This window comes from Anomaloglossus baeobatrachus, chromosome 6 (genome assembly GCF_048569485.1).
Source record: "Anomaloglossus baeobatrachus isolate aAnoBae1 chromosome 6, aAnoBae1.hap1, whole genome shotgun sequence".
NCBI lineage: Eukaryota > Metazoa > Chordata > Amphibia > Anura > Aromobatidae > Anomaloglossus > Anomaloglossus baeobatrachus.
This window is the reverse complement of record NC_134358.1, coordinates 441,319,025-441,463,203: the sequence shown is the minus strand read 5'-3', so window position 1 is coordinate 441,463,203 and position 144,179 is coordinate 441,319,025. Positions and strand designations below refer to the sequence as shown.

Sequence of the window (144,179 nt, the reverse complement as noted above, 5' to 3'; positions counted from 1 at the left end):
ACTAACTGCCTGTAAGTTCTTAACCACATAGGAAAAAAAACAACCAAAGTTCCGGATAACTCCAATATATGTGCACCTATACTATTCAATTTTCTATTCCAAATTTTGGACTCCTTTGTTTTGCAGTGTTTGTCATTTTTGCAGCATGCAAGATCATCATGACTCTGTTTAGAGATTGTGCTAGAGAAGAGAAATAAGACTGAAGGCTGCTTTACACGCAGCGACCTCGATGTCGCTCGTGAAAGCACCCGCCCCCGTCGTTTGTGCGTCACGGCCAAACCGCTGCCCGTGGCGCACAATATTGCTTGTACCCGTCACACATACTTACCTGCCTAATGACGCCGCTGTGGCCGGCGAACTGCCTCTTTTCTAAGGGGGCGGTTCGTGCGACATCACACGGCAGGCGTCCAATTGAAGCGGAGGGGCGGAGAGCAGCCGCAGGAAAGTCACGCCCACCTCGTTGCCGGAGGATGCAGGTACGGTATTGTTCGTCGTTCCTGGGGTGTCACACTTAGCGATGTGTGCTGCCTCAGGAACGACGAACAACCTGCGTCCAGCACCATCAACGATATTTGGGATTTGAACGACGTGTCAACGATCAATGATTAGGTGAGTATTTTTGATCGTTAGCGGTCGTTCATATGTGTCACACGCAACAACGTCGCTAACTATGCCAGATGTGCGTCACGAATTCCGTGACCCCAACAACATCTCGTTAGCGATGTCGTTGCGTGTAAAGCCCCCTTTACAGCCCCTGCCATCAGACATGCTCACCGTCTGCTATTTACAGTGATCCATAGAGGTTGTTTTTAATACAAACCCAAGGCTATATTCCCACAATAAGCTTTTGGTGCATTTTTGATGTTGCAGAATTTCTGCACTTATTATTTACATTATGTCACTTCCGTTGTTTCATTGCGTCTTTGTGTGCATTATTTTAACATGCGTTTTTATCGTGGTTTTGTCTCTGGCTCTTTTTGGTGTGTCATGCTTTAAATAAAGCTGCTTTGTTTTTTACACTTCCTAGTATTTGGCTTTGACAAAACATTACTGTTATACTTTGGTGCCAAATTTCTATAAGGCTGGACTCACACGAGCGTATGGCATCCGATGCGATATGCTAATGACCCCCGGCTCAGGCTTTGCTGCGAGCGTGAGCCAAGTGTCATGCGACTGTAACCTGATCCTGCAATCAGGTCACAGCTGCAAAGCTGAGGGCGGGCGCTGCTGAGGAGAGGGATGGGTTAATCCCCCAATCTCCTCCATTGTCAGCCTGTGCGTATATCACACTACACTGGGATAACATCCGAGTGCAGGCAGATGTATCACTCGCACCCATTCACTTGAATGGGTGCGAGTGATACAGCTCTAGCAGAAAATCGCAGCATGCTGCTACTTTTCTCACATCCAGAATCTGGATACGAGAAAAGCGGACCAACTGCTCTCCCTCATTGACTAACATTGGTCAGAGCGCAATGCAAGACTTTCTCGCATTCCACTCGTCCATTTTTCACGCTCGTGAGCGTGCCCTAAATACCATCCACTTTGCTGGAAATGCAAGATGTTGTATATTTGACTCGGCGAAAATACCCAGCATCAAAAATTCCTCAAAACCTCATTGTGGGAATGTAGCTCAATGCAAAAATGATTTTAGCCCAAAAATTCATGCATGGTAGCACAATAAATGTCCGTATCTTTTAAGGCATACATTTTTGATGGAACAACTGTAGAAAAAGACATGAATCGCACATAATAAAATCATACTTTGATCTAAAGCCACTAGGCAAAAATTAAATACCTGAACATGAGGTTCTTGGTTTATCATTCTGATCAGACTGTATGAAGCCCACTGCCACGTCACGGCGAACCTCTGAGTGGGTCCCTAATCTATGTTTTGAAGGTGCAGTGCCGTACGCCAACCATCGCTACAATGGAAATGCACCAGCAGGGAAGGTGACCAGGTGCCTCACAACACCATGCGGCAAGGCAGAGCCCCCATGGCTCCAGGCTCCACTGACACAAAACCACTACAACAATGGCCACCACACAACACCACATTTTTGATGGATCCTTAGATTATTTAGCTACAGAATGTATTCCATTACCAATTGGATTCATCCAGTTTATGGTTTATTTTTATTCGGGGTACAGTAGTGTCAGACTACATTATTCTGGATATCAAAAGCAAAGCTGAATCTTATGATAACACAAACTTCCAATTGAACCGTTAAAAAAGGCTTTATTTTTAGTAATAAGTACTACAGAGTGTGAACTGAGTCATAGAGAGTGGTGTTCTATGACATGTGCTACCTATGTGACCGCATTTATAAACTTGTGGGGTGCCTTTAACTCTCAGTACAGTATATATAGCCTTTTTTTTTTTTACCCCTACTTTTTTTTACTTCAAATGTATTTTTTCCCTTCCTGCTGGCTGTTCGGATTCTCTACGACTGTGAGACACCCAATAGCTACATAGCGAGTCCTTTGAATTGCTGGCACAGAGGCTCTTTTGTTTGATCTGCACATATTCTTTATCACATGCCAACCATCATTATAGGGAATAAAATAAGCAAGGAAAATAACCCTTCTCTGCATAAAGCTGTACCTAGCAGACAAAGAATTTGTAATTCTCATTTTACATTTTCTGTAGATATATTTTAATTTAATGTTCTTTGACACTTACAGATGTATTGGCAACATGAGACACAAAAAAAGGAATTATATATATATAAAAAATGGTCTCGCTATGAGCAGGAAAATTCCAGTTAAGCACAACTTCATTAGAAATATTTGTAGCGCCCGGTCTCGGCGCGGCGCTCCCATGCCTCAGCGGGGGAACCGTTCTAACCTGTCTGGCAGCCCCATGCACCCCATTCCTGCCCCAGGGTCTGCCGCAGCCTCCTGCTTTTTTTGCCCCACGCAGGCCTCCTGGGAGTGCCTGAAGGGTGCGTGCGACCACGCCCCCCTGTCTTAAAGGGTCTGTGTCCTATTACCCGGAAGTGACCCCTGAGGTCAGCAATGACCCTGCAGGTATTTAAAGCCCTCTCCCCCTAGGGGAAGGCGCCTGAGCAACATTGCCTATCTATAGTCTGTTGCTAGTTCTCAGGTCCCATACCCATTACTGTGTCTATTCCTGCGTCTCGTGTTCTAGTATCAGTTTCCTGTACCCGTTTTCTGTGTCTTTCCTAGAGCCTACTGCTACCTCCATCTCCATGCTGCCACTTCTGTGTTACCACCTTTTGTGCTGCCACATCTGAGCCACCACCTCCATGCTGCCATGTCCAGGATACCACATCCTGTTGCCATGTCTGTTACTCCTCTTTTGTACCCTTACATCTATGCACATCCGTACCGGACTTTAGAGGCTCTGCTGTACGTAAGAGCCGATACCACTGGTCTCGGTAGTCGTCCATTTTGGCACCCTGGGGCTGTGCCTGACAGTTCCTATATAGGGGTTAGCTCAAGGTTGGCTCCTCCTGGGGTCTCCGATGTACGGTCCAGTGGGTCCACTCACAGACGTTCGCCGCTCCTTGGCAACCATAACAATATTCAAAACAAGAACTTAAACAAAGTAGATCCAAGATATAAGAAAAAACAATGCTAATATTTTAGTTTAAAAAAATCTAATTGAGTGTTATTAAAATAGAAATAATTAAAATTCAGCATAGTGCCTTTAAGACAAGGGATGTGGCGTGACAGTCTTATAGTGAAAACATTAAGCATGAGCATAGAGACAAAGAGTTATTGTAGTTCATCAATGGAAACCTAAGTACATTGCAAATTGCCCAAATGCCACAATTAAAAATAATACTGGAGGTACATATAGCAGCAGTAACAATGACGATAGTTTACATAAATGGTAGGTGCATATACAGAGTGTCAATATTATCATATAGAACCGCTATGGATATGAATAAATCTATTGCACATTTCCCTATATCAAGCAACCTGTGAAGGCTTTACATAGATAGCAGGTGCATACGGGGGAGGGGTAATAGTACTAATCTAGAGTGTATATGTTAGTCTATTGCAAGTTTCCCCATATAAAACCACCTGTAATTAAAGTCAATCTAAAGACAACAAAGTGGTTCTCTTGAGCCAATGTATATTAAATGCACTCTGCCTGTCACCACCTCCCTATATATATATATAATTAGCTGTAGTAAGGGATAGTAACTGTTTCTGTCTCTCTCCCAGTCTCTGTTTGTGTCTCTGTTTGTATCAATCTCTCTGTCTGTCTTTGTATTAGTCTGTCTGTCTCTTTCCCCATCTGTTTCGTTCCAGGTCTGTCTCTTTCCCAGTCTGTCTCTTTCCAGGTCTGTCTTGTTCCAGATCGGTCTCTTTCCCCGTCTGTCTTTTTCAACGTGTCTCTTTCCAGGTATGTCTCTTTCCAGGTCTGTCTCTTTCCCCGTCTGTCTCTATCTCTTTCCTTGTCTCTGTCTCTTTCCTTGTCTGTCTCTTTCCTTGTCTTTGTCTCTTTCACCATCTGTCTCTTTCCCCATCTGTCTCTGTCTCTTTCTCCGTCTATTTACTTGTCTCTGTCTCTTACCCTGTCTGTCTCTTTCCCTGTCTGCTGGTCTCTTTCCCTGTCTGTCTGTGTCTGCCTCTATCTCTTTTGACTGTCTTTCTATCCATCTCTTTCCCCGTCTGTCTGTCTCTTTCTGTCTCTGTCTCTCCCTATCCATCTCCCCACCGACATCATATTACCTCACACATAAGCTTGTTATACTAACAATGTCTTTCGTTCCTATAGCAACCAATTACAGCTCCTATTAATAACCTAATAGCTCACAGCTCTATTCACTTTAATGGAGGCAGGTTTGTTGGTGAGTAAAGGCCCCGTTACACATAGCGATGTTGCTAGCAAGATTGATGAAACGTTACAGGTTTTGTGATGCAACAGCGACCTCGCTAGCGATCTCGCTACGTGTGACACATAGCAGCGATCGGGCCCCCGCTGCAATATCGCCGATCGTACCTGAAAGTCCTGGTTCATTTTTTGATCGCTGGTGTCCCGCTGGGCAGCATGCATCACTGTGTTTGATGCCATAACAACAACGAGCGACCTCGTTGGCATGCCTGCGTGGTAACACTACGCAACTATCGAGGTCTGAGTCGTCAGAATAGCAGCTGTGTGACAGGGTCCCAACGACCGCCGAGTTCGTTATACGGATCGCCGTATCGTTGCTGCGTCGTTAATTAGATCTGCCTGTTTGTCAGCTCACTAGCGACCATGTAGCGATGTACCAGCGATCTTGACCAGGTCATATCATTGTCGGGATCGCTGGAACGTTGCTACGTGTAACGAGACCCTAACTCTAAAGCGCGGGGTTAAATTTTCCCGTAAAAAAAAAAAAACATAGTCTATGACATTCCCAGAGTCACATGGGCTGTCTGTGCAAAATTTTGTGATTGTAAATGTGATGGTGCAGATTTCTTTAGCGGATATACACACACACACACACACACACACGCGCACACACACACATACTCAGCTTTATATATACAGTTAGGTCCAGAAATATTTGGACAGTGACACAAGTTTTGTTATTTTAGCTGTTTACAAAAACATGTTCAGAAGTACAATTATATATATAATATGGGCTGAAAGTGCACACTCCCAGCTGCAATATGAGAGTTTTCACATCCAAATCGGAGAAAGGGTTTAGGAATCATAGCTCTGTAATGCATAGCCTTCTCTTTTTCAAGGGACCAAAAGTAATTGGACAAGGGACTCTAAGGGCTGCAATTAACTCTGAAGGCGTCTCCCTCGTTAACCTGTAATCAATGAAGTAGTTAAAAGGTCTGGGGTTGATTACAGGTGTGTGGTTTTGCATTAGGAAGCTGTTGCTGTGACCAGACAACATGCGGTCTAAGGAACTCTCAATTGAGGTGAAGCAGAACATCCTGAGGCTGAAAAAAAAGAAAAAATCCATCAGAGAGATAGCAGACATGCTTGGAGTAGCAAAATCAACAGTCGGGTACATTCTGAGAAAAAAGGAATTGACTGGTGAGCTTGGGAACTCAAAAAGGCCTGGGTGTCCACGGATGACAACAGTGGTGGATGATCGCCGCATACTTTCTTTGGTGAAGAAGAACCCGTTCACAACATCAACTGAAGTCCAGAACACTCTCAGTGAAGTAGGTGTATCTGTCTCTAAGTCAACAGTAAAGAGAAGACTCCATGAAAGTAAATACAAAGGGTTCACATCTAGATGCAAACCATTCATCAATTCCAAAAATAGACAGGCCAGAGTTAAATTTGCTGAAAAACACCTCATGAAGCCAGCTCAGTTCTGGAAAAGTATTCTATGGACAGATGAGACAAAGATCAACCTGTACCAGAATGATGGGAAGAAAAAAGTTTGGAGAAGAAAGGGAACGGCACATGATCCAAGGCACACCACATCCTCTGTAAAACATGGTGGAGGCAACGTGATGGCATGGGCATGCATGGCTTTCAATGGCACTGGGTCACTTGTGTTTATTGATGACATAACAGCAGACAAGAGTAGCCGGATGAATTCTGAAGTGTACAGGGATATACTTTCAGTCCAGATTCAGCCAAATGCCGGAAAGTTGATCGGACGGTACTTCATAGTACAGATGGACAATGACCCCAAGCATACAGCCAAAGCTACCCAGGAGTTCATGAGTGCAAAAAAGTGGAACATTCTGCAATGGCCAAGTCAATCACCAGATCTTAACCCAATTGAGCATGCATTTCACGTGCTCAAATCCAGACTTAAGACGGAAAGACCCACAAACAAGCAAGACCTGAAGGCTGCGGCTGTAAAGGCCTGGCAAAGCATTAAGAAGGAGGAAACCCAGCGTTTGGTGATGTCCATGGGTTCCAGACTTAAGGCAGTGATTGCCTCTAAAGGATTCGCAACAAAATATTGAAAATAAAAATATTTTGTTTGGGTTTGGTTTATTTGTCCAATTACTTTTGACCTCCTAAAATGTGGAGTGTTTGTAAAGAAATGTGTACAATTCCTACAATTTCTATCAGATATTTTTGTTCAAACCTTCAAATTAAACGTTACAATCTGCACTTGAATTCTGTTGTAGAGGTTTCATTTCAAATCCAATGTGGTGGCATGCAGAGCCCAACTTGCGAAAATTATGTCACTGTCCAAATATTTCTGGACCTAACTGTATATATATATATATATATATATATATATATATATATATATATATTGTGAGGTAGCGACCACCACCAATGTTGTGGATGGTCGTTGTGTGTCGCAGTGAAGGATTCCCTGCGATATTGAACTTTGGGACCTGTAGTTCCACAGAACTTGGGTTGTAATTAAGGGTTAGGTTCCCTTTAAACTATGACCGGTGTGATGGACAGGGCTGGAGAATCACATACCTCCAACTGTGGGTGTATCCAGTTGGGTTTAAGAGACTGTTTGGTTTTAGAGACAGGGAGGTCTGTGAGTGTGCTGCACATGGAGGATGTGTGCTGGAGGTCTTAGTCTGTGTGAAGACTGGAGACAGACTTCTGGAAATCAGTCCAGGTGAGGACTGGGGAAAAGACTGCAGTCAGGCTGGAGAGTGCTGGAGGCTGCAGGAAGCAACCGCAGTGAGTGTTCGCTGGCAGGGGCCAGAGTGTGGAGACTCCACTATGGACATTTAATGGACTGGAAGCCCACGGTATGTGGATGTGTTATATTTTCCTTTAAGCCGGGAGAGGCTTTGTTACATTTTGTTTAGCAATTTTTATGTTGAGTGTTTTAAATAAACTGCCAGAATTTTTATAAAGAGACTGTAGCTGTGTTGCTAAAGCTATTTTGCACCGCTGCAAGTGAGTGGAACCCCCCAGGTTGCGGGGTGCAACCTTACATATGGTGGAGAATGCGGGCAGCAATCCAGGCAGCACGTCTAGCAGCTGCAACGTTTTGTTTTTTTTTCTGCTGTCTACACACTGCAAGGAAGTGTTGCTGGTGGATCGGCAGGTCCACGAAAACAATTTTCGAAGCTGTTTGCAGTGGATCGGCGGGTCCACGAAAGTTGACGGCGCACTCAAGCGGCTTGCGGCGGATCGGCGAGTCCACGAAGGTCTGTGGGAGCTGAGCGGCCATGACTGGAGCAGCTTATGTGGATGAGATACTGTTAAAGTACCTGGTGCAGATTGGTGAGCAGCGACTGCAGGAGACTGGCAGCCAAGAGGTACAGCAGCAGGAGCGACCGCAGCAACAGGAGTCGCTGGCAGAGCGACTGGACCTGGTGGCACCAGATAAGTTGATGCAGTCCCTTCTGGGGCCAGTACTGTCCCGGTGTGCCCAGGGAGCTGCCTGGCGCACTGAGGAACTGGGTAGGCTGGCACTTGACAATTTCCTTGGGAAGCTAGGGAATGTACCCCCTCTAGACTTTGTTGCACAAAAGGGGGCGGAGAATCCCAAATCTAAAGTTGCATTGGCATCAATGGACAGTAGCCAAGGACAATGGTGTTCATGCTATGAGTGTCCGGTCTGCGGTACGGACTGCCCGGCTGACGAGAAGTCACGTCTGTGTTCTGTGGAAGTTGATGGCAAATGTGTGACTGGGCTGGTAGACTCGGTGAGCTTGGTGTCCCTGGTGAGGGCCACGCTCGATACCTACCCGATTCTTGGAAGGATGGAAGCCAGCTGCAGACATGGGAACATTGGAGAGTATCCACGGTCCCGAGTGGTCGTTGAGACGGATGGGGTATTTGGATCCGTTAATGTTGGGGTAGTGCCTGACTTACCGCATCCCATTATAATAGGCCGGGACTTTAATTTTTTTTGAGGACTTGTGGTCGATGGCGGACATGGCCAGCTGCTTGTGTAAAAGCCAGAAAGGTTCAAAGGAAGCCCTATCACAGCGGGAGGCTGAAAGTGTTCCTAGTAGTATGATATTGTGTAATAAGGGGAAGACCGGGCCTACTAGAGGTGACAGTACTAAGTTAGGGGTGACCAAAGAAAGAGATCGACGTGCCCCCCCTAGGGATATGACGTTTACAGTAACAAAGGATAGTGTGACCGTTAAAAATGGGAGAGCTCCAGACAGGGGGTTCAACACTTGCTTAAGTGGGGGCTTGTTAGTCCAGGACACCAGGGGGAGCGACGATGACTCTAGTAAAGACACTGACTCTAGTAACCTGACGACCGAGTACAGTGAGGTACAGATAGTTGAGAAAGATAAAATCTCCTCTCGACGCCGAAGACGTAATAAGCGCCGAGGGGTAGTGCAATGTATATCGTCTGAGTGGGCAGAGAAGGTTGAGGAAGGCACGTTGACAGTTGCAACCGCTAATGTAGAGTCAGACAGTGAAATCCTGAAAAAGAAAGAGTCAGAAACTGAACTGACACACTGTAACGACAGAAATCAGAAAGGTGAAATCACAGAAAAGGAGCCAACTAAGGAAGTAGTAGTGGTGTCCCCTATAATTTCCAAGTATGAAGCTGATGATCTGTCAAGTGAGAGTGTAATAGGAGATGAAATCCTGGAACGCACTATAGGAAAAGAAATTCTGGAAAGCACTACAAGCGAAGAAATCCTGGAGAGTGTTGGAACTATCTAGTACTAGGGTGGATAACCGTGAATACAGCCCCAAAGCTCTAAGAGGAACAGAGCACTGTGGTGAAGGGTGTGACACTCTGGCAGAAGGTGATGCTGCAAAGTCCCAAGAGATGGCTGAAGCTGCAGAAGTTGAGATAACCCTTAAAGCAGGGAAATCTAGCCCATAAGTCTCATCAGCAGCTGAGAGCTTAACTGAACTTACTGGTAAGACCAAGATGGAGGCCATAAAGATGGACTTGGTTCAGAAGATTGAGAATCTTGGGGTCAAAGATGAGGAAAAATTCAAAGCCTCTGAGGCTATGGAAAAACCTGAGGAGAATGCAATTCCAAAGGTGGAGCCTGTGATAAGAAAAGAGGATGGATGTGGAAGACCCGATGGCCTTACAGGTAAAGAAATTCGGCCAGTCTTTACGTGCATGGTAGAAGTCCCTGCAGACTTGAGAAAAGCCTGTGCCAGTGATGCAGTACATGAAAAATTCAATAACGAATAACGTTTGGAACACCATTCTAAGTCTGAACTGGGTGCAAAAAACCTAAAAAAACATCACTATGGGGAGATAAGGTATGCACACCAGTGACTATGTAAGGGGAATACATGGAATAGCAGAAACTGCTGTGTGAATACTGACTTGAAAAATCCAATAGCTATATGAAGAGTGAAAATGTGAAAAATGGAATCTGCATTACTGCCATGAACATATGAATCAAGAGAAATTTAGCTACTGAATTGATCAATGCAATAGAGCCCCAACACTACGCCAAAGTATTTCTCTACGTTGGGGTCCCTAGCTTGTGTGTGTCCTCTCATGCAGTTAAAAAACTTACCGTGTATGGGAAGCTGAGACCCAGGCTATTTATGCGTATTATATGGATTGGCAATAGGTGTGGTGGGGAGGGTTCACAAACGAAAAACTACTAACAATAACGAATAACGTTTGGAACACCATTCTAAGTCTGAACTGGGTGCAAAAAACCTAAAAAAACATCACTATGGGGAGATAAGGTATGCACACCAGTGACTATGTAAGTGGAATACATGGAATAGCAGAAACTGCTGTGTGAATACTGACTTGAAAAATCCAATAGCTATATGAAGAGTGAAAATGTGAAAAATGGAATCTGCATTACTGCCATGAACATATGAATCAAGAGAAATTTAGCTACTGAATTGATCAATGCAATAGAGCCCCAACACTACGCCAAAGTATTTCTCTACGTTGGGGTCCCTAGCTTGTGTGTGTCCTCTCATGCAGTTAAAAAACTTACCGTGTATGGGAAGCTGAGACCCAGGCTATTTATGCGTATTATATGGATTGGCAATAGGTGTGGTGGGGAGGGTTCACAAACGAAAAACTACTAACAATAACGAATAACGTTTGGAACACCATTCTAAGTCTGAACTGGGTGCAAAAAACCTAAAAAAACATCACTATGGGGAGATAAGGTATGCACACCAGTGACTATGTAAGGGGAATACATGGAATAGCAGAAACTGCTGTGTGAATACTGACTTGAAAAATCCAATAGCTATATGAAGAGTGAAAATGTGAAAAATGGAATCTGCATTACTGCCATGAACATATGAATCAAGAGAAATTTAGCTACTGAATTGATCAATGCAATAGAGCCCCAACACTACGCCAAAGTATTTCTCTACGTTGGGGTCCCTAGCTTGTGTGTGTCCTCTCATGCAGTTAAAAAACTTACCGTGTATGGGAAGCTGAGACCCAGGCTATTTATGCGTATTATATGGATTGGCAATAGGTGTGGTGGGGAGGGTTCACAAACGAAAAACTACTAACAATAACGAATAACGTTTGGAACACCATTCTAAGTCTGAACTGGGTGCAAAAAACCTAAAAAAACATCACTATGGGGAGATAAGGTATGCACACCAGTGACTATGTAAGGGGAATACATGGAATAGCAGAAACTGCTGTGTGAATACTGACTTGAAAAATCCAATAGCTATATGAAGAGTGAAAATGTGAAAAATGGAATCTGCATTACTGCCATGAACATATGAATCAAGAGAAATTTAGCTACTGAATTGATCAATGCAATAGAGCCCCAACACTACGCCAAAGTATTTCTCTACGTTGGGGTCCCTAGCTTGTGTGTGTCCTCTCATGCAGTTAAAAAACTTACCGTGTATGGGAAGCTGAGACCCAGGCTATTTATGCGTATTATATGGATTGGCAATAGGTGTGGTGGGGAGGGTTCACAAACGAAAAACTACTAACAATAACGAATAACGTTTGGAACACCATTCTAAGTCTGAACTGGGTGCAAAAAACCTAAAAAAACATCACTATGGGGAGATAAGGTATGCACACCAGTGACTATGTAAGGGGAATACATGGAATAGCAGAAACTGCTGTGTGAATACTGACTTGAAAAATCCAATAGCTATATGAAGAGTGAAAATGTGAAAAATGGAATCTGCATTACTGCCATGAACATATGAATCAAGAGAAATTTAGCTACTGAATTGATCAATGCAATAGAGCCCCAACACTACGCCAAAGTATTTCTCTACGTTGGGGTCCCTAGCTTGTGTGTGTCCTCTCATGCAGTTAAAAAACTTACCGTGTATGGGAAGCTGAGACCCAGGCTATTTATGCGTATTATATGGATTGGCAATAGGTGTGGTGGGGAGGGTTCACAAACGAAAAACTACTAACAATAACGAATAACGTTTGGAACACCATTCTAAGTCTGAACTGGGTGCAAAAAACCTAAAAAAACATCACTATGGGGAGATAAGGTATGCACACCAGTGACTATGTAAGGGGAATACATGGAATAGCAGAAACTGCTGTGTGAATACTGACTTGAAAAATCCAATAGCTATATGAAGAGTGAAAATGTGAAAAATGGAATCTGCATTACTGCCATGAACATATGAATCAAGAGAAATTTAGCTACTGAATTGATCAATGCAATAGAGCCCCAACACTACGCCAAAGTATTTCTCTACGTTGGGGTCCCTAGCTTGTGTGTGTCCTCTCATGCAGTTAAAAAACTTACCGTGTATGGGAAGCTGAGACCCAGGCTATTTATGCGTATTATATGGATTGGCAATAGGTGTGGTGGGGAGGGTTCACAAACGAAAAACTACTAACAATAACGAATAACGTTTGGAACACCATTCTAAGTCTGAACTGGGTGCAAAAAACCTAAAAAAACATCACTATGGGGAGATAAGGTATGCACACCAGTGACTATGTAAGGGGAATACATGGAATAGCAGAAACTGCTGTGTGAATACTGACTTGAAAAATCCAATAGCTATATGAAGAGTGAAAATGTGAAAAATGGAATCTGCATTACTGCCATGAACATATGAATCAAGAGAAATTTAGCTACTGAATTGATCAATGCAATAGAGCCCCAACACTACGCCAAAGTATTTCTCTACGTTGGGGTCCCTAGCTTGTGTGTGTCCTCTCATGCAGTTAAAAAACTTACCGTGTATGGGAAGCTGAGACCCAGGCTATTTATGCGTATTATATGGATTGGCAATAGGTGTGGTGGGGAGGGTTCACAAACGAAAAACTACTAACAATAACGAATAACGTTTGGAACACCATTCTAAGTCTGAACTGGGTGCAAAAAACCTAAAAAAACATCACTATGGGGAGATAAGGTATGCACACCAGTGACTATGTAAGGGGAATACATGGAATAGCAGAAACTGCTGTGTGAATACTGACTTGAAAAATCCAATAGCTATATGAAGAGTGAAAATGTGAAAAATGGAATCTGCATTACTGCCATGAACATATGAATCAAGAGAAATTTAGCTACTGAATTGATCAATGCAATAGAGCCCCAACACTACGCCAAAGTATTTCTCTACGTTGGGGTCCCTAGCTTGTGTGTGTCCTCTCATGCAGTTAAAAAACTTACCGTGTATGGGAAGCTGAGACCCAGGCTATTTATGCGTATTATATGGATTGGCAATAGGTGTGGTGGGGAGGGTTCACAAACGAAAAACTACTAACAATAACGAATAACGTTTGGAACACCATTCTAAGTCTGAACTGGGTGCAAAAAACCTAAAAAAACATCACTATGGGGAGATAAGGTATGCACACCAGTGACTATGTAAGGGGAATACATGGAATAGCAGAAACTGCTGTGTGAATACTGACTTGAAAAATCCAATAGCTATATGAAGAGTGAAAATGTGAAAAATGGAATCTGCATTACTGCCATGAACATATGAATCAAGAGAAATTTAGCTACTGAATTGATCAATGCAATAGAGCCCCAACACTACGCCAAAGTATTTCTCTACGTTGGGGTCCCTAGCTTGTGTGTGTCCTCTCATGCAGTTAAAAAACTTACCGTGTATGGGAAGCTGAGACCCAGGCTATTTATGCGTATTATATGGATTGGCAATAGGTGTGGTGGGGAGGGTTCACAAACGAAAAACTACTAACAATAACGAATAACGTTTGGAACACCATTCTAAGTCTGAACTGGGTGCAAAAAACCTAAAAAAACATCACTATGGGGAGATAAGGTATGCACACCAGTGACTATGTAAGGGGAATACATGGAATAGCAGAAACTGCTGTGTGAATACTGACTTGAAAAATCCAATAGCTATATGAAGAGTGAAAATGTGAAAAATGGAATCTGCATTACTGCCATGAACATATGAATCAAGAGAAATTTAGCTACTGAATTGATCAATGCAATAGAGCCCCAACACTACGCCAAAGTATTTCTCTACGTTGGGGTCCCTAGCTTGTGTGTGTCCTCTCATGCAGTTAAAAAACTTACCGTGTATGGGAAGCTGAGACCCAGGCTATTTATGCGTATTATATGGATTGGCAATAGGTGTGGTGGGGAGGGTTCACAAACGAAAAACTACTAACAATAACGAATAACGTTTGGAACACCATTCTAAGTCTGAACTGGGTGCAAAAAACCTAAAAAAACATCACTATGGGGAGATAAGGTATGCACACCAGTGACTATGTAAGGGGAATACATGGAATAGCAGAAACTGCTGTGTGAATACTGACTTGAAAAATCCAATAGCTATATGAAGAGTGAAAATGTGAAAAATGGAATCTGCATTACTGCCATGAACATATGAATCAAGAGAAATTTAGCTACTGAATTGATCAATGCAATAGAGCCCCAACACTACGCCAAAGTATTTCTCTACGTTGGGGTCCCTAGCTTGTGTGTGTCCTCTCATGCAGTTAAAAAACTTTGGCGTAGTGTTGGGGCTCTATTGCATTGATCAATTCAGTAGCTAAATTTCTCTTGATTCATATGTTCATGGCAGTAATGCAGATTCCATTTTTCACATTTTCACTCTTCATATAGCTATTGGATTTTTCAAGTCAGTATTCACACAGCAGTTTCTGCTATTCCATGTATTCCCCTTACATAGTCACTGGTGTGCATACCTTATCTCCCCATAGTGATGTTTTTTTAGGTTTTTTGCACCCAGTTCAGACTTAGAATGGTGTTCCAAACGTTATTCGTTATTGTTAGTAGTTTTTCGTTTGTGAACCCTCCCCACCACACCTATTGCCAATCCATATAATACGCATAAATAGCCTGGGTCTCAGCTTCCCATACACGGTAAGTTTTTTAACTGCATGAGAGGACACACACAAGCTAGGGACCCCAACGTAGAGAAATACTTTGGCGTAGTGTTGGGGCTCTATTGCATTGATCAATTCAGTAGCTAAATTTCTCTTGATTCATATGTTCATGGCAGTAATGCAGATTCCATTTTTCACATTTTCACTCTTCATATAGCTATTGGATTTTTCAAGTCAGTATTCACACAGCAGTTTCTGCTATTCCATGTATTCCACTTACATAGTCACTGGTGTGCATACCTTATCTCCCCATAGTGATGTTTTTTTAGGTTTTTTGCACCCAGTTCAGACTTAGAATGGTGTTCCAAACGTTATTCGTTATTGTTAGTAGTTTTTCGTTTGTGAACCCTCCCCACCACACCTATTGCCAATCCATATAATACGCATAAATAGCCTGGGTCTCAGCTTCCCATACACGGTAAGTTTTTTAACTGCATGAGAGGACACACACAAGCTAGGGACCCCAACGTAGAGAAATACTTTGGCGTAGTGTTGGGGCTCTATTGCATTGATCAATTCAGTAGCTAAATTTCTCTTGATTCATATGTTCATGGCAGTAATGCAGATTCCATTTTTCACATTTTCACTCTTCATATAGCTATTGGATTTTTCAAGTCAGTATTCACACAGCAGTTTCTGCTATTCCATGTATTCCCCTTACATAGTCACTGGTGTGCATACCTTATCTCCCCATAGTGATGTTTTTTTAGGTTTTTTGCACCCAGTTCAGACTTAGAATGGTGTTCCAAACGTTATTCGTTATTGTTAGTAGTTTTTCGTTTGTGAACCCTCCCCACCACACCTATTGCCAATCCATATAATACGCATAAATAGCCTGGGTCTCAGCTTCCCATACACGGTAAGTTTTTTAACTGCATGAGAGGACACACAAGCTAGGGACCCCAACGTAGAGAAATACTTTGGCGTAGTGTTGGGGCTCTATTGCATTGATCAATTCAGTAGCTAAATTTCTCTTGATTCATATGTTCATGGCAGTAATGCAGATTCCATTTTTCACATTTTCACTCTTCATATAGCTATTGGATTTTTCAAGTCAGTATTCACACAGCAGTTTCTGCTATTCCATGTATTCCCCTTACATAGTCACTGGTGTGCATACCTTATCTCCCCATAGTGATGTTTTTTTAGGTTTTTTGCACCCAGTTCAGACTTAGAATGGTGTTCCAAACGTTATTCGTTATTGTTAGTAGTTTTTCGTTTGTGAACCCTCCCCACCACACCTATTGCCAATCCATATAATACGCATAAATAGCCTGGGTCTCAGCTTCCCATACACGGTAAGTTTTTTAACTGCATGAGAGGACACACACAAGCTAGGGACCCCAACGTAGAGAAATACTTTGGCGTAGTGTTGGGGCTCTATTGCATTGATCAATTCAGTAGCTAAATTTCTCTTGATTCATATGTTCATGGCAGTAATGCAGATTCCATTTTTCACATTTTCACTCTTCATATAGCTATTGGATTTTTCAAGTCAGTATTCACACAGCAGTTTCTGCTATTCCATGTATTCCCCTTACATAGTCACTGGTGTGCATACCTTATCTCCCCATAGTGATGTTTTTTTAGGTTTTTTGCACCCAGTTCAGACTTAGAATGGTGTTCCAAACGTTATTCGTTATTGTTAGTAGTTTTTCGTTTGTGAACCCTCCCCACCACACCTATTGCCAATCCATATAATACGCATAAATAGCCTGGGTCTCAGCTTCCCATACACGGTAAGTTTTTTAACTGCATGAGAGGACACACACAAGCTAGGGACCCCAACGTAGAGAAATACTTTGGCGTAGTGTTGGGGCTCTATTGCATTGATCAATTCAGTAGCTAAATTTCTCTTGATTCATATGTTCATGGCAGTAATGCAGATTCCATTTTTCACATTTTCACTCTTCATATAGCTATTGGATTTTTCAAGTCAGTATTCACACAGCAGTTTCTGCTATTCCATGTATTCCCCTTACATAGTCACTGGTGTGCATACCTTATCTCCCCATAGTGATGTTTTTTTAGGTTTTTTGCACCCAGTTCAGACTTAGAATGGTGTTCCAAACGTTATTCGTTATTGTTAGTAGTTTTTCGTTTGTGAACCCTCCCCACCACACCTATTGCCAATCCATATAATACGCATAAATAGCCTGGGTCTCAGCTTCCCATACACGGTAAGTTTTTTAACTGCATGAGAGGACACACACAAGCTAGGGACCCCAACGTAGAGAAATACTTTGGCGTAGTGTTGGGGCTCTATTGCATTGATCAATTCAGTAGCTAAATTTCTCTTGATTCATATGTTCATGGCAGTAATGCAGATTCCATTTTTCACATTTTCACTCTTCATATAGCTATTGGATTTTTCAAGTCAGTATTCACACAGCAGTTTCTGCTATTCCATGTATTCCCCTTACATAGTCACTGGTGTGCATACCTTATCTCCCCATAGTGATGTTTTTTTAGGTTTTTTGCACCCAGTTCAGACTTAGAATGGTGTTCCAAACGTTATTCGTTATTGTTAGTAGTTTTTCGTTTGTGAACCCTCCCCACCACACCTATTGCCAATCCATATAATACGCATAAATAGCCTGGGTCTCAGCTTCCCATACACGGTAAGTTTTTTAACTGCATGAGAGGACACACACAAGCTAGGGACCCCAACGTAGAGAAATACTTTGGCGTAGTGTTGGGGCTCTATTGCATTGATCAATTCAGTAGCTAAATTTCTCTTGATTCATATGTTCATGGCAGTAATGCAGATTCCATTTTTCATATTTTCACTCTTCATATAGCTATTGGATTTTTCAAGTCAGTATTCACACAGCAGTTTCTGCTATTCCATGTATTCCCCTTACATAGTCACTGGTGTGCATACCTTATCTCCCCATAGTGATGTTTTTTTAGGTTTTTTGCACCCAGTTCAGACTTAGAATGGTGTTCCAAACGTTATTCGTTATTGTTAGTAGTTTTTCGTTTGTGAACCCTCCCCACCACACCTATTGCCAATCCATATAATACGCATAAATAGCCTGGGTCTCAGCTTCCCATACACGGTAAGTTTTTTAACTGCATGAGAGGACACACACAAGCTAGGGACCCCAACGTAGAGAAATACTTTGGCGTAGTGTTGGGGCTCTATTGCATTGATCAATTCAGTAGCTAAATTTCTCTTGATTCATATGTTCATGGCAGTAATGCAGATTCCATTTTTCACATTTTCACTCTTCATATAGCTATTGGATTTTTCAAGTCAGTATTCACACAGCAGTTTCTGCTATTCCATGTATTCCCCTTACATAGTCACTGGTGTGCATACCTTATCTCCCCATAGTGATGTTTTTTTAGGTTTTTTGCACCCAGTTCAGACTTAGAATGGTGTTCCAAACGTTATTCGTTATTGTTAGTAGTTTTTCGTTTGTGAACCCTCCCCACCACACCTATTGCCAATCCATATAATACGCATAAATAGCCTGGGTCTCAGCTTCCCATACACGGTAAGTTTTTTAACTGCATGAGAGGACACACACAAGCTAGGGACCCCAACGTAGAGAAATACTTTGGCGTAGTGTTGGGGCTCTATTGCATTGATCAATTCAGTAGCTAAATTTCTCTTGATTCATATGTTCATGGCAGTAATGCAGATTCCATTTTTCACATTTTCACTCTTCATATAGCTATTGGATTTTTCAAGTCAGTATTCACACAGCAGTTTCTGCTATTCCATGTATTCCCCTTACATAGTCACTGGTGTGCATACCTTATCTCCCCATAGTGATGTTTTTTTAGGTTTTTTGCACCCAGTTCAGACTTAGAATGGTGTTCCAAACGTTATTCGTTATTGTTAGTAGTTTTTCGTTTGTGAACCCTCCCCACCACACCTATTGCCAATCCATATAATACGCATAAATAGCCTGGGTCTCAGCTTCCCATACACGGTAAGTTTTTTAACTGCATGAGAGGACACACACAAGCTAGGGACCCCAACGTAGAGAAATACTTTGGCGTAGTGTTGGGGCTCTATTGCATTGATCAATTCAGTAGCTAAATTTCTCTTGATTCATATGTTCATGGCAGTAATGCAGATTCCATTTTTCACATTTTCACTCTTCATATAGCTATTGGATTTTTCAAGTCAGTATTCACACAGCAGTTTCTGCTATTCCATGTATTCCCCTTACATAGTCACTGGTGTGCATACATGAAAAATTCAAGACTGCCGTAGGAGCCTATAAAGTGTACTTTGCCCCAGAGTCTTGTCGGTTGGTGGTGTGCTCTGTAAGTGATGTCACAAAGAAGCGGGTGTCTATCCTGAGTGGCACACACCTACAGTGTCTTCGCACGAAGTTGCTCATCTCTACATAGATGGGAGAAGACACCAGACAATTGGAGCACATGAAGCAGCTCACCGCAGCGTTTCAGGAAGTGGTGGTTGTGAAGAAACAATTAATTGGGCTTGCAATAAGAGCACTGAGAAGCAACATTCAGCAAGCCAGGAAGGTTCCAGGTATTACAGCTATTGAAGTGGAAGAAAACAGTGGAACATTCCGAATCTATGAGAAAACTGCAGAAGCAGTCAAGACAGCTCGAAGGTTGTTGGAGTTTGTGGAGGTCACAAAAGTGCCCAGAGAACTGGTCAAGAAGATGATTGGAAGAAATTGAAGAGTCATGCAGGAGATGGTTGATAAGTCCGGTGTGACAAGAGTAAGAATTGATATGTATAATGAAGCCAAGATACTCTGTGAATTCGGTATGGTTCCATGTGTCGTGGGAACAAAGGAGTGTGTTGAAAATGTACAAGTCCTCCTAGAGTACCGCCTGGGTTACCTTGAAGAACTCCGTCAAGTTGGTATGAGGTGGAGACCACTTTCAGGCTGGGGCCAGGAGCAGGGTTGCCCACTTGATAAAGGTGTTGCTTCAGTTGGCACAGGAAGTAGGTCCTATAATGAAAGGAAGCAAGGTCATGGAAGACCTAACTACACTTTGGGCTATAGCATAGACTCTGAATGGTCCAAGCCCTCTACTCTAAAGTCCAAAGGAAAGGATGAAGGTAGTGATATCTCTACAGTGAAGGATGGTCTTCAGAAATCACACCAACAGAGCGATGACAACCGAAGACGCCATGGAAGAACAAGCCATAGTATATCTGCAAAAAGAGAATGCAGACGGTCTAGATATAGCAGATCGTCTATCACCTCAGTGCTGAGGTGCCCAGACAGTAGCCCTTCTAGTGGATTAGATAGCTCGGAGTCAGACCAGACAGTAGTTTTGACTGGAGAAGAGTTTCGCTACCACACTGGCCGTTGGAGACAGTCATAGAGAGATAGGTATGACCGGGGGCGTATCTTAGAAGGGGGTTGACTGAGACGAGTCTGGTGAATATGTCAGGAGCTAAAGCTCAAATTTATCAGAGAGGGCCCTCTCGACTGGTAGGGCAAGGTAACACTAATGCCCTGTCTCAGGGCCCCTGTGGGTTATCAAATGTTCAACCCTACAAGTTTGAACAGAGGGGTGGGATATGTGAGGTAGTGACCACCAATGTTGTGGATGGTCGTTGTGTGTCGCAGTGAAAAATCCCCTGCGATATTGAACTTTGGGACCTGTAGTTCCACAGAACTTGGGTTGTAATTAAGGGTTAGGTTCCCTTTAAACTATGACCGGTGTGATGGACAGGGCTGGAGAATCACATACCTCCACCTGTGGGTGTATCCAGTTGGGTTTAAGAGACTGTTTGGTTTTAGAGACAGGGAGGTCTGAGAGTGTACTGCACATGGAGGTTGTGTGCTGGAGGTCTCAGTCTGTGTGAAGACTGGAGACAGACTTCTGGATATCAGTCCAGGTGACGACTGGGGAAAAGACTGCAGTCAGGCTGGAGAGTGCTGGAGGCTGCAGGAAGCAACCGCAGTGAGTGTTCGCTGGCTGGAGCCAGAGTGTGGAGACTCCACTATGGACATTTAATGGACTGGAAGCCCACGGTATGTGAATGTGTTATATTTTCCTTTAAGCCGGGAGAGGCTTTGTTACATTTTGTTTAGCAGTTTATGTTGAGTGTTTTAAATAAACTGCCAGAATTTTTATAAAGAGACTGTAGCTGTGTTGCTAAAGCTACCTCGCACCGCTGCAAGTGAGTGGAACCCCCCAGGTTGCGGGGTGCAACCTTACAATATATATAAAAAAATACACGCACACTCTATGTAAAAAACCTACATTACACCTACATGAGCTTTTATGCCCACCTATTCTAAATCCATAAGCATTATCTCCAGTTTTACAGTCAAAACCGCTCCCACTCTCCTGGAAAAGATTTCTACAAGATTTTTGAGTGTGCGTTTGGCAATATTTGTCCATTCACATTCATCCAGAACAGCATCAGTGTGGTTAGATTTTGATGTAGGACAAGATGACCTAACTGGAAATATCTATTCTAGTTAACTCCAAAGGTGTTCAATGAGGTTGATGTCATGTTGCAGTCATGTTCTTTCTTAAACATGTCTTTATGGACATTACTTTGCGCACTGAGCACAGTGTTGCTACAACAGAAAAAAATCATTCTCTTGAGTAGTATCACCAAGTTGTAAACAACCAATTCTCCAAAAGGTCTTGGTATACTGAAGCATTAAGATTTCCCTTCACTCCAACTAAGGGGCCATGTGCAACCCAGGAAAAACAACCCCGTAGCATTATCCCATCTCCACCAGACTTTACATTTTACACAAGTCAGGCAAGTAATGATCTGCCAGCATTGAAGCAACCCAGACTCATGTATTAGACTCCGAGATAGAGAACAATTTCTTCCAACTCTACCATCCTATGAATTTGTCACTCCACAGACCACGCTTACACTGCTCCAGAGTTCAGTCACTGCGTGCTTTACACCACACCATTCGACGTGCGGCATTGTGCTTTACTGCTGTAAGGTTTAAGAAAAGAAAAAAAATAGATAAAAAACGGATTTTTGTGTACACACCGTAAAATCGTTTTCTCTTAGCCATCATTGGGGGACACAGGACCATGGGTGTTATGCTGCTTATCCATAGGAGGACACTAAGTAGATGCAAAAGCATAGCTCCTCCTCTGCAGTATACACCCCCTGGCCGGGCTAGGCAGTCTCAGTTTTAGTACACAAGCAGTAGGAGAAAAAAGCAATAAAAAAAACTTCTCAACAGAGGAACATGAGAAAAGAAGAGTCAAAACCAAATAAGGTACTGAGAGAACCAAGGCCCAACAGGGCAACAGGGTGGGTGCTGTGTCCCCCAATGATGGCTAAGAGAAAACGATTTTACGGTGAGTACACAAAAATCCGTTTTTCTCTGACGCCTCATTGGGGGACACAGGACCATGGGACGTCCTAAAGCAGTCCATGGGTGGGAAACATAACAGAAGACAACACAACCCAAGGACTAGGAACCAGTCCCAGACAGCCTGGAGCACCTACTGAGAGAGGTGCTCTACTGCCGTTTGCAGAATTTTCCTACCCAGATTTGCCTCAGTTGAAACCTGGGTATGGACTCTGTAATGCTTTGAAAAAGTATGTAGGCTAGATCAGGTCGCAGCCTTACACACCTGTTCCACTGAAAACAAGGAGAAAACACACGACCAAAATCCAAAGTGCAAAGGTGAAATCTTTATTAGCATAGGGGTAGGTGCGGGGTGGCACAGTACAAGTGAGGGCACAGACAATCAATCAAAGACCACAGTGTACAGACAATTTGTCAAATAGATAGTATATCCATAATATAATATAATCACATGACATCAGTCATTTTGCATATGAAAATCAAAGCGATGGTTTATACTAGGTATATAGATATAGATGTCAAATAGGCAAAATTGCATCGATATAGGGAGGGAACAATTTCCCACATATCCCATGCGTCTGGGTCCCCAATTAAATTACAATGTATTAACTCCAAAAATGACGTTAGAGTAACATGTTTAGGAAATAGGGGAACCTCCAGAACTGCGTATCAGTGAAAAGATCTAATGATGCACTTTACCTATATTGACAACGATTTGTAAGCTGACATAATAAACCATCAATAATATAATGTGATCATATAACAATGGTCACATTATGCAAATAACACGGTGGTAAATGTAAATGGATATGTAAGTACAAGGTCTACCAGGCAGAGCTATATCATTATATAGTAAAGGGAGAACTTTCTCCTCATATTCCATCCATGTGGGTCCCTAATCAAATAGTAGATAACATAGTAAAGGTAACCATAATGGCTGAATGCACAAGGGGGAAGACCTCCACAAAAGTATGGTTCAATTTTCAGATAATGCACTGTACCTGGAAGAGATGGTGGTCAGAGAGTGTTGTCCGCTTCCTTCACGACGGCCGTTTCGGCTAGGAAGCCTTCGTCAGGGGGCGTGGACAAGTGGGGAGAGATGTGAATTAAAAAGCAGCGTCAACCAATCACCGCCGGCTAATGTGATAGTGACGCAGGCAGTAACCGAGGCAACATAGGACGCTCCGCGTCAGCCGGGCCGCTTCCTGCCCGACAGTTCCGGTCACATGATCGCCACGTGTGCGCATCACGTGGCCATCATGCGAGCAGACGTCACACAGGAGAGGCAGCGCGGCAGCGCGATGACGTCCATTGCTCTCGGGACGCATGCGCACTACCACATAACCACGTCTTATAGACCATACGATTGCCACTAATGTAAGAAAAGGAATGTCATAGAGGGGGAAAGATTCTTTTATGCATAAGCATGGCCAATATATATGTTTTACCATATACATAAATGCGTCATATATGAAGTCAAGATACACAACACCAATGATGAATATAGCATATAGGAAAGCATGATACTTTACGAATAATCAGATCGATAACAATACAAAAAGTAAATAAAAGAGACACACATAATGATATTACACCTAAGGGATTAATACCCTAAAAAATAACTTAAGCAAACAGTATTATAAATATCAAGTGTTCTTCAAGCATGATGCTGTCCCATCTCTTCATATGGATATAGAGACTTCACAATGATGTAAAGAATTTTTTATATAAATTCCATCCTCAATAACATATCCAGGAGATTAGAGGAAGACGCCTAAGATAAATGAATTAAAAATAAAATAAGTAAAATGTAAGTTAAAAACAATAAAACACAAAACCCCCCTCATGTATACAACAAAGAGAGGACCACGGCTATCACAAGAAAGAGGCATAAGAGAAATTTTCGTTCAGTCCCAGAGGGTGAAGAGTTTTCAATTCCCAGATCCATCTTGTCTCCATCCTGGCCAGTCGTTGACTGATGTTACCCCCACGGATGTTGGAGTCAAGGTGGTCAATGCCCCTGACCCGTAACAATGTAGGATCTGATTGATGGTATTGTTTAAAGTGGCGTGGGATAGTTTTTAATGATGGAATATCGGAGCAATTTACCGCTGCAGCAATCCCATTGACATGCTCCCGGATACGCACTTTAAATTGCCTAGTTGTCAGGCCGACATATATTTTGGGGCAGGGGCAGATGGCATAATAGATGACCGCCGACGTTGTACAAGTAATGAATTTTTTGATGGAGAAGATATGTGTCCCCATAGAGTCCATAAATGTGTCCGTCCTGTCCACATTCGGACAGGCAACACAGCGACCGCATGGTACACAGCCAGTGCGAGGGGCCACAGGGCCAAATGGGGTCGGCTGAGTGCCCTCATCATAGTGACTTGTAACAAGGTGGTCATGGAGATTTTTAGATCTCCGGATACTCAGCATTGGTCTCTCAGGGATCATCTGAGCCAATATGGGATCAGCCTGCAGAACTGGCCAAAATTTCTGCAGGCAGGATCTCATGGCCGAAAATTGGCCGTGGTAATCAGTAACAAATCTCAGAGTCTCCTGCGATTGAGGTCTCTTGGGGGCATACAACAGGGAGTGACGAGAAGAGTGTCTCGCCCTGTTGTAGGCTCTCTTCACACATCGCTTACTGTAACCTCTCGCATAGAATCTATGCTTGAGGTCCAGAGCTCTTTCTTCAAAATCCAGATCGGTGGAACAGATCCTGCGGAGACGCAGTAACTGGCCCACCGGAATGGATCGAATCATGTGACCAGGATGGGAAGAGGACGCATGCAATAACATGTTCCCTGCAGTCTTCTTACGAAAAATGTCCGTTTGGATAGTATTTTGAGGATCTCTTTTGACGATAACGTCAAGAAAGTCGACGGACTGAGCATGGTGGGTATAGGTGATGTGAATGTTTAAATCATTAAGATTCAGGACCTTCATGAAGTCATGGAGCTCTGTCTCCGTACCCTGCCAGATCAAGAAGATGTCGTCGATGTACCGTGTCCAAAGGGGGACACGGTCCATCGACGGCAGCTGATCTGACAGGAAGAGGTCCCTCTCCCACAGCCCCAGGAACAGGTTGTCATAGGAGGGGGCAAAGGAAGCCCCCATCGCTGTTCCCTGGAGCTGCAGGTAGAAGGACCCCTTGAAGACAAAGAAATTATGAGTTAAGGTGAACTCCAATAACTCCATGATAAGGGCCCCCATGTCCGATGATAAATTCGACATCTCTAAAAAGAATCGGGTGGCCCGAAGTCCGTCACAGTGTTTTATGCTGGTGTAGAGGGATTCGACATCCCCCGTCACCAGCACAGAATCATCACCAATATTCAGTCCGTCACCTTTCCTGAGGAAATCGCCAGTATCTTTAATAAAAGATGGTAATCCCTCCACAAGCGGCTGGAGTTTAGTGTCAATCCATCGGTTTACGTGTTCCAGGAAGTTCCCTCTACCGGAAACAATCGGTCTCCCTGGAGGGGGGCTTACATCCTTATGAATCTTAGGCAGGAGGTACAGTGTGGGGATTGTCAGCTCAGAAACCTGAAGGGCCGAAGCTAGGTCTTGGGTGATAACGTTACTGGCTAGTGCGGTTTTGAGGATCCCATGAAGCAAGGAGGTAAAGGCAGAAAGTGGATTGAAGGTCAGCTTTTTATAGCAGACCCTATCCCGCAACTGCCTAAAAGCCTCCCTCTCATAAAGATCCTTCGGCCACACCACCACGTTACCACCCTTGTCCGCAGGCTTCAGTACCACTCCAGGCAACGTCCGCAATTCCCGCAATCTAGTACGCTCCTGCCAAGAAAGATTATCATGTGAAATGCCAGCTGGAATCTTGTCAAATTCCTTGGAGACCTGTTGTACAAATAGTTCCACATTTGGGCATGATGAAAGAGGAGGGAACTTCCTAGAGCGTGGACGTATTGAAGGAGGAATCTTACCTCCTTCAGTTGTAATATGTTCCATGGCCAGTTCCTCGAGATCACGTAGGGCTACTTGTTCCTCCTCTGTGGGAAAAACTTTTTGTAGATTAGTATCAAAAAAATACCTTTTGAAAATTAAGGAACGAGCAAATAAATGCAGGTCCTTAGTAGCCATAAAACGATCAAATCTGGCAGTTGGTGAAAAGGAGAAACCCTTTTCCAGAAGGGAGATATCAGAAGAGGACAAGACATAAGAGCTAAGATTAATCACCTTATTGGAATGCTTATATCCTGGCGTTCTGTAGTTGTTTGTTTTTACAGCAGGTGTCCTGTTCTCTCTCGGTCTCCCAATCAATAAAGGCCCCGTCACACTAAGCAACATCGCTAGCAACATCGCTGCTAACGAACAACTTTTGTGACGTTGCTAGCGATGTTGCTGTGTGTGACATCCAGCAACAACCTGGCCCCTGCTGTGAGGTCGTTGGTTGTTGCTGAATGTCCTGGGCCATTTTTTAGTTGTTGCTGTCCCGCTGTGAAGCACAGATCGCTGTATGTGACAGCGAGACAGCAACAACTAAATGTGCAGGCAGCAGGAGCCGGCTTCTGCGGAGGCTGGTAACCACAGTAAACATCGGGTAACCAAGAAGCCCTGTCCTTGGTTACCCGATATTTACCTTTGTTACCAGCCTCCGCCGCTCTCACTGTCAGTGCCGGCTCCTGCTCTGTGCACATGTAGCTGCAGGACACATCGGGTTAATTAACCCGATGTGTGCTGTAGCTAGGAGAGCAGGGAGCCAGCGCTAAGCGGTGTGCGCTGCTCCCTGCTCTGTGCACATGTAGCTGCAGCACACATCGGGTAATTAACCCGATGTGTGCTGTAACTAGGAGAGCAGGGAGCCAGCGCTCAGTGTGCGCTGCTCCCTGCTCTCTGCACGTGTAGCTCCGTGCGCTGGTAACCAAGGTAAATATCGGGTTGGTTACCCGATATTTACCTTAGTTACCAAGCGCAGCATCTTCCACGCGGCGCTGGGGGCTGGTCACTGGTTGCTGGTGAGCTCACCAGCAACTCGTGTAGCGACGCTCCAGCGATCCCTGCCAGGTCAGGTTGCTGGTGGGATCGCTGGAGCGTCGCAGTGTGACATCTCACCAGCAACCTCCTAGCAACTTACCAGCGATCCCTATCGTTGTTGGGATCGCTGGTAAGTTGCTTAGTGTGACTGGACCTTAAGCCAGATCGGGTGGTAATACTAGATTGGACAGAAGATACATCAGACTGATCGCTGATTGTGGACATGGAAGAAAAGGAGGAGGAACGAGTAGCCCAAGGCGATCCAGAGGGGGCCTGTCTCCAGAAATAAACCGTCTTTTGGGAGAAATCACGTAGATCACGAGCCCACTTTTTAGCTTGTGTATCATGGATTTTTTTGACACAGCTATCAAGATTTTTTTCTAGTCTTGAGTCAAAAACAGATAATTGGTCCAAAGGACATGTTTCTTTAAATTTGGATTGTGCTTCGTCCAATAATGTATCAATGTTGGAGATGCTTTTAGTGTTAGACTCAACCAACAATTCCATGAAGGTCGAGGAACATATATCGCATGCCTCCTCCCATCTCGTGATAAATGATTGGTCATCAATAAAAAAAGTGGGAATAACACGAACTCTTAACCCTCGGGGTATGAACTTCTTAGAGATGTATCTCTGTAAAAATTGGCGATTCCACCATAATTTAGATCTTTTTAATTGTAGTTGTTGAATTACAAGAAATGCCTCCTCCAAATTGTGATCACTTGTGGATGCCATACAGCACTCCAAATCACCATACACCTGATTGGCCTGGTCCAGCCAACTTTTTTCTTTAGCCTTGTAGTCCATGGCTGAAACACAAATATCTGTGCAAGACACAGCAATGTTAATATGCAAAAAGAGCCACAGCCACACCATGATTTACGAGAGGGAGGCTTTTAGGCAGGTCCTTCTACCTGCAGCTCCAGGGAACAGCGATGGGGGCTTCCTTTGCCCCCTCCTATGACAACCTGTTCCTGGGGCTGTGGGAGAGGGACCTCTTCCTGTCAGATCAGCTGCCGTCGATGGACCGTGTCCCCCTTTGGACACGGTACATCGACGACATCTTCTTGATCTGGCAGGGTACGGAGACAGAGCTCCATGACTTCATGAAGGTCCTGAATCTTAATGATTTAAACATTCACATCACCTATACCCACCATGCTCAGTCTGTCGACTTTCTTGACGTTATCGTCAAAAGAGATCCTCAAAATACTATCCAAACGGACATTTTTCGTAAGAAGACTGCAGGGAACATGTTATTGCATGCGTCCTCTTCCCATCCTGGTCACATGATTCGATCCATTCCGGTGGGCCAGTTACTGCGTCTCCGCAGGATCTGTTCCACCGATCTGGATTTTGAAGAAAGAGCTCTGGACCTCAAGCATAGATTCTATGCGAGAGGTTACAGTAAGCGATGTGTGAAGAGAGCCTACAACAGGGCGAGACACTCTTCTCGTCACTCCCTGTTGTATGCCCCCAAGAGACCTCAATCGCAGGAGACTCTGAGATTTGTTACTGATTATCACGGCCAATTTTCGGCCATGAGATCCTGCCTGCAGAAATTTTGGCCAGTTCTGCAGGCTGATCCCATATTGGCTCAGATGATCCCTGAGAGACCAATGCTGAGTATCCGGAGATCTAAAAATCTCCGTGACCACCTTGTTACAAGTCACTATGATGAGGGCACTCAGCCGACCCCATTTGGCCCTGTGGCCCCTCGCACTGGCTGTGTACCATGCGGTCGCTGTGTTGCCTGTCCGAATGTGGACAGGACGGACACATTTATGGATTCTATGAGGACACATATCTTCTCCATCAAAAAATTCATTACTTGTACAACGTCGGCGGTCATCTATTATGCCATCTGCCCCTGCCCCAAAATATATGTCGGCCTGACAACTAGGCAATTTAAAGTGCGTATCCGGGAGCATGTCAATGGGATTGCTGCAGCGGTAAATTGCTCCGATATTCCATCATTAAAAACTATCCCACGCCACTTTAAACAATACCATCAATCAGATCCTACATTGTTACGGGTCAGGGGCATTGACCATCTTGACTCCAACATCCGTGGGGGTAAGATCAGTCAACGACTGGCCAGGATGGAGACAAGATGGATCTGGGAATTGAAAACTCTTCACCCTCTGGGACTGAACGAAAATATCTCTTATGCCTCTTTCTTGTGATAGCCGTGGTCCTCTCTTTGTTGTATACATGAGGGGGGTTTTGTGTTTTATTGTTTTTAACTTACATGTTACTTATTTTATTTTTAATTCATTTATCTTAGGCGTCTTCCTCTAATCTCCTGGATATGTTATTGAGGATGGAATTTATATAAAAAATTCTTTACATCATTGTGAAGTCTCTATATCCATATGAAGAGATGGGACAGCATCATGCTTGAAGAGCACTTGATATTTCAATTATCTATGATAATACTGTTTGCTTAAGTTATTTTTTAGGGTATTAATCCCTTAGGTGTAATATCATTGTGTGTCTCTTCTTTTATTTACTTTTTGTATTGTTATCGATCTGATTATTCGTAAAGTATCATGCTTTCCTATATGCTATATTCATCATTGGTGTTGTGTATCTTGACTTCATATATGATGCATTTATGTATATGGTAAAACATATATATTGGCCATGCTTATGCATAAAAGAATCTTTCCCCCTCTATGACATTCCTTTTCTTACATTAGTGGCAATCGTATGGTCTATAAGACGTGGTTATGTGGTAGTGCGCATGCGTCCCGAGAGCAATGGACGTCATCGCGCTGCCGCGCTGCCTCTCCTGTGTGACGTCTGCTCGCATGATGGCCACGTGATGCGCACACGTGGCGATCATGTGACCGGAACTGTCGGGCAGGAAGCGGCCCGGCTGACGCGGAGCGTCCTATGTTGCCTCGGTTACTGCCTGCGTCACTATCACATTAGCCGGCGGTGATTGGTTGACGCTGCTTTTTAATTCACATCTCTCCCGACTTGTCCACGCCCCCTGACGAAGGCTTCCTAGCCGAAACGGCCGTTGGGAAGGAACACTCTCTGACCACCATCTCTTCCAGGTACAGTGCATTATCTGAAAATTGAACCATACTTTTGTGGAGGTCTTCCCCCTTGTGCATTCAGCCATTATGGTTACATTTACTATGTTATCTACTATTTGATTAGGGACCCACATGGATGGAATATGAGGAGAAAGTTCTCCCTTTACTATATAATGATATAGCTCTGCCTGGTAGACCTTGTACTTACATATCCATTTACCTTTACCACCGTGTTATTTGCATAATGTGACCATTGTTATATGATCACATTATATTATTGATGGTTTATTATGTCAGCTTACAAATCGTTGTCAATATAGGTAAAGTGCATCATTAGATCTTTTCACTGATACGCAGTTCTGGAGGTTCCCCTATTTCCTAAACATGTTACTCTAACGTCATTTTTGGAGTTAATACATTGTAATTTAATTGGGGACCCAGACGCATGGGATATGTGGGAAATTGTTCCCTCCCTATATCGATGCAATTTTGCCTATTTGACATCTATATCTATATACCTAGTATAAACCATCGCTTTGATTTTCATATGCAAAATGACTGATGTCATGTGATTATATTATATTATGGATATACTATCTATTTGACAAATTGTCTGTACACTGTGGTCTTTGATTGATTGCCCGTACCCTCACTTGTACTGTGCCGCCCCGCACCTACCCCTATGCTAATAAAGATTTCACCTTTGCACTTTGGATTTTGGTCGTGTGTTTTCTCCTTGTTTTGTAATAATGTACGACTTATCCTCAGTCCCCATCCAGTTCCTTATACATATTATGATGGTTATTATCCATATATGTGTCTGGTAAATCATGGTGTGGCTGTGGCTCTTTTTACCTGTTCCACTAAAGCCTGATGCCGAATGGCCCACGAAGTGCCAACTGCTCGCGTGGAATGAGCCCGCAGCCCACTAGGAATGGGCTTGAGTTGCAAGCGGTAGACTTCCTGGATCGCAGAGCGAATCCAGAGAGCCAGAGTCGCCTTTGAAGCTGCTTGTCCCTTCTTAGGCCCCTCAGGAATGACGAACAAAGAGTCCATTTTCCTAAAGGGGGCTGTCCTGGATATGTAATATCTGAGAGCTCTGACGAGGTCTAACGAATGCAGAGACCTTTCCACCCTATGAACTGGGTGTGGACAAAATGAAGGCAGAACAATGTCCTCGTTCAAATGAAACGGGGTAAGAACCTTTGGAAGGAAATCTGGAAGGGGGCGCAGAACCACCTTGTCCTGGTGAAAGATCAGGAAAGGCTCGCGGCAAGAGAGTGCTGCTAGCTCCGAAACCCGTCTGATGGACGTGATTGCCACCAGGAATGTTACATTCCAGGACAGAAGAGCAAGGGAGGATTCCTTGAGGGGTTCAAAGGGAGACCTCTGGAGACCGTCCAGAACAAGGTTGAGGTCCCATGGGTCCAGCGGCCGTTTGTACGGGGAAACTAGATGGGAAGCGCCCTGGAGGAAGGTCTTGACTTGCGGTATTTGAGCCAGGCGGCATTGGTAGAAGATTGAAAGCGCTGAGACCTGCCCTTTAAGGGAACTGAGAGCCAACCCCGCTTGCAAGCCAGACTGTAGAAAGTCGAGAATTCTGGGGATGGCCAGAGGCATAGGCTGCACGTTAGTTTCTCTGCACCATGAAAGGAAGATTTTCCACGTACGGTGGTAAATGCGGGATGAAGCAGGCTTTCGGGCGCTGATCATGGTGGAAATAACCGCGGGGGAGAATCCCGCTCTTGTTAATATCCAGGTCTCAATGGCCATGCCATCAGCTTCAGGGCTCTGGAGTTCTGATGGGAAATGGGCCCTTGGGTCAGCAAGTCTGGGATGTCTGGAAGGCGCCACGGTGCAGCTGTGAGCATTTGTACTAATTCAGCGTACCAGGCACGCCTGGGCCACTCCGGTGCTATCAGTATCACCGGGACTCCCTCTGCCTTGATCTTCCTGATCACCTGCGGCAGCAGGGGTAGAGGTGGAAATATGTAAGGCAGGCGGAAGTGGTGCCAGGAGCAGACTAGAGCATCCGCGCCGATGGACTGCGAGTCGCGTGACCTGGCTATGAACTTGGGTACCTTTGCATTCAACCTTGAGGCCATGAGGTCCACGTCTGGTGTGCCCCAGCGAGTGCAGATGTGTAGAAACACATTTGGGTGGAGAGACCATTCTCCGGCGGCCAGGCCTTGGCGACTTAGGAAGTCTGCTGCCCAGTTCTCTACCCTCGGTATGTGTACCGCTGATATCACTGATCCCGTCGATTCGGCCCAGCTGAGGATCTTGTGGGCCTCGAGATAAGCCGCTTTGCTGCGGGTGCCCCACTGCCGATTGATATAGGCTACAGCTGTCGCATTGTCCGATTGGACTCGAATCTGACGACCCGCTAGCAGAGGGCAGAACGCTCTGAACGCGAGGAAGATCGCGTGGAGTTCCAGGGTGTTTATGGGTAGGGAAGACTCCTGGGGCGTCCAACGTCCTTGAGCAGTGTGGTGCCGGTACACTGCTCCCCAGCCTAGGAGGCTGGCGTCCGTGGTCAGGACCAGTCAGTTCACTGGGAGAAAGGATCTCCCCTTCGATAGGGATGAGGACTGAAGCCACCAGCGGAGTGCGTACCTGACTGAAGGCGTCAGGTGAAGATGTCTGTCCAGGGAGAAGGGGCTCTTGTTCCAGGCTGCTAGAAGGGCTAGCTGCAGTGGGCGGAGGTGTAGTTGAGCAAAGGGTACTGCTTCCAAAGCCGCCACCATCCTGCTGAGCACTTTCATGCTGAAACGAATGGAGCGAGACGGAGGATGTAGAAGGCCGCGTACCGCTCGTTGAAGAGCGATCGCCTTGTCCTGAGGGAGAAGGATCAAGCCCCGACGGGTGTCCAGGGACATGCCCAGGAAGGTGATGGATCGTGATGGGACCGGGGATGATTTGTCCAGATTCACTAGCCACCCTAAGCGGGACAGGGTGTCCACAGTGATCTGTACGCTGGTTGAGCAGTCGCGGAAGGAGGGGGCCTTGATGAGGAGGTCGTCCAAGTAAGGGAAAACGACCACTCCCCTGGCGTGAAGGACGCTCATGGCGGCCGCCATGACTTTGGTGAAGACCCTTGGTGCGGTGGCAAGGCCGAAGGGTAGAGCTACGAATTGAAAGTGGGAGTCCTGAATTGCAAAGCGGAGGAACTTTTGGTGATCTGGGGTGATGGGTATGTGCAGGTACGCGTCCTTGATGTTTATGGATGCGAGGAATTCCCCTTCGACCATGGATGCAATAATGGACCTTAGGGACTCCATTCTGAATCTCCGTACGTGAACATGCTTGTTTAGGTGTTTGAGGTCCAGGATGGGTCGAACTGACCCATCCTTTTTGTGGACCACAAAGAGGTTGGAATAAAAACCCCCGAACTTCTCGTCGTCTGGGACAGGTATTACCACTCCTGCTGTTAGAACCGACTCGGGGGTCGGGTCCGAAATTCTATGTGGTAACCGGAAGACACAAGGTCTCGCACCCATTTGTCGTCTGAGGCGGCAGCCCAGATGTGTTGGAAGAGTTGCAGTCGACCTCCTACAATGAGTGTGTCTTCCGGGGCGCCGAAGGAGTCATGAGGGGGGAAAACGTCGTGGCCGAGTCTCCCTAGTCCTGGACTGTTTCGATCTAGGCTGCCATGATGAAGTAGGTTTCAGGGAGAGCTGAGGTCGGTCCCTGCGTAGTCCGCGGCTGGTGGCATGGACAGCACGGGGTGTCGACCAACCAAATTAGTTCCGAAAGGAGCGGAACGAGGACTGTGGACGTCTGGTGAAGGACATCCTGGACTTCAGCTGGGGGAGGGAGGTACTCTTTCCTCCCGTGGCGTCAGAAATGAGCTTGTCCAGACATTCGCCAATCAGTCTGGAAAAAAGGGGAGGCCTGTGAGAGACTTCTTGGAGGCAGAGTCCGCTCGCCATTGTCGGAGCCAGAGAGCTCTATGGATGGCTATGGTATTTGAGGCGGCGAAGGCTGCGCAGGTAGCAGCGTTCATGGAGGCCTGCATGAGGTACTCCGCCGCAGCGGCAATTTGAGCTGTTACCTCTGTGAAGGTATGAGTGAACTGGGATTCCTCAAGCAAAGTGTTAAGGGATTCTGCCAAGACTGAGATCGCTTTTGCGACCCACACAGAGGCAAAAAAGGGCGAGAGGGAGGAACCCGCAGCCTCAAAAGCAGGGCGGGCGAGGTGCTCCACCTGTCTTGTCTGTCGGGTCCTTGATGGAGGAACCATCGGGTAAAGACAGGAGCGTCTTTGTGGTAAGGCGGGAGACCGGGGGGTCGACCGAGAGCGGATCGGCCCAGCCCTTAGGGGCAGGTGAGGCAAAAGGGTACCTGGACTCCATGAGTTTTCGGTTACCGAAGCGCCTGTCAGGCTTCTCCCTTTGCTTTGTGAGTATATCCTGAAACTCAGGGTGATCAGCGAAAACCTTTTGGGGTTTCCTTGCCCTCTTAAAGGACACCGCATGGTCAGTGGTAGTGGATGGGGGATCCTCCACATGCAGAGTTTGGTTGATTGCTGCTATAAGGGAGTCTATTGCAGTTTGATCATCTGGGGAGGCTGAAACCAGGGCATCCTCCTGGTACAAACAGCATTCTCCCTCCTCCAGCTCTTCAGAAGCCGTGGAGCGTGTGGGAGAGCCTGCCCTGTGTGCTCCCGAGGGAGAGCCCGCTAGAGACACCCGGCCGTGTGCTCTTTTCCTGATCCTTGCAACCAGTGAAGCATGTGCCCGGATTACCTCAGAAGGATCCTCCATAGGGGTATCCTCAGGCTGCGTTCCGTCCAGGGACCCAGAAGGATGTGGAGGACGACATTGCATAGCCAGCACCAGGTTCTGTGAGTTTTTCCATGGATTGGGACAGAAACTGTGCCCATTCCGGTGGGCTGGGAGCCCTAGGCTCTGGGCTGACGGTTGCGGCGGTGGTGGCAGGGGGGTCTTGGAGGGCTATAGGGGCACAGGACTCACAGAGAGGTGTGTTTACGTGATAGCTCAACGTGGCAGGCAGTGCAGGCTGAATAATAGACTATGTGAGCCTTAGCCCTCTTAGTGCCCTTTGAATTCTGCATGTTCCTGATAGGAGTATGCCAGGAGGGGGAGCAATGCTCAGCAGAGCTACAGTGAGCAGAACCTTACCAGAATCAGCCGATGGCTGGAGATCTTCCCACGCTTTCCTGGGGGGGCTTATCGTGGCCGATGGGGGGGCGGGGCTTAGCGCTAAAAGAGCGCGAAGTAGTCAGTGTGCCCCCCCCCTGTGTTTAGTAAAAACCGGCGGGAAAGGAGCTTCTGATAGGTTTCCTCCCTCTAGTCAGCACACAGCCTGTCACTGGTGGTTATCAGCCAGCTTTTCTGCTAGATCAAATAAACAGAGCAGATAATAAACAGCGTGAGTCCCTGAGCTCTGTGATTCTCTAGCCACACCCTCCCCCCTGCCTCCAGGAAATTATCTGTGCAGGAGTTTGCAAACAGGAGGGACTTCCCCCCTCCTCCAGCCGGCAAGCTAGGGAAAAGTTAACACTGTGTGTTCAGGATTCCTGGGGCTCTCTTCCTTGCATTAGCCAGGGACTTTCTCATAATAAATACTGTATATTCAGCCCTGGGAGCCTTTCCTGCACAGCGTTTTCTCCCTTTGTCTTGGAAACCAGTCAGGGGGCATCTCACCTTAAACACTGCTTCAATCCAGGCAGTGACAATAGCAGAGTCAGCTTGCTGTATCCGGTCACAACGGTGCCATATTCGACTCAGAGCCTGCAGAGAGGGGCTGAGGAATTGATGCCATATTCAACTCAGAGCCTGCAAAGAAGTGCTGAGGAATTGTGCCTCTGCCCTGGGCTTTGGAAAATCGGTGTCTATGGAACCTGTCGTCCAGCCCAGGATCCAGCGTCGCGGGAGGGGGTACGTGTAGGCAACACTTCACGTTCCAGCCCGTTGATGGTAGTGGGAGATCGGTCCCAAAAGGAAACCGTCGCCCTCAAAAAATAACAAACCTTGAAAGGAAGTGTTTCCTACAGACACTAAGCTAAAACTGAGACCGCCTGGCCCGGCCAGGGGGTGTATGCTGCAGAGGAGGAGCTATGCTTTTGCATCTACTTAGTGTCCCCCAATGAGGCGTCAGAGAAATTTAACATTTTAATAAATATTTAAAATGTCACTTTAATGACTACATGAGTAAATGGTATGTCGCATAAAAAATAGGAATGGATAAATAAATAAAAATATTCTTCCTTAATTATCCAAAAACAATTACATTTTTAGGACACCTGCATAGTGTCATCACATCTAGACTTGTTTAAATATAGTGGCAATATGAGGATATAATTTCCTGTTATGATTATAATTATGAGAATAGGAACAATTAGAGTTGAGCGAGTACCTAACTATTCATACTCGCTATACTCATAACGAGTACTGTCTAATACTCGTGTATTCATTCCGAATAGCATGTGCAATGCAAGTCAATGGGGAAAAACTTGCAAAGTAACGAGTAACCCGAATGCCATACTATTTGTGCGAGTAGCAAATAGTGCGGAATTCGGGTTACTCATTACGATGTGAGTATTCCCCATTGACTTCCATTGCACACGCTATTTGGAAAGAATACACAAGTATTAGACAGTATTTGTTATTTCACAAAAAAACGATGAGGTCAAAAATATATTTATTAGTTAAAAAAGACAGAGACCGCCACAATGGCAGTACAAACCAGAAGACAGGGGCATCACATGTGGTGCAAACCATGGGGGCAGGGACCCCATGTAATATGTAGCATTAGAATGAACAGTCCAGGACCAAACAATGGCAAAATGGTAACAATATAGTTAAAGATAATATGGATGTGTGACCAGGAAGCAGGAATATGACAAATGTGTAACTCAAGATTCTGCAGTGTACCATATGTATCGTTTGTTAGTAAAGATAAAAAGATGCAGAACTGGGAAATAAATGGCATGACATGATGTAACTGTCAGTCTTATGTAAAGTAACGATATAATCAGGAAATAATTAGAAAGAGGAAGAGGGAGGACACAACGTGGGGTATGTGTAAACAATGGTGTGCCAAAGGTGTGCTGTTCTATATCCTCACAACCCATACACCTCTTTATTATTCAACTTTGATATATGTATTTATTTAAGTTGGTGCTATGTACGGTTGCTTTATTTTATCTATCTCGGTATTCAGTATTTGTTATTTGTATACCGAGTACGAATAGTTAGGTACTCGCGCAACTCTAGGAACAATCTCACCCAAATTCACATCCATAATGGAAATATGAGATGCTTAGTCTGTTCCTTTCGATGATTGGGGACGGACATTGTTCCAATATCCATAATCCAACCTATACAAAAAGATCTAACAAGTTACCTCTTTACGCTTTTACTCACATCAGATTCTAAAGGGGAGTTGTAAATTAAATTCTAGATTGGGTGACATTCCAGCCAAGTAGCTGACTAAATGGATGTAAAGCTGCATTGGTGGCTGTTAGTGACTCTTCACCTTGCTGACGAGGCCAAATTTTTCAATTCTGGCCAGTGTCACTTTATGTGGTAATAACTCTGAAATGATTCAACATATCCCAGTGATTCTGAGTCATTTTCATGAGACATTGTACTTTATGTTAGTGGCAAATTTAGATCGATATGATTTGAACATAATTCAAAAATTGAAAGAAAATTGATGGAAATTTCGAAAAATTCACTATTTTCAAATTTTAATTTTCCTGCAGTTAAAACAGATAGCCTTACCACTCACTAAGAGTGAGCACATACCCTAAGCCTGCTTTACAGCTTACGATCCAGCATACGATATCGTATGCGATCATAACTGCCCCCATCGTATGTGCGGCACGTTCAATTTCTTGAATGTGCCGCACATACGAGTAACCCCCCGTCACACGTACTTACCCGTCCATACGACCTCGAGTCCTCCTGGAGTGGGAGGGACGTTCGGCGTCACAGCGACGTCACGCGGCAGCCAGCCAATAGAAGCTGAGGGGCGGAGCTGAGCGGGACGTAAACATCCCTCCCACCTTCTTCCTTCCGCATTACTGGCCGGGAGCCGCAGGACGCAGGTAAGATCTGTTCATCGTTCCCGGGATGTCACACACTGCGATGTGTGCTACCCTGGGTACGATGAACAATCTGATGTTCAATTCATGAGGAATGAACGACGTGTGTGCGATGAACGTTTTACCATTCAATCGCAATCGCAAGTAGCTGTTACACACTGCAATGTACCTTACGATGCCGGATGTGCGTCATTTACGAAGTGACCCCGCCGACACAATGTAAGATACATTGCAGCGTGTAAAGCGGGCTTAACTCTGCCACACCCCCATTTTCTCAATGATCATGATTAATCAGGCCCTATATTTTCTTGATATATTGATGATTTTATTAACATCAATACTGATGACAGGAAAATATTGGTACTGTAGGAAGAAAATGAGATTCGAACATTATAGGATGTGTTTATGACCGTAAGATGTGTGTACATGTTATGGCAGCCACAATGACCAAAATATATCAGATTATTTCAGTATCGAGATACAGTGATGGAGTCAATAGAAAAAATTCCTCTAAATGAAGATGTTATTTACTTTTTAATTGCATTGGAATAAAGTTCTATGTTTTGCCTGGATTTTCGGCTGGAGGAATTTTTTCAATTGGATCCATATAGCTCTGAGTCTAGCAGGGGTGGGTGGTGTTTCCTATTTTTATAGTGGTAGAGTACAGCCATCTGTGATATATAATACTGGTGAGGTACTTAGAGCTTCATCTGTGTACATAGCGCATATCCTGCCTTATCTAGGTCTTTAGCAGTACAATTAAAGGGCACTCTGTGGACTCTGTCCCAATCTACACAGAGAAGCTGACCTGGGAGCTACAGAAAGAATGTCAGATTGTGTGTACTTTAGTGACTATTGTGAAAACTACAAACTCTGCATTATAGTTCAGAGTTATAAACTAATATTTAAACAAACTTCAAGGGGAAATCACCCAGAGGCTTGTAGGCTCAATATTTTCACCAATTAGAACCTGAGAGACTCAGTGACAAGTCAGTGGAGTCTATGTAGGCCTCAATGGTGTCTGTCCTGCAAGGGCTCCAATACATTTGTGAACAGAGCATTTTTTTTCCATTACACAATATGGGGTACATGTCAAAAGTGTCAACAAATTCCTTTTCTGAAAAAAACATTCACCCAGCAATAAAAACAGTAATAAATAAGAACCAACGGATCCAAAATTGTATAGCTACTTTATTTAATATCACATGGATTCTTTTGGTACATAAAATCAATTTCTGCTAATATTCTAAAAAAAAACCCAGCCAAATGTAATTATATTCAGTGTCATGTACAGTAGACACATACGAAGAGAAATATGTACAGATCAGCATCCAAGGATTTAAAAGCCTTCACATGTCTGATTACGAAATTATGTTAAAAAATGCAAGACGAGTATTGAGCAGGAGAAAAAGCACATAATCGACTCTTCTATTTATGCAAGGACTATATAGTGACTTGTGTCCACGCATCATTAGGTTCACAAATGCCATTCTGCCAATCGTAAAACAAAAAAAACAGATAATGTATTCATGTGAAAACCTAGCAAGATTGAAATTCATGTTGCAGATGTGACCACATTAACTATAATTAGTTGCAGTGAAGTCCTACTAGTCACCGTATAGCTCTACTTTTCTGCAATTAAAGGGAACTGGTCATTAGATTTGGCTACTAAAAGCTGCGGCCACCACCAGTGGGCTCTTATATACAGCATTCTAACATGTTGTATATAAAAGCCCAGGCCGCTGTGTAGAATGTAAAAATCACTTTATAATACTCACCTAAATGGTCGGTGGGTGCAGACTGGTCGGATGTGTGTCTCCGTTCTCTGGGTCTGGCGCCTCCTCATTTGGCCACCTTAGCCCTCCTTCTTCTGAAGCCTGGGTGCACAACGCGTCCTACGTCATGTACACAGGTCGGCATTGAGGTCCTGCGCAGGACCACATTGATCTGCTCTGAGCAGGGCAGATCAAAGTATTGTAGTGCGCATGCATGAGACCTCAATGCCGGACTGTGTGAATGACGTAGGACGTGTCATGCACCAAGGCTTTAGAAGGACAAAAATGGCCGAAAGAAGAGGCGACGGAACTGGAGGACGGAGAGACTCATCCGACCAGTCTGCACTGCTGTGCTCCTAAGGTGAGTATTATAAAGCTATTTTTAGGTTCTACACAGTGGCCCGGGCTCTTATATACAGCATGTTAGAATGCTGTATAGAGCCCACTGGTGGTGGCCGCAGCTTATAGTCACCAAATCTGGTGACAGGTTCCCTTTAATACCGCAAAGCTCCCTGCATGTTCTAAATGTAAAATATCCATGTTATATCTATTCATACAAGCAAGCATTATAACTTGTTGTTAAAGCTGAAAAGAAATTATTTTTATCACTCTTAGGTTGAGTTCACACAAGCGTAAAAAGTCATCAGAGTTTCTACAAAGTTTCCCCATGTTAAGAATTATATTGTATCTGTAACAATTGAATGCTGTACGTGTGATCTCTATGGGATCCAATTTTTCTTTTTTTGCGCATCTATGGACTAGGATGGGCGAGTCTCTTCCAAAATAAAGAAAATACTTCATCCAAATAAAATAGAATAAAAAAACTGTTCCCTCTAAAAAAAAAAAAAAGCGCAATTGAATAACATTGGTCCTAGTGCTCTCCGCGACGTCAGGTTTTTTCAACGGACCACACTCGGACCAAAAACAGTCATGTGAACGTAGCCTTACACATTTAAAAAGCAGGTCTATTTATTTATTATACATTATTCCTTATATAGTGCCATTACTCCACAGCTTTACAGAAATGATCAATACTGTCCCCAATGGGGCTCACAATCAGTATTACTGATGAGCGATCACTACCACTCGGTACTCGTAATGAGCAGTTGGACGCTTCAACGGGCTTGACTCATGTAACGAGTATAATGGAAGTCACGGGAAACTCAAGCTTTTTTCAGCAAGGAAGGGGTCAGTGAGGGGCAATTGAACATGTTCAGTCCTTTGTTAGTCCTCTTTCACACGTCAGTGATTCTGGTTATGTATGTGCTAGTTTTTATACGTACCAGAATCACGAACATACGCAAACCCATTAAAATCAATGGGTCTGCACACACATCAGTGATTTTTCACTGACCGTGTCTCCGTGCGGCATACACGCGTGTCCGTGATTGCCGCACGGAGACATGTCCGTTTTTTTCTGGCATCACTGATGTCCCACGGACCACACTATGGTATGATCCGTGAAACACATACCAGAAAAACACGGACATTGAAAATAAAAAGCTTTTTATACTCACATTCTCCAGCAACGCTCTCTCCGGAATCTGATGCCTCTGCTTCAGAGCCGGCTAATTACTGTCATGCATATTCATGTATGTAGCCAGAGCCGACCCGGAAGTAGCTGCAGCGGGGGCGGAAACACAGCAGAGCCGAAGAGTTCATCACTACAGACAGCAGGAGTGGGGACAGGTGAGTTTATCGCCATATGCAATCACGTTTCACGGATTGCACATGGATGACCTACATGTGCTGTGCACGGCACATGGAGGGACATATGCGTTTTTAACATGTCAGTGAAAAACATCTGTGTTTTTCCCTGATGTGTGAAACAGGCCTTAGGTAGTTGAGAAAAAGGCATGGAGAAGAAAAAGAAAATAAAACACACCACAACACTCACATTTGGCTAGCCCTAGCAAGTGTGCTAGTGAGAAGACGGAGACGGGGCACATTTGGCCATTTTGAATGCAATTAGCACTTACTTTCCTTTGATTAACTAGGCAGATAACAAGGATTACATCTGAAACACAAATGCTATATTAATTCATCTCAAGGCATTTTTACTGGGTGTTTTTTTTATTAATTTGTACTCTAGAAATCCCTAAAAACTATGAATATTAAAAGACAGAGCAATCATTAGTGGTAATTCACATTTTACTAAGACACCAGTATGTTATATTTAGGCTTCCCTCCCTCTAGGGCCAAACATTCATACTTCATGATTGTGGATGATAGGAATGCCATCCCTACTGAAGTCCCAACGCCAGGTCCAGTGATCGCTACTCTGCTGTGCACAAAACGTGACCAGTAGTGGTCACCTCTCTAACGAGCACAGCCTAGGAAAAAGTAGCATTGCTAAAACAGGCCCAACTTTATTTATTCTTTCTTTTTAAGTGCATTTACTGTTGAGATCCGTAAAACAGCCTCAAGTGCCATAAAAACAGCTGCACCACTCTACAATACACTGTAGTCACCAAGGTCAATCCGCCATTTACTTCATTGATTGGGTTGATCTGGTTTACAAAATCTACTATGAAATTTTTGATAAGGGAACTCTGACTAGTCCTGAACACCTTTATGAGCCAAAATAATGACAAAGAATCCCTCTGAAGGACCATGTCCATACATTATATAACATCCTATTCATTTCAATGGGAATGGTGTAATGCTTTACTTCCCCTGCGGAGGCACTGTAGGTATATTAGGCACTTACTGCAGGGTTCCCTCACAAATTAATTGTTGGGGATGCTAAATAATTACAGCTTGTGATCAGCTGAAAGACAAGTTGTTCTAAGTTTCAAAGGGGGCAAGCCATTTTTAAATGCCCTATGCCCCACAATTCAGATAGAGCCTATTGTTTCCATCTGATATCCCTAATGCAAGTTGTAAAACTTCAGAACCCTTTCTGTTTGACGTCTTGGAACTATTTAGGTCTAGAATACAGAATATAGATATCCAGCTCATTTACATGGTACAACACCTATATCTAAACGATAAGGCACCAAGAATTAATGCAAAATTAATTAAAAATTCATATAAAGGGCTATTTACACCTGTAAAGTAATTCACTCTGTAGCAAGTGACAGGAGGCTTTCATTGCAATGTTGTCATTATCATTAAAGATGGACTTCTTGAGCTTGACATTATTCACATTAGGCAAAGTGTGTGGCAGCTTAAGAAGTGCACTGAAATATCCTAAGCAGCTAAGTTCATTACTTTCAAAGTGATGGCAAATAAATAATTGAAGGAATTTATCATGCATATAATGAAACATTATCTGGAATGAATACAAAAATAAACTTAAGAGAGCGAGAAGTTATCAGGACAAGGCAACAGATTCCTGCATATCCACATAGTGTTATTATGGATTGTATTCTTCAAAATAGTAGATTTTATGTAAAAGGAATAAAAAACAGACTGTCAAATTGTATCTCATGATGGATAAATCAACCAGAACCTGTGTACTGGATAATTAATTAGATTCTTGAACGGGGGGGGAAGCATTTAATGGCTCGTTCTCCACGGCGCCATTAGTTTTAGGTGTTTGAGGTCCTTGATTTCGTTCCAGATAGTTATTTTTATGCATAAACCACAATTCCACAATAAATGCAAAAGAGGCAAAAAATCCAAAGGCCTAAAAGATAAAAAAAATAAGATTAATAGGAGATACACACAAATATACGGTACATTAAGAGACTGCAGAATTCTTTCCTATAAAGTGTAGCGTAAGCTATTATTAAATAATATTGTAGAGGCTCTTATGTATGCTGTGTAAGTTGATGTGCTATTACTCTCCAATACAGTTCTCCTCACGCAGACTACATTTCCCATGATACCTCTCGATTTGCACAAGGCGAGTCTTATCACACCGCACTTAGGGTGCCTTCACACTTAGCGATGCAGCAGCGATCCGACCAGCGATCTGACCTGGTCAGGATCGCTGCTGCATCGCTACATGGTCGCTGGTGAGCTCTCAAACAGGCAGATCTCACCAACGACCAGTGACCAGCCCCCAGCCAGCAGTGACGTGCAAGCGACCCTGCGCTTGCACGGAGCCGGCCTCTGGAAGCTGCGGACACTGGTAACTAAGGTAAACATCGGGTATGGTTACCCGATGTTTACATTAGTTACCAGCGCACACCGCTTAGCTTTGCTCTCCTAGCTACAGTACACATCGGGTTAATTAACCCGATGTGTAATGCAGCTACATGTGCAGAGAGCAGGGAGCCGCGCACACTGTTTAGCGCTTGCTCCTTCTCTCCTAGCTACAGTACACATCGGGTTAATTAACCCGATGTGTAATGCAGCTACATGTGCAGAGAGCCGGAGCCGGCAGCACAGGCAGCGTGAGAGCTGCGGAGGCTGGTAACTAAGGTAAATATCGGGTAACCACCTTGGTTACCCGATGTTTATCTTGGATACAGCTTACCGCAGCTGCCAGACGCCGGCTCCTGCTCCCTGCTCGCTTCATTTGTCGCTCTCTCGCTGTCACACACAGCGATCTGTGTGTCACAGTGGGAGAGCGCCTTTGAAGAAAACGAACCAGGGCTGTGTGTAACGAGCAGCGATCTCGCAGCAGGGGCCAGATCGCTGCTCATTGTCACACACAGCGAGATCGCTAATGAGGTCACTGCTGCGTCACAAAAAGCGTGACTCAGCAGCGATCTCGGCAGCGAGCTCGCTGTGTGTGAAGCACCCCTTACTCAACTCCAGGGTCCTATTTAGGGGCAGCTGTGATGACGCAGAACTACTGCTCCTATGCAACTGCAGGCTCCGTATCCTAAGTGATGTAGATTCAACTAGTCTTCCCTGTCTCCTACCTGTGAAAGGTTTCTCCTCATGAACCAAGCAGGAGGCAGGGATAACAATATGAATGTAATTTGCCTAATATCATTGCCAAGTGGGGCAGTGATATTATGTGAGGAGCATGGAGTGATAAAAATAGAAACAAGGAGGATTGAGTATGGTGGGAAAGGAAGGTGTCTAAAGCTGGTGTCACACATAACGACGACGACAACGACGTCGCTGCTACGTCACCATTTTCTGTGACGTTGCAGCGACGTCCCGTCGCTGTCGCTGTGTGTGACATCCAGCAACGACCTGGCCCCTGCTGTGAGGTCGCCGGTCGTTGCTGAATGTCCAGCTTCATTTTTTGGTCGTCACTCTCCCGCTGTGACACACACATCGCTGTGTGTGACAGCGAGAGAGCGACGAAATGAAGCGATCAGGAGCCGGCACTGGCAGCTGCGGTAAGCTGTAACCAGCGTAAACATCGGGTAACCAAGGGAAGACCTTTCCCTGGTTACCCGATGTTTACGCTGGTTACCAGCCTCCGCTCTTGCTGCCAGCGCCGGCTCCTGTACTGTGACATGTGGCTGCAGTATGCATCGGGTAATTAACCCGATGTATACTGTAGCAAGGAGAGCAAGGAGCCAGCGCTAAGCAGTGCGCGCGGCTCCCTGCTCTCTGCACTGTGACATGTAGCTGCAGCACACATCGGGTTAATTAACCCGATGTGTGCTGCAGGAGAGCAAGGAGCCAGCGCTAAGCGCGGCTCCCTGCTCTCTGAACTGTGACATGTAGCTGCAGCACACATCGGGTTAATTAACCCGATGTGTGCTGCAGGAGAGCAAGGAGCCAGCGCTAAGCGCGGCTCCCTGCTCTCTGAACTGTGACATGTAGCTGCAGCACACATCGGGTTAATTAACCCGATGTGTGCTGCAGGAGAGCAAGGAGCCAGCGCTAAGCGCGGCTCCCTGCTCTCTGAACATGTAGCACAGCGACCTTATGATCGCTGCTTCTGCTGTGTTTGACAGCTAAGCAGCGATCATAACAGCGACTTACAAGGTCGCTGTTACGTCACCGAAAATGGTGACGTAACAGCGACGTCGTTGTCGCTGTCGTTTAGTGTGACACCAGCTTAAAACTGCTAGACGGGATTTAAATGGTGATCATGTAATCTGAAGTCCTCTGAGTAGGGGTTGCTGACGCACGTACTGGACTGGAGTTTGCATTTTGTTTGTCCATGTAATCCCCACCTGATTGCTTATCACACTTTCTTTATAAACACAGTGCTTCTTGGAAGTTTTGAGCCCTTCAGATTCAGAATTGTCTATATTTTTACATAAATGTGACCTATATCAGCATCAAATTTTCATGCTAGTCCTAGAAGTAGATAATGATAACAAAAAAAGTCAAGAATATTAGATGTTTTCATTTTTTTAAATTATCCAATATCACGTTTGAATGGCAAAACAACTGAAGGTGAAATCAATTTGTTTTCAATGAGATGACAATCAGGTGTGAGTGGGCGACCTGTTTTATTCATAGAATAATAAAGATCCATCAAAGTCTGATCTTCAGAATGTATGTTTGTTGAAGTGTATCATTGTGTCATGGCACAAACAAAGGAGATTTCTGAAGACTAGTAATGAGCGAGCACTTCCATGCTCGGTTGCTCGTAACGAGCAGTTGGATACTTGGATGAGCATGACTTGAGTACTCAAGTATAATGGAAGCATTTTTATTTTGTCTCTTTTTTCTTTGTTAATTTTTTTCTTTTATTACCCAGGTGGCCGGACCCGGATCGTTACCCGGAGTTCCCTGGCTTTGGGTTGGTGGTCAGATTCTCTTGAACCCGCGCAGATCCAGACTTTTACAATCCGGGTCCACCCATCACTACTTATTTTTCTTATTTAAAAAATATGAAGTCTAGAATTTTTGACTAATTTTTTAATTTGGCTATCTATCTACTTTCATAACGTGTGAAAATCATGTAGTTTTAGGTCAAATATATGGAAAATTCTGAAGGTTTCTCAAACTTTAAAACACCATTGTATATAGTGTACCAACTTCTCTGCAGTTTAGATTCCTACTGCTTCTAATTAGCCTCCATCTTAGGGCTCTTCTCCACTTGCGTTTACAGATTCACAGCGACACTCGGCTACAAATGTGAGTCGAGTGTCCTGCGTATGGTCTGCGTACGGTGTGTGTTTTTTTCCTCACATAGCATCCGTATGACATGCAAGCGTCATGCGAGTGCTATGTGAGTGTTTATGTATTCCGCGTCAGACTGGCTACCGGAGGAATCTCCAGTAATACCAGTCCTGGCCGCGGTTACCTGCACTGAACCCCGGATCTGTCACCTGATCTCCAGAAATCAGCCCGGTCTGTCTGCAGCTGTCATGAACTGAACAGCAATCGCCGGGGAATCAATCACTCGGCGCTCGCTGTTCGGGCTGCACTCTGGAGCTCAAGTGACAGCTCCGGAGTTCAGTGCATGTAACCGCGGCAAGGCCTGGTAATACTGGAGATTCCTCCGGTAGCCAGTCTGATGCAGTATGCAAGTGTCAAGGATCCGTGTGACATGTGTATGCCATGTGTATGACATGCGCATGCCACCCGGATTCTGATTTTTTTTCTCGCTCCCATAGGATTGTATGGGGGTGCTAGAGCTGAGACTCGGTGAAATCGCAGCATGCTGCGATTTCACCGAGAGCACGAGACGTGCCGTAAAACATTTAGCAAGAGGACACAGCCTCATTGATTACACTGGTGCGATTAAGATCCGATTTTCTATCTGATCGCACTCGCACATAGAAATCGCAAGTGGAGAAGAGCCCTTAAAAAGGTAATCCAGGTTTGGCATAAATGTCTGGAGTCACTTTGTGACTGCAGACTTGTGAATCCTCACAGAGCGCGCTATCAGGATCCTCCGGTGACAGCAGAGAGACCATGTGACCACAAGTATGCGATATGCATACATCCGGCCACATTCCGACTAGACAAACACGGCCTCACTAAATTCACTTGTACTGCACTAGGCTGCACAGTCTAGTTAATATGTGGCTGGGAGTATAGATATTGCATACTTGCAACCACATGACCACTTGCTCTCGGCTCCTACAATAGAGAATCCTGACAGCACGCATTGTAAGGATTCACACGTCTACTGTCATATAAAGTGACTTTTCTGCCAAACATGCATAACCCCTTTAATCTCCACATTTCATCCTGCATTTTATTTTTATATGCTATGCTAGCAATAAACTGATGAATCAGCATGGTATCACATAAACTGCTAGAGCTAGTCCTCTTTGCTCTGGTAACAGTATGATGACCCTTCTCATTATAGTCTCCTATATAAACTAATAGATTCTAAGTATACCGTGAAAGAGGCTGCACTGTCATCTTCTACATTAGAACCGTACAAAAGGAGCTGTATAATCATCATCTATGACTTTAATGGTAGTATCTGTCCTCCCGTACAGAGAGAGTGTGTTGTACATGCTATGTAATTTGTTATACATGAAGTCCTATTGAATGAGATGGTAATCCTTTTCAGAGAATATAAAGGCAAAAAATTCTCAGGGGAACTAATGTTAGTATTTGACCTAAGGCTAAGTGCACACATCAGTTTTTTGCCATCAGGCTCAATACGTCGGAAAAAGTGATGCGACGGATCCGGCGAAAAAACGGATCAGTCGGATCAGTTTTTTCCATCCGTTTCTTCCGTTTTTTGATGGATCCGTTTTGATACTGAGCCTGCTCAGTTCAAAAAAACGGATCTGGCGGCCGTAATCCAGTTTTTGCTATATAACGCCGGATCCAGCGTCCTTAGGCTTCCATTATAAAACACGCCGTATGGCGCCGGATCCGGTGCAATACGTTTTTTTTGCCGGACACAAAAACGTTCACCTCAACGTTCCATCCGGCCGCCATACAAGCAAATTTTGCCGGATCCGGCGAAAGCCGGATGGAACGCAAGGCCATCTGGCGCAATCCAGCGCTAATAGAAGTCTATGGGGGAAAAAATGCATCCGGCGTCAACAGACGCCGGATGCATTTTTTCATGTTTCTGCCGTATTGCGCCTGATGGCCAAAAACTGATGTGTGTACGCAGCCTTACTGAAGAGACATATGCCACAAATTTTCAGATAGAACAGAACACATGAATAAGCTAGCATCAGCTGTAATATAATTTGGGGACTAGTGATGGGATAAATTAAAAAAAAAAAGATCACAAGACGGCTAGTTTAAAAAAAAAAAAAAAAAAAGCATCGACAGCTCAGTATCTATCTTTGAATTCACTCATAAAATGCAAACAAGGAGATAGATTATACAAGTGCGTCTCAATAAACTAGATCATCAACAAATTAATTTATTTCAGTAATTCAATACAAAAAGGAAAACACATATATTATACAGAGTCATTACACACATAGTGATCTATTTCAAGTGTTTATTTGTGTTAATGTTGATAATTATGGCTTACAGCCAATGAAAACCCAAAAGTCATTATCTCAGAAAATTAGAATATTATATAAGACTGAAAAAATGATTTTAAACTCAGAAATGTTGGTACCTACTGAAAAGTCTGTACAGTAAATGTACACAATACTTGGTAGAGGCTCCTTTTGCATGAATTACTGCATCAATGCGGCGTGGCATGGAGGTGATCAGCCTGTGGCATTGCTGAGGTGTTATGGAAGCCCAGGTTGCTTTGATAGCAGCCTTCAGCTCGTCTGCGTTGTTGGTTCTGGTGTCTCATCTTCCTCTTGACAATACTCCATAGATTCTCTATGGGGTTCAGGTCAGGCGAGTTTGCTAGCCAATCAAGCACAGTGATACTGTGGTTAGTAAACCAGGTATTGGTACTTTTGGCAGTGTGGACAGGTGCCAAGTCCTGCTGAAAAATGAAATTTCCATCTCCAAAAAGCTTGTCGACAGAGGGAAGCATGAAGTGCGCTAAAATTTCCTGGTAGATGGCTGCGCTTACTTTGGTCTTGATAAAACACAGTGGACCTACACCAGCAGATGACATGGCTCCCCAAACAATCCCTGATTGTGGAAACTTCACACTACACCTCACGCAGCTTGGATTGTGGCCTCTCCACTCTTCCTCCAGACTCCGGGACCTCGATTGCAAAATTAAATGCAAAATTTACTTTCATCTGAAAACAACACCTTGGCCCATTGAGCAACAGTCCAGTTCTTTTTCTCCTTGGCCCAGGTAAGATGATTCTGACTTCTATTGGTCATGAGTAGTTTGACATAAGGTATGCGACACTTGTAGCCCATGTCCTGGATACGTCTGTGTGTCGTGGCTTTTGAAGCACTGACTCCAGCAGCCGTCCACTCCTTGTGAATCTCCCCCAAATTTTGGAATGGCCTTTTCTTAACAATCCTATCAAGGCTGCGGTTATCCCAGTTGCTTGTGCACCTTTTTCTACCACACTTTTTCCTTCCACTAAACTTTCCATTAATATACTTGGATACAGCACTCTGTGAACAGCTAGCTTCTTTACCAATGACCTTTTGTGACTTACCCTCCTTGTGGAGTGTGTCAATGATTGCCTTCTGGACATCTGTCAGCAGTCTTCCCCATGATTGTGTAGCCTACTGAACCAGACTAAGGGACCATTTAAAATGATTAGGAAACCTTTGCAGATGTTTTGTAGTAATTATTCTAATTTTCTGGGATAATGATTTTTGGGTTTTCATTGGCTGTAAGCCATAATCATCAACTTTAACAGAAATAAACACTTGAAATAGATCACTCTGTGTAACGATTCTATATAATATATGCGTTTCCCTATTTGTATTAAATTAGTGAAATAAATTAACTTTTTGTTGATATTCTAATTTATTGAGATGCACTAGTAGACTGTGCTTCCCAATTGACTGTACACGGTATCGCTTATGTTGAGGCCATGATTTTCTGTTAAAGTATACAGTATGTTAAAATGTTGGCACCCTTGAAATTGTTCCAGAAAATTAAGTACCGTATATCTCCTAGAAAATTATTGCAATTACATGTTTTGTCATGCACATGTTTATATCTTTGTGTGTATTGTAACAACACAAAAAAAGTGGAAAAAAAGGCACATTGAACATAAATAAACAAAGGCACATTGAACAAAACTCCCAAAATGAGCAGGACAACATTGTGGGTAAACAACTTTATTTCAAGCATGTGACGCTCGTTCAAACTCAGCTGTGGCAGGTAAAAGGTGTGGGCAATATGAAAATCACACCTGAAACCAGATAAAAAGGGGAGACGTTGACTCAATCTTTGCATTTAGTCTTTGTGTGTTCCACACTAAGCATGGAGAACAGAAACAGAAGAGAACTGTCTGATAACTTGAAAACTAAAATTGTTGAAAAATATCAAGAAAAAAAATAATCAATGAATTTACAAACCATGGTACTGTAGATAATCTCTCTGGATGTTGATGGCAGAGAAAAATTTATGAAAGGTTGCAATGCAGGATAGTCCGGTTTGTGAATAAGCAGCTTGTAATGATGCAGGCCGGCTTTTCCCTAATGTGGTTACACCAAGCTCTAGCTGGTCATGTCAGGGGTTAACTTCCCTTGCCTCGTTCTGGATGCCAGGAGACTATATCTTTCCTTTCTACCCATGGTTCAGTGCCAGTGATATTTCTGCCTTGCAGCGTGTATACTGGCTCTGGTGAGTGTTCCCGATCTGTCCTGCCTCCCTGCTACGGTGTCCTGACTTGTACCCTTCCCCGTTCATCTGCCTGTCCCGGTCCCTGACTTCCCGCTCCTGTCTGTTGTTTTTGTTTCCCTCTGCATACCTGATTTCCTGGCTTCCCCCTAGGTTCTGTTTTCTGATTTGATTTTGATCCTCCCCTTGCAGTGACTTTACTTTTCTGGCTAGACCCTGACTGTTTGACTACTCTATTGCACGCTGGTGGTTCGCCTTTTAACTGCCTGCTGAAGTTACTCTGCTTTACTTCAACTGCCTTTCTGTAACAGTGTGACTCTGTCTCTCCTTCACTACTCTGCTGCCACCTAGTGGGGAATACGCTGTACTACGTCTTACTAGCCCTTTGTACAGCGTGACACAGCTCCAATGAAGTTCCAAAGAATTTCAAATTGTCCTGTAGGTTCAGGGTGCATCAGTGTCAGCACTAACTATCCATCAACATTTGAATTAAATTAAAAGCTATGGCAGAACACCCAAGAGGACCCCACTGCTGAAGTCGAGGCATAAAAAAGCTAGTTTGCCAAAATGTATGTAAGCCAAAATCCTTCTGGGAAAGCGTCTTGTGGACAGATGAAACCAAGATAGAGCTTTTTGGTAAAGCTTATCATTCTACTGTTTACTAAATAAAAGGAATGAGGCCTAAAATGAAAAGCAGACAGAACCTACAGTCACATATGGTGGAGGGTCAAAGATGTTTTGAGTTCTTTTGCTGCCTCTGGCACTGGTGCCTTGACAATGTACCATTTCTTTGAAGCCCGCACCGCCGACAGTTTCTGGAAGTTGCCTACCTCCCAGCATCTGGGATACCCGCCGACTGCACCGCCTCATCAACCTGCTCCACCACTGCCCCTGCCTCCTGTGACCCCCGCTCCACCACCACTGCTAACCCCCGGTAAGACACCTCCAGATTGTAAGACAGACCCCCAGCCTTATAAGGTAAATATTTGTCTTAACAAAATATTGCAATCATTTTCTGGGAGAAATACTTCAATTTCTGGAACAATTTGAACAGTGCCAGCACTTGTAGCCATGACTGTATGTAAACATATATAAAACAAGAGAACAGAGAGCATCAATGTCTAAAATTAAAGTATTTATTGAAAACATCAGTAGATCAATGTAAAATATATAATAGACAAAGAAATGAAATGACAGACACCAGTACTCTGGAGACCAAGGAGAAAGCTAAGTAAGTATGAGAGAAGGTACACCAAGGTTTAGTTAATCATAAATCCAAAAAAATCACGTGTGAACAAGTACCTATCAAAGACACTGTGATCACCATTTTATATTGTATATCATTACAGAATATAGATACCTTGTTAACTGACAAACAAATGCTAGGTATAATGATCGTTTATCATAAACGATCAAAAAAGTCAAGTGTAAACTGGCACCTATATAAAGACACTACACACACCAGATAATGTAGCTAATCACAACAGTAGTTCAAAACGGTATACGGATCCTTGTTACAGATTCATGCATATTTTTTGCTATCAAAAACTGTGGTTGTCCATTATATATATATATATATATATATATATATATATATATATATATAAAATCTATATCTATTGTGAGACACTGACCGGGGTTGTCTATGACGGCCGGTATGTCTCGCCCCGGTTGTGCTCACTCCATGATAGAAAGTAACTCCACTCCAGGGTTAATGCTGTTTCCCTACAGGCTGAAGGAAGGGTTAAAAGGAAACAGGAACAAGGGCGGGTGTGCCGGGTGTGAGGGAGTGAACACAACTCCCTGAGTTCTCTGCCGGAGAGGCACATGTGTACTGTTGTGGACTTTTGTTTGGATATTAAACCGTGTGCTGTGACCCTTGGTGCCTGGATCCCGTGTCTTCTGCTGCGCAGCCGACCACGCTACCTCACATATGGTGGAGAATCGGCGGGCATGCCAGCCCGGTGAGGTGTAGCTTCCATTTCTGGTGACCCGGTAGCACATGTCCTGGATTCAAGCGGCTATACTACAGCCCAAACCCGGCGACGCCATGGAGGAAATACTAAAGCAGCAGCAACAGATCAATGCACACCTGCTCCGGTCGTTGGATCATCAGCAGCACTCTTTGAAATTGCAGGAACAAAGGCACCAAGAACAGATGGTTCTCCTGGCCAAGTCGATCCGTGCCGGACCGGCAGCAACAACCCCGGGACCGGGTGACGACGGCAGCGTCCTGAAAGCGGTGAGACAAGCGTTGCAAAAGATGACCCCGGGGGATGATGTGGAAGCGTTCCTGGCGGTGTTTGAGCGGGTGGCCGAGTGGGAAAAGCTGCCGACCCCCCAGTGGACTGAGGTATTGTCGCCCTATCTGACGGGGGAGCCCCAAAAAGCGTACCTGGACCTCTGTACCGAGGACGCCTTAGAATATGCGACCCTGAAAGCCAAAATACTTGCTCGGATGGGGGTGAATACCTATGTACGGGCTCAGCGGGTAAATCAGTGGTTCTATGAGGAAGCCAAACCCGTACGCTCCCAGGCCTATGACTTGTTGCATCTCGTAAAGAAGTGGTTGCAGCCTGACACTCTGAGCCCGGCGCAAATGGTGGAAAGGGTAGTAGTTGATCGTTTTGTGCGCACTTTACCCGTCACCATTCAACGGTGGGTAGGACAGGGCGACCCAAGTACCCTGGACCAATTAGTGGGCCTGGTAGAGCGGCATGTGGCTACGCAGGACTTGATACGGGACACTGAGACTTTGCGTACCGCTCGTCGGTCCGGCCCCTCCAAGCCTAGGGCCAAGGACCCACCGCTGACACCGGGGCAGGAGTCCGCTACCGTCCCGTCTGAGGCCGCGCCCGCCGTCCCTGAGGTCCGGAAGGTTATGTACCCTAAACGACAACTCGTCAAGGGGGTTTCCTTCCCTATTAGATGTTGGCGGTGCTAGCGGGTGGGACATATGGAAGCCCAGTGTCCACTCACCACGGAGCCCATGGATTGTGGGGTTACCCGGCGGGGTTCAATGTATGCTCAGGTGGTGTGTACCGCTGACCTGGTCTCCCCAGAGACTGAGCCCCACTTGTGCCAAATACAGGTGAATGGATGTCCGGTTACAGGCTTGTTGGATTCCGGAAGCTTAGTGACCCTTGTGCGATCAACCTTGAGGGCTAAAGTAAAGGCCACAGGACGTACCGTGGGGGTGGTTTGCATACATGGGGACCGCCGAGACTATCCCACGGGGATTGTCACCATCACAGCACCTTGCGGTCAGGTGCAACATGAGGTGGCACTTATTAACACTCTTCCTTATGACATGATCCTAGGAAGGGATCTGCCCTATTTTTGGACTTTATGGAAGGGACCTCCTAAGTCCCCTCAGATATTGGTCAGTCCGGGACCTGAGCCCTACAATCCTGAATCCGGGACGCCTGCCGTAGGGGTTCCCATGATAGGGACAGAATGTGAACCCGATAGGTCGCCCCTAGAGGTATTGGCAGGAGAGGCTGAGACGGTCGAGCCCATCCCGGAGTTGGAGGCGTCCCCGGATACGTTTGGGACAGCCCAACTCCAGGACCCTTCATTAATACATGCCCGGAGTCGGGTGACAGTAGTTGACGGGGTGGCACAGCTGCCCGGTGCCCAGGTAAGGTACCCCCATTTCGCTCTTAAGCAGGATTTACTCTACCGGGTAGATGAAATACGGGGCGTGGGAGTAGAGCAGTTGGTGGTGCCCCAGCCGTATCGCCGGCGGGTCCTCGACTTGGCTCATAAACACCTGATGAGTGGCCACCTAGGGGTCAAGAAAACGCAGGAGCGAATATTGCAAAGGTTCTATTGGCCCGGGGTCTTTGGGGACGTAAAACGGTTCTTCGAAACCTGCCCGGAGTGTCAGCTTACCGCACCCCTGACCCACTTTCGCAGTCCGTTGGTACCGTTACCCATTATAGAAGTCCCTTTTGAACGGATAGGGATGGATCTGGTGGGGCCCCTCGTAAAGTCCGCTCGAGGGCACCAACACATCCTAGTGATCGTTGACTATGCCACCCGGTATCCAGAGGCGATACCTCTCAGACATACTGCGGCGAAGCTTATAGCTCGGGAGTTGTTTGCTGTGTTCTGCCGGGTGGGGTTGCCCAAGGAGATCCTTACGGATCAGGGGACCCCATTCATGTCTAAAGTAACCAAAGAGCTATGCCGGCTACTCCAGATCAAGCAGTTGCGTACGTCTGTGTATCATCCTCAGACGGATGGGTTAGTAGAACGATTCAATAAAACCCTGATAACCATGCTCAAAAGGGTGATCTCCAAAGACGGGAAAGACTGGGATATGATGCTTCCCTATTTGATGTTTGCCATACGAGAGGTGCCACAGGCATCCACGGGGTTTTCGCCTTTTGAATTGTTATACGGGCGACATCCCCGGGGATTGTTGGACCTGGCAAAGGAAACATGGGAGCAAGAGCCCACCCCCCATAAAAGTGTGATTGAACACATTTTAGGAATGCAGAACCGCATAAGCGCGGTCATGCCAATTGTGAAGGAGCATTTACAGGAGGCTCAGGCCGCGCAAAGCGGCCGCTACAATAGACACGCCACCGTGCGGACCTTTAAACCCGGGGATCGGGTGTTGGTTTTAATCCCCACGGCGGAGAGTAAATTCCTGGCTCAGTGGCAAGGCCCCTACGAGATAAAGGAAAGAGTCGGGGTGGTCAACTATAAAGTATTGCAGCCCGGTAGGCGGAAACCCGAACAAATATACCATATCAACCTATTAAAACCTTGGCAGGAACGGGAAAGCCTGATGGTTGTTTTCTCCCCATCTCCCTCCTCTTCGGGTCGTTCACATCCGGCTCCAACGACCTCCGGAGAGGACGAACCGGAAGTAAGGATTGGAGAAGCCCTTACCAAGACACAGAGGCGAGAGGCCAGACGGCTGGTTCAGCAGAACCCCGATGTCTTCTCCGAGCTGCCTGGTAGGACCAGTCTGATACGACATGACATTGTCACCGAGCCTCACCTGAAGGTACGCCTGAAGTCATACCGGGTGCCGGAGGCTCGAAGACAAGCTATATCAGAGGAAGTGAAGACAATGCTACGCCTGGGGGTCATCGAAAAATCCCGGAGTGAATGGGCTAGTCCCATTGTCCTCATACCAAAACCCGATGGCTCCTTAAGGTTCTGCAATGACTTTAGGAGATTGAACGAAATATCCAAGTTCGATCTCTACCCCATGCCCCGGGTGGATGAGCTGATTGATAGGCTGGGACAGGCGCGATATTTCACCACGCTCGACCTGACCAAGGGGTACTGGCAGGTGCCACTGACGGAGTCCGCCAAGGAGAAAACCGCTTTTGTTACGCCGGAGGGTCTCTTCCACTATGTTGTCTTGCCTTTTGGGTTACATGGCGCTCCGGCCACGTTCCAGAGGTTGATGGACTTGGTGCTGGAACCCCACCAGGCGTATGCATCAGCGTACCTTGATGACATCATTATTTACAGCTCTGAGTGGCAGACCCACTTGGAACAGGTACAAGCGGTGGTGAACGCGCTCCGAACAGCCGGATTGACAGCCAATCCCAAGAAATGTGCGTTGGGGCTCACGGAAGCCCGCTACTTGGGCTACGTAATAGGCCAAGGAGTGATTAAGCCTCAAATTAACAAGGTTGAGGCGATCCAGAAGTGGCCTAGACCCCTGACCACGAAGCAGGTTAGGGCCTTCCTGGGTATCGTGGGGTATTACAGGAGGTTTGTAAAAGATTTTGCGGGACTATCAGCCCCCTTGACGGACCTTCTCAAAGGCAAGCAGTCCGTCATGGTGCGCTGGACTCCGCAGGCCGAGGACTCCTTCCGGGCCTTGAAGGGGGTCCTGTGCGGACAGCCCGTTCTTGTCAACCCTGATTTCCGGAAGGAGTTCATAGTACAGACTGACGCCTCGGAGGTCGGCCTGGGTGCAGTGCTGTCTCAGGTAGTTCAGGGGGAGGAACACCCCGTCACCTTCTTAAGTAGGAAGCTCACCCCTCCCGAGCGGAATTATAGCGTAGTGGAGAAGGAGTGCCTGGCGATCAAGTGGGCCTTGGAGTCCCTACGCTATTACCTGCTGGGACGGCAGTTTCGCTTGGTGACGGATCACTCTCCGCTGGTCTGGATGAGGTCCGCCAAGGAACGGAATGCCCGGGTTACCCGGTGGTTCCTTTCTCTGCAGAACTTCCGGTTTACGGTTGAACACCGGGCCGGTAGGTTGCAGGGCAACGCCGATGCCTTGTCCCGCGGCCCGTGTTTGATGGCGGGAGTTCAACCCCACACGCTTGAACTGAGGGGGGGTATGTGAGACACTGACCGGGGTTGTCTATGACGGCCGGTATGTCTCGCCCCGGTTGTGCTCACTCCATGATAGAAAGTAACTCCACTCCAGGATTAATGCTGTTTGCCTACAGGCTGAAGGAAGGGTTAAAAGGAAACAGGAACAAGGGCGGGTGTGCCGGGTGTGAGGGAGTGAACACAACTCCCTGAGTTCTCTGCTGGAGAGGCACATGTGTACTGTTGTGGACTTTTGTTTGGATATTAAACCGTGTGCTGTGACCCTTGGTGCCTGGATCCCGTGTCTTCTGCTGCGCAGCCGACCACGCTACCTCACACTATATATACACACACACATTTAGACATACTTAGTGACCACTGAAGCGATATATTGCCAAAAAAAGCTTTGTTAGGATACCTTATCTCCTTATTTTTCTTCAATGGACCATCCCTTGTGACAAATCCCTTTGACTATTACATTAGCTACTAGAGTTGGTTATACTGTATACTGATCGAACACCAGACCAGAATTGTCCTTTTTCTTGGCTACTGTACCCGTGGTGACTGATATACAGACAGTCCTTTGGCTTATTAAAGAGGATCAATCACCAGGATTTTCCTATCTAAACTAAAGCCAGTGCTATACTGGCGCTATAATGCTGATTCTATACATACCTTTAGTTGTGAGATCAGATGTATAGCTTCTGAAATATAGGCAAGTAAAGTTTATGAAATGCACTGTTATGCTGTGTGCGCACGTTGCGTTTTTTTCCTGCGTTTACGCAGCGTTTAAAACAGCAGTGTAAATGCATGCGTTCTCAGTAAAGTCTATGAGAGGTTGGCAAATTCCATGCGCATGTTGCTTTTTTAAACGCAGCGTTTTGGATGCCAAATATTTGACAAAATCGATTTGTTTTAAAAAGCAGCATGTCACTTCTTTTGTGCGTTTTGGTTGCATTTTCCTCCCATTGAAATCAATGAGGTGTGTCAAAACGCAACCAAAATGCAGTTGCACTGCATTTTTGTTGCGTTCTGCATGCTTTTTTGACAAACAGAACGCAGGTCTTTCGGTCTCTCTCTCTCTCTGTGTCGGTCTCTCTGTCAATGTCGGTCTCTGTCCATGTCAGTTGGTCTCTCTCTTTGTCGGTCGGTCTCTCCCTCTCCCCCCGTCTCTCATACTCACCGATCACCGGCGCGGCGCTGCACAGCTGTCACACTGCTTCTTTTGAAAATGCCGGCCACTCATTATTCCATCTCGTATTCACTGCTTTCCCCGCTTACCGGTGCCTATGATTGGTTGCAATCAGATGAGCCCCCACACTGACAGCTGTCTCACTGCAACCAATCACAGCCGCCGGTGGGCGGGTCTATGTAGTGCAGTAAAATAAATAAATAATTTAAAAAAAAAAACCGGCGTGCGTCCATTAGATGTGACAGTCCCAGGACTCTACCTGGCTCATCCCGAATTGCCCTGGTGCGGTGGCAATCGGGGTAATAAGGAGTTAATGGCAGCCTATAGCTGCCACTAAGTCTTAGTTTAATCATGGCAGGCGTCTATGAGACACCCAGCCATGATTAACCTGTAAGTGAAAGTAAATAAATACATATACCCAAAAAATCCTTTATCTAATATATAAAGCTGAATGTGTGTATGTGTGTGTGTGTGTGTGTGTGTGTGTGTGTGTGTGTGTGTGTGTGTGTATGTCCGGGATTGGCATCTGCACCGTCGCAGCTACAGCCACAAACTTTTGCACACTTTTGGACCCCGAGAGCGTCATAGGCTGTTTTGAGGGGAAATTTTAACCCCGCGTTTTACAGTTATTCACCAAAAAACCTGCCACCATTAAAGCAAATGGAGCTGGGAGCCACAGTGCAGCCAGAACTTCAGAAGAATGCGCAGCCACGCCCTTATATGGAATGTTGGCGTGTCACAATGCAGCCAGGCAAAGAGACAGACACAGACAGGGTAGAAAACAGACATAGACAGGGTAAGAGACAGACACAGACAAAGAGACAGACTGACAGGGAAAGAGAGTGAAAGAGAGAGACAGGTTAAGAGACAGACACAGACAGGTAAAGAGACAGACACAGGGAAACAGACAGACAGGGAAAGAGACAGGGTAAGAGACAGACAAAGACAGGTAAAGAGACAGACAAAGAGAAAGAGACAGAGGGAAAGAGACACAGGGAAAGAGAGGGAAAGAGACAGACAGAGAAAGAGAGGGAAAGAGGGAAAGAGACAGACAGGGAAAGAGTCAGACAGACAAAGAGATAGAGACAGGGAAACAGACAGACAGGGAAAGAGAGGGAAAGAGACAGAGAAAGAGAGGGAAAGAGACAGACAGAGAAAGAGAGGGAAAGATACAGTCAGGGAAAGAGACATACAGGGAAAGTGACAGAGATAGACAGACAAGGAAAGAGATAGATAGACCGAGAGGGAAAGAGATTGAGAGAGACGGAGAGACAGTCAGAGAAAAACAGGGAAAGAGACAGACAGACAAAGAGATAGAGAGACAGGGAAAGAGACAGACAAAGCTAGAGAGACAGAGAGATATATACAGAGGGGGAGACAGACAGAGAATGGGAGAGAAACAGAGAGACAGTTACTATCCTGGGCGTTAATACATTCTATTTATACATTCTATCCCGGGAATGTTAATACATTCTATTTTGTTAACAGCAGTTATTAACCCGGGCGAAGCCGGGTAGTTCAGCTAGTTTGGAATAAAAGACAAAAAAAACCCACCCTCTTTCACCACTTTCTTAAAATCCCCAAATACCCCTCCAGGTCCGGCATAATCCACACGAGGTCCCACGATGCATCCAGCTCTGCTACATGAAGCTGACAGGAGCGGACGTAGAACACCGCCGCTCCTGTGAGCTCCACGCAGAAACTGAAGTGGGTCGCGCTGTCAGCGGTGACATCACTCAGGTTATCTGCGGCCACTGCTCTCGGATGGAAGACTCCAGCTGGCCGCAGGTTACCTGAGTAACGGCACCGCTGATCGTGCGGCTCACTTCAGTCACTCAGGGAATTTGCGGTCACTCGAGAATCCTTCACCTGTGATCACAAATCAGGCTGCAGCACACAGACAGAACCCCGAGATGACAATTAAATCGGGTGAAGTTCATCCGAGTTCTTTCTGATCGCACGGCTGTGTCTCGCAGCCAGCCATGCTCTATGGGGATGTAGCAGGCTGAGTGGGACCGCACTGTCAAAAATGCACCCAAAATGCATCCAAAACGCAGCGTTTTGGATGCTTTTTGAAACGCACATGCAGTGACAAAACATTGCTTTTAATTTGTCACACCAGAACGCAACGTGCGCACATACCCTCACTTGACTGATAGGTGCTGCAGAATATCTAATAGGTGGGTCAGGTTTTGCTAGTTATTCTCGCCCCTGTCTGCCTGCCTGTCCTTCCTTCCCCATTCCTGTTATTACATGTGGAGGAAGTAAGGACAGGCAGCCAGACAGGGGTGAGAATAACTAACAAAACCTGACCCACCTATTAGATATTCTGCAGCACCTATCAGTCAAGTAACAGTGTATTACATAAACTTTACTTGCCTATATTTCAGAAGCTATACATCCGATATCACAACTAAAGAAATGCATAGAATCAGCATGATAGCACCAGTATAGCACTGGATTTAGTTGATAGAGGAAAATCATGGTGGTTGGTTCCCTTTACACTCTGAAGTTGTATATGTACCATCTACTATGATTCTGTTTCTATATATGTGCCATCTATCGGGTATAGGGCATAATAGGGACAGAGGAGGGACAGTCCTTGTTGAGTGGTGGCATCTAGTAGGGTGCCAACCTACTACACAGCTATTAAGGACATATTCATTGAGGGATTATATAGCGTGATCTTAGGGAAGAACTCTATACTTACCAGATTTTTCTTTATAAGTTTTAATTCAAACCAATTTTAATGCATATCTAGTAAACTATAGGTTTTAATAGTACCACAGTAGTATTTTATTCTGTGAGCTACTTTTTCTATATATACTACATTATCAATTTAGTCGATGATACATCTAAAAAGGTTACCAGAACTATCCTCGAAGTACATTTCACATATAGTGTTGTTGTTTTCTCAGGGAAGTAAGTTAAGGATAGTTGTGGTGACTTTTTTAGATGTTATTTACTATGGGTAAGAGTGATCTCGTTGCGATGTTATATACACTTCTAGTGATTTGTGCTATAATGTCTTATGACTTTGTGTCTTACTTTTTTACATATTATTTCCCCTCTTTTGCCTTATATACTTTCCAGTAAGTGTAGTATTTTTTTATATATCTACATTCTGTAATGACAAACTATATTTGCTGGTGTTTATAGTGTATTTTTTGATAGATATCTATAATGATTAACCAATTTTCAGCATACCTAGGAAATATTTGTCAGTTAACGTGGTATTTATACATTTACTTGCTGTAATGACTAATGACAAACTATATTAGCTGGTGTCCGCAGTGTTTTTGATAGGTACCTGTTCACACTTGAGCTTTTTTGATCATTTATTATGAAATAAACTTCAGAGTACCTTCTCTCATACTTACTTAGCGTTCTTCTTGGTTGCCAGAGTACTGGTGTCTGTCTTCTCATGTGTTGTCTATTATGTGTTTTACACTTACATTGACGAGCAAAAGGGTAACAATGTTTTAAACTTTTGACTTTTAGGCTCCATATCTCACCATCCACTACATCGTTGAACGTGAGACTACCATCATTTTATAGACAAACATTTGGCTATCTCATATATAAATTTGACTTGCAACTATTCAGCATATGATTAGAAATACAGATTCATTGTTACCATTTTGCTCCTAAAAAATTAAAATTCCATTTTTATTACTTTCTTAATATTTTGTAAATCTACCTTTGGCTTTCAACACTGAATCCTTCTGGGCATGCTGTCAATCAGATTCAAGCACGGCTCGACCTAAATCTGATACCAGGTCTCTTCTACATGTTGTTGAATAATGGTCAACTTACTTGGGTATGTATACAGCTTTTTGTTACTGTTTTGCTTCTGGAGGTGGAAAAATCTTTTCTTCCTGTATACTACAAATTACAACCTGTTCTCACATTCTCTAATAGCTCAGTGTGTTATTAAGTTAATTCCCCAAGTGAAAGATCACTGGTTTGAATTGAGGAGCAGCCATGAAGAAGATTTCCCAAGAAAAGAGAAAAAGAAATCCAGCTCATCGATAGCGGTCTGTTGGCCAAGAAAATTGCCAAACTGCATCATGTGAGTGCCATGACAGCTGGAAGAATACAAAATGAAGTCCGTCCATCCATTCAAAAGCCAAGAGGGGCACTTCCAGACAAAATATCGGAGTCAACAAGTTGGCTCATTACAAGGTCTATCAGTTCTGGCGTGACAAACACAGCAGTAGAGATGTCTCATGTTTCGAGATCATAGACATCCATGTGATACACATTACAGAAGTCTGGAATGGTGTTCCGAAAAAAGGTGAAGCCTCAACTTCAATATCATATCAAGCTTCGGCTTGAATTTGCCAAAACGTACGAAAAATGGACAGTAGAAGATTGGAAATGGGTGGAACAATGAGATGAAAGTCAATAGACTAGGCTCTGATGGGTGCAAATCAGACTGGTGGGAAAAGGGGCTAATGGATGGAGAAACTGAAGGAACAGTCAAGTTCAGTGGAGGAAGCCTGAAGATATGGGGTTGTTACACAGCCAAAGGGTGTTGGATACTTGACCAAGATTGATGGTGGTCTCATTGCTGAGCTATATGTGAGTATTCTAGAAGACAAGTTACTTCCTACACTTGAGTACAATGAGTATGAAAAGGATGACATAGTGTTCCAGCAGGAAAATGACCCGAAGCATACGTCAAGATTGACAAAGGAATGGTTCATTGTCAAAGAAGTGGAGGTGCTGGATTGTCCCCCACAATCCCCAGACCTCAACTCAATGAAATACTTGTGCATAGAGTTGAAGAAAAACCTGTATACATACCCAAGTGAGTCGACCTGTATGCCCCAACATTGGGACAGTGTAAAAAACACCTGGAATGAGATATCGGTTGAGATATGCTTGAATCTGATTGACAGCATGCCCAGAAGGATTCAGGAAGTGTTGAAAGCCAAAGGTGGACTTACAAAATACTAACAAAATACTAACAAAATAATAAAAACTACATTTTTTAGGAGCAAAACAGTAACAATGCAGTGATAAGACAAGAATCTACATAACTAATCATATGCTAAATAGTCAGATTTATGCATGAGATAGCCAAGATAGTTGTCTATATAATGAAGGTATTCTCACACTCAAAGCTGTAGTGGATGGTGAGATATGGAGCCTGAAAGTCAGAAGTTCAAAACATTGTTAGCCTTTACTCGTCAGTGTGTTGATGTTTTTAATTAAAAAAAAAAACAAAAAAAACCCAATAATAATAATATGGGTCTTTATTAGTCTAACAATATGCTATTTTTGCTAATTGCCCATTTACAAATGAAATATGCCTTATTGTCTTGCCTTTCATTATTTTCATCATGTGGAAGATTTTTCTCTTCATCAGACAAATGATAGTTTCTCAATAAACCCTAAACCTATTCTGAAAAATATATATTTCACTTACCACAGATACTTTTCCGAGTTGAACTTCATAGTCCATTGTAGCAGCAAATACAATGGACGCTATCAAGAAGAGAGCACCGACGCCCACAGTAACCCAGAAATCCTACAAAAGAAAAAAGTGTAATTTGTTATACTGTCCACTAGATGGCGCTCAATCTAAAGGTATATAAAGTGATGGCACTGAATGAGCTTTATGCAGCATAAAAGATGGATCCTATTTGCTATGTTTACAGATAATGGGAATATTGGCAATAATAAATCCTGTACGTCTCGTGCACCAATGGAAGCTTTTATTTTCCCCTATTATGGAATACCTGTCAGTGCTAGGATGTAGTGTTTTGCAAACCTTGCTGATCTTTTTATTGGCAATATTGTGTACTGACCCCTTAAAGGGCGTTTCTTGCTTCGGAAAACCCCTGCTCCCTGACAACAACTTATTTTCAAACAAGCTGTAGTTTTTATTGGCGCAACTATAGCCAATATCGAAAATTTTTTGCCCTTTTTTTTTCTTGAAGAGGGATGAACAAAACCTGAAATTCTCTGGTTTTTCAAATTATCATTATTTTTTTACAGCGTTAAAAATTCTAGATGAATAATGTAATAGTTTTGTAGCGCAGCATGTTATGATTGCAGCGGTACCAAACATGTGCTGTGCTATGCTGGGGTTTGTTTTCGTCCTCCCCAAAAATATTTTTACGAGTAAAATTATGATTTTTTTTATATATATATATATATATATATAAATATATGCACACAGGGTGGTCCAAAAGTAGGTGGTCAGTATGTGTAATAGGGTTATGAAGGGGGATTATGAAGGGGGAGATTTATCAAACATGGTGTAAAGTGAAACTGAGAAAGTGACTAAGTTGCCCTTAGCATCCAATCAGATTCCACTTTTCATTCTTCACAGACTCTTTGGAAAATGAAAGGTGGAATCTGATTGGTTGCTAAGGGCAACTAAGTCAGTTTCACTTTACACCAGGTTTGATAAATCTCCCCCTTCATAACCCTATTATACATATTGTCCACCTACTTTTGGACCACCGTGTGTGTGTGTATGTATAAATATATTTTTATATATATATATATATATATATATATATATATATATATATATATATATATGCTGGTCAAAAGTATTGGCACCCCTTCAATTCTGTCAGATAATACTCAGTTTCTTCCTGAAAATGATTGCAATCACAAATTCTTTGGTATTGTTATCTTCATTTATTTTGCTTGCAATGAAAAAACACAAAAGAGAATGAAACAAAATTCAAATCATTGATCATTTCACACAAAACTCCAAAAATGGGCCAGACAAAAGTATTGGCACCCTTACCTAATACTTGGTTGCACAACCTTTAGCCAAAAAGGACATTTTTGTGTATTCACCATAAAATGTCTTTCTTGGAGCCTTTCATTGGGGGACACAGACAGTGGGTTATATGTTGTCTCCAGGGGAGGCTTGACACTAGATTTAAAAAAGAGTTAGCTCCTCCTCCCACAGCATATAACCCCAGCTAGGCGGGAACTAGCCCAGTTTGGTGTAAAAGCAGTAGAAAAAGAATAACCAAAACCACAAGGGCGGGAGCTGTGTCCCCCAATGAAAGGCTCCAAGAAAGACATTTTACGGTGAGTACACAAAAATGTCCTTTCCTTTCTCGCCTTTTCATTGGGGGACACAGACAGTGGGACGTCCCAAAGCAGGCCCTGGGTGGGAACTGAACTAATAACAGTGTATAACGTCAGACTAAGAGCTGACTAATAACTGCAACAGCAGTGAACTCATATGAAAACACTGTCAGAACCGAGCAATGGCCACTTATAAATGGGCCACTGCCGCCTGAAGGACTTGTCTTCCAAGAGCAGCATCCGCGGAGGCATGCGTATGCACTCTGTAGAATTTTGTGAACGTGTGCACACTGGACCAGGTAGCGGCCTTGCAAAGTTGAGCCGCCGAAGCCTGATGGCGGATAGCCCAGGAGGCACCCACTGCCCGTGTAGAGTGGGCACGCACAGATTGAGGGGGAACGGCACCTCGTGCCTTGTATGCCTCACAGATGGCAGTCCTGATCCATTGAGAAATCGTGGATTTAGATGCTGGGTTGCCCTTCTTGTGTCCTACTGGGAGGACGAAAAGGGCATCGGACTTGCGCAACGGCGCTGTTCTGGAGATGTAGGTCCGCAGAGCTCTGACAAGATCGAGAGTGTGAAGGGCTTTCTCAAAGGAGTGGACCGGGGCCGGGCAGAATGACAGCAACACAATGTCCTCGTTCAGATGGAAAGAGGATACGACCTTCGGAAGGAAGGCGGGGGAAGGCCGAAAAACCACCTTATCATGATGGAATATCAGGTAAGGTGAACGACAGGAAAGAGCTGCCTGATAGAGGTAATAGCGACTAAAAAGGCAACTTTCCAAGATAGTCGTTGAAGAGAGATTTCTCTCAGAGGTTCGAAGGGAGGAAGTTGAAGGACTCCCAGAACCAAATTCAGATCCCAGGGATCTAAGGGGTGACGATAAGGGGGGACCAAATGCGCCACCCCTTGAAGAAAGGTACGGACCTGAGGGCGAGAAGCCAGCTGCTTCTGGAAAAAAATCGACAAGGCAGAAACTTGTCCTTTAAGGGTACTGAGAGCAAGACCCGAGTCCAGACCGTCTTGCAGAAAGGCAAGAACATTAGGGATTGAAAAGGTCAGGGGCGACCGACCATGACGGTCACACCAGGAAAGATAGGTCTTCCAGGTCCTGTGGTAAATGCTGGCAGAGGAAGGCTTCCGAGCATTAAGCATGGTATGAACTACCCTGGAAGAAAACCCCGATCTGGCTAGAATCAGGGATTCAAGCGCCACACTGTCAAATGCAGCTGTGCTGTATTCTGGTGGAATATTGGACCTTGCGACAGAAGATCCGGGCGGTCGTGAAGACGCCAGGGAGTGTCGCTGAGAAGTTGGAGGAGCTCTGGGTACCAGGCTCTCCTGGGCCAGTCCGGAGCCACGAGGATCACCGGAATTCCCTCCGCTTTGATTTTCTTGATTACTCTCGGAATGAGAGGAAACGGAGGGAAGATGTAGGGTAGGCGGAACTGCGACCATAGAAAGACTATAGCGTTGGAGCCTAGCGCTAGCGGGTCTCTCGACCGCGATATGAAGGGACGTATCTTGGCATTCATTCGAGACGCCATGAGGTCCACATCCGGGAGCCCCCAACGAAGAGTGATCTGATGGAACACTTCGTCGTGGAGGGACCATTCTCCTGCCGCTAGACCTTGCCTGCTGAGAAAGTCTGCAGCCCAGTTGTCTACCCCTGGGATATGGACAGCTGAGATGATGGGGATGTGCTTCTCTGCCCAACGAAGAATCTTGGATACCTCCTTCATCGCTGCCTTGCTGCGAGTTCCTCCCTGACGGTTGATGTAAGCCACAGCCGTGGCATTGTCTGACTGGATCCGAACAGGGAGGACCAGTAATAAGGGCTGAAGATTCTGAAGGGCCAGAAATATGGCTCTGATCTCCAGAACATTGATGTGCAGACAGCGCTCGGAAGGAGACCAGCGTCCCTGAACAGTGTGGTGGAGAAACACCGCCCCCCAGCCTATCAGGCTGGCATCCGTCGTGACAACCTGCCAGTGGACCGGGCGGAAGGACTTCCCTTGAAATAGGGATGAGACTTGAGTCCACCAGACGAGGGAGCTGAGCGCAGACCGAGACAGGCGGACTGACCGGTCCAGGGAAGCTGGATTCTTGTCCCAGGAGGACAGAAGATCCAGTTGTAGAGGGCGCAGATGGAATTGGGCAAAGGACACGGCTTCCATGACCGCCACCATTTTGCCTAACACTCTCATTCCGTTCCGAAGGGATGTATGACGGCGAGAGAGGAGGGATTGGGCAGCCCGAATCAGAGAAGCCCTCTTGTCCTCTGGAAGGAAAACCCGGGACTGAGCCGTGTCTATCAGCATACCTAGGAAGGTGATGCGCTGATGGGGAATGAGGGATGACTTGTTGAAGTTGACAAGCCACCCTAGCCTTGACAGGGTGTCTAGGCAAATCTGCATGCTTTCTGAGCAAACGTGAGTAGAGCTCCCTTTGACCAGAAGGTCGTCCAAATAGGGAACGACCAGGATGCCTCTGGGGTGTAAAATGGACATGACGGCCGCCATGACCTTTGTGAAGACCCGAGGCGCAGTAGCTAGTCCAAAGGGAAGGGTCCTGAATTGGAAATGACGGTGTCCTACGGCAAAACGAAGGAACCGTTGATGAGAGACACATATGGGAATGTGTAAATAAGCATCTTGAACGTCTATGGAAGCTAGGAATTCTCCAGGTTCCATGGCGGCTAGTACTGCTCTCAGAGATTCCATTCGGAAAGTTCGAATCCGTACGAATTTGTTTAGCCGTTTGAGGTCCAAGATAGGACAGACAGAGCCATCTTTTTTGGGAACGACAAAAAGGTTTGAATAGAAACCTTTGCCGCGCTGTTCCAGGGCCACTGGAATGATAACGTTTGCCTATTGTAAAGAAGCTATGGCCTGATTTAAGGCCTGGTTTTGCGTCTTGGACTTGGGGAGACGAGAACGCAGAAACCTGGTGGCCGGCAGGGAATGGAAATCGATCTTGTAACCCGAGTTGACGATTTCTCGAACCCAGGCATCGTGGGTGTGTTCTAGCCAGATATCCCGGAAAAGCAGAAGCCGCCCTCCCACAGGAGTCGGATCTGCGGGATACCTGGCGTCATGCTGAGGGAGCCTGTACAGAGCGAGGTCCTTTGGATTTAGGCTGCTTGGAGTGGGAACGCCAAGAAGAGCCCCTTGAGGGACCGGATCCTCGATCTGAGCGTTGGGACGGTCCTTGGGCCGATGGCTTTTGGGGAGCAGGCTGAAAGGACTGCCTGCGCCAGGAAGATTTTTTGAAATTTCTGGCTACAGGCCGCTTTTGTGGTAGAATGGTACTTTTACCACCCGTCGCCTCAGATATGAGCTTGTCCAGGGATTCACCAAATAGACGAAGACCCTGGAAGGGAAGTGTGGACAGGGACTTCTTGGAGGCACTGTCCGCATTCCAGATCTTTAGACACAGAACCCTGCGGGCGAAGACAGCATTGGCTGCCATTAGGGCTGACCAGCTGGCTGCATCTAGAGAGCCGTGAAGAAGATAATTAGCGGCGAGAGAGAACAAATCAAGAATCTCAAGAGCCTCCTGAGGAATATTGCAAGGGCGAACCAACTTGCGCAGGTTCTTACTCCACACGCTCATAGCTCTAGAACCCATGTTATGGCAAACAGAGGGCGTAGAGAGGAGCCCGAAGCCTGAAAAATAGATTTGACCGCAGCCTCAACTGCGCGGTCAGACGAGTCCTTAAGAAACGCGTTGTCTGAAACAGACATAACCGTGTGTTTAGCCAGTTTGGATACTGGCGGATCCACAACGGGGGGTACCGACCAGGGCTTAACCATTTCCGGGGGAAATGGATCAGCGAATGAAGAGGAGGATTTTTTATTAAACCTCCTATCAGGGTGATCCCACCGTTTAGATACGATTTGATGAAAAATCGGATCCTGGGCAAAGGACTTAGGAGGCTTCTCGGCTCGCTTGATTGCCGACTGAGAAGTCGGGTCCGAGGGCTGACCAGAAATCGACAGAGAGTGATTGACAGCCGCTATCAGAGTGTCTTCCATATGCCTAGACTCAGAAGGGACATCTGAATCAGAGTCAGAGTCTCGGGAATCGTGACTACTAAAGGTCACGGACTCTGAGTCAGACTGACCATCGTGTGAGTCAGATGAGGCGGAGCGGTCGCAATGGCGCCTTTTGGGGACAGCCTTTTTACGTACTGGGGATGATACACCAGACGAAGGCGGGCTCCTCTGAGGGAGCTGAGCCGGGGGGAGGCTGTGGGAGCCTGTGGAAGGCTGGGATATCTGAGCGGCCAGGTCATCCAACCTTTTAGACATCAGAAGAGCCCATGCAGGGATAGCCTCCTCAGACGGGGGTGCTGCTTGAGTGGCGGCCGGGGCCGAACCCACAGATTGCACGACCCCCTGGTCCGGCAACGCCTGTTGTGACATAGTAGTAGGGGCATCGCAGCCTCGGCAGAGTGGATAGCTTCGCCCATTGGGAAACGAGCTTCCGCAGGTGGTGCAAGCATAGTACAGGTCCATAGAGGATGCCTGGGAAGCTTTATCACCCTTGCGGTTTTTACGCATGTCAGCAACAAACGTATAATTATACTATGAGCCTTTAGCAGTATTACACTACTGTGGGTGAGGAGCTGCTAGCAGTATTAGAAAGGGACTGCTATACAGAGCTGGTATATACCAATAGTAAAGTGGCACACACTGCCAAACAGTCAGTATATACCTGCAGGCACAGTCAGTATATACCGCTGAAAGCTGATATACACCGCCAGCCAGCAGGCACACACCGCTAGGAAGACAGCGATATACCACTGAACAGAGCGGTATATAGTGCTGCAGAGCCAAGGAGGCGATCTCACCAGTGTCTGCTCCCCACATGTAATGGCGTCCAGTATTCTCTGGCAGCGTGGAGGGGAGAGACGGCCCACTAGAGGGAGCGGCATCTAGAGCAGTGAGAGGGGCGTTGCTAAACATGCAGGCCGACGCTGGGAGCTAAATTAATGATGCTTCCCCGGGATCACGGCCTGCATCGCCCCACCGGCGCCTTCTCAGGCGGCGGTCTGGATGCAGGGGACTGACTCGTCATCTCCCTACCTGCTCTTGCTCCGTCTGAAGACGCGTCGGTCCTGGGATGCGGGGATCTCGGGGACGCATCTTCGGCTCAAGGCTAGCAGGTACTCGGTTCTGCCTAGCTCTCTGGAGCTACCTCTGTGAGGTGCTTCCAGGGAGCCTGGAGGGGTACGCAGACCCGACCACTTGGGCGCGAGGGAAGACTGACGGCTTTTGCACACCAGGTTTCCTCTGCCCGTACACGGGGGGAACAGGGGTGGCAAGGCACCCTGGTATTGCCCCATAGTCAAAAATAGGAGAAAATCACAAAGAAAAATAGAAATAATAAACAAAAAAAACATAAGCTGGCCTGGGGCTCAGGCCAGACGTGTCAGCCTCCCTGCTGACACTAAAAAGAACTGGGCTAGTTCCCGCCTAGCCGGGGTTATATGCTGTGGGGGGAGGAGCTAACTCTTTTTTAAATCTAGTGTCAAGCCTCCCCCGGAGACAACATATAACCCACTGTGTGTGTCCTCCAATGAAAAGGCGAGAAAGGAATAACTGCGAACAACCGCTTCCGGTAACCATCAATGAGTTTCTTACAATGCTCTGCTGGAATTTTAGACCATTCTTCTTTGGCTAACTGCTCCAGGTCCCTGAGATTTGAAGGGTGCCTTCTCCAAACTGCCATTTTTAGATCTCTCCACAGGTGTTCTATGGGATTCAGGTCTGGACTCATTGCTGGCCACTTGAGTAGTCTCCAGTGCTTTCTATCAAACCATTTTCTAGTGCTTTTTGAAGTGTGCTTTGGGTCATTGTCCTGCTGGAAGACCAATGACCTCTGAGGAAGACGCAGCTTTCTCACACTGGGCCCTACATTATGCTGCAAAATTTGTTGGTAGTCTTCAGACTTCATAATGCTATGCACACGGTCAAGCAGTCCAGTGCCAGAGGCAGCAAAGCAACCCCAAAACATCAGGGAAACGCCGCCATGTTTGACTGTAGGGACCGTGTTCTTTTCTTTGAATGCCTCTTTTTTTTTCCTGTAAACTCTATGTTGATGGCTTTTCCCAAAAAGCTCTACTTTTGTCTCATCTGACCAGAGACCATTCTTCCAAAACGTTTTAGGCTTTCTCAGGTAAGTTTTGGGAAACTCCAGCCTGGCTTTTTTATGTCTCGGGGTAAGAAGTGGGGTCTTCCTGGGTATACTACCATACAGTCCCTTTTCATTCAGACGCTGACGGATAGTATGGGTTGACACTGTTGTACCCTCGGACTGCAGGGCAGCTTGAACTTGTTTGGATGTTAGTCGAGGTTCTTTATCCACCATCTGCACAATCTTGCGTTGAAATCTCTCGTCAATTTTTCTTTTCCTTCCACATCTAGGGAGGTTAGCCACAGTGCCGTGGTACACACAAGGACACAGGACAGAGGTTGAGTCAACTTTAATCCATGTCAACTGGCTGCAAGTGTGATTTAGTTATTGCCAACATCTGTTAGGTGCCACAGGTAAGTTACAGGTGCTGTTAATTACACAAATTAGAGAAGCATCACATGATTTTTCAAACAGTGCCAATACTTTTGTCCACCCCCTTTTTATGTTTGGTGTGGAATTATATCCAATTTGGCTTTATGACAATTTATTTTTTTTTTTTTATTGAAGACAAATTAAATGAAGATAATACCAAAGAATTTGTGATTGCAATCATTTTCAGGAAGAAAATGAGTATTATCTCACAGAATTGCAGGGGTGCCAATACTTTTGGCCAGCACTGTATGTATGTATATATGCTATGAGATCAATATGCTATGAGATCAAACACCGGATAGCACACATCCAATTTATCCGCTCCTTGGTATGAGCCCTTAATACTATTAGCCCTCATCTGAAAAATAGATAGGCTGTAATTTAAGGTGAACACTGTGGCCATTGTTAGGTCTTAGAGTAATTAATCGGTGGCTCAGAAACCTGTCGGGGGTACCAACAGACTGGCAAAGGAAGCATTCTGCCTCTGTCAAACTCCTCAGATGCCAAGGTCACTATTGACCAACCAATTGTCAGGCCACAGACAAGCTGGGAGTGCGAATAGCTGACAGAGGGAGCATTCTCCCCATGCCAAATAGCCCCAAATTGCCACAGCAAGCAATTGGCAGGCCACAAACACATTGAGGGTGCCAATAAGGTGACAGCACATGCAGCAAGTGCTTAGCTGTATATTACAGCAAACTTCTGCTGTGGATGGCATGGACACAACGATATCCATGCACCATCCTTGTGACGTTCCATTACATCCTGATGCGTTACTTTACTGTTCATCAGGGCGGTTATTTATGTCCTTTGGCAGGAAGTACAGGGTGGGCCATATATATGGATACACCTAAATAAAAGGTGAATGGTTGATGATATCAACTTCCTGTTTGTGACACATTAGTATATGGAAGGGGGAAACTTTTCAAGATGGGTGGTGACCATGGCGGCCATTTTGAAGTCAGCCATTTTGGATCCAACTTTATTTTTTCAAATGGGAAGAAGGTCATGTAAACATCAAACTTACTGAGAATTTCACAAGAATTCTAAATTGGTTATTTACAATTTTATGACCACTTAGAAAATGTGTTCAAAGTGCTGCCCATTGTGTGGATTGTCAATGCAATCCTCTTCTCCCACTCTTGACACACCGATAGCAACACCGCAGAAGAAATGCTTGCACAGGTTTCCAGGATCTGTTGTTTCAGATGCTGCACATCTTGTATTTTCACAGCATAGACAATTGCCTTCAGATGACCCCAAAGATAAAAGTCTAAGGGGGTCAGATCGGGAGACCTTGGTGGCCATTCAACTGGCCCACAATGACCAATCCACTTTCCAGGACACTGTTCATGTAGGAATGCTCAGACATGACACCCATAATGTGGTGGTGCATTATAATAATATGGTATTCACTATCAAAAACTGTGTTCAGAAAATATTTAATAATATTAAATTATCAAATCTTCATCATGCTTGAGTGCTCGTTACTCGTACCCAGCAGTTGGACGCACAGATGGGTGTGACTCATGTACCGAGTATAGTGGAAGTCAATGGGGATTTCCTTGAAAAATGCCCGACTTCCTCATTGACTTCCATTAAACTCAGGTACACCAGTCGCTCCAATCCGAGCATATAACTGCTCATTACAAGTACCGAGCAGCCGAGCATGGTCGTGCTCACAGATCACTAATTAGAATATAACTTTGACATAATATTCATGTTTTTCCTGAACCCCTCACACAGGTAAGAACAGAGCTATACGTAAATACATGTTTTCTGGAGGAAAAAAACAAAAAAACCTTTCTGCAGCTACATTTTGACACTCAAAACTATTCTTGTAGTATTAGGGCTTGTTTTTTGCAAGCTTTGTTTATGCGTTAATGATTTTTTTTTTATGTTTAGCCGGGTGGGGGTATAACACATGCTATAGGAACGTCAACTTTTTCTTGTATTTGTGACGATTCCTCTGTGCAGAACATTCTGTATTGTTCTGCTATGCTCTCCTACGAAGCCGATATATGTTGCTTATAGTGCAGAGTGTTTTGCAGAATGAATGCTCTGCTGGTTGTTTCACAGCACTGGGTTCCGGGTTGGTCCTGGGAGGTGCTCACGCAGATGCTTCTTGTTCCCTCTGATTGCTCTGCTTCATAAGGAAGTGTTATTAGCTCAAGACTGCGCCAGTCATACCTCCTGGTTACAGTTGTGCTGTTGGCTCCCGTGGTGCTCAGTGTTCAGAGCGTGGCCTCTTGACTCTAGACTGTTGTTGACCTGTCTCTGCCTGTCCCCTCCTGTTTCTGTTTTGACTTCCCAGCTTCTGACCTCGGACTTCCTCCTGACCACGTCCCAGTCAGCTCCCTGTATTTTGGTACGTACTCTGCTGGAACCCTGACCTTTGGCTTATATTTTGACCTTGTTTCTGTTCGCCCTCCCGTTTACTGTCGTGTCCTCCTGGTTTATGATCTCAGATTGTCTGACCATCTCTCCATTAACTGCTTGCTAGTAATGACTAGTGCCACCTAGTGACAGCCATCACATTATTATTTCCTAATGTAGGGTATGTCCACACGTTCAGACTTCAGAAATCTCATGCACATGGTTATTTTCTCCTTGCAGATTTGAAGCAGTTTCAATTCCGCAGCTTGTCAATTCTATCAGTGCTCTGCAGCTTTTTTCACCCATTCTAATGAAATGAGAAAAAAAAAAAATGTAGGAAAAACAAGTTTTTAATGTACGTTTTTGATGCAGAAATGTTTGCAATGTAGAGCAGAGTCCCCTCCTCTGATAAATAACTTAGATATAACATATGCAGGTGACTGCAGCTCCTAAAAGATTATCCTAAAATTTAGTAGTTTAGGTAAATGTATTAGTTTTGGAAACATTATTAGAGTAGTGGAATAGATAAGCATACTTACGATTTTCTTGTAGCTTTGAATAACAATTTTATGCCTCAGAGGTGTATAGTATGTGATTATCATGAGGAGGGCAAGCAAAAAGGCGCTGCAGCTCACAAACTCAAAGAAGTACAGGCCTCCGCAGGAGTCACAGTAATCAATGAATTCTTCACATATGAAAGCCACAAATGACAGCGCCTAGAAGACAAGATGTGGATCAATTACCTCTTACCTCCATTTGTAAATGCACAAACAGAAAACTTAGTAAGGTGGCCTAAAAACGCCAGTAAAACTATTTTACATCTGTAATGAATATGAGCGAGTACCTGACTATTCTTACTCGCTATACTCATAACGAGTACTGTCTACTACTCGTGTATTCATTCCGAATAGCGTGTGCAATGGAAGTCAATGGGGAAAAACTCACAAAGTAACGAGTAACCCAAATTCTGCACTCTTTGCTACTCGCAGGAGATATACGACATTCAGATTACTCGTTACTTTGTGAGTTTTTCCCCATTGACTTGCATTGCACACACTATTCGGAATGAATACGCGAGTATTAGTCAGTACTCATTATGAGTATAGCGAGTACGAATAGTTAGGTACTCGCTCAGCTCTAGCCTGTAACACTATGGCATAACACTAAGATAAGCAATATAAGGGAGCGTTATGTAACCCCTCACCCTCGAGCAGAGGGCGCTGTCGATACCATCTTTGTGTAGCCTATGGCTGGGCTTCACAGTAAATATTATCCTTTTTTTTTTTAAACCATATTTTTTGCAGACGTTTTGCAGCTGAGATTACCGAATGCTTGCAGTACATACTTCAATACTTCATTATTTCAGTATATAGTCATAAAACAATATGGATAAAAGAAATCCGAGTTTAATGCTTCGCTAGAAACCACATGAATCCAGGAGTATGTGATGAAATCCTTTTTCTTTATTTCTGCAGGTCAATGTGTTTCAAAGACATCCGCCTTCTTCATCAGTATATACCGTATTTTTCGGACCAAAAGACGCACTTTTTTTCCTCCAAATGTTGGGGGAAAGTGGGGGGTGCGTCTTATGGTCTGACTGTGGCTGCGGGGAATGAGGGTGCTGCGGTGGAGCGGGTCATCGGGGACACGAGCAGGCTGTAGCAGCCTGCCGTGACCACGTGGGCCTGTTCATTTAATATACACGCCCATCCTCCCGCCCAGCTCTCAGCACTGAACCCGGCGCTGACAGGTGGGCGGGGTGATGGGCAGGGATAAACAGCCGGCCCGCATGATCACCCCTGGCAACTGCAGCCTGGAGTGATCATGTGCGGCTGTATTCACTGCTCCCCAAACATCATCATCAGTGATGGGGGCAGTGAATCAGTACACATTACTCACCGTTCCCCTGCAGCACCGCGATCTCCTGTCTGTGCCGGTCAGCTGACTTGCGTGGAGACTAGCGGTGCACACAGCGATGACGTCATCACTGTGCGCACGTGTCCAAGCTGCCGGCACAGACCACCGGAGGACATCGCGATGCTGCAGGGGAACGGGGACGGCTCCACTCAGCGATGCTGCCGCTGACATAGACTGTAAAAGGAGCAGTGCTGCAGGGAGTGAGGTAAGGTGAGGTGAGTATGAACGTTTATTTTTTTATGTGCCACAGGATGCAGCCATACACCAGGATGAGGGCATATAGGAGGATAGGGGTTTATTATGAGCAGCATGGGGAGTATATGAGCAGGCTGAGGGTATATAGCAGCATGGGGAGTGTATGAGCAGCATGGGCAGTATATGAGCAGCATGGGGAGTATATGAGCAGCATGGGGAGTATATGAGCAGCATGGGGAGTATATGAGCAGCATGGGAAGAATATGAGCAGCATGGGGAGTATATGAGCAGGATGAGGGTATATAGCAGCATGGGCAGTATATGAGCAGCATGGGGAGTATATGAGCAGGATGAGGGTATATAGCAGCATGGGGAGTATATGAGCAGGATGAGGGTATATAGGAGCATGGGCAGTATATGAGCAGCATGGGGAGTATATGAGCAGGATGAGGGTATATAGCAGCATGGGGAGTATATGAGCAGCATGGGGAGTATATGAGCAGCATGGGGTGAATATGAGCAGGATGAGGGTATATAGCAGCATGGGGAGTATATGAGCAGGCTGGGTAGTATATGAGCAGGACATTATCCCATAACAGTGTCAGCAGCAGATCTTCGCCCCATAAGTGTGTCATGACCAGATTTTTTGCTTAAAATTTTATTTTCCTATTTTCCTCCTCTAAAACCAGGGTGCGTCTTATGGTCAGGTGTGTCTTATAGTCCGAAAAATACGATAGTCATACACATTAGTGGCATACCGTGAAGCCCAGCTATAGGCTACACAAAAAAAATTATGATTATATATATATATATATATATATATATATGTATTTTTCGCTTTATAAGATGCACCTGATTATAAGACGCACCCCCAAATTTGGTGAAGGAATAGAGAATTTTTTAATAAATGGGGTCCGTCTTATAATGCCAGTGTCCGTCTAACAAATAATATAGGGTATATGTCCCTCATAGCCCCCTCATCCTAAAATTAGCCCCCTTAATCTGGATATGGCCACCTTATATTGAACACATCCCCCAGTGATGCCACATTTCCCCTATGGCTGGCACACATCCTCTATGGCTGGCACACGGCCCCTGTGGCAGGCAGGCAGAGAGGCCCACTGTGGCAGGCAGGCAGGCCCACTGTGGCAGGCAGGCAGACAGGCCCACTGTGGCAGGCAGGCAGACAGGCCCACTGTGGCAGGCAGGCAGACAGGCCCACTGTGGCAGGCAGGCAGGCAGACAGGCCCACTGTGGCAGGCAGGCAGACAGGCCCACTGTGGCAGGCAGGCAGACAGGCCCACTGTGGCAGGCAGGCAGGCCCACTGTGGCAGGCAGGCAGGCCCACTGTGGCAGGCAGGCAGGCAGGCCCACTGTGGCAGGCAGGCCCACTGTGGCAGGCACACATCACACTCTGTTACATGTCGCCCCCGTGTTGCTGCTTTTAGTAAAATAAACTCTTTCCTTACCTTCTGCAGCACTGTCCTATCTCGTGTGTCCCTCCTCGGGGTTAAGCTCCTCCTGTATCCTGCACTTCCTACTTCCTGGTTCTAGTGCAGGTCATGTGATCGGGACAGCAGAGAGATATCTCTGCGTGCCTAATCACAGCAGCAGGAGGGAGACCGGGCACACGCTGGAGGAGGTGAGTAAAGAGTTTATTATTTTACTTTGGGCAGCAGCACGGGAGGCCATATCTAACACAGGGGGAGGGGGGATCCTGTGCGATCAAATGTAAGCACAGGCAGATATAATATGCCCCGCTGCCCCAGCCCATCAGCGCGATGCAGTTTCAGCACCACGCTTCTGATGGACAGCGGCTGTGCATATTATATGAGCGGGAGCAGGAGATAAAACGCTGCCGCTCCCAGCTGTCCCTGCCCCCAGCACCGCTCCAGAGCTGCCCGCACCTCCACTGAACTCTGTGTATATATATATATATATATATATATATATATACACCCCCCCTCCCATATATTCGGATTATAAGACGCTCCCCCTACTTTCCCCCAAAATTTGGGGGAACAAAAGTGCGTCTTATAAAGCGAAAAATACGATGTGTGTATATATATATATATATATATACATACACACACTTTGCAAAAAATATATATGCAAATATATATATTATTATATATAATATATGCAAATATATATAAATATATGCAAAAAAAATGTAGTTCAAAAATACAAAAAAACAATATTTAAATCAGCCCCCTTTTCCCAGACCAAAATTAAAATATAGATATATTGGGTATTGTCAAATCATACAAGTCTGAGCTATAGAAATATCGCTTACAGTAAAAATTGTAAATAAATAAATAAATAAAAATAGAATATAAATTTTGCACAGTGAAATAGTGCTACCAGGTAATAGCTTTGCAACAAAAAACAAACCCCCAAAACGATGACAGAACTGCATTTTTTCCATTTTACCCCATACCCACATGGAATGGTTTTCTAGTAGATTGTACAGTAAAGGATGTAATTTAAAATCGAAATTAAATATGGCTGTGTCAATGGAAATTAAAAAAAAAGTTTGAAAAAATAAAAGTGCCAGGAAAAAAAGGCTCAAATGGGAATGGTTTAAAATGAGCCTTGTCCAGCTAGAGAGTAAAGGGTACTTTACACGCTGCGATATTGGTACAGATATCGCTAGCGAGCGTACCCGCCCCCGTCAGTTGTGAGTCACGGGCAAATCGCTGCCCGTGGCGCACATCGCTAAAACCCGTCACATGGACTTACCTTTCCTGCGACGTCGCTCTGGCCGGCGATCCAACTCCTTTCTAAGGGGGCGGTTCGTGCGGCGTCACACGGCAGCTGTCCAATAGCAGAGGAGGTGCGGAGATGAGCGGCCGGAACATACCGCCCACCTCCTTCCTTCCTCATTGTCGGTGGACGCAGGTAAGGAGATGTTCGTCATTCCTGCAGTGTCACACATAGCGATGTGTGCTGCCTCGGGAACGACGAACATCGTACCTGCAGCAGCAACGATATTTGGAAAAGGAGCGATGTGTCAACGAGCAACGATTTTTCACGTTTTTGCGCTCGTTGATCATCGCTCCTTGGTGTTACACGCTGCGATGTCGCTAACGGCGTGACCCCGACGATATATCGTTAGCGATGTCGCAGCGTGTAAAGCACCCTTAAGGCTATGTGCCCACAGGACAAGGTATCCGCGGATTTTGCCACGGAAAACCTGCGGATTTATCTGGATTTTCTAGAAAAATCCGCAGGTTTTAGCAAGCACAGACACTCCCCATGTTAACCTATGGGACATGGGGAGTGCTGTATCAATGCTGCGGTATGTGTAGCTGCGGAATATGCTGCGGATTTCCCGCATCCGCACGTAACTGCATGTCAATTATTCCTGCGGAAATATCTGCGGAATTCTCGGCCCTCCACTATGTAGATAAAGGGAGGGACGTCTGCAGGTAAGTCGCACAAATGTCCGCAGGTTTACCGCATATTTCGCAATGGATAGCTGCGGATTCCGGAGAGCTGCTGTGGGAAACCTGCGGATATATCTGCAGGCAAATTGTCCCGTGGGCACGTAGCCTAAGGCTATGTGCGCACTTTGCGTTGAGTTTCTTGCAGTTCTAAACGCATCCTCTGGTAGAAATGGTCTTTGTCAAATTTGGTTTTGACCACAAAAAACGCTATAAATAAGCTTGCGTTTTAGCCGTGTTTTTACCGCGTTTTACATGCTTTTTCTATGCTTAAAGTCATATGCGTTTTGAATACAAATACACTACTAAATAAAGTTTAAACATTCAAACACTATGAAAAAACGGGAAAAAATGATAACAAATATCATGATTTAAATCGTGCACAAAATAGCTGTTTTTCTTAAAATTATATTTGTCAAAAAAGCATGTTAAACGCTAGGAATTTGATTTTCCTAGCGTTTAACATGCTTTTTTGACAAAATAAATGCATGCCTTTTTTACTTTATAATAAGGGCATGATATGTCCCTTTACACACACACATAGTCCGACAATTAAATTAATGAAAATCCATAATTTTACGTTATTTTATGCATAAAAATTATAAAACTGTTATAATTTTAATAAAAAGCAGGGAATACGTGATGGATTAATGAGCGGCCGGCATTTTCAAAAGAGGAGAAGCCGCCACAGTGTGAACGCCGTGCTGCGCAGCGCCGGTGATCGTGGATCGGTGAGTATGAGAGAGGGGGTGGGAGGGAGAGACCGACATGGACAGAGAGAGAGATAGAGACATAGAAAGACTGACCGACAGACAGAGAGAGAAAGACAAAAGAACTGCCTTTGTTATGTTAAAAAAAACATGTGGATCGCAACAATAATGCAATGCAAGCGCACTGCTTCACATTTTGGCAGTGATTTACTACAACTCATTGATTTCAATGGGTGTAGAACGCAGCCAAAATGGCAAAAACAATTGACATGCTGCTTCTTTGAACGCATGGTTTTTGCCCAAAATTATGCAAATTAAACGCAGCGTTTGGAAACGCAAAGTGCGGACAAGAAATCCACATTTTCCATAGACTTTGCTGGAAAATCAAAACGCATGGCTTTTGGCATGAAAACGCTGCAGTTCAAAACGGACCTAAAAAGCAGCTGAAAAGCAGGTGAAAACGGAAAGTGCGGACATAGCCTTAGGCATACTGCAAGCCACTTGAAAAGCATCAAGGGGATGCAGGTGCACGGTAAAAGGCATCAGAAATGGAGCAGCAGGGGGGATATGGGTGTACGGTAAAAGGCATCGGAAGCAGCTGCAGAGGGTCTGTGCTCCATACCTCCTCAGCAGCTCAGGTCTGATAAATGAATGGTGTCTGGTCTGTGATTTGATAAAGGGTTTTTCTGGGGCTTGCATTGCTCTATGATAAAGGATTGAAATATTCTGGAAAAGTGAGGGGCTAAAGATATCTGGTCAGCAGTCTCTGCAGACAGACACAAGTCATGGATAAAATAAATTGTCTTGGCAGTTTCAGTCTCTGCTCAGCTAGGCTGCGTGTCCCTCCTGCTGCTGAGATGTCACACCGCTCAGTACAAGCTGCAACTGTTAGGCAGGATGGACACAGACTGAATACACTTACAGTCCTGCACTATAAGGCTATGTGCGCACTTTGCTTTTTTTCATGCGTTTCCGCAGCATTTTGAACTGCAGCGTTTTATTGCCAAAATGCATGCGTTTTGATTTTCAGGCAAAGTCTATGGGAAATTGTGATTTCTTGTGCGCACATTGCTGTTAAAAACACAGCGTTTCAGTTGCAGAAAATTTGGCAAAAACTCAGCGTTTAAAGAAGCAGCATGTCAATTGTTTTTGCCATTTTGACAGCGTTTTGCTAACATTAGAGTCAATGAGAACTTTCAAAACGCTCCCTCCCACCCCCTCTCTCATACTCACCGATCCACGATCACCGGCGCTGCGCAGCACGGCGTTCACACTGTGGCGGCTTCTCCTCTTTTGAAAATGCCGGACGCTCATTAATCCATCACGTATTCCCTGCTTCCCCCGCCCACCAGCTCCTATGATTGGCTGCAGTCAGACATGCCCCCACGCTGAGTGACAGCTGTCTCACTGCAACCAATCACAGCTGCCGGTGGGCGTGTTTATATCGAGTAGTAAAAAAAAAAAAAAAATGAATGAAAAAAAAAAACGACGTGCGGTCCCCCCCCTCCACATTTGGACACCAGCCAGGGTAAAGCCACACGGATGAAGGCTATTATTCTCAGGATGGGGAGCTCCACGTTATGAGGAGCTCCCTAGCCTAACAATATCAGCCAGCAGCCGCCCGGAATTGCCGCATCCATTAGATGCAACAGTCCCGGGACTTTACCGGCTCATCCCGAATTGCCCTGGTGCGGTGGCAAACGGGGTAATAAGGAGTTAATGGCAGCAGCCCATAGCTGCCACTAAGTCTTAGGTTAATCTTGGCAGGCGTCTCCCCGAGATACCTTCCATGATGAACCTGTAAGTTAAAGTAAATAAACACACACATCCAAAAATCATTTATTTGTAATGAAAGACAAAAAAACACCCTCTTTCACCACTTTATTAATCCCTCAAAAACACCTCCAGGTCCGACGTAATCCACGTAAGGTCCCACGATTCTTCCAGCTCTGCTACATCGGAAGCTGACAGGAGCGGCAGTAGAACACCACCGCTCCTGTGAGCTCTATGCAGCAACTTAAGTGAGTAGCGCGATCAGCTGTGCTGTCACTGTGGTTAATCGCGGCCACAGATCTCAGGTGGAGGACTGCAGCTGTGGCCGCGAGTAACCTCAGTGAAAGCACAGCTGATCGCGTGGCTCACTGCAGACACTCAGGGGATTTGCGATCACAAGTGAGTCTTTCATGTGTGACCGCAAATCAAGCCGCGGCACACGCACAGAGCCGCACAATCACAATGAAGTCAGGTGAAGTTCATCCGAGTTCATTCTGATCGCGCGGCACTGTCCCGCAGCCAGCCATGACAGTGACAGTGCGGTCCCAATCTGCTCTGCTACAAGTCTATGGGGATGCTGCAGAGCCGAGTGGGTGAGTACTGTGAAAAATGTGCGTTCTGGATGCTTTTCCCACTCTGTCTATGGCAGAGAAAGCATCCCCAGGAATGCCCGCACTTTGCGTTCTGCCAAATGCGTCTCAGAATGCAGCTTTTTCGGCTGCGTTCTGAGACGCACACGCAGTGACTTACACGCTGCAGAATTGAACTGCAAAGTGCAGACATAGCCTAACTCTTTTCAATGCCACTTTTAAGTAATTTTGGGGTATGAAAAATCTAGAAAACTATTTTCATTTGGATTAGCATCAATATAACATAGAATTTTATACACTAACATTTTAAAATGTACATGACCAAATGCAGTTTCCTTAATCCCTTCACTACCCGGTGATTTTCTGTTTTCCATTTTTTCCTCCCCTACGTTCAAGAGCCATAACTTTTATTATTTTTCCGTCAATGTGTTTCTTGCAGGACGAGTTGTACTTTTGAATGACACCATTCATTTTACCATATAGTGTACTAGAACATGGAGAAAAAATTCCAAGTGCAGTGAAATTGTAAAAAAAAAAGTGCAATTTCACCTTTTTTTTTTTTTGTTTCAGATGGTAAAACTGTTATTTCGTGTTCACTATATGATAAAACTGAACTGGCAGTATGACTCCCCTGGTCGATACCAGTTTGTAGATACCAAACATGTATAGTTTTACCTTTATCTAAGTGGTGGGAAAAAATTCTGAAATGTCAAAAAAAAATTTGCTCTTTTGTCACCATTTTCCGAGACCCGTAGTGTTCTCACTTTTTGGGATCTGTCATAAGCAGAAACCTGTGGGAAAAAAAGCGCATAGGGTCTTACCCTGACAAACAGGGGGTGTAGTAAAGAGTAATCCTACTCACCAGTTAGAGTTGTGAAAGTAACCGCGCCAGAGATCCTAGATGTAAACTTGATCAATGTACACTTTATTTCGGCATAGGTCTACGCGTTTCAGGGGTCTCAGCCCCCTTCCTCAGGACCAGCAAGCACAAGATACATCAAATCTGCAGAGTCACATGCATACAGACAGTATATACCCAGTGGAAGATCAAAGAACCGCCCTCAAAAAGAAAAAAATCGGCGGGAAAAACATTTTTTTTTTTCTCCCTGCAAGGAGTGACGTGATCCGGTGGAAAAACCAAAGAAAAAGAACTGTATCGACAGCAACAGTCTCTTTGTTAATAAAATGACCAATGTAAATCAAAAAACAATTAAAAACCATTAACAAAATAAAAATGCATCATTGTTGAATAAAAAATGTATAACCATACATATATATGTGTTTATTGTGTCCCAGACCATATTAGAATTCACATTGCCGTAAGAAGGGTATAGAACCCACACCTAATCGTGGTCAACAATCTTCCTGAGAACCAAGAAATGTGAAGCAGTTAGTCCACACAGCCAGATCGATGTGTGGTAAATGTTCATGATATAAAGAAGGTGAAGAAACCATAGAAAAAAGGGATTTACTAAAAATGTGAAAAATAATAATTATATACGGAATGGCTGCTAGTGTCATGAAAAAGCAACATATATATCCCATAGAGTGATTAATAGTGTGCGCAAGACGAGCGCAAACCATAAATAAAAAAGAGCATATATGCATATATATACCCTACAACCTATCTATTAAAAAACCTATACGTGTAATAAACCCATATATAAAAAAAGGGTTTAGAACGAAAAAAATTATTAAAACGGCCAAAATGTATTGAGCCGAAAACAAGTGTATATATCTGTGTGAAAAAATCATGATATTACTATTAGACTGTGTGGTGAATATGATCAATCAGTAAAAAAAAAAAAAAAAAAAGGGTATACGAAAAAGGTAGGGGTGAATAGGAGTTCAGTGGCGTGGGAAAAAAACCAGGTGCGCATGCGTATAATCACGGGCAAGATAGGGGTGACGAGAGTTCAGAAGCGTGGGAAAAACCAAGGTGCGCATGCGTTAGATCAAAGACAAAGAGCCGGTGCAATGAATGAACCAATAAACTACAACTAGGGTGAGCAGAGTTCAAAGGATAGAGAACTCTATCCTTTGAACTCTGCTCACCCTAGTTGTAGTTTATTGGTTCATTCATTGCACCGGCTCTTTGTCTTTGATCTAACGCATGCGCACCTTGGTTTTTCCCACGCTTCTGAACTCTCGTCACCCCTATCTTGCCCGTGATTATACGCATGCGCACCTGGTTTTTTTCCCACGCCACTGAACTCCTATTCACCCCTACCTTTTTCGTATACCCTTTTTTTTTTTTTTTTTTAACTGATTGATCATATTCACCACACAGTCTAATAGTAATATCATGATTTTTTCACACAGATATATACACTTGTTTTCGGCTCAATACATTTTGGCCGTTTTAATAATTTTTTTCGTTCTAAACCCTTTTTTTATATATGGGTTTATTACACGTATAGGTTTTTTAATAGATAGGTTGTAGGGTATATATATGCATATATGCTCTTTTTTATTTATGGTTTGCGCTCGTCTTGCGCACACTATTAATCACTCTATGGGATATATATGTTGCTTTTTCATGACACTAGCAGCCATTCCGTATATAATTATTATTTTTCACATTTTTAGTAAATCCCTTTTTTCTATGGTTTCTTCACCTTCTTTATATCATGAACATTTACCACACATCGATCTGGCTGTGTGGACTAACTGCTTCACATTTCTTGGTTCTCAGGAAGATTGTTGACCACGATTAGGTGTGGGTTCTATACCCTTCTTACGGCAATGTGAATTCTAATATGGTCTGGGACACAATAAACACATATATATGTATGGTTATACATTTTTTATTCAACAATGATGCATTTTTATTTTATGTTAATGGTTTTTAATTGTTTTTTGATTTACATTGGTCATTTTATTAACAAAGAGACTGTTGCTGTCGATACAGTTCTTTTTCTTTGGTTTTTCCACCGGATCACGTCACTCCTTGCAGGGAGAAAAAAAAATGTTTTTCCCGCCGATTTTTTTCTTTTTGAGGGCGGTTCTTTGATCTTCCACTGGGTATATACTGTCTGTATGCATGTGACTCTGCAGATTTGATGTATCTTGTGCTTGCTGGTCCTGAGGAAAGGGGCTGAGACCCCTGAAACGCGTAGACCTATGCCGAAATAAAGTGTACATTGATCAAGTTTACATCTATGATCTCTGGCGCGGTTATTAAGAACCCATCTCCGCTATCTCTCTCTGTTTTTGGGATCTGTGGCTGTTTGAGGGCTTATTATTTCCGTCCATTTTTGCGTAGATGTAATGTTTTCATCGCTTGTTATTGCATTTTATTGCAATGGTGCGACAACCCAAAAAAAAGTTCAACGTTTAATAAGCCCCAAAAAGCCCTCCATGTCCGGTGTAATCCAGGATGGTCCAGCGTCGCATCCAGCTCTGCTGCATGAAGGTGACAGGAGCTGCAGAAGACACCGCCGCTCCTGTCAGCTCCAAGCAGCAACTGAGGAGAGTAGCGCGATCAGCTGAGCTGTCACTGAGGTTACCTGGATCCAGCGGTGGCCGCGGGTAACCTCAGTGACAGCTCAGCTGCTTCTGCAGCTCCGGTCACCTTCATGCAGCAGAGCTGGATGCGACACTGAACCATCCTGGATTACGCCGGACATGGAGGGCTTTTTGGGGCTTATTAAATTGGTGAACCAGGGAATTTGTTAGTGTTTTTTATTTCTAATAAATGATTTTTTCAGGTGTGTGTGTGTTTATTTACTGTAACTTACAGATTACTCATGGAAGGTATCTCGTGAAGATGCCTGACATGATTAATCTAGGATTTAATGGCAGCTATGGGCTGCCATTAACTCCTTATTACCCCGATTTGCCAACGCAGCAGGGCAAATCGGGAAGAGCCGGGTACAGTCCCAGAACTGTCGCATCTAATGTATGCGGCAATTCTGGGCGGCTGCTGACTGATATTCTTAGGCTGGGGGGCTCCCCATAACGTGGAGCTCCCCATCCTGAGAATACCAGCCTGCAGTCGTATGGCTTTATCTGGCTGGTATTAAAATTGGGGGGACCGCACGCCGTTTTTTTTTAATTATTTAATTATTTATTTCACTGCACAGTATAGACACGCCCACCGGCTGCTGTGATTGGGTGCAGTGAGACACCTGTCACTCAGCGTGGGGGCGTGTCTCACTGCAACCAATCATAGGCGCCTGTGGGCAGGGAAAGCAGGGAATACGAGATTGTTTAATGAGCGGCCGGCTTTTTCAAAATAGTAAAAGCCGCCGGAGCAGTGTGAACGCCGTGCAGCGCCGCGCCGGGGATCGGTGAGTATGAGAGAGGGCTGCTAACTTCAGTCACTCAGGGTATAAGCGGTCACCGGTGAATCCTTCATGGGTGACCGCTAATCAGGACGCGGCACAGACAGAGCCGCAGCATGACAATGAAGTCGGGTGAAGTTCACCCGAGTTCATTCTGATCGTGCGGCTCTGTCTGTGTCTGCTGTCAGCCGCCATGTAGCAGAGCTGAATGGCAGATGACATAGTAAAAAATACGCATTACACACGCATTATACACGCTAGTAAAATCATTAATTTATTCAGAAAAAGCATTGCACTTGAGTTGCACTCGGACCTAACGTGAACTAAAATCAGCCGAGTTTTTCTCAGCCCAGTCGGACCGATTTTACTCGCATAGATGTGTTTCCAGCCTTTGTGTGTGTTTGTACGTGTGTGGAATGGCACAATAGGGCACCATTGTGGGACATTTAACAAGATGTGGAACGAATTATCTGCATTGCAATGATTTCCTATGGGAAATTTTGCTTTGCTGAACGAGTAACTTGGTTAACAAGCACACTCCCAGAATGGATTGTGCTCGTTAACCAAGGTTCCACTGTATATGTATTTTTGTTTTTATTTTCAATGGGGCAAAAGGGGGTAGATATTTTAAAAACTTTTTTTTTTTTTACTTTTTATTGCTTCTCACAGGAATTTCATTATGACAGCGATAGGGCTCATCAGCTTAACTCCGGCTGTCACAACAACCCATCAGCGCCCCGTGATCGCGTCATGAGGCCGCCAATGGTGGCGAGGAACGACACTCTCCCCACCTCCTTCTTCTTCAGGACAAATGAATATGACTCTTTCTGTTTGAGCTACATTTGCCTTCCATGTGGGTCTGCTGCTGCTGACACAGTTGGTTGTGACTTTTACAACCCCGATAGGTGAGCCTCTCCCAGACATTTTTCGCTATTAGGCTGGAATCACACTTGCGAGTGTAAAATCGGTCCGATTCACATGCCAGAAAGTTGGACGATTTCTTCTCACATTTCATCAGAATGCTGTCAGTGTGCAATCGGTTTTTACCCTGCTACGCTGCTATTCATGTACTGTTATGTACAGGAGCATTTACAGTGTTATCTGCTACTTGCTAGAAATCTATTGAGAAACACGGATGTCACAAGGATGGTGTGTGTGCCGTCCGTGTGACATCCTTTTTTTTTCCCGCACCCATAGACTTGCATTGAAGAGACACGTGCGAGAAACTCACCAAAACGAAGCATGCTGCTATTTTTTTCTCAGTTTGATTTGGGCTGAGAAAAAAATAGCAGATCGGAGCTGCCTCATTGATTAACATTGGTCCGAGTGCAATGCGAGAATTTCTTGCATGGCACTCGTGCGAGTTAATCGCAAGTGTGACTCCAGCCTTAATTGGATAAGATCCTATGTGCGGTTTCTGTCTCTCCAGCTTTGTTTGAATGCTATATGCTAAATCTAAAATTTAAATAAATGTATTTCCTTTTGTTCTAAATGTACCCACCACCTCAAAGAGGAGGAAGTGGTTGTGTTACCTTGCATAGGCCAGAGTGCAAGCAGTGTACCTATCTTGTGCTTAGGAAAGCTGGATCGGCATGTGTATTATGCATGGCAGGAGTCTTGCTGGTCTAACAGAACAGTGAATGGCAGCAGCAAGTGATGTGTGGATGAATGAACAGTTTGTGGGATGCACTCATTATCAACCTGTTGTGAAAGGTGAGCGGACGAGTGAGTGTGAGTGGAAGCAGCACAGTCCCCCTTCACACTCACATCTGAATAACAGGTGCATCGAGTGGGTGGTGTTCATGACAGCAAGAAGAGTCCGGCGCATGGTTATGTGCCTTCAAAGGTGGTGCAAATGGTGGAAAAAACACCACATCAAAGATTTGAAGGTCAACCCGGAACAGTCTGGGGTCATGGTTTCAATAAGCACCGCACACTATATCAAGCAGAGCTTTATGGGCAAAGGCTGAGGAAGAAACCATTGCTTAAGAAAAGGCATAAAAAGGAATGACTGATCTTTGCCAAAGAGTACCTTGGTAAAGCACAATCCTTCTGGGAAAATGTTTTGTGTACAGATGAAACAAAAATATACCTTTTTGGCAATGCAAAGCAACAGTTTGTTTATAGCCAGCGTAATGAAGCTTATAAGGAAAAGAACACTATCAACAGTTAAGCATGGTGGAGGATCCATAATGCTGTGGGGTTGCTTTGCTGCGTCTGGTACTTGGAGGCCTTGACCATATCGCTGGTATCATAAAATTAGAGAATTATCAAGAGATTTTAGAGAAAAATGTCCTACGCAGCGTATGGTTTGAGTCGAAGATTATTCGTTCTCCAGCAGGACCATGACACAATGCACACATCCAAAAGTACACAGGAATGGTTGAAAAACAAAAAAATGGACAGCAATGAGTCCTGACCTCAATCCCATTGAAAATCTTTGGGGTGAGCAGAAAAGAAATTGGGAAAAAGAACCCTGCAAACATTCAGGAGCTTGAACAAACTGCAAAGGAAGAGTGGGAGAAAATACCAGATGAGAAGTCCAAGAAGCTTTTAGATGGCTACAAGAAACGTTTGGAGGCTGTTATTAATGCCAAGGGTGTGCAGCCAAGTATTAATTAGGGGGGGGCTTTATTTCTGCACATGCTGTTTATTCTGTTTCTTCTTTGAAATTACAACAGGTAAGTTGACAAACAATGTTTTATTGTTGTATTACTTTGGTCCTAAATAAAAAATCCTGAGTATATAACTTTGGTATATTTCCATTTATTGCTGAAGATATTCTACAGTGTATGAAAAAAAATGAAGGGGTGGTAATGGTGAGCAGCACTGTATAGGATTTTGACTGCATGTGTCGGAGAGTATATAATTATGCAGGTATTGTGTATGTATGAAATATATTATTATATATATTATTATGTGTTTTACAGTGGCGGTATAAATACTTGTGTGTGTATATGATTAAGCATATATGTAAGAATAAGAATGTTATTGTATTAGTGTACCTTCTTATTAATGTGTGTGTATGACAGCATACAATTATGTATGTTTGTGTTGGTATATGATTCTGTTTGTGAGTATACAATTATATATTTATGTGTATGTGTGAGAGAGTATGTGATTAAGCCTACATATGTATGTATGAGAGTAATTGAGAATTAAGTGGGTGTGTGTATTTAGGACAGTATATGCTTCTGCTTATATTATATACTGTACATGTCTATGAAAAAAATTGACTGTGTGTGTTTGTGTCTATGAAAGTGTATGGAAGTGTCTTTCACTATATGATTCTGCAGTAAGGAGAGGAGGGGATTATGATTATGTATAAATATATATATATATATATATATATATATATATATATATATATGTTTACTTTCTTACATAATTTCTTTCTTGTATTCAGTCACATACCTATTATTAGAACTTAGATCATATATGTTATCAGGGCGGTATTTATCACTTATCCGGTGCCTAAGGCGGTGGGTCTGAAGGGGCGGCGCCAGGGTCAAGAGCAGGGAAAAAAAAAATATATATATATTTTTTTCTCTTATATATATATTATATATACATATATATATATATATATATATATATATATATATACAGTATAGATATATTTTTATCTTTTCTCCCCAAGACTCTATTAAAACCAAAGTCCTTGTGTGGATGTGTGTGTGGGTGGGGGGGGGGGGGGGGGTGTGTAACTGTATTCTTTTATCTTAGCGTATGTTATGTACACCATCGCATGACCCTGGCCTTACAGACTAGATGATATTTTGCCACGTGACAGGTCATGCTGTAGATTATGCTGAGAAGCTATGCACTATTAGCTCATCAGTCAGCCGATTGTGTCCACACCCAGGCCCGTGAGGCTGCAGCTGAATTAATGCCTTGTCCTAAAACAACATGTTACATATGGATCACCGATCTATATCACTTGTTTGGCCTCATTTAGACATCTACTTTTCCCATACAAGAAAAAAAGGAACTGATTTTCTTCAGGGTTGGGTTAGGCTACTTTCACACTTGCGTTGAACGGTATCCGTTGCATTGCGTTGTGTAACGGATGCAACGGATGTGTTGCATATAGTGACACAACGGATGCAACGGATGCTGCAAAACAACGCAATTCGTTTTGATTTTTTTTTTTTTTTTTTTCCCGGTTTTACCAGCGGCAGACTATAGTGAACGATCAGCTGATCGTTCCCTGCAGCCGGCCGCTGGGTGATCAGCTGATTGCTCCCAGTAGCCGGCCGCCGGGTGATCAGCTGATCGCTCCCGCCCGCCGGGTGATCAGCTGATCGCTCCCGGCTGCCGGGTGATCAGCTGATCGCTCCCTGCAGCCGGCTGCCGGGTGATCAGCTGATCGCTCCCGGCCGCCGGGTGATCAGCTGATCGCTCCCGGCCGCCGGGTGATCAGCTGATCGCTCCCTGCAGCCGGCCGCCGGGTGATCAGCTGATCGCTCCCTGCAGCCGGCCGCCGGGTGATCAGCTGATCGCTCCCTGCAGCCGGCCGCCGGGTGATCAGCTGATCGCTCCCTGCAGCCGGCTGCCGGGTGATCAGCTGATCGCTCCCGGCCGCCGGGTGATCAGCTGATCGCTCCCTGCAGCCGGCCGCCGGGTGATCAGCTGATCGCTGTCACTTGCCGGCGCCCGGGCATGCCGGCGGGCGGGCGCTCAGCTGAGCGCTGTGACTTGCCGGCGGCCGGGCATGCTGGTGGCCGGTCATTCAGCTGAGCGCTGTCGCTTGCCGACGGCCGGGCGCTCAGCTGAACATTCGGCCACCGCGAGCCAAAATAAAGTTTGATTTAAAAAAAAAAAAAAAAAAAAAAAAAAAAAAAAAAAGAGCATGCGCAGTGAAATCCAGAGGATTCCGCTGCTCAAAATAACGTTACATGCTGCGTTCCTCCCGCTGGGCGGAAGCAACGGAGCGTCGCCCAGCGGAAGCAACGCAGCTCCTTTTGGTACAATCCGTCAACCATACAAGTCTATGGGAAACAGCGGAATCCGTTAACGGATTCCGCTGTTTCCCAAAAGGGCGGATTGTAACGGAAGGAAAATAACGCAAGTGTGAAAGTACCCTTAGTGTGTCAGTTTTTACAGTTTGTCATTTTTTCCTGTGCTTAAAAAAATTGCAAAGTTTCTGCTATCCATTAAAATTTTTAAAAAAAAAGCAAAAGCACGGCACGGACAGTATGTTTGATGTTTGTCATTTTTGCAGAATTTTATGGGGGATTTTCATCTATGACTCAAAAAAGAAAACAAAACTAACTCACGTCTTGTTTCTTTTTTTTTTACAGTGCGCTTACCCTGAAAATCAAAACACAGACATGTGGCTAGCCTCAGCTCGACTCCTTTAGAGAACTGAAAGATAGCCTGCAGGGAAACTAGTGAGAAATGCAACATAAAAGTCATACAAAATTCAAAAAACAGTCACCTGAAAAAAACGTAACACAGAGCCTTGGTCACATATGGCAGCACAGTGGAACCTCTGTTTACGAGTAACTTGGTGTGCGAGTATTTTGCTGAACGAGCAAAGCATGCTGTAAATTTGTAACTCAGTTTACGAGCAATCTTTGCTGTACGAGCAAATACTCACCGCGCACACTTCCACTTCCATACTTCCACCGCACTCTGACCCGCTCTTGCAGTCCACACAAACACACACACACATTATGCTCACCTTACCTTCCATTCCCTCGCCGGCCTCCTGGTTCTTGTAGTCCGCCGGTACAGGATGTGTATCCGGTAACCATCACGACCAATGCCGGAGCTTCCGCTGTCAGCGCTTCTCAAAGGCACACTGGCAGCGGAAGCTCCTGCATCGGTCGCGATGGTTACCGGATACACATCCTGTACCGGTAAACTACAAGAACCAGGAGGCCGGCGATGGAATGGAAGGTAAGGTGAGCATAATATGTGTGTTTGTGTGAGTTTGTGCGTGTGTGGAATGGCACAATAGGGGACCAAAATGGGACATTGCACAAGTTGTGGAACGAATTGTCTGAGCTTGCATTATTTCCTATGGGAAATTTTGCTTTGCTAGACGAGTAACTTGATTTACAAGCACACTCCCAGAATAGATTGTTCTCGTTAACCAAGGTTCCACGGTATATGTATTTATAAAAAGGCAAATATCCTGTTCTGAAGGAGGAGGACTTGATCTCTGGTGCCACCTTTTCGATGTAGCAATCTTAAAAGTTATTAATCAACCCTTTAACAGGCCTTGCCACATAACTTAGAAGAAGAAGCCAAACCAGAAACTTCATTTGCAGACACATGTTTTGGTGTTGCCCCCTCCTCAGTGCAAAGCAGATCTGATTTGGCTAGACGAGAGGCCTCTGACTGTGGGTCTAAGGCTATGTGCCCACGCTACAGGATTTACCGCGGATTTACCGCGGATTTTGCCGCGGATTTACCGCGGATTTGCCGAAAATCTGCAGCAGCAGCACTTCCAAGCCATTTCAATGGCATTTTGGAAATGCTGTGCCCATGCTGCGGATTTTTCCGCGGCGGATTTGCCGCGGATTTTGATCCGGAAAAATCTGCAGCATGTCAATTGTTTGGTGCAGATTTGGTGCGGATTTTTGGCTTTGAATGGGGAAAAAAAAAAAAAAATCCGCATCAAAATCCGCGGCAAAACCGCGGTAAATCCGCGGCAAATCCGCGGGTGCGGATTTGCCGCGAAAGTCGCGGATTTTCAGGCAAAAAAATCCGCAGGGACATTCTAGCGTGGGCACATAGCCTAAGGGTGAATGTTTGCATGGCCTATAAATCTATTTACACCGGCTTAGCGTGCCCCCTTAGAACTCTATTTGTAAATAAATACAGGGGGTAGATCCTTTACATGGAAGAGATAAATCTTTCCAAGCATTTCTGCCTTTCCAAACCACTCAAAAAAAATAGAAAAAAGCGCTGTACTATCAGGTGACTGTGACCATGACAGAAATCCAACTTAGCTTGTTATAGTCAATAAGGTATGTTGTTTTTGTCATTGTTGCAATAAAACAGGTGTGAACATGCCCTTACAAATGCTGATGCAAAATGTTCACTAAAGGATGCCTGTGAGATTTTGGAACAGGTTTTAAAAGTGTGAAAAATTCTCCTCTAGACTGTCAATTCAAAAATTCAGGGCATCACAGTGGATGTTGTGTATCTGAACTTTTCAAAGGTATGTGATACGGTTGCACAAAAAAGGTTGCTACATAAAATGAGAGTAATGGTGCTAGGGGGGGGAAATGTGTAACTAGGATAACAACTGGTAGGAAACAAAGGGTATTTATTAATGGAGCACACTCAGATTAGGTCACAGTTAACAGTGGTGCCCACTGTTAACTATGACAGGGATCAGTATTGGGCCCTCTTCTTTTTAACCTATTTATTAATGACCTTGTGGAGGGCATCGTGAGTACGATTTCAATATTTGCAAATGATATTAAACTTTGCAAAACAAACACAGAGCAGAGTAATTTCATATTTCAGTGGGATCTATGTAAGCTAGAGGCTTGGCAATTACTGTTTCACGTAGATAAATGTAAGGTCATGCACTTGGGCAGAGGAAATAAAATGAAAAACCACCAAAAAGAAGTGGAGCCGCACTACTGGACAACAACCTTCTGCAAATCCGCCGTATTTTGACAAAACCGCTTGCAATAGTCCAAGAAAAAGAAGAAAGAGAGGGCACTTACCAGCAGTATACAATTTCTCTCTTTATTTGTGCTTCATAAAAACAGATTTGCAGCAAGCAGGTATGCAGGAGGATGCAGCGTGCGTGGACGACGGCCGTTTTGCGCTTCCCAGTGTTTTTACTGGTCCAAAGAAGCGCTGGGAAGTGCAAAACGGCCATCATCCAGACACTGTTTGCATCCTCCCGCATACCTGCTTGTTGCCATTGTTTTTAGGAAGCACAAATAAAGAAAGAGAGGAAATAAAATGTATAATTAGAAATACCTTATTTTTCGGTTCATAAGACACACCAAATTAAAAGACGCACCCCAAATTTAGAGGAAAAAATCCGATGGTGTCTTACCTAGGAGGGGGGAGCAAAGTGATGGTGCGGGTAGTGTGGTGGGTGTCCCAGATCCTCGCTGCGGGCGCTGTGAAGTAGGCAACATCCAGGAACTGTCAGCGGTGCAGGCTTCACAGAAATGGTGTCCGGAGTCGGTGCGTACACAGATTGAGCTATCGGCTCACTGACTAGCCGAGATCTTGTGTGGGCACGTGCCACCTCCGGGTGCCATTTTCCTCAAGCCTGCTGCTGGGAGATCAATGGGCCGGAGGTGGCACGTGCGTAGATAAGATGTTGAGACGAGAGCTTGGCACCATTATTTGAAACCTGCACTGCCGACATTTTCAGGATGGCCCCTGCCTCACTACCTGCAGCCCCAGCACAGCATAGCGCCCGCAGGCCCAACAAAGCCCACGCAGCACAGCGTCCGCAGCCCCAGCACCCGCAGCATTCCGCTGGCCACCTGCTACCTCTCTTCATCACCTCCCGGTAAGCTACAGGTGGATTATAAGACGCACCCCTCATTTTCCACCCAAATTTTTGAGAGGAAAAGTGTGTTTTATAATCTGAAAAATACGGTTTGTACTAAATGGAAAAAGACTGGGTGAGGCTACGTTCACACATCAGTTTTTTGGCATCAGGCACAATCCGGCGTGTGCCTGATGCAACGGATCCAGCGCAGAATATGCAAAAACAGATGCACCTGATCCTTTATTTTATGGATCCGGTATACCTGATCCGTCAAAAACCGGATCTGGCGCATGTTTTTTTAATCCGTTTTGTCCATTTTTTTGCTGTATCCGTGTTTTTCAATAAATCTGAGTATGCTCAGTCCATAGGCTTCCATTGCAAATCACGCCGTATCGCGCCGGATTTTTTTTTCAGAGACAAAAAACATTCAATGAGACGTTCCATCCGGCCGCCGCATTGAGTAATTACGCCGGATCCGTTAAAAGCCAGATGCATTGCAAGGCCATCAGGCACAATCCGGCGCTAATACAAATCAATGGGGATAAAACGGATCTGGCGCCGGATCCGTTTTATCCGTTTTCTTCCCGCATAGTGTTTGATGGAAAAAAACTGATGTGTGAACGTAGACTTAAACTGTCACTGAAAAAGACTTGGGCATATGGGCAGTTGGCAAACTAAACTTTAGTGAACAGTGTCAGGGAGCTGCTGCCAAGGTAAATAAAATCATGGGGTGCTTTAAAAGAGGCACAGATGCTCAAGATAAGAATATAGTTTGGCCTCTATACAGGTTACTAGCGTAGCAGCCACATATCTAAACTAGAGCGGGTGCAGAGAATAGCAACCCAGTGACTAAGGGGTGAGCTTCAGTACCAAGACAGGTTATCAAACTTGGCGTTATTCAATTTGGAAAAATGGCGCCCTAAAGGCTATATTATTACAATGTACATATTTATAACGGAACAATAATGATCTCTTTACCCCTAGGCTTACAATGGTGACAAGGAACCATCCTCTACATCTAGAGGAAAGAAGGTTTAATGAATGACAGATGCAGGTTCTTTACTGTAAGAGCAGTGACACTATGGAACTATGATGTTGTAATGGTTGATTCACTACAAAAAGTCAAGAAGGGCCCGGATGCCTTTCAGGAAAATGTAATATTACAGGTTATGATTCTGTGATGAGACTTTAATCCAGGGAACTAGACTGATTGTCATGTGTGGAGTAATTTGTCTCCTAATGTTGGTCGATTAGCATTAACGTGACTAGCACTGTAAAGTTTATCACCTTACGTGTCACATTACATAGAATCATCATACATCCTAGTTGAAGAAAATCACTACCCCGTATTTTGGGGCATCATTAATGATGTCGGGCTGCAGGGAATGCAGAGCATTAGTGCTTTCAGCTACCATTAGCTGGTTCGTGTGGTTGAATCCAAAGCGTGTTGTGTTGAGCAACTGAGATAGAGCCATGCGTGCCACTTTGTGAAAAGGTCAGTCACTTTTTGGGGCCGGTCGGAGATGAATAGAAGCAGAGAGCTGGTCAGGAGGACACGTTTGGAGGGTAAACGCAAAAAGGTGCGGCCACAGTGAACAGCAATCTATGTTCAGGGGTGTAATAATTAGTGGGTAATGTGCAGGAAAGTCACAGATCAGAAGACAATGCTTCTCTAAATGCCATGTACATGGGCTACGATTATCTGCTAATGAATAAAAAACATCACACTGTTATGAGAGGAACAATTGGAAATGCAGAGGTCTCCAAGATGTTAACCAGCAACAGACATGGGAGAGGCTGCTGTAAATGGCAGGGCTCGCACAGAAAGGAGTGGCCCATATCCGGACTAAGCTCCCCTCCTACTGACGCTTCTCTGTAAGCAGACGGCTCACTAAGAAGTCACAGCAATTTCCTTCCTCTACTCAAGACGATGCTGTTCAAGGGAAAATATTAAAAACCCAAAATGTCAACAGATTCATTCTCCTTTACATCAAACGGAAATACCACAGTGATGTCACCTAACGTCTTATATTACGTCTTACAAGATATTTAGCAAACTTAAGTTACAAAGAAACCAACCAATCAGCCCTTCTCCTTATAAACAATAGAGATAACAATGGAAACTCCCGTACTGATAGAATTGTTTACCCTACATTATACAGCTATGATGTACTGTTATTTTACTATCAAGGTACGTTTAAGGTACCGTCACACTTAGCGACGCTCCAGCGATCCAACCAGCGATCTAACCTGGCAGGGATCGCTGGAGCGTCGCTACATTGTCGCTGGTGAGCTGTCAAACAGGCAGATCTCCACAGCGATCAGAGATCAGCCACCAGCGACCCGTGTAAAGACGCTGTGCTTGGTAACCATAGTACACATCGGGTTACTAAGCAAAGCACTTTGCTTAGTAACCCAATGTGTACCTTGGCTACGTGTGCAGGGACCCGGCTTCTAGAAGCTGCGGACGCTGGTAACCAAGGTAAATATCGGGTAACCAAGCAAAGCCTTTGCTTGGTTACCCGATGTGTACCTTCGTTACCAGCATCTGCAGAAGCCGGCTCCCTGCACATTCAGATCGTTGGCTTCCACTGTCACACACAGCGATGTGTGCTTCACAGCGGGAGAACAACGACCAAACAATGGTCCAGGACATTCAGCAACGACCGGCAACCTCACAGCAGGGGCCAGGTCGTTGCTGGATGTCACACACAGCGACATCGCTAGCAAGATCACTGTTGCGTCACAAAAACCGTGACTCAGCAGCGATGTCGCTAGCGATGTTGCTTAGTGAGACGTGGCCTTTAGGCTGCACAATGCAGGTTTGTTGGTTGTTTAATTGCCAGTTTAATCAGGAAGACTGTTCAGTGCACATAGGCTGTCATTCTCAGCAGCACAGGACCTGTTTACACCATAAGACTGTTCAGTGCAGATAGGCTGTCATTCTTCTTGGCAGCACAGGACCTGTTTACACAGGAAGACTGTGCAGTGCAGATAGGCTGTAATTCTTCTTGGCAGCACATGACATGTTTACTCAGGAAGACTGTTCAGTGCAGATAGGCTGTTATTCTTCTGGCCATCACAATCCCTGTTTACAGAGGACAATATGCTGCTGGGAAAGATCGATTGGGCAAAATAAAAGATAATTTCTCCCAACAAATGAGCATTTTGCTTGTTTGTCAGCAAATCGGCAGGCTGTTTAGACTGCAAAATTAACGAAAAATGTTGGCCGATCCCACTGCTATAGGGGGTTTGGACGACTTTATGCTAATGTGTATAGGGGTACCTAGCTGTCAGTTACTTCTCACCGTTTCCTTAGTAACAGACTACATATCCCTTCTGTTGCAACAGATACAGAATAAATTTACATTATCAATGGCACTCATAAAATCTCTACAAAACTGAAGCTGAAGGCTGACAAACGGGGAATATTTTACTCAGTTTCTTGGGAAAATGAGGCGCAATTGACAGAATTGTGAATTTTTCACGTGTCTCAGAGAATGAACCTGCATTTTCCACCTTCATTTTGGCAGTAATGAAATTGTAAAACAAGTTTCCTACATTTTTACAACATTATAGTGTATTGGAAGGATTTAGGTACTGAATTAAAGGGACTGTCTCAAGTTCATAAATGGGTTTAATTGCAAAGCTCTTGTAAAACAACTTTGAAATTTACCTCTAATTAAAAATCCTCTTCACTCCCAAGAACAGACAGATTTTTAAGTTTATAGTGTACATCTCGTTGCCTTCGTTGCCGGCCAGGCTAGGATTACCTAATCAAGCGGTACGTGGCCCGAGCAGGCTCTATAGTGCAGAGCAAGGGTCCGCAACCTGTAACTCGCGATTGTCTTCCAGCATAGTGCATAAGCACCAGGTCTAGCAAACAGCTATGAAGAGCAGATCTATGGTGACTTTTGTGAGTAGCCCAACATAAAAGAGCAGATCGGAAAGGAGGTATGATGGAAAGGAACCCCTGGATCTTGATATAATGCCTCAGTGTGATTTCTGTGCAAAACATTGCCATTATAAAAGTAATGGGGTCTCTGGATGTCACTACTGTGAGGGGGACAGGAGCTGGATGTGACTCACGACCCTCTCTTAGAGCTAAATGTGGCTCTCAAGGTCAGAAAGATTGGGGACCTCTGGTGTGGAGTTGGCTCTAAAGAGGCCCAAATTGCTGGATCTGACCAGCCTCAGTCCCCCTGTGCTTTTCGCATGCTTTAGGGGCAAAGCAGCATGAAAGAGTGCACAATTCGGGCTAGTGGTGCAATCACGCTACTGGTCTGAACTCTTCAGGAACCGGGAGCAATGCTCTTCTGAAGTTTCATGTTGAGAAAACAGCTTGCTCCAGCTGCCATTGTAAGAGGATTCTTTAGGTGTATATTACAGGAGATTTTCCAGAAAATAAATCTGAATAGGAAATAAATGTCTGATTGATGGGAGCCTCAATGATCACTAGAATGAAGGTCCGATCACCAAGATACTTCCCAGCCCACCAATGAATATTTGTATTATTAATATTTTGTATCGGAGGCCACAACACGTCTTATACCTTATGTGGTTACCTGCACTCCAAAAACTGCCCTCGAGTTATAGCGCAGCATTTCAGAGCCACACTCTTTACAGGCGGCATCAGTCTCCTCCCAGGCCTCTGCAAATACTTCCTCCTGAGGGCTGGCATCCGAGAACATTACCATCGCTGCTGCACAATCCCAACACTCATTGACTCTAATTGTAAAAAAAAATGATATACTCCACAGTATATTTTGTTTCTTTTATGACATTGCAGAAAAAAGGCGTACTTATCTCCATTATTCTAAGGAGTTAAAAAATCACTTGCGTTGAACGGCATCCGTTGCATTGCGTTGTGTGACGGATGCAACGGATGCGTTGCATATAATGGCACAACGGATGCAACGGATCGTACAAAACAACGGAAAGCTTTTTTTTTTTTTTTTTTTACAGTTTTACCGGCAGCAGACTATTGTGAACGATCAGCTGATCACCCGGCGGCCGGGCGCACAGCTGAGCGCTCTCACATGCCGGCGGCCGGGAGCTCAGCTAAGCGCTCTCACATGCCGGCGGCCGGGCGCACAGCTGAGCGCTCTCACATGCCGGCGGCCGGGAGCTCAGCTAAGCGCTCTCACATGCCGGCGGCCGGGCGTTCAGCTGAGCGCTCTCACATGCCGGCGGCCGGGCGATCAGCTGAGCGCTCTCACATGCCGGCGGCCGGGCGCTGAGCTGAATGTTTGGCCACCGAGAGACAAAATAAAGGTTCTGTGATTAAAAAAAAAAAAAAGATGAGCATGCGCAGTGAAATAGAGGATTCCGACGCTCAAAAAACATTACATACTGCGTTCCTTCCGCCCAGCGGACGCAACGCAGCGTCGGCCGGCGGAAGCAACGCAGGTACTTTTGGCACAATCCGTCATCCATACAAGTCTATGGGAAACAGCGGAACCCATTAAAGGATTCCGCTGTTTTCCAAAAGGGCAGATTGTGAAGGAAGGAAATTAATACGTGTGAAAGTACCCTAAGACAAGAGCCATAGAGTAAATTATCAACACTTCTGACAGGGTTTCTTTTCACTTTCCATATCACAATTTATATTGTGATTGGCTGCAGCGTTCTTGTTATTTTGAAGGAGCAAAAATACACTGTGTATTACATGCTTCTTGTTTCTTTCTTAAATGATTTGTAAAAAAAAAAATACCTCAGAGTCGTCCAGATTGCCAAGCTTGTATTTCCTCCCCTCCCGCACATTCCTTGCATCAATCAACTCTCCTCCCAAAAACAATCCCAGTTAAAGGCTCCACACTTGCCACACAACCTCTGAGAAATGTGTCATTATCCCACTTGCTTCCAGTTTCATCGTGGAGAATCTGTCACTAGATTTCAAATTCTAGAAATTAGTAAATACATTTTACGAGGGGCTGCTGATAAGTCTTTGGCTTTACCCAGAAAAAAACAAGATAGGATGATGAAACTTTACATTTATTCCACATACTCTCCACTGATGACAACACATTTCTTACATTGGTATTACAAGTTTTGTAAGCCTAACATAAAGAAGGATTTCGATTGTGCCAGGCATCCGTAGCAGCCATGGCATCAGAAATGGTGTGAAATTTGGTACCCTTGAGGTGTTTCTTCAGGTTTGCAAACAAATGATAGTCAGAGGGAGCTAGATCTGGTGAATAAGGTGGGTGGTCACCAGCTGGAAGCCCAGCTCTGCAGGTTTGCTGTGGTCACTTGTGCAGAGTGAGCGGAGGTGTTGTCTTGCAGGAACAAGATATCTTTGGACAGCTTGCCGCACCTTTTGGCCTTTAGAGCTGCATTCAATTGGTACAAAAGTTCAATGTAATACCTTGCATTGATGGTGCAACCCTTTTGAAGGTAGTCCACTAGCAGCCTGACCTCCTTATCGCAGAACACAGACGCCATCACCTTAGTGGCTGATTTTTGCACCCTGAACTTCTTTGCATGAGAAGAACCACTGTGCCTCCACTCTTTTGACTGCTCTTTGTTTTCAGGATCATACAAATAAATCCAGGTCACATCCATAGTGAGCAGTCTATCCAGGAAGTTCTTATCAGTCCGGAAACGCTGACAAATGGACCGGGAAGTAGTCACTCGCATGTTTCTCTGATCTGTTGTCAAACATTTGGGGACCCACTTTGCAGATAGCTTCCTCATGTACAAATATTCATGGATAATGACACAAACACGTTCAGGGGAAATCCCCATGATGTCTGCTATTGCTTTAGGCTACTTTCACACATCCGGTTTGAGCCCTGCGGCTCAATCCGGCTGTGAAGCCTATGCAACGGATGCGGTGAAAACACCGCATCCTTTGCATAAGTTTTTTACATGCGGCCGGTCCGGTTTTTGCCGCTTGCGGCATGCTACTGAGCATGCGCAGTGACAAAAACCGCATGCGGCGGCCGGATGCGGTTTTTGCCGCATCGCGCTGCATCCGGCATCCATAGGGATGCATTGGAAAAAGCGCCGCATCGGTCGGATGCGGCGCGATGCGTTTTTTTTTTTGCCGGAGCAAAAAACGTGCCAGGGAACGTTCCATCCGGCCGCCGCATCGGCTAAATCTGCCGCATGCGGCAAAAACCGGACCGAACGCAAGCCCATGCGGCACAATGCGGCACTAATTAAAGTCTATGCAGGAAAATCGCAACCGGCAGCAAAAAAAAACGGTTGCGGTTTTCCTGCAAAGTGCCGGATTGTGCCGCATTGCAAAAGCCGGATGTGTGAAAGCAGCCTTAGCTGAAATTCGTCGATTCTCCAGTATGAGGCTGTGCGCAGCATCGACGATCTCCGGAACAACAACCACTCTCGGTCGTCCAGGACGTTCCTCATCATTGGTGCTGAAGAGGCCCGTTTTAAATTTGACAACCCAGTTCTTAATGTCTGCGACATATCGCCATGAATATCCTTCGTGGACTTTCATTGCAGAAACAAGAATTGTATCCCTCCTCTGCTCTCAGATGCTGTGATTATCGCATTAGACTCCGCCATTTTGTTTTCCCGCATGCGTAGAACACTGTTGCCATAAGCAACAAACACAACATTTTTAAAACATATATTAGACACATAAGGCTTTCATCTGATGTAACATTTGTTACCATAGAAACAAAAAAGATCACAAAGCCAAAGACTTATCAGCAGCCCCTCGTAAACCTTATGAAGCTGGTGTACTATATAAGACATGGCAGAATGGTTGGTATAATCCTTTCTAAAAATTGAAAAACACAATGTCCCCACACATCCAAGCTCTTCAGGGTCCCTCTTCCCTGTTGTGGCCGAGATCTAACAATACTCAGTACAAGTTGCTGCGGTCGGTCAGGTTTGGCAGGTCAGCGGAGACTGAATACTAGAGATGGCCAAATAGCTTTGTGCAACCCCAGTCTACAACTCAGGTCAGTACACTAGTCATGGACAGGAGCTGTGCAAATTTCCTTACACCCTCGAATCACAAGCTCAGCTTATGATTAGACGGGCTGACGAGACGTCACTTGTGCGAGGCAGATGATGTCACGCCAGCCCGGCAATTTAAACACCACGCCGCGGAACCTGGAAGTGCAGGAAATTTGCACAGCTCTGAATACAGAAGAGCTCCACCACTCTATAGCTGAACTCATTTTAATATCAGTATTATTCATCCAATCTGACATGGATTCTGAAAGTAAGTACAGCAGCCTCATTAGGTCTAAGGCTATGTGCGCACTAGACCGTTTTTCCCGCGGATTTACCCGCGGATTTGCCCCGGAAATTTCTTGAGAAATGTCTGCAATCTTTGTGCAGACATTTCCCATGAAATTCAATGAGAAAAAAAAATAGCTGTGCGCACTGTGCGGATTTTTCTCAAGAAAATTTCTTGAGAAAATTTTCTCGAGAAACTTTCTTGAGAAAATGTGCATGTCCATTAATTTCCGCAGGTACCTGCGGTATTCCGGGGGTATTCCGCAGGTAGCAATGATGTGCGGTATACCACCGGAATAGCCGCGATTTACCTGCGGTAATGCCCATCGCTGCCTGCGGTTTTGCAGGAAGCGATGTCATTATGCCAGGAAGAGGAGCAGAGGAAACACACGTCACACTCCCTGGACGCCGCACAGAAGCACTTCCGTGCGACCTCCAGGTGCCCGTGCAGTCTGTGTCCTGCTCCGGCCTCGCGGCTGCCTGCACTGCAGGGTGTCAGTGTCTGCCCGCAGTGTCAGCAGCCTGTCACGCTGCAGCGCAGGCAGACACGGACATCCTGCAGTGCAGGGAGCCGCGGGGATGACGATCGCTGCTGTCAGGAGGTGAGATCATTACCTGCTGTGACGATCTCCTGCCTCCTGACGTCAGCGCTGTCACTGCTGTCTAGGGCCGACTCGCGAGCGGCCCGAGACTGTCACTAGCGGTGACGTCACGGGCTCTCGCGATAAGTCAGTGACAGCGCTGACGTCAGCAGTACAGGAGATGATCACAGAAGGTAATGATCTCATCTATGCTCTTGATGGCAGCGCTCGTCATCCCCTGCAGTGACCTGAGCTGACCTATTGATGTTAGCTCAGGTCACTGCATTGCTCTCCCAGCCAATGGGGAACATTCTGTTTTTCATTGACTGGGACAGCGACTATGGTATGGATCGCCGTGCCCCCCCCCCCCTTATTGGATTACGCCGGACGTGGAATTGATTGTGCTCTTTTCAATAAATTGGTTAAAGAGGGAATGTTTTGGGGAGTGTTTTTTCAAATAAAACTTTTTTTGTTGTCTATTTTTTAATTATTACTGACTGGGTTGGTGATGTCGGGTATCTGATAGACGCCTGACCTCACCAACCCCAGGGCTTGATGCCAGGTGACATTACACATCTGGCATCAACCCCATATATTACCCCGTTTGCCAACGCACCAGGGCGCGGGATGAGCTGGGGCAAAGCGCCAGGATTGGCACGTCTAATGGATGCGCCACTTCTGGGGCGGCTGCGGCCTGCTATTTTTAGGCTGGGGAGTGTCCAATAACAGTGGACCTCCCTAGTCTGAGAATATCAGACCCCAGCTGTCCGCTTTACCTTGGCTGGTGATCCAATATGGGGGGGACCCCACGTTTTTTGTTTTAAATTATTTATATAATTTAAAATAACAGCGTGGGGTGCCCACTGTTTTGGATTATCAGCCAAGGTGAAGCTGCCAGCGGTGGTCTGCAGGCTGCAGCCGTCTGCTTTACCCTAGCTGGCTACAAAAAATGGGGGGACTTCACGTCATTTTTTTTAAATTATTTATTTATTTTATGGCTAAATACAAGGCTAAGCACCCTTTAGGCTACTTTCACACATCCGGCTTGAGCTGTGCGGCTCAATCCGACTGTGCAAGCTATGCAACGGATGCGGTGAAAACACCGCATCCTTTGCATAGGTTTTTCCTTTGCGGCCAGTCCGGTTTTTGCCGCTTGCGGCATGCTACTGAGCATGCGCAGTGGCAAAAACCGCATGCGGCGGCCGGATGCGGTTATTGCCGCATCGCGCCGCATCCGGCCGCCATAGGCATGTATTGAAAAATGTGCCGCATCGGCCGAATGCGGCGCGATGCGGTTTTTTTTGCCGCACGAAAAAACGTGCCAGGCAACGTTCCATCCGGCCGCCGCATCGGCTACATCTGCCGCATGCGGCAAAAAACGGACGGAACGCAAGGCCATGCGGCACTAATTAAAGTCTATGCAGGAAAATCGCAACCGGCAGCAAAAAAAACCGGTTGCGATTTTCATGCAAAGTGCCGGATTGTGCCGCATAGCAAAAACCGGAGGTGTGAAAGTAGCCTAAGTGCCACATGAAAGTCACTAAAGGGTGCCAGCTTAGAAAATGCAGGGAGGTGGAACATTATATAGGTTTTTCTCATCTATCTATCTATCTATCCCTCTATCTATCTATCTATCTATCTATCCCTCTATCTATCTATCTATCTATCTATCTATCTATCTATCCATCTATCCCTCTATCTATCTATCTATCTATCTATCTATCCATCTATCCCTCTATCTATCTATTCATCTATCTATCTATCCCTCTATCTATCTATCTATTCATCTATCTATCCCTCTATCTATCTATCTATTCATCTATCCATCTTTCCCTCTATCCATTATCTGTCTATCGATTATCTTTATTATTTATTGCAGGGACAAACCTGCGGTAAATCCGCGGCAAATTCGCGGCAAATTCGCGGCAAATCCGCGGCAAATCCGCGGCAAAAACGCATGCGGATTTGGTGCGGATTTTTTCCGCAGGTCCGGAAATCTTTCACTGGCAGAAGTTTCTCAAGAAATTTTCTTGAGAAACTTCACATTTCTAGTGCGCACATAGCCTAAGGCTGCTTTCACACATCCGGCTTGAGCTCTGCGGCTCAATCCGGCTGTGCAAGCTATGCAACGGATGCGGTGAACACACCGCATCCTTTGCATAAGTTTTTCCTTTGCGGCCAGTCCGGTTTTTGCCGCTTGCGGCATGCTATTGAGCATGCGCAGTGGCAAAAACCGCATGCGGCGGCCGGATGCGGTTATTGCCGCATCCGGCCACCATAGGCATGCATTGAAAAATGCGCCGCATCGGCCGAATGCGGCACGATGCGGTTTTTTTTGCCGCACGAAAAAACGTGCCAGGCAACGTTCCATCCGGCCGCCGTATCGGCTAAATCTGCCGCATGCGGCAAAAACCGGACCGAACGGGAGCCCATGCGGCACAATGCGGCACTAATTAAAGTCTATGCAGAAAAAACGCAACCGGCAGCAAAAAAAAACGGTTGCGATTTTCCTGCAAAGTGCCGGAGTGTGCCGCATTGCAGAAACCGGAGGTGTGAAAGCAGCCTAAGAAAGCCAATTATGCAGTTTATGTTGTAAAATCTGATTTGCTTTAAAGGAGTTGTCCGACATAAACTCAAAAATGTTTGAGTTTATCTGTGCTGTATTGTCATATAAAACACCCCTACATTGTTATTTTTTGTTTTCTAACTTTTGTTCCTCTTGAAGTATCCCTTTATTCTCTGCAGCTCTTTGTTTACATTCAGCTCCAGCACACATGATAACTTCCTGTGCTGAACCTCCCAGTCAGAGCTGGCACCGCCCGGCCTCAGTGTCCAGCCTCGCCCCCTGCCAGCCCCCTGCACACACTGTCCCTGTCAGTATTCAGCCTCAGCACTGACCTGTTATCACTACAGCATTGCAAATAACAGCCCCACATCGGGCTCTGCACCCCACACCTCATCGGGCTCTGCACCGCACACGCACACATATGGCTCTGCACCCCACACCACATCGGGCTCTGCACCGCACACGCACAGGGCTCTGCACCACACACATATGGCTCTACACCGCACACATATGGCTCTGCACCGCACACGCACACATATGGCTCTGCACCGCACAAATATGGCTCTGTACCGCACACGCACACATATGGCTCTGCACCGCACACGCACAGGGCTCTGCACCACACACATATGTCTCTACACCGCACACGCACACATATGGCTCTGCACCGCACACGCACACATATGGCTCTGCACCGCACACATATGGCTCTGTACCGCACACGCACACATATGGCTCTGCACCGCACACATATGGCTCTGTACCGCACACATATGGCTCTGCACCGCACAGGCACACATATGGCTCTGCACCGCCCACGCACACATATGGCTCTACACCACACACGCACACATATGGCTCTGCACCGCACACGCACACATATGGCTCTGCACCGCACAGGCACACATATGGCTCTGCACCGCCCACATATGGCTCTACACCGCACAGACACACATATGGCTCTGCACCGCACACGCACACATATGGCTCTGCACCGCACACATATGGCTCTGTACCGCACACATATGGCTCTGCACCGCACACATATGGCTCTGTACCGCACACATATGGCTCTGCACCGCACACGCACACATATGGCTCTGCACCGCACAGGCACACATATGGCTCTGCACCGCACACGCACACATATGGCTCTACACCGCACACATATGGCACTGCACCGCACACGCACACATATGGCTCTGCACCGCACAGGCACACATATGGCTCTGCACCGCACACGCACACATATGGCTCTGCACCGCACACATATGGCACTGCACCGCACACGCACACATATGGCTCTGCACCGCACAGGCACACATATTGCTCTGCACTGCACACACACACATATGGCTCTGCATCGCACACGAACACATATGGCTCTGCACCGCACGCGGCAATCTGCACTGCGCACGCACACATATGGCTCTGTACCGCACACATATGGCTCTGCACCGCACAGGCACACATATGGCTCTGCACCACCCACGCACACATATGGCTCTACACCGCACAGGCACACATATGGCTCTGCACCGCACACGCACACATATGGCTCTACACCGCACACATATGGCACTGCACCGCACACGCACACATATGGCTCTGCACCGCACAGGCACACATATGGCTCTGCACCGCACACGCACACATATGGCTCTGCACCGCACACATATGGCACTGCACCGCACACGCACACATATGGCTCTGCACCGCACACATATGGCTCTGTACCGCACACGCACACATATGGCTCTGCACCGCACACATATGGCTCTGCACCGCACAGGCACACATATTGCTCTGCACTGCACACACACATATGGCTCTGCATCGCACACGAACACATATGGCTCTGCACCGCACGCGGCAATCTGCACTGCGCACGCACACATATGGCTCTGTACCGCACACATATGGCTCTGCACCGCACAGGCACACATATGGCTCTGCACCACCCACGCACACATATGGCTCTACACCGCACACGCACACATATGGCTCTGCACCGCACACACACACATATGGCTCTGCACCGCACGCGGCACTCTGCACTGCGCACGCACACATATGGCTCTCCACCGCACACATATGGCTCTGTACCGCACACATATGGCTCTGCACCGCACACGCACACATATGGCTCTGCACCGCACAGGCACACATATGGCTCTGCACCGCACACGCACACATATGGCTCTACACCGCACACGCACACATATGGCTCTGCACCGCACACATATGGCACTGCACCGCACACGCACACATATGGCTCTGCACCGCACACATATGGCTCTGTACCGCACACGCACACATATGGCTCTGCACCGCACACATATGGCTCTGCACCGCACAGGCACACGCACACATATGGCTCTGCATCGCACACGGACACATATGGCTCTGCACCGCACGCGGCAATCTGCACTGCGCACGCACACATATGGCTCTGCACCGCACACATATGGCTCTGTACCGCACACATATGGCTCTGCACCGCACACGCACACATATGGCTCTGCACCGCATACGCACACATATGGCTTTGCACCGCACACGCACACATATGGCTATGTACCGCACGCGGCACTCTGTACCGCACACGGCACTCTGTACTGCACGCGGCGCTCTGTACTGCACGCGGCGCTCTGCACCGCCCCCCCCCCCACCCCCATCCCCATCAAGAACACATGTAGGGAGTACATACTCACCCTTCCTCTGTCCCCGTCGCTGCTGCACGTTCGCGCGCTGTCTGTGCTCTGGCCATATCAGCACAGTAGTGACGTCACCGCTGTGCTGAAGAGAGCACAGACAGCGGGACAGCGATGAGAAGCAGCGCTGCTTCTCATCAGCACTTTCAAATGTACCGGCATCTGTGATCTGTGATGCCGGTACATTTGAATGTGTGATCCTGAGCAGGGGGTCCGGTGCTGGCGCTGACACCACGGCAGCCGCCGCCAGGCCCCGCCCCCAGGTCACGGACCCCACAGAAGTGCAGGGGGAGGTTACGGGGAGAGTAAGAGGTGCAGGGAAGGGGGGCGGGGACTCACGCACTGTAGTCGCCCAGCAGGGAGGCGACATGCTGTTCCAGATTTGCATGTCAACATTGCCCTGCCCATGTTGACATGAAATGACCGGAAGCAGCAAAATCGCGGCAGGAGCAGTCACATGACCGCTCTGAGCCGGGGGAGAGGGGCTGACAGCAGGGCAGGTAAGTGGTCTCTATCTACTTACCTGCCCCAATGTAGCCCAATAGGGAAATAAAAAAAAAAGTCAAAAGAAGCCGGATAACCCCTTTAAACAATTTCTCAAATCCACTCAACTAGGAGCCCAGAACTAAGTTTGTACATTGCCTCATCTTAATCCACCTGTACTAGCACGACATCCTTCTCCGTGGCCTTCACACACTTCCACCCCTCCATTTTATACTTAATCCTGCTAACCCACCTCTCACCATTTATCTTCACAAGTAGCCCAGCCATTGTAAGGGTTAATACAGGGCCAGCTCCAGGTATATGCAAGCGTTTGGGTAACAAAATCCCACTGCGCCCCTATTTTTAGTCCATCACAAGTAGCAGTAAAATTATAGAAACTGCAGACACCAAATGAAAAAGCACTTTAATTTGGACATTATAACCCCTTATAAATGTAGCCATCGTCCAAGACCCATATCTTATTTGAACCTTATCATTCACTTCACCATATAATATACTAAAAAAATGAATAAAAAAATCCAAATGGGGTAGAATTGGGAAAAATAGCAAGTCTGACATAGTTTTTTTTACGTTTATTTTGCCACACAAAAAAAAGACCTGTATTGCCACATTCTAAGATCCATGTCTAGGGACGGGCGACCCGGACAGTAAGGCTGGGGCCACACGGGGATTACTGCGATCCACTTGCATGACACTCGGCTCATGCTGGCAGTACAGCAGAGCCGAGTGTCATGCGTGTGTCCTTGCAACTGAGGTCCGTTCGTGCGAGCAGACCTCAGCTGCAGGGGGCGGGCCAGCACTGAGGAGGGGAGGGAGGGATTTAGCTCCCTCTCTCCTGCGTAGCCGGCTATTGCCATTCTCGCACTGCACTGGCAGTACACCGGTGTACCGCGAGTGCAGTGCGATTGTTCTCTCGCACCATTCACTTGAATGGGTGCGAGAGAAAGAGTCTCAGCTTACAATCGCAGCATGCTGCAATTGTTTTCTCGGTCCGATTAGGGCTGAGAAAATAATCGATTGGTCCGAGGGGAATGCGATGTTTTATCGCACTCCACTCGCACTGTTTTTCTCGCCGTGTGGCTTAGGCCTAAAAGTCCAGATCTGCGCTGTTTCAAAGTTGCCTGGGTGCCGGACCCGGGATTCCGGGTATTTGATCTGGATCTGGCACTCGAGAAATTAAAAACAAAATAAAGGAATAAAAAAGAAAATAAGAATGAGAAGAGCGCTTCAACTTACAGAGGCTCCGGCCAGACCATACGCTGCCCCTATGGTCTCCGTGGGCCGCTCATCATTGCTCATCGCATAAGCACGGATTTCCCCGCCTACTGGCCGGCCTGGCCTCTGTGATTGGTTGTAGTCAGAAGCGCCCCCAGCCTGTGTGACGGCGTCTGCCTGCAGTCATCACGGCTCATTCATTCTCTGGACCTCACAGCGGGCAGTCATGTTCTATGGCCGCTCGCTGTGAGATGTAGCAGAGCAGGAATTGCCGCGGGACCTCGTGTGGATTACATCGGACCTGCAGGGGTGTGTTGAGGTTAATAAAGTGGTGAAACAGGGTGTTTTTTTGCATTTTATTCCAAATAAAGGATTTTTTAGGTGTTTGTGTTCATTTACTTTCACTTACAGTATAGTGATGCGGGTGTCTCATAGACGCCTGTGCCATCACTAATCCAGGGTTTAGTAGCAGCTGTATGCTGTTATTAACCCCTTAATACCACAACTACCACCGCACCAGGGCAACAGAAAGAGCCACGTAAAGCATCAGGCTTGTCACATCTATTGGATGCAACAATTCCGGGCGGCTGGAGGCTGATATTGTTATGCTTCGTCTCTCAAGCCTGAGAATACCAGCCCCCAGCTTTTAGGCTTTATCTTGGCTGGGAATCAAAATTGGTGGAGACCGCATGTCAGGTTTTTTTAATTATTTAAATTTTTTTTTAAAAAAACGCATGCGGTTCCTCTTAGGCCGGAGTCACACTTGCGAGGGACTCTCACGAGTCTCGCATCACCCGGCACAGCCGCACACTCTCCTGACAGGAGCGGGTTGGCTGCATGTACTTATATGCAGCTGCACGCCCATGTCTGGAGACTGTCAGGCTGTGCAGGGGGATGTGATCGGAGACTCGTGAGAGTCCCTTGCAAATGTGACTCCGGCCTTATTTTGATACACAGCCAAGATAAAGCCTGACAGCTGGGGGCTGCAGCCGTGGGCTTTATCTGTGCTGGTATCAGAATACAGGAGGCCATACGCCGATTGTTTTATTTATTAATGTATTTTTGCACCACGATACTGACCCACAGACAAGTGTACTACTTTCCCTGCCGATCGGCCATCTTGGCACCTGTGATTGGTTGCAGTCAGTTGACACGCTGCCACTCACGGTGGGGTGCCTCTGACTGCAACCAATTACACGCGAGGGGGGGCAGAAAAAACAGAGAGTATTCAATGAGGGTTAATTGTCAGTTCCGGAAGGGAATGCGTGACCTGGAAGCAGCTTGCCGCCATGACGTACCTTTGGTGAGTACACTGCGCACGCTCCTACCTCCCTGTCTCTTCTATCAACATTTTTAATTTCCGGATTCTGGTCCCCATAGACTTATATTTGTACCAGATGCGTAATTTTTTTTTATTTTTTGAAATTTAGCAGTGACCCGCTGATCCCGGTTTTCTGCGATGCACTCTGCCCCCAGTCTGAACCGCAAGAGTCTTCTGAGCATGTGCACTGCACGTCTGAACCCGACAAGCAAGCACTTGGATAGCAAAGCTGCGGGAATGGTAACCGCGCACGCACGGTATCTCAAGGAGCTAACGGTGACGTCGCTCATGTAAATTCATGGCATCACACCCTCAGGGGCGTGATACTATGGAAAGCATGCAAACGCCCACGGGGCGATGTGACACCCAGGGGACTAGAGCCTCTGATCATTTACACAGGGAATATGTAAGTAATAAAACTTTATTTTATACATTCATATTACACAATATTACAACACAGGGATGGGTAGGAAGGGGTTTCTAGGCCAAACATCACCCTGCTTCTAGGTTAGAACGCATATGTGACCTGACAGGTTCCCTTTACATATAGCCTTACTTATAGTCAGAATATAGCATTTTCTTGTTTTCATAGTGTGTTCTTGCTATGTATTTATACCCATCTGTATTTAAAATAATGTTTACTTGGTTAGCAGACTGAAATCACTTACTATACAAAAAGGAAGCAGCAACCAGAGTAGTCAATGATTGTTAGACATTTACTGATATGTGTTACTGAAATTGCAAGGTAATTGGTAACCAATGAACATTGGTAAAACACACATTACACTTTTTATAACTAGGCATCAGTTTGTAGGATTACTTCAAGGAAGAATCGTGAAACAAGTCATCAAGTCTGAAGCATACGTTAAATATACGGAACACAATTTCCATCCAATGAAAAGGTAGAAAGGAAGAAGTGATCTTTAAAAACATTGGGGTGTTCCGCATATGGGCCTGCAAGGATGATCTAAAACAGAGAGCTGGCACATTCATTCCAAGGAAATGATCCGGGGACATTCATTATATGAAAGGCGATTCTGGCACCTAAATAGGAAGTTTGTTTGTAGAATGCCCTACCACAAGAGGTAGTAATGGCAGACACTAAATCCACAGTTAAGCTGGTGTCACACTAAACGACAGCGACAACGACGTCGCTGTTACGTCACCATTTTCGGTGACGTAACAGCGACCTTGTAAGTCGCTGTTATGATCGCTGCTTAGCTGTCAAACACAGCAGAAGCAGCGATCATAAGGTCGCTGTGCTACATGTTCAGAGAGCAGGGAGCCGCGCTTAGCGCTGGCTCCTTGCTCTCCTGCAGCACACATCGGGTTAATTAACCCGATGTGTGCTGCAGCTACATGTCACAGTGCAGAGAGCAGGGAGCCGCGCGCACTGCTTAGCGCTGGCTCCTTGCTCTCCTTGCTACAGTATACATCGGGTTAATTACCCGATGCGTACTGCAGCCACATGTCACAGTGCAGGAGCCGGCACTGGCAGCAAGAGCGGAGGCTGGTAACCAGCGTAAACATCGGGTAACCAGGGAAAGGTCTTCCCTTGGTTACCCGATGTTTACGCTGGTTACAGCTTTCCGCAGCTGCCAGTGCCGGCTCCTGATCGCTTCATTTCGTCGCTCTCTCGCTGTCACACACAGCGATGTGTGTGTCACAGCGGGAGAGTGACGACCAAAAAATGAAGCTGGACATTCAGCAACGACCGGCGACCTCACAGCAGGGGCCAGGTCGTTGCTGGATGTCACACACAGCGACAGCGACGGGACGTCGCTGCAACGTCACAGAAAATGGTGACGTAGCAGCGACGTCGTTGTCGTCGTCGTTATGTGTGACACCAGCTTTACAAGAGGGCTGGACGCTTTTTTCACAATATTAGGCATTGTGGGTTATGAGCAATCTTGTGATATATTACTTAAACTGGGTCAAGAAAGGTTGAACTCGATTGACACTATTACACTACAGTTCAAAAGTTTAGGGTCACTTAGATATTTCCTTATTTTTGAAAGAAAAGCACATTTTTTTTCAATGAAGCTAAGATTAAATTACACAGAAATACACTTTATGCATTGTTAATGTGGTAAATGACTATTCTAGCTTCAAACGTCTGGTTTTTAATGCAATATCTACATAGGTGTATAGAGGCCTATTTCCAACAACCACCACTCCAGTGTTCTAATGGTACATTGTGTTTTCTAACTGTGTTAGAAGGCTAATGGATGTTTAGAAAACCCTTTAGGCTATGTGCGCATAGTGCATTTTGCGCGTTTTTTGGGTGCGTTTTTGCTCAGAAAACTGCATGACTTTGCTTCCCCAGCAAAGTCTGAGTTTTCATTTTTGCTGTCTGCACACAGCTGTTTTTTTTAGCTGCGTTTTTGTATTGCCCACAAAAACGCAGCATGTCAATTATTTTTGCGTTTTTCACTGCGTTTTCCACCCATTGAGTTCAATGAGATGTTCAAAAACGCAATGAAAAACGCAAATTGCAAATATAGCTGTGTTTTACTGCGTTTCTATGACTAAAAACGCAGCTATAAACGCAAGGGGTGGGCAGTAAAGTGACATGTACAGGAAGAGGATTCCTTGTGTTGGTAAACAGAAGCGTGAATCCTCCCAGTACTGCCACTGCTGCTTCCACCTCCCGTCCGGTGCCATGTCCGTTCCCGTGCGGTGCCATGTCCGGGCGGGAGGTGGAAGCAGCTGCGAAATCAAAAGTGAACAGTAGAAAAATGTCATACTCACCTGTCTGCAGACTCCCGGTGCCATGTCCACTCCCAGCTTCTCATCCCGATACCACCATCACCACTCCGGCTGTGTGCAGACTCCCTCCGATGGCTGCAGGACATGGCAGTGATCACATGATGCAGTCATGTGATGCATCAGCTGATCGTAAGTCTCGCGGTGACGCCGGCTTTTTACCGCCCGGCCGGCTTAAACTATCAGCTGATGCCGTCAGGAGACTTCATCAGCTGATTACCGCCGGGTCCTGCAGCGATCGGAAAGGAGTCTGCATGTGTGTATTTTTATTTATTTATTTTTTTTTGCACTGATGCATCAGCTGATTGTATAAACGGCTTTTATACAATCAGCTGATGTGTGATGTGATTCACGTCCTTGAACCTGACACATCATCTGATTGCTTTGCCTTCCATTAAACCGATCAGATGATATTGGATCCGGATTGGACTGCACGGGACCCTTGACCCAGGATTACTGTGGAGGGGTGGGGGGGATCTTTATTTCAATAAAGATGGAGTCACTAATTGTGTTGTGCTTTATTTCTAATAAAAATATTTTTCTGTGCGTTGTGTTTTTTTTATCTTTACTAGAAATTCATGGTGGCCATGTCTAATATTGGCGTGACACCATGAATTTCGGGCTTAGGGCCAGCTGATAATATAAAGCTAGCCCTAACCCCATCATTACCCAGCGAGCCACCTGGCACCAAAACAGCTGGAAGAGCTGGATACAGCGCCAGAAGATGGCGCTTCTATGAAAGCGTTATTTTTTGGGGTGGCTGTGGACTGCAATTTGCAGCGGGGGTGCCCAGAAAGCTTGGGCACTCTGCACTGCGGATTCCAATCCCCAGCAGCCTAGTTGTACCTGGCTGGACTCAAAAATTGGGCGAAGCCCACGTCATGTTTTTTTTATTATTTCATTAAATTCATGAAATAATTTAGAAAAAAAGTGCTTCCCTATATTTTTGGATCCCAGCCGGGTACAAATAGGCAGCTGGGGGTTGGGGACAGCCCATACCTGCCTGCTGGACCTGGCTAGCATACAAAAATATGGTGAAGCCCACATCGTTTTTGGGGGGGCAAAAAACTCCTGTATACAGTCCTGGATGAAAGATGCTGAGCCTTGTAGTTCTGCAGCTGCTGTCTGCTCTCCTGCATACACTATTGGATGGAGTATGCTGAGCCTTGTAGTTCTGCTTCCCCTGCCTCTCCCTCTAGCATACAGTCCTGGATGGAGCATGCTGAGCCATGTAGTTCTGCAGCTGTCTGCTCTCCTGCATACACTATTGGATGGAGTATGCTGAGCCTTGTAGTTCTGCTCCTCCTGCCTCTCCCTCCAGCATACAGTCCTGGATGGAGCATGCTGAGCCTTGTAGTTCTGCAGCTGTCTGCTCTCCTGCATACACTAGTGGAGAATGAAGAACATATTGAAGAAGGAAATTACATCAGACCTTTTTTTTTCAACAATCTTTAATGGCATTGTTCACTGATAAAAAAACACATAAAAACGCAGTGAGCAAAAACGCAGCAAAAAACGCACCAAAACGCGGTAAAAACGCACACTTTTTTTGCCGCTGGGTGTTCTTGTGCGTTTTTTTCTGCAAAAAAACGCACAAACACAGCGTCAAAAAAACGCAGTCTGTGAACTTACCCTTACAAGTATGTTAGCACAGCTGAAAACAGTTTTGCTAATTAGAGAAGATATAAAACTGACCTTCCTTTGAGCTAGTTGAGAATCTGGAGCATTACATTTGTTGGTTCCATTAAACTCTCAAAATGGCCAGAAAAAGAGAACTTTCATGTGAAACTCGACAGTCTATTCTTGTTCTTAGAAATGAAGGATATTCCATGCGAGAAATGCCAAGAAACTGAAGATTTCCTACAACGATGTGTACTACTCCCTTCAGAGGAGAGCACAAACAGGCTCTAACCAGAGTAGAAAGAGAAGTGGGAGGCCCTGCTGCACAACTGAGCAACAAGACAAGTACATTAGAGTATCTAGTATGAGAAATCGACGCCTCAGTCACAGGTCCTCAACTGGCAGCTTTATTAAATAGTACCCGCAAAACGGCAGTGTCAACGTTTACAGTGAAGAGGCGAATCTGGGAAGCTGGCCTTCAGGGTAGAGTGGCAAAGAAAAAGTCATATCTGAGACTGGCTATTAAAATGAAAAGATTAATATCGGCAAAATAACAGACATTGGACAGAGGAAGATTGGAAAAAAGTGTTATGGACGCACAAATCGAAGTTTGAGGTGTTTGGATCACACAAAAGAACATTTGTAAGGCGCAGAACAACTGAAAAGATGCTGGAAGAGTGCCTGACGTCATCTGTCAAGCATGGTGGAGGTAATGTGATAGTTTGGGGTTGCTTTGGTGCTGGTAAAGTGGGAGATTTGTACAAGGTAAAATAGATTTTGAATAAGGAAAGCTATCACTCCATTTTGAAAGGCCATGCCATACCCTGTGGACAGCGCTTGATTGGAGCCAATTTCATCCTACAACAGGACAATGACCCAAAGCACACCTCCAAATTATGCATGAACTGTTTAGGGAAGAGGCAGGCAGCTGGTATTCTATCTGTAATGGAGTGGCCAGCCCAGTCACCAGATCTCAACCCTAATGAGCTGTTGTGGGAGCAGCTTGACCGTATGGTACGCATAAAGTGCCCATCAAGCCAATCCAACTTGTGGGAGGGGGAGAAGCATGGGGTCAAATATCTCCAGATTACTTCCGCAAATTAACAGCTAGAATGCCAAAGGTCTGCAAAGCTGGAATTGCTGCAAAGGAGCATTCTGTGACAAAAAGCAAAGTATGAAGGAGAAAATTATTATTTCATGTAAAAATGATTATTTCTAACCTAGTCAATGTCTGGACTATATTTTCTATTCATTATGCAACTCATTTAAAGGGGTTATCCGGCTTCTTTTGACTTTTTTTTTATTACCCTATTGGGTTACATTGGGGCAGGTAAGTAGATAGTGAGCACTTACCTGCCCTGCTGTCAGCCCCTCTCCCCCGGCTCAGAGTGGTCATGTGACCGCTCCTGCCGCGATTTTGCTGCTTCCGGTCATTTCATGTCAACATGGGCAGGGCGATGTTGACATGCAAATCTGGAACAGCATGTCGCCTCCCTGCTGGGTGGCTACAGTGCGATGAGCCCCACCCCCTTCCCTGCACCCTCCCACACATTCCCCCGCACCCCTTACTCTCCCCGCAACCTCCCCCTGCACTGCTGTGGGGTCCGTGACCTGGGGGAGGGGCCTGGCGGCGGCTGCCTACGGTGTCAGCGCAAGCACCGGGCCCCCTGCTCAGGATCGCACATTCAAATATACCGGCATCACAGATCACAGACGCCGGTACATTTAAAAGCGTTGATGAGAGGGAGCTCTGCGCTGCTTCTCATCACTGGTCCCGCTGGTGTGCGGTGCAGAGCCCGATGTGCGTGTGCGGTGCAGAGCCCAATGTGCGTGTGCGGTGCAGAGTCCGATGTGCGTGTGCGGTGCAGATTCCGATGTGCGTGTGCGGTGCAGAGTCCGATGTGCGTGTGCGGTGCAGAGTCCGATGTGCGTGTGCGGTGCAGAGTCCGATGTGCGTGTGTGTGGTGCAGAACCATATGTGCGTGTGTGTGGTGCAGAGCCATATGTGCGTGTGTGTGGTGCAGAGCCATATGTGTGTGTGCGGTGCAGAGCCCGATGTGCTTGTGGTGTGCAGAGCCATATGTGCTTGTGGTGTGCAGAGCCATATGTGCTTGTGGTGGGCAGAGCCATATGTGCTTGTGGTGGGCAGAGCCCGATGTGGTGTGGGGTGCAGAGCCCGATGTGGTGTGGGGTGCAGAGCCCGATGTGGTGTGGGGTGCAGAGCCCGATGTGGTGTGGGGGGCAGGGCCCGATGTGGTGTGCGGTGCAGAACCCGATGTGGTGTAGGGGGCAGGGCCCGATGTGGTGTGCGGTGCAGAGCCCGATGTGCGTGTGCGGTGCAGAGTCCGATGTGCGTGTGCGGTGCAGAGTCCGATGTGCGTGTGCGGTGCAGAGTCCGATGTGCGTGTGCGGTGCAGAGTCCGATGTGCGTGTGTGTGGTGCAGAACCATATGTGCGTGTGTGTGGTGCAGAGCCATATGTGCGTGTGTGTGGTGCAGAGCCATATGTGCGTGTGCGGTGCAGAGCCCGATGTGCTTGTGGTGTGCAGAGCCATATGTGCTTGTGGTGTGCAGAGCCATAAGTGCTTGTGGTGGGCAGAGCCATATGTGCTTGTGGGGTGCAGAGCCCGATGTGGTGTGGGGTGCAGAGCCCGATGTGGTGTGGGGTGCAGAGCCCGATGTGGTGTGGGGTGCAGAGCCCGATGTGGTGTGGGGTGCAGAGCCCGATGAGGTGTGGGGGGCAGGGCCCGATGTGGTGTGCGGTGCAGAGCCCGATGTGGTGTAGGGGGCAGGGCCCGATGTGGTGTGCGGTGCAGAGCCCGATGTGGTGTGCGGTGCAGAGCCCGATGTGGTGTGGGGTGCAGAGCCCGATGTGGTGTGGGGTGCAGAGCCCGATGTGGTGTGGGGTGCAGAGCCCGATGTGGTGTGGGGTGCAGAGCCCGATGTGGTGTGCGGTGCAGAGCCCGATGTGGTGTGCGGTGCAGAGCCCGATGTCGTGTGGGGTGCAGAGCCCGATGTGGTGTGGGGTGCAGAGCCCGATGTGGTGTGGGGTGCAGAGCCCGATGTGGTGTGCGGTGCAGAGCCCGATGTGGTGTGCGGTGCAGAGCCCGATGTCGTGTGGGGTGCAGAGCCCGATGTGGTGTGGGGTGCAGAGCCCGATGTGGTGTGGGGTGCAGAGCCCGATGTGGTGTGGGGTGCAGAGCCCGATGTGGTGTGGGGTGCAGAGCCCGATGTTGTGTGGGGTGCAGAGCCTGATGTGGGGCTGTTATTTGCAATGCTGTAGTGATACCAGGTCAGGTGCTGGGGAAGAATACTGACAGGGAACGTGTGTGCAGGGGGCGCGGCTGGACACTGGGGCGGGGCTGGACACTGAGGCCGGGCGGTGCCAGCTGTGACTGGGAGGTTTAGCACAGGAAGTGGTCAGTTTGCTAGAGCTGAATGTAAACAGAGTGCTGCAGAGAATAAAGGGTGAATTCAAGAGGAACAAAAGTTGGAAAACAAAAAATAACAATGTAGGGGTGTTTTATATGACAATACAGCACAGATTAGCTTACCAAAAATTTTTGAGTTTATGTCGGACAACTCCTTTAATAAATAAAATTATGATTTTTCATGGAAAAGACAAAATTGTCTGCGTGACCCCAAACTTTTGACCTCTAGTGTATGTCTTCTTTTCAACTTATGTAACTGCACGACTGGGCAACATGTTGGCAGTCGGACACAGTTGGAGTCTCACAAAAGACAGAGTTGGTTTGATGCCATCTCTGCCTTCCTGAGCAAAAGATACACAGGGCTTAATGCGCATTTTGTATAGAGTGTAGGATGCAGAAACAGCGATTCCTCCTTTTGTTCTACTGAACATTCGCAAAAATGTGCCTATTTTATGCAGCGTTTTTCCTGCCAACTCTGGTTTTTGCAGTGGAAAAACCTGTGACAAATACGCAATGTGTGCACACACCTTTAGTAATCCCATTGCTCCTTTCCAGTCATTTGGGCAGTGAGTAGTTACGGCTATTCTAAAAGCACCCAAACTCCAACTCTGATTTTATTTGTGAGGTCTGTTTGGTACTAACAATGAACTTTAAAGTTTGGGTTTGCTCATCTCTAGACATGAGTAAGCAGCAGCAGTGACGCTCAGTACTTCTCCTTTCACCTCTCACATGCTCTGCTTTTACCGTACTTAAGTCAGTGTGCCCCAACCCCAGTCCTCGAGCCACCAATAGTGCATGTGTTTAGGATTTCCTTAGTATTGATTCCACACCTGTACAATGCTGGGCAAACCCTGAAAACATGACCTGTTGGTGACATTTGAGGACTGGAGTTGGCGAACACTGACTTAAATAGATAATCTGGACTTGACAGTTTCATTTTATAGGGCTAAAATAAGATGTGCTTGTTTCTATTTTTACCCCTACTGGACCATCTAAGGCTAGGAAGCTAAGGGCTACCAAAGCTCAAAAGTTAAGTGGTCCACTGGGAGGATGCTTGTACCGCTGGCTCAGGTGCTGGGCCCGAATCACTGACCACTAAATGAATAGTGTCCTGCATTTCACCTTCACTGTGCAACCAACTGAATAATTCCAGCTCCCTATGCCATGCACTGCAGAATGCTGCTGCACTAGTAACCATCAGGAGCCAATCCTGATTATACCCACAGATTGCTGCAACAAGCAAGAACTTTTCAGCCAGAGACTGGGACTATTACTGCTGAAGTCCTTATGCAGAACCATCTTCATGTCGACCTTTGCTTACAGTTCACGATGTAAAAACTCCTACAGTTGACCTTATTCATTCTCGTCTGGATTATTGCAAATGTTTACTAATCGGTCTCCCTCTTACTAAACTCTTGCCTCTCCAATCCATCGTGAATGCAGAAGCTAAGATCATATTCTTGTCCAACCACTACACTGATGCCTCTACCCTGTGCCAGTCATTGCACTGGTTGCCCATCCGCTACAGAATCCAATGTAAAGTTATCAATCTTGCCCACAAATTCCACCACAATTTTGCACCTCCCTACATTTCCTCCCTCATCTCTATCACCTTACTTGTGTCCCTTGTTCTGTTAATGACCGTTGCGACATCGCTACTGAAATATCGTCGGGGTCACGGTTGTTGTGACGCACATCCGGCGCCGGTAGCAACATCGCAATGTGTAAATCCTAGGAGCGACGATGAACGAGCGTGAAGCAGTCAAAAATCGCTGATCTGTGTCACGTCGTTCATTTTTATAATGTCGCTCCTGCTGCAACGGTATGATGTTGTTTGTCGATCCAGCGGCGTCACACATCGCTGTGTGTGAAGCCGCTGGAACGACAAACATCTCCTTACCTGCGTCCAGTGGCAATGTGGAAGGAAGAAGGTGGGCGGGATGTTACGACCCGCTCATCTCCGCCCCTCCGCTTCTATTGGCCGACCACTTAGTGACGTCGCGGTGACGTCGCAGTGACGCAGAACGCACCTCCCCCTTGAAGGAGGGATTATTCGGCTGTCACCGTGATGTCGCCGAGCAGGTATGTGCGTGTGATGCTGCCGTAGCGATAATGTTCGCTACGGCAGCAATCACCACATATTGCATGTGCGACGGCAGCGGGGACTATCACGCTGGACATCACTAGCTGATGCTAGCGATGTCGCAACGTGCAAAGTACCCCTTACATCCTCAATAATCCAAACTTCCCACACTCCCCTGCAAATCTTCTTGCGAGCAGCGCCAATTCTCTGGAATGAACTGCCCAGGACAATTCCATTCATTCCCAATATCCACAACATTCCCTGAAAGCGCATTTCTTTAGACTAGCCTATCGCCTCGCTTCACTTATCTAACTATTACCGTTGTGCCCTTAGAAAATATACTTTCAATTCTGGTCCTTCGTAGAAGCTGTTTACACATCGTCCATGCATTTATGAACACTTCGTACTTGTACACACTGGCTGGTGACCCGTCCATGCAGCATTATCTGAATACCTTATTATATTGATAGCTGGATAATACAATACAAGCACTTTTTACCATTCACCTTTTGTGCCCCCTCTTTCCTCATAGACTGTAAGCTTACGAGCAGGGCCCTCACTCCTCTTGATTTCTGTTGAATTATGGGCTACTCTGTAATGTCCCCTCTGAATTGTAAAGGGCTGTGGAATATGTTGGCGCAATAGAACTAAAAATGATTATATTACTTGTTGTAATGAAGGAACAATCTCCTTGATGGAATTTCTAAAAACTTTTTAAAACTTTCTTATTAGAGCAGAGGCAGGGTTGGGAGAGTCCGCCAGATTTCCCTGCACACGAGGGAAACTCCTGGTGATAACATTACGAGGTCCAGAAGTTCCTGGCATACTTTCTCTATGAAGTCATCGCACATCTGCTTGTTCTTTTGAACAATTCCAGAAAAATGCTCGAGATCCTCATTGACTTCCAATATATTCTGTACTCGAGTCGTGCCCATCCGAACGTCAAAATGCTCATCACTAATACCGAGCATGGTAGTGCCCGCTCATCACTAGTACTGAGCACCCGAGCATGGTAGTGCCCGCTCATCACTAGTACTGAGCACCTGAGCATGGTAGTGCCCGCTCATCACTAGTACTGAGCACCCGAGCATGGTAGTGCCTGCTCATCACTAGTACTGAGCACCCGAGCATAGTAGTGCCTGCTCATCGCTAGTACTGAGCATCCGAGCAGGGTAGTGTTCGCTCATCACTATTAACCACTTAAATATAGAAAAAAAAGGTCAGATCAGGTCATGATTGCGGAACGCTGATGGGTTGTCATGACAGAAGGGGGTTAGTTGATAGACCCTGTGCCTGTCATCACGATCCTCCTGTCAACGCTGTCTTTAAGACGAAATTCAATGGAGATTGTTATTTCTGCTATATAGAGAATTGCTGATGCACGGCTCTATATTGCACAGTTCATTGGCCAATCGTACCTTCAAGTTAGGGAACTATTAAATCCAGTAAAAAGTTTTAAAAAATATTTTAAAAATAAAAAAAAACACAAAAGTTCAAATCATGCCACTTTTTCCCCATTAAAAGTAAAACAATTAAAAAACAAAGACATATTTGGTATTGCCGGGTTCACAAATTTCTGATCTATCAAAATATTAAATTTATCTGATCAGTGAACGGCGTAACGAGGGAAAAAAAATACAAAATACACTAGAATTACATTTTTTTGTGTTGCCTTAAAAATCATATCTAGCCCAAAATGGTATCAGTAAAAACGACAACTCAGGATACAAATTAGCCCTTACACAGCCCCAGATCCTATAAAATGAGAACGCTACGGTCTCGCGAAATGGCGACAAAAGCAAAATTCTGTTTTTGCTGTTGTTTTATTTACAAATGTCTGATTTTTTTTTCACCACTTAAAATAAAACAACTGTACATGGTTGGTATCTGCGTACTTGATCTGACCTGCTGAATCATAAGGGGGTCAGTTTTACCATACAGTGAACATACAGCCAATTGCAATTTCAGCAGAATTGGAAAAAAAAATTCCCGTTTTCCAGTACAATATGGGGAAAAATTAATGGTGTCATTCACAAGTACAACTTGTCCCGCAAAAAACAAGCCCTCATCCTCCGAACCAACCTTGGAAGTCTACTTCAGGTCATACGTCAACCAGGTCTGTAATGCGGGCGTCACACGAGACGATATATCGTGCGATATGTCGGTGGGGTCACGTTGTAAGTGACGCACATCCGGCATCGTTTGATATATCGTAGCGTGTGACAGTTACGAGCGACGGTGAACGAGCAAAAATACTCACCTTATCATTTCTCATTGACACGTCACTCATTTTTAAAAAGTCGTTTCTTCTTCTCTGTGCCAGTTGTTCATCGTACCTGGGGCAGCACACATCGCTCCGTGTGACACCCCGGGAACGACGAACACAGCTTACCTGCATCCCGCCGGCAACGAGAAGGAAGGAGGTGGGCGGGATGTTTACGTCCCGCTCATCTCTGCCCCTATTGGCTGGCCGCTGTGTGATGTCGCTGTGACGCAGAACGTCTCTCCCCCTTCAGGAAGAGGATGTTCGCCGCCCACAGCGACGTCGCTCAGCAGGTAAGTGCGTGTGACGGGGGTTTAACGACTTTGTGCGCCACGGGCAACTATTTGCCCGTGACGCACAAACAACAGGGGTGGGTGCGCTCGCTCGTGCAATAGATTGTCTCGTGTGACGCCCGCATAATATTCTGACCGCACAACACTCCACTCTAGCACCAGCTATTATACAAAATCAGCCCTTATTAGCGAACTCTATTACCCATCATGTGTAAAATCCTATCCCATAATGTCAGGGGTTTTAAGTCTCCGCTAAAACACAAGAAAGTATTCTTAGACTACTCCACACATACCCCGGACATTTTCTGTTTACAAGAAACGATTTTTTTCCATCTCCTCCAGTCCAACATTTTTCCATCAGTCATACATGTGGTTCTTCTCTACATCCCATTCCCAAAAGACAAGGGGGGTAATTACTGTAATCAAAAATTCTCTACCATTGCAAGTCACCGATACATACTCAGATCCAGAAGGGAATTTTGTTATAATTTTGGGAACTCTCTGCCTGGTTAATAGTTACCTCCCAACTACCTGACAAGTAGCCCCAGTCAAACGAATCCTTAATAAACTTCTACAATTCAGCTATAGACGTCTTAGGCTAGTTTCACACATCCGGCTATTCGCCGGATTACCGGATTCGGAGCACTCCAGTACAGTGTGATATAGTACAATAGCAGCGCGGAAACTTCCGGGTCACATGCTCCGGTCACATGACAGCATGTGACCGGAGCTTGTTGCGATGCCATTGTACTGTATACACTGTACTGGAGTGTGACAGATCCGGCGAAAAGCCGGATGTGTGAAACTAGCCTTAGCTGGTGTGGAGGCTTCAACTTAACTTTAGACCAGTTGGTAGACAGTACCACCATCAGGAGAACAGACCTTTCTAAATCCAAAAGGTAGACCCTAAACTCTCTTATGGTCACTGACCGTTTAACGGATATCTGGAGCTCAATGATCCTACAAAAGGGTTTACCTACTTCTCCCCAACTCACAGGATATACTCCAGAATAGACTTTATCTTCACAGACACCTCAACTTTACCAGCATCACTTTAGTCTCGCCACCTACACTCATCCTGGTCGGATCAGATGCGGTCCTAACCATGTGCAAAATTGGAGCACCATTGGAAATTAGAAAAGGAAATCCAGCGCAGTCCCTGGAGTATTTAACAATTCTTTAAGTTTTATTTAAATCCACGTAAACTCAATCGGATAAGCAACAGTAAATATGAGTATTAATAATACAGAACAATGCGTTTCGATGCTATGTCGTAATCATGCTCTTTGGCAATTGGCTGTTTAAATGGAGGCTCAACAAATCTTTACTAATAGATCCTTTGATATGTGAAACAATTAAAAAAAGACATAGATGATTATTTCACTATTAATTACACAGATGACGTCCGACCAGGTTCGGTTTGGGTAGCACAAATAAAAGTGATCACTGGCACGCTAATCAAACTAGCCTCCAAACCAGCACTCCAAGCCAAGTTAGAAGTCCAGCTTGGCAATCTGGAAATAGCAAACAAATTAGCACCCTCTATTTTTAACCAAATGTATATCGGACATTAAACGCCAACTTAACTTGCTCCTAACAACAAGATCTGAAAAAGCACTCATGTGGATGCAAGCAACATTCTACAAACACAAACAAATTAGGCAAGCTCCCGACTCGAAAGCTAAAACAGAGGGAGACGATTAATACCATCTTCAAAATAAAGGCCACACCGACAGACTACATCTTTCTACCAGAAACCGTGGATTTCAACCCCAAACCTCCTGAACCTAACATGATACTTTCCTTCCTATCTAGTAGTCGCATTCCCACACTCACAAACTCTGCGGCGCAACAACTGCAACTTGAAATTACAGAAGAGAAAGTCTCGTCAGCCATAAAGGAATTGAAATTAGGCAAAGCCCTGAGCCCTGACGGAATCACAGCGGCATACTACAAGAAGTTCAAAAAATCTCTGGCACCCCACATTACTGTAACCACATACTAGCAGGACATCCGATGCTCCCCCAACTTTTTATAGCACACGTCACTGTCCTCCCCAAGCCAAACAAAGATCATATCCTCCCTAAATATTATAGACCAATAACTTTGCTAAACATCGACCTCAAGTTGTTTACGACTATTATCGCCAAGCGAAATAAAGGGGGCTTTACAAGCTACGATATCGTTAATGTTTTATCGTCGAGGTCACGTTGTTAGTGACGCATATCCGGCGTCATTAACGATATCGCAGCGTGTGACACTGACCAGCGACCTTAAGCGACCTCAAAAATGGTGAAAATCGTTCACCATGGAGAGGTCATCCCAAACTCAAAAATCGGTAAGGGTTGTTTATCCATGTTGTTCATCGCTCACGCGGCAGCACACATCGCTAGGTGTGACACCGCAGGAGCGAGGACCGTCTCCTTACCTGCCACCGGCCCCAATGCGGAAGGAAGGAGGTGGGCGGGATGTTACGTCCTGCTCATCTCCGCCCCTCCGCTTTGATTGGCTGGCCGCTTAGTGACGTTGCGGTGACGTCACTGTGCTGCCGAACGTCCCTCCCCCTTGAAGGAGGGATTGTTCGGCAGTCACAGCGACGACGACGACCAGGTAAGTGCGTGTGACGCTGCCGTAGCGATAATGTTCACTATGGCAGCGATCACAAACAATCGCATGCACGACGGGGGCGGGTACTTACACGCTCGATATCGCTAGAAATTGCTAGTGATATCGCTAACGTGTAAAGCCCCCTTAACAACATACTCCCTTCCCTAATACATCCTGATTAAGTAGGTTTCATCTTAGACAGGCTACAGACAACATCATGTACACTCTCTAATACTGGTCACTGGAAGTTCAACATGGCACCTCATGGCAAAGAATTCTCTGAGGATCTGAAAAAAATATTGTTGCTCTACATAAACATGGTCTAGGGCCTAGGCTATAAGAAGGTTGTCAACACCTTGAAAGCGAGTGGCAGCACTGTGTCCAAGATCATAAAATGGTTTAACAAAACGTGTTCTATTTAGAACAGGTCTTGGCCATGGTCAACCAAAAAACTTGAGTGCATGTGCTCAGTGTCACATCCAGAGGTTGTCTTTCAAAATAGAGATATGAGTGCTGCCAGCATTGCTGCAGAGGCTAAAGGAGTGGGGGGGTCATCCAGTCAGTGTTCACACTATGTGCCACACACTGCATTAAATTGGTCTGCATGGCTGTTGTCCCAGAAGGAAGCCTCTTCTAAAGATGATGCACGAGAAAACTCGTTATTTTATCTTTGTTACTTCACAATCCAATGTTCTAACGGGTCTTGAGGAACAGGCTTTAGTCTGGTGGAAACTCAAAGGGATCACAACATTACAACACATTAGGAACATTAATAACAAAGTATTGTCTAGAGATGACTTTATCCAAAAATATAACGCGCCACCAGAGAGGCAACGAGGATTAACAAAGTCTTACATTTTGGAAACACAATAACTTGAGGAACATATGACGTACCCCCTACCTTTTTTGAATCATTTGCTGCCAATAACACCTTTGGAAAAGGAATTGTTTTCTGGCTCCTTTCCTCCTTTAACAACCCTCCAGATCCAGTAAAAATGCTCTTCGTGACACAATGGGAAAATGACCTGAGTATCTCATACCCCACGGAAAAATGGCACCACTGCTGTACTACACTCACTAAAGGCAGCCACCAATCCTCCCCCACAGAACGGCAGTTAAACTGCTCCATAGCGCATATTATGTCCCGGCTAGGCTTACACATCTTTACCCACATGTATCAGATCAACGCTTCAGGGGCTGTGGCATGATTGGAGCTATCAAACACATATGGTGGGACTGCCAAAGAGCTCAAGACTTCTGGAACAATGTTAAGCAGCTAATCCAGAATACCTTGGGAAACAACCTATATCTTGGCCCATACACCCTTTTATTAGGAGATAAGCCAGTGGGGCTATCCAACAAATCATTCCGTCTCCTTTGCTACATTACTATGGTGGCGAAAATTCACCTTGCCTCTAAATGGATAACCTCTCAGGCAGTGAGTGATAGGCTTGATAAGATAATGTTCTATGAGCGTACAGATGCAACATGGTCAGACAACTTTGAAAATTTTCTGGCCATATGGATCCCCCTGGGTAGATTCCCATCAGGATTGCGGCAACGACCTTTCTCAAGTACTACACCTATCCCCATGAGCCACCCCTACCTTGAGAGGCCCATGGATATGTAGCTTTGACCCCAATGAAATGGAATAGGTGCAGGTCAACTCTCCCCCCTCCCCCTCTTCCTTTGCCCCTCTTTCCCTATAATCTCTATCTCAGGCTATTCTCTTTATACTGCTCTCTTTTCTCAGTAGCTTGTATTACATTACTTGTCTTTTTCTCTCTATTTTTTTTCTCTTGTTTATTTTTCTGATAAGAACTTTCACTTGTAGTAACCCCGGATAGGGGAAAGTATTATTCGCATTGTTTGTATTGTATTGTTGAAAAATCAATAAAATATTTGAAACTAAAAACAAGCCCTCATATGGCAATATTGACGGAAAAATAAAAAAGTTATGGCTCTTGTAAGAAGAGGAGGAAAAAGCTAAAATGAAAAATTGCCGGGTGGTGAAGGGGTTATGCAAGGAGATCTAGACTCTCTCCAGTAGTCCTGACATCATATTTAGGCTTTTATTTCCACAAATTCATAGAAAGTTATATGGCTATGTGCATATGTAGCAGATTTTTTCCTGCACAAAAAAAGCATGTTTTGGCAGGAAAAATGCAGCTGAAAAACGTGCACTTGCATTTTTCCTGCTTTTTTAAGTCATGGCTATTGTGGGGTCTCAGGTGCTGTACCCCTTCGATTGCCGCCAGGGCTCCAGCTGATGTTACAGCAGAGACCCGGCTCTAACTGCCCGCGCCTCTCCCAGCAGTTTAACCCCCTGAATGCCGCAATCAATGTTATTACAGCATTCAGAAGGCAGGGAGAGGGATCACTTAGCTCTCCCTGGCAATCGAGTCCCTGTAATGCGATCACAGGGATCCTATCGCTGCCATATTAACCCTGGGTTGTCACCATGACGACCCCAGGTTACTGAGCTACGGATGGCCTCACACACCATGCTGTATGCACGGTGTGTGAGGTGAAGTGCTGCGCTCTAATCCCCTGTAGTGATAAAGCATTGCAGGGGATTATAGAAAGGCAGGAAATAAATGCAGAAACTACTGACATGCGGCTTCTTTTTTTCTGCAACAAAATCTGCAAGGAAAAAAGGAGCGTGAGCACAGCAAGTCACGAATCTCATAGACTTTGCTCGGATGCTTTTTCCATGATTTTATTGATTAAAGAAGCAATGAAAAAGCCACATGGCTTTTTTTCTGCAACAAAATCTGCAAGGAAAAAAAAAGAAACAACATGTGCAAAGCAAGTCAGGATTCTCAAACTTTGCTGGGATGATTTTGTCTTAGCAGTATTGATTAAAGTCTGCAAGAAAAAAGCATGGAAAAAAAGCATGGAAAAAAAGCATGGAAAAAAAGCATGGAAAAAAGCAACGTGTGTACAGAGCCATATATTTTGAGTGTATCATCACCTTTACACCATGCTGGCCCCAGACATGAAAGCATAGAAACCGGACAGGTCAGCTTTAAAAATGTTTAGACAGTATAACAGCATGGCGGCTCAGTGGTTAGCATTGTAGCTTTCCAGCGCTGGGGTGATTGAGTTTGGATGTTCTCCCCATAGTGTGTTTCCCTCCCATACGCTATATACTGTTAGGGAGTTTAGATTGTGAGCCCCAGTGGGGACAGTGATGATCACGTCTGTAAGGCGCTGTGGAATGTGATGGTGCTTTGTGAGTAAAGTTAAGAAATAATAACAGGATAAAGATCTCTCCGACACATACACACTTTTTAGAGAGCTTGTGAGAAGCCGGAGGACGGTACTCCGCAGTGGTCTGTGTCCTCCTGAGATCACACAGCTCCACGGCTCACATTATACCCAGCCTCGGGATGTAATGGAGAAGAAAGCGAACAGGAAAGCTGCGCTGTAGTTTGGGGAGTTGCCGAGTTTCCTGCACGCTACAGATCAGCTGCCTTCTCAGAACAAAGAAAGCTCTTCCTGGAAACCACATGAGCAGCATGGAAATCACCATGTATAATGTGCCCATATCAGTCTGTAGGTGAGAAGAAAATCACAATCTGGAGTCAAATGCCACAGATATTGTTCTAGATGTGAGATAAGAAGCAGGGACGCCTAGAGTAAGCTGCGCACCGACAATCACTGCCTAGGGGAGTGGGCCGCGACAGACAAGTACTAACTCTGTATGCATTCGTCAGGGTCTACCACGAGTATCTCCAAAAAATGGTAAAGCGAGTGCAAAATATTCATCTGTGTGCTCTTTTCTGGCGGTGTGCATCCTTTTAAGCCAGAGACAATACTACAAGTCACTGCAATTGTCTGTTAACCCCTTCACGCCATGGCAATTTTTGCGCTTTTATCCCCCCGACCTCTTCTTCCACTTATTATTTTTCTGTCAATATAGTCCATGTGAGGGCTTGTTCTTTGCGGGACGAGTTGACACCAAACAATTAACAATACAGTGTATGGAAAAATAGTAAAAAAAAAAAATAATTCTCAGTGATTTTGTATTTACCATGTTCATTATATGGTAAAACTGATCAGGCAGTATGATTCCCCAGGTCAGTATGAGCTCGTACATACCAAATATGTATAGATTTATTTGATTATTATTGAATTGTCGCCATTTCCCGAGACCCGTAATGTTCTCATTTTTCGGGATCTGGGGCTGTCTGATCTATTTTCTGCGCCCTAAGCGGACGTTTTTACTGATCCTATTTTACCGTATATATGATATTGTGATTGCCTCTTGTAATGTTGTGGTAGCCAAGAAAAAGTAATTCTGGCATTTTCATTTTATCTTTCGTTACGCCGTGTACCAATCAGATTAATTTGCTTTCTATTTTGATAGATCGGATATTTCTGAATGCAGCGATACCAAATATGTGTATTTTTTTTATTGTTTTATTTTTATATTTTTATAATTTATTTATTTTTTTACCTTTTATTGCATTTATCAGTCCCCTTAGGACTTAGGGGTACTTTGCACACTACGACATCGCAAGCCGAGGGTAGCGATTTCGAGCGCGATAGTCCCCGCTCCCGTCGCAGCTACGATATTTTGTGATAGCTGCCGTAGCGAACATTATCGCTACGCAGGTTCACACGCACATACCTGGTCAGCGACATCGCTCTGGCCGGCGAACCGCCTCCTTTCTAAGGGGGCGGGTCGTGCGGCGTCACAGCAACGTCACACGGCAGGTGGCCAATAGAAGTGGTGGGGCGGAGATGAGTGGGACGTAAACATCCCGCCCACCTCCTTCCTTCCTCATTGCAGCCGGGACGCAGGTAAGGTGATGTTCCTCGCTCCTGCGGCTTCATACACAGAGATGTGTGCTGCCGCAGGAACGAGGAACTACATCGTAACATCGGTCCTTCCGAAATTATGAAAATGACCGACGCTACACCGATCATACGATTTCGACGCTTCTGCGGTCATTAATCGTATCAAAAACGATTTACACACTCCGATGTCGACAGCGACGCCGGATGTGCGTCACTTTTGATTTGACCCCACCGACATCGCACCTGCGATGTCGTTGTGTGCAAAGTGCCCCTTAGGGGACGTGAAGCTGCCATTGTCCAATCGCTTCTGCTGTACAGGGCAGTGCATCAGAATTTACAATTAAAGTGAACCTGGCACCACTTTTTTGGCGTATAAGCTGCAGCCACCACCACCAGGCTCTTATATACAGCGTTCTAACATGCTGTATATAAGAGCCCAGGCCGCTGTGACAACATAAAAAGCACTTTATAATACTTACCTAACGGTCACGCTGCGGTGGATGAGGGCCTAATGGGCGTCTCCGGTGCCCGGTGCCGATGCCGCCTCTTTCGGCCATCTTTGTTCTCCTTCTTCTGAAGCCGGGGTGCATGACCGGTCCGACGTCATCCACACTCGCCGGCATTCAGATCCTGAGCAGGCGCACTTTGATCTGCCCTGAGCAAGGCAGATCAAAGTATTGTAGTGCACCTGCGCAGGACCGGCGAGTGTGTATGACGTAAACGCGTCATGCACACAGGCTTCAGAAAGAAGCCAAAGATGGCCGAAGGAGGCGTCTCCGGCACCGGACAACGGAGACGCCCATTAGGCCCTATTCCATCGCATAGCGATCGTTGGGTATTATAAAGTGATTTTTATGTTGTCACAGCGGCCTGGGCTCTTATATACAGCATGTTAGAATCCTGTATATAAGAGCCCGGTGGTGGTGGCTGCAGCTTATAGGCCAAAAAAGTGGTGACAGGTTCCCTTTAACTAGTCGGCATTTGACTAGAAACTTCCAGGGCTTAGACACAACGGGACAACGTACACCAATAAAAGTTACATTTCCTAAAAGTGCAGCCCAAGCCCAATTTCAGGACAATAGTATAGTATTGTATGCATCTAGGGCTTATTTTTGGAGTAGGGTTTATATCATAAGCATGCTCTAGAAGGCCGAAAAATCTTGCTAGGGCTTATTTTCGGTGTAGGTCTTTTCATCGCCAGTATTTACTCCTTTGCCTCTTAGAGGAAGTGAAAAGGTTAGGACAGAGTGGGGGTGTCACTTCTGAAGCAATTGCAGGGTGCCAATGGGGTCTTATTACTGACCCCCCCCCCCCAAAAAAAGATCAGAAAATGGTACTGGACCCCAAAATAGTATCAAGAAAAAAAATCACAAGTTGCTCCACAAGAAACATAAGCCCTTATATGCTATGGACTGAAAAATCAAAAGGTTATGGCTCTCAGAATATGAGGACGGAAGTCAATTTTTATTCTAGCAAGTATCTTTTTTTAAAGTAGTGAAACAAAAAGAAAAACATCTATGGGATCAGCATAATATATGGATATTCACCCACAGAGCGGAAATATCAGGTACATTTTACTGCAGCTTCACCACACTTGGAATTTTTTCCCCATTTTCAGAGCGAAGAAATGAAAAATGATCTTGCCATTACTGAACAACCCCTTCTGGATCGCCAAATTGAAGCACAAAATTCTCCCACTGAACACGATCCCCCTCCCCTCAGACTCTCCTGATGTACACGATTCCCCCCAGACTCTCCAGAGGTACACGATTCCCCCCCAGACTCTTCCAGCATGAGGCCCCCCAGACTCTCCCCGTGTCAATGATCTCCTCAGTGTACACAATACTCCCCAAGACTCTCCAGAGGTACACAATCCCCCCAGACTCTCTGGGTATACACCATCCCTCCACAGACTCTCCCGAAGTACACAATCCCCCCCAGACTCTCCCAGAGTACACCATCCCCCCCAGACTCTCCCAGAGTATACCATCCCACCCAGACTCTCCCAGAGTACACCATCCCACCCAGACTCTCCCAGAGTACATCAGCCCCCCCTCTTCAGACTCTCCTGCTGTACACGATCCCCCCAGAATCTACTGGAGTACACCTTCCCCCCCACCCAGACTCTCCCGATGTACACGATCCCCCCAGGCTCTTCTGCAATGTGCACGATCCCCCCAGGCTCTCCCGCTGTACACAATCCCCCACACACTTTCCCGGAGTACACCTTCCCCCCCAACCAGACTCTCCTGATGTACATGATCACCCCTGACGCTCCCGCTATAGGCTATCCCCCCAGAATCTCCCAGTGCACATGATCCCCCTAGACTCTCCCGATGTACACAATCCCCCCCAGATTCTCCTGGTGTAAACAATCCCCCAGACTCTCCTAGAGTACACCTCCCCCCCCCCCCAGACTCTCCCAATGTACACGATATCCCCCCATAATCTCCCAGTGCACACGATCCCCCCCAGACTCTCTCGGTATACGCCACCCCCCCAGAATCTCCCAGTGCACACGATCCAACCCAGACTTTCCCGGTGTACACGATGCCCCCCAGACTCTCCCGATGTACACAATCCCCCCAGACTCTCCAGGTGTACACGATCCCCCCAGACTCTCCCGATGTACACGATCTCCCCAGACTCTCCAGGTGTACACGATCCCCCCAGACTCTCCCGATGTACACGATCTCCCCAGACTCTCCAGGTGTACATGATCCCCCCAGACTCTCCCGCTGTACATTATACCCCCCAGCCCCTCCTGGTGTACACGATCCCCCCAGACTCTCCCGCTGTACATTATACCCCCCAGCCCCTCCTGGTGTACACGATCCCCCCAGACTCTCCCGCTGTACATTATACCCCCCAGCCCCTCCTGGTGTACACGATCCCCCCAGACTCTCCCGCTGTACATTATACCCCCCAGCCCCTCCTGGTGTACACGATCCCCTCAGACTCTCCCGCTGTACATTATACCCCCCAGCCCCTCCTGGTGTACACGATCCCCCCCAGACTCTCCCGCTGTACATTATACCCCCCAGCCCCTCCTGGCGTACACGATCCCCCCAGACTCTCCCGCTGTACATTATACCCCCCAGCCCCTCCTGGTGTACACGATCCCCCCCAGACTCTCCCGCTGTACATTATACCCCCCAGCCCCTCCTGGCGTACACGATCCCCCCAGACTCTCCCGCTGTACATTATACCCCCCAGCCCCTCCTGGCGTACACGATCCCCCCCAGACTCTCCCGCTGTACATTATACCCCCCAGCCCCTCCTGGCGTACACGATCCCCCCAGACTCTCCCGCTGTACATTATACCCCCCAGCCCCTCCTGGCGTACACGATCCCCCCAGACTCTCCCGCTGTACATTATACCCCCCAGCCCCTCCTGGTGTACACGATCCCCCCCAGACTCTCCCGCTGTACATTATACCCCCCAGCCCCTCCTGGTGTACACGATCCCCCCAGACTCTCCCGCTGTACATTATACCCCCCAGCCCCTCCTGGTGTACACGATCCCCTCACCACCCTCAGGCTCTCCAGGTGTACACAGTTTCCCCCGGGTCACAGCCCGGACACAGCACACGGCGCGGCCGCACTTCCTGAGCTGTGTCCGCCCCGCGCCTCCCGCACCAGACATGGAGAACCGCACTCACCAGTTGTGCGATCTTTAGGATCAGATGTATCCGGCCCAGATCGGAGCTGCAGAACTTGTGTTTGGGAGCGATGGCCTCTACCGTGGGATTATACGCCGGCGTGTTTTCCGCCATGACCGAGCAGTGTTCGTCCCTGTTGTGTGAGGACGAGGGCGGCTTCTCTGTGCTCTCTGCACTTCCTTCTAGTCATGCGACTCCTAGAAAATGGACTCCGACAGCTAACAGAAAGTGAAACTAAACCATTGTGGTTATTACGCAGCTCGTCTGGGCCGGCGGTGTACAGGGGTGGGCTCCCTGTGATGGCTGACATCACCATGCCCCGGCTGCCTGCCATTCCCTGTGCCCCACATGGGCTATGTCTCCTGCCCAGAGGTGTCCCCGTACCTCTAATGGCCATGTCTCCTGCCCAGAGGTGTCCCCGTACCTCTAATGGCCATGTCTCCTGCCCAGAGGTGTCCCCGTACCTCTAATGGGCCATGTCTCCTGCCTAGAGGTGTCCCCGTACCGTTAATGGGCTATGTCTCCTGCCCAGAGGTGTCCCCGTACCTCTAATGGGCCATGTCTCCTGCCTAGAGGTGTCCCCGTACCGTTAATGGGCTATGTCTCCTGCCCAGAGGTGTCCCCGTACCTCTAATGGGCCATGTCTCCTGCCCAGAGGTGTCCCCGTACCTCTAATGGGCCATGTCTCCTGCCCAGAGGTGTCCCCGTACCTCTAATGGCCATGTCTCCTGCCCAGAGGTGTCCCCGTACCTCTAATGGGCCATGTCTCCTGCCTAGAGGTGTCCCCGTACCGTTAATGGGCTATGTCTCCTGCCCAGAGGTGTCCCCGTACCTCTAATGGGCCATGTCTCCTGCCCAGAGGTGTCCCCGTACCTCTAATGGCCATGTCTCCTGCCCAGAGGTGTCCCCGTACCTCTAATGGGCCATGTCTCCTGCCCAGAGGTGTCCCCGTACCTCTAATGGCCATGTCTCCTGCCCAGAGGTGTCCCCGTACCTCTAATGGGCTATGTCTCCTGCCCAGAGGTGTCCCCGTACCTCTAATGGGCCATGTCTCCTGCCCAGAGGTGTCCCCGTACCTCTAATGGTCATGTCTCCTGCCCAGAGGTGTCCCTGTGTTTCGCAAGGGCCATGTCCCCTGCCCAAAGGTCTCTCTGTGCCCTGCAAGGGCCGTGTAGGTGTTCCTGTGCCCCACATGGGCCATGTGTCCTATCCAGAGTCGTCCCTGTGCCTGACATGGGCTATGTCTCCTGCCCAGATGTGTCCCTATGCGTCACATGGATTCTGTCTCCTGCCCAGAGGTGACCCTGTACCTCCAATGGGCCATGTCTCCTATTCAGTGGTGTTCCTGTGCCCCATATGGGCCATGTCTCCTGCCCAGAGGTGTTCCTGTGCCTCACAAAGGCCATGTCCCCAGCCCAGAGGTCTCTCTTTGCCCTGCAAGGGCCATGTCTCCTGCCCAGAGGTGCCCCTGTGCCTCGCATGGACCATGTCTCCTGCCCAGAAGTGCCCCGCATGGGCCATGTCTCCTGTTCAGAGGTGTCCCTGTGCCTTGCATGGGCCATGTCTCCTGCCCAGAAGTGTCCCTGTGCCCCGGATGAGCTATGTCTCCTGCCCAAAGGTGTCTCTATGCCTCGCATGAGCTATCTTCCCTGCCTAACAGTGTCCCTGTGCCTCTCATAGGCCATGTCTCTTGGCCAGAGGTGTCACTGTGCCTCGCATGGGCCATGTCTCCTGCCCAGAGGTATCCCTGTGTCCTGCATGGGCCATGTCTCCTGCCCAGAGATCTCCCTGTGCCATGCATGGGCTATGTCTCCTGCCCAGAAGTGTGCCTATGCCTCACATGGGCCATGTCTCCTGTCCAGAGGTGTCCCTGTGCCTTGCATGGGCCATGTCTTTTGCCCAGAGGTGTCCCTGTGCCTCGCAAGAGCCATGTCCCCTGCCCAGAGGTCTCTCTGTGCCCTGCAATGGCCATGTAGGTGTTCCTGTACCCCACATGGGCCCACTCTCTATCCTCCTCACTGATGGGCGCGGGGGTGAGAGCTTCCAGCTCAGCAGGGCAGTCCCCCGAAGCCATACCTGAGGGAGTGCCGTCCATAGTCTCTGCTTCTGGCTCCGGGTCAAGAGCGGCTAGGTCACAGTCTGTCCATGTTGCAGAAGCCGGGTCTGCAGCTACCGGGTCTCCGGCAGCCAGGTCGTCCAATGCTTGGGAGTAGGTAGCCGGGTCTTCCGCCACCAAGGGGGCAGTAGCCGAGTCTCCAGCTACCAGGGAGACGGTGGTGAGGTCGAGTGCTTTTGCAGCCGGGGGTTCTGGGCAGCTTGGTAGGACCTGAAGGATGTCGCTGATGGCAGGGACGAGCAGACTCTCTGCAGCTTCCACCACAGATTCCTCTCCCTCCAGGATTGGCGGCTCCTGTTCTTCATGAGCCCACATGGCTCCCACTAATCCCATCATGGACGCCTTCCAATCATGGATGGCATCCATCTGCACCCTCAACAGCATTTGACTCACCCAAACCACCTCCGCCTCCATCTCTTAGGTGCTCCAGAAAAGGGGGCGCACTGGTGTAGCCCCATGATGGCCAGGGATTGCCATGGCTGACACCCTGCACCTCAAGTGGTCCCAGCACATCCGTCCTCTTTGCGCACCAAGATTCGACTCCCTTCACATTAGTTTCGTTTTTCCTTCCACACAAGGGGGCGGGCCTCAACGTTCGCGCCACTCTCCTCATGTCAGTTTAGTTTTTTGCTTTTCCCTGCCTGGCCTTGATTTTCACGCCACTTTCCCTGCTGGCCCACGAAGGGCAGTCGCTCTTTAACCCCTTCTTGTTCAATAATGGCTACTTGTTGCAATTAAACAGTCTCTCAAGTGCTCAGTCCATAAGGCGCACAATACCCAGGTTTTTAGCGTAGGCACGGTATCCTGTTCGTGAAGCCAAAATGTAGCACCCAGGGGGCAGCGGGAATCATACACAGGGTCTCGTACCTGAGTTACTCGTCACCGGGCCGGTGTGGTGGTTTGGGATGTCGTGGTTGCCTGCCAGGCTTCGTGCCCCGAGGTGTACACCAATAAGGAGGGAGAATCATGGGGATTGTAGAAGGAAGATTGTCGCTGTCATCTGGGGCAGATGGTAATAGCATCAGAGATGGTGTCGCTCCCCAGAGGTGGAGCGGGCCCCGGGGAGGATGATGAGGGGAGTAGTGATGGCGATGGCCTTTGGCGCTGAGGCGCGTGGCAGCGGTGCCGGTAATAAGAGTCCGAGTCAGAAGCTGCGGTTCCAGGTGTCTTTACTCACTCTTTGTGCCGCTTGCCCGGGTAGTACTGGCCACTCGCTGTGATGGGCTCCGTCGAACACGAATTACTTTGGAGGTCAGTCCGGTGTGATGCTTGGTGAGCCCCTATCTCCTAGCGCCCTGTGTGCTGGATTCCCATGGCTTAAAGCTTCTTGTGGACCCCAGTCTGTCTCGAGTAGTACTCTTGGCCCTATTTGCAGGTACCTCGGCTCTGCAATGGGGCCTGCTGCTGTCGAAGACCCCGTATCCTATCTTGCACTGTGTCTTCGGGCTCTTTGTGGCCAGAGAAGCTTGAAACCTTCCCGTCCCGGCAGATTCTGGAAAAGCAAATTGAAGTGTGATCTTCTCTAGGGTCCTGCACCCTGCGTGGCGCCGGTTCCGAGGAAGCGACTAAGCTCATACCTCGGCAACCGCAAGAACAACTCCTGTGTCCCATGGGAGCACCGGTAAAACACATCTGCTCCTTTCCTCTCCTGCTCTAGAACTGCTCTCTAACTGTTGCGTGGCTCCTAACTCCCCCTCAGTGGCTGCCCCTCCCCCAGGTCCCTGTCACTAGTGGGTGGTGCCCCCCATGTTTGAAGGCTACCTTAAGACCCTACCCTAGCCCGGTCCCCATTGGGGATGGCAACCTGGTGGTTGATTTTAGTGTGTAAGTGGTGAAACCGATACCGACCTCCTCCGGTTCCGGGTTAAGCACTACACCTTAAATCAGGTGCAGTACTCTGTTGCAACTGAAGCCTCAGGGGTGCCACACCTGTGCCTCGCATGGGCCATGTCTCCTGCCCAGAGGTGTCCCTGTGCCTCACATGGGCCATGTCTCCTGCCCAGAGGTGTCCCTTTGCTTCGCCTGGGCCATGTCTCCTGCCCAGAGGTGTTCCTATGCCTCGCATGGGCCATGTCTCCTGCCCAGATGTGTCCCTGTACCTCCAATGGACCATGTCTCCTGCCCAGAGGGGTGTCCTAGGTGCCTCGCATGGGCCATGTCTCCTGCCCAGGGGTGTCCCTGTGCCTCGCATGGGCCATGTCTCCTGCCTAGAGGTGTCCCCCTGTGCCCTGCATGGGCCATGTCTCCTGTACAGAGTCATCCCTGTGCCCTGCATGGGCCATGTTTCCTGCCCAGAGGTGTTCCTGTGCCTCGCATGGGCCATGTCTCCTGCCCAGAGGTGTTCCTGTGCCTCGCATAGGCCATGTCTCCTGCCCAGGGGTGTTCCTGTGCCTCGCATGGGCCATGTCTCCTGCCCAGAGGTGTTCCTGTACCTCGCATAGGCCATGTCTCCTGCCCAGAGGTGTTCCTTTGCTTCGCATGGGCCATGTCTGCTGCCCAGAGGTGTCCCTGTGCCTCGCATGGGCTATTTCTGCTGCCCAGAGTTGTCCCTGTACCTCCAATGGGCCATGTCTCCTGCCCAGAGATGTCCCTGTGCCTCACATGTGCCATGTCTCCTGCCCAGAGGTGTCCCTGTACCTCACATACATATGGGCCATTCTTCTGCCCAGAGGTGTCCCTGTGCCCCACATGGGCCATTTTCCTGCCCAGAGGTACCCACTGTCTACATCTACACACGTGTCACCACCATGTTTTTCTAGACCCTCACTCCGACTTTCCCATCCCATTGATGCTTGTGGATGGTCTTTCATTTGGTTTTCTTTGGCATTTTTTTTTTTTTCAATAGTCAAATTGCAACTAAGGCAATCTCATCACCAACTTACAGATGACTGGTGTGACATTTCCACATCACCTTCTCAGGTTTCAGTCAGATCTATTTCATACAAGTGTTTTGTCACATTGTCCAGGTAATTGTACTCACTACAAGAAGAGGATTGGACCTTGTGTCATGCCATCTGCCTTTACTGGTATTTGTGAATCAGTGAATATGAGCTTAGTCCTGTAATAGGACATCATTGTTGTAACAAGTCAGTTTGTGAAATTTCTTCCTTTCTAAATATTCCACGATCACCTGTGAGTACTCTTACTGAAAAGTAGAAGTGTGTAGGAACCACAACAACTCAACCTCAAAGTGGAGACCATGTAAAGTTACTCGAACTGGTGTGAATCAGTTGATACGACCCAGTTTCATCAGCCTCGACACTGGTCTGTGACCCTTGGAGCCATGAGAACTGCCTGTTGCCTGACTAAATTCACAGCTCTACTTTTGATTAGCTACCCTTGCACAACATCACAACTGACTTCAGGCCAGACAGCCTGATCAAAAGAGCCACAAATGCCGTCAGATAACAAGCAGGTCTTATGGCTTCTGCCCAGCGGTCACAGATTACTGATGTGGTCATTAGACCGAGTTGTGCAGCTCTGAAAGTTACAGATGGAGGCGCACATTACATAAGTCACCAACACTCTGCTAACTCAATAACTGCAGAACCGAAACTTTCTCTCCCATTAACAGCACAAAAACTGAGCACCAGGAGCATCATGGCATGGGTTTCCATGACGGAACAGGTGCATGCAAGCAAGCCTTACATCACCAAGCACAATACCAAATGTTGGATGGTGTGGTGTAAAGCCGCCACAATTGTACTGTGGAGCAATTGGAACAAGTTCTGTCAAGTGACAAATCACTTCTCTATCTGACATCTGATGGGTGAGTCTGATGAATGCCAGGAGAATATTACCCGCCTGACTGCTTTGTGCCATCTGTAAAGTTTGGTGGAAGAGGAATAATTCTATGAGGTTATCAGGGTTTGGCCTAGATCTCGCATTGAAAAGAAATCCCAATACTTCAGCATACAAAGACGCGTTGAACAATTGTATGTTTCCAACTTTGTGAAAACCGTTTTGGGAAGGCTCTTTCCTGTTCGAGAATGACTGTGCTTAGTGCACAAAGGAAGGTCCATAAAAGCATGGTTTGGTGAGTTTAGGGTGGAAGAAACAGTCTGTCCCGCAAAGATCTCTGAGTACAACTATATCAAACACCTACGGGATGAACTAGAACAGAGATAGTGAACCCGGCCATCTCATCCAACATCAGTGCCTGACCTCACAAATACTCTGGAGGAATGCACAAAGATTCCCAGATGCCTCCAAAATCTTGGAGAAAGACTTTCCAGAAGAATGAAAGCTATCCTAGCTAAAGAGGGGACCCTCTCCATATTGATGCCTATGGATTTAGAAGGGAATGCCTCGCAAGCTCATGTTGGTGTCCCATTAATTTTGTCTATACAGGATACGTTGAAATCTTCTTTTATAGAATTTTGCATTGGATTTGATTTCAGTAGTTGCAACCAAGGGATAAAAGTTGCAGCAAATTTTATACTAATGTTGTCACAGATGTTACTCAGATGCAAATTTGGACAACCTTCATATGTATGGAGGACTTCACACCAAATGCACAGACATACTGTGACCCTATTTTATACAGCGCTATGTTGAGGTACTGTGTACCTCAACATAGAAGTGTTACTGATAAGATTCTATGATGAAAGGAGGAGGGAGGAGCTAGATGCAGGGGGAGGAGCTGTAGTCAAAACTCCACCCC

General features: G+C 46.2%; 1 protein-coding gene across 1 annotated transcript; it reads right to left on the bottom strand.

Annotated features, from left to right (window-relative positions):
• Positions 1–39,787: 39,787 nt before the first annotated feature.
• On the bottom strand, positions 39,788–137,681 carry CMTM6 (CKLF like MARVEL transmembrane domain containing 6). The gene is made up of 4 exons (XM_075315241.1): positions 137,401–137,681; positions 75,896–76,072; positions 64,774–64,875; positions 39,788–44,020 (listed from the first exon to the last, which is right to left on the bottom strand). The coding sequence occupies exons 1-4, from the start codon at positions 137,512–137,514 to the stop codon at positions 43,859–43,861; spliced, it is 555 nt and encodes a 184-aa protein (XP_075171356.1). The 5' UTR covers positions 137,515–137,681; the 3' UTR covers positions 39,788–43,858.
• Between the last annotated feature and the right edge of the window lie 6,498 nt (positions 137,682–144,179).

Coding starts and splice junctions, on each gene's coding strand:
- CMTM6 (XM_075315241.1), bottom strand. CDS start 137,514: ATGGCGGAAAACACGCCGGCGTATAATCCCACGGTAGAGGCCATCGCT. Junction 64,876..75,895: donor TTCAAAGCTACAAGAAAATC/GTAAGTATGCTT, acceptor TTTCTTTTGTAG/GATTTCTGGGTTACTGTGGG. Junction 44,021..64,773: donor AACTCGGAAAAGTATCTGTG/GTAAGTGAAATA, acceptor TTTATCTTTTAG/GCCTTTGGATTTTTTGCCTC.